The sequence below is a fragment of the Apus apus genome, chromosome 3 (assembly GCF_020740795.1).
Source record: "Apus apus isolate bApuApu2 chromosome 3, bApuApu2.pri.cur, whole genome shotgun sequence".
NCBI lineage: Eukaryota > Metazoa > Chordata > Aves > Apodiformes > Apodidae > Apus > Apus apus.
The window spans coordinates 109,141,595-109,269,421 of NC_067284.1; the positions used below are offsets into that span (position 1 = coordinate 109,141,595).

The 127,827-nt window shown below is 41.1% G+C and overlaps 1 protein-coding gene across 3 annotated transcripts; it reads right to left on the minus strand.

Moving 5' to 3' along the window:
• Window positions 1-716: 716 nt before the first annotated feature.
• Window positions 717-99,527, minus strand: CLIC5 (chloride intracellular channel 5). 3 transcript variants are annotated; one of them, XM_051614790.1, is made up of 6 exons: window positions 99,195-99,527; window positions 73,251-73,360; window positions 72,786-72,911; window positions 71,483-71,589; window positions 50,704-50,885; window positions 717-1,006 (listed from the first exon to the last, which is right to left on the minus strand). In XM_051614790.1, exons 1-6 carry the CDS (start codon window positions 99,255-99,257, stop codon window positions 1,004-1,006), a joined length of 591 nt encoding a protein of 196 aa, XP_051470750.1. In that variant the 5' UTR covers window positions 99,258-99,527; the 3' UTR covers window positions 717-1,003. The 3 variants fall into 3 exon arrangements, with proteins under 3 accessions (XP_051470750.1, XP_051470749.1, XP_051470748.1); XM_051614789.1 differs by lacking the exon at window positions 717-1,006 and adding an exon at window positions 8,159-8,240; XM_051614788.1 differs by lacking the exon at window positions 717-1,006 and adding an exon at window positions 38,294-47,883.
• Window positions 99,528-127,827: the final 28,300 nt, after the last annotated feature.

A 127,827-nucleotide genomic window follows, 5' to 3' on the forward strand; every position in this document is an offset into this window, starting at 1 on the left:
AGTTGCACCATGACGTGTCAGGTAAGCAGAACTCGCCTACCACTTGTGAGGCTGTCAGACCTGGGTGCTGCAGACCAGCTTCCTCTGAGCAGAGGAGGAGTACAACCCCTCAGTGGTTGGCACTTGTTTTTCCAGACAAATTTCAGATCAGAAGGTGGTTGTGGCATTTTGTTTATGGAGCAGCACCCTCTGCTTTGCAAGCCCCAGAGGGCAGCTGCTGAAAGAAGAGAGCACTGAGCAAACCTCTTAGAAGAAAAATAGGGAGCCCAGCACATTTCTTGCTTCCCTCCCAGTCACAGAATCATAGATTCATAGAATCATAGAATCATAGAATCATAGAATCATAGAATCATAGAATCATAGAGTAGTTTGGGTTGGAAGGGACCTTTAAGGTCATCTAGATCCAATGCCCCCGTGTGGGTAGGGACACCTCTCACTAGATCAGGCTGCTCAGAGCCCCATCTAACCTGCCTAAAACAGGCATTATTAACAGTATAGTCCATACTATGTTTAACATTTTTCTGGAATCTAGGGGCAGAATTCAAGTGTCTGTCTTCCTAAACCTGTTTGCAAGCAAAGTGCTGGACCAGCACTGGGTGTCAGCCTCAAAGCCACAAGATAACATCCCTGCCAGTGCCCATTTTTGCATCAAACTGTCCAAGCTACAGAGACAGGATACAACCTGAAGGCCATCTATATCCCTCTACTTTGCCATGCAAGATCAAACCCTGCTGGAGACCCTCCGGAGATTGACATTCTTTGGAACAGATTTTTTCCATGCTGAAAGTTTCTCTTCTCAGATAAAGTTGATATTCAGTCTTCTATGTGATGCATGTAGTTGTCAGTTCCTCTTTTATAATATAAGGAAAACAGTTCTTGCGTTTTAATGCCTGTAATCTCATCTCTGCAGACTTATCTTTTAGCACCAGAGCCTGCTTCTTCCTCTCTTTCTGTACATGTAACATAAGAAGACCTTGATTTTTGACTCAGACTTCTCATTTCCTCACTGTAGAAAAGAAAAAAAAAAAACAAAACACAAGTTATTTTGAGACTTTAATTAAGTTCCCACACTACAGAATTTCACATTTTTTTTCTCATATAAGTAGCAAAATTATACCAAAAGCAGGCAGTTGCTGTTCAGACATTATGTGTTTTACTTAAATGATATGTGTTACATGGTTCATTGTTTTATGTGCATTGCCTTTATTTTGCAACATTTTGACAAATGTCCTGATGGTTCTCAGCCCATTTTACTAACCCTGGTGATACCCATTCAAATCACCAAAAGTATTTTTTCTTAGCTTTCAATAGAAATAATTTTGAAAACTCTCACTTCTGCAGACAAATTAACAAAAGCATTTCTCAGTCAATCTCAAGAATGTGTGTGCAGAAATTTTGGTTACTATAGGGAACGTGATTGCCTAGTTTTTAACTGTGATAGTTCTGGCCTTAAAAGTGTGGCTTACATCCACATGAGAGAAAATTTTCTGTATAATTTTCAGTTACTTAGTCTATTTTAAGCTATTTGTTGATTTTTCCATCCTGGAAAAGGCTCTTTAAGGATGTTCTTTTGAGGCCAAGGGAATCCCATTCAGATCAGCCACATTGATAAAAATAAATTAAATGGGGTCAGGCCCGTTTTTCTGGTCCTGAGAGCAAATGTCACAGCGTGGCTTGTGTCCATGTCTTCTCCCTCGTTCCCAAAAACCACAGAGTGTCACTGTCTGCAGAGCTCACCAGGAACAGCATGTAGTGGTCAACTGGTACAGCCCAGTGAGTGCTTATTGGTACCCATCCAAAGTGTGCCAGAAAACACTTGGGTTCATACAGTCCTACGACTGATGGGGTGGAGCTTAAATCAGCCCCATGATATTAATGACCTTGTTTTCTCATCTTTATAATATTTTTATGGACAGAATTTTAAGGAAGGGTTGCTCCACCATACTTCCACTAAGCTGTGTTTATATTTTTTGATTTATTTTTTTTTAATTGCCCAATCTGTTCTTCTATTTGCAGCATATTTGCTGAGTTTGAGGGCAGAAGTTTACCAAATATTCTTGTTTGTTTGGTTTTTTTTTATTGAATAAAATATAAACCTAGAGATCTATACAGAGAGTCTCCTTTTTCATACTTTGGTTATGGACAATCCTCTGTCCACCTCTTTGCATGGACCCAGAAAATTTCGCTTCTAAATCCATTAATGGAGGCAAAGGTCAATACTGTTGTACTGGGCTCACTCACATAAATGCAGGAGTTGGGCAGCCCATGTGGACCTGGGTTTCAGCACAGTGGGCACATTTCCAGGCTTAGTGGCAAGTGCAGCAGGTAGATCTCATGAGACTCATGTCAGCAAACTCTATGGCTATCAAGTACTTTAAGATGTCTTTGAAGACTCAGCTGTGAATAATCATAACATTTCCACAAAATTAACATAATAATCTGTTCACCTTAACTGTGGAGCCAGAGGTGGCAGTGGCACTGAGTGGCAAGTGTGCTTGTGAAATCGGATAGCCCACACTGTAATTTGTAAAACTGGAGAGCTTGTTTGGCCATTGGATGAAATTGGAACAGCTTAACTTTGTGTCATCAGTCCTAATAACACTAAGAACACTTGCCAATAATCCTTGAAGTATTTTATAAAGCTGACAACTGCAATTAACACTAGTTTATAGGATAATAATTTGAGGCACAGAGAATTGAAATTTCTGCTATTAGGATTCATAGTCTGAGTTTTGCATGCCCTGCACACCAGACTGCTTTCTTGGTGATGTTAAGCCAAGTCCTCATTTTGGACCAGCAGATTCTGAGATCATGTCTTTTTCTACCCCAGTGCCCTTTCAATATTGTATGTATGGTGTCTGTCTGTAAAGGACTCACATTGATTGCTAAAAAACCCAATGTGTTGTTACTGGAATGTTATTTTACAGGTGAAAGGAAAGCAGGGAAACTTTTTGAATCATAGATTCACAGAATCATGGAATTGTTTTGGTTGGAAAAGATCTTTAAGATCATCAGTCCAGCTGTTAACCCAGCACTGCCAAGTCCACCACCATGCAGCAAGGTCACTTGTGAGGTCAATTTGTCTTTTCTAAACTGTCCAACTGCTCCAAGAGCTGTTGTTCTTTAGGGAGAGTGCCACAGGAAAACACAACACATTACGTAAACCCCTTAGACAGATAAGTTAACAAAAGTAATTAGCAGCTATGAAACAATCAACCAGCCCTACTCTTCCTCTAGGCCCAAGTGTTGCCTTCACCCTCTCAAGTAGCAGTAAGTAGGAACACAGCCAGACACACTGGGTTTAAAGGTTCAGTCACTTCCTCCTCCCCTGCCCAATGAAGAAGATGTCCAAAATATTTCCAAAGCAAATTATAATGGAGCCAACCACAAGAATGTCCTGCCATTTACAGTGGCTTGTACCATGCCAGTCTCACTGTTTTCCCTGTGGAGTGGAGCAGAAGAGTTACAGTGTGCTAAACTTCGACCTCAGCCCCGTCAGCCCTTTCTAGCCTCAGGAATCTCAGGGTAATTTATGACCAGCTGGTCTCTGTCTTTGTGGCCATCGAGGTAATTAGCAGTGTACTGGAGGGGACTTGCTAAAGGGGGAGAGCTGTGCACTTTGGATCACCCTCCATCACGGATGTGCTTAGAACACTTGGTGCCGAGTTTGCAGATAGACATGACATCCACACAGCACTGCTCCAAATTTAACACACAGCACTGGAAATCCAGGTGGACTATGATGGTGTCTCTTCTTACTTTCTGAAAGATTGGCTTTATCCAGAGTTGTTCAAGACCTTTATTTTGGCTTTGTTCAAAGCGTTTTGCAGTTCAAACATCCCATGTTTAACAATACAGAATCATAGAATAATTGAATGGTTTGGGTTGAAAGACACCTTACAGATCATCTAGATCCAAGCTCCTGCCAAGGGCAGAGACACCTTCCACTGGGTTAAGTTCCTCTGAGCCCCATCCAACCTGGTCTTGAACACTTCCAGGGAAGGGATAACCACAGCTTCTATGGGCAATCTGGGCCAGTGTCTCACCACCCTCACACTAATGAATTTCTTCCTAATATCTCATCTAAATCTCCCTTCTTTCAGTTTGAAACCATTGCCCCCTGGTCCTTTTGCTACATGCCCTTTTAAAAAGTCCCTCCCCAGCTTTGCTGTAGCCCATTCAGGTACTGGAAGGTGCTCCAGGGTCTCTCCAGAGTCTTCTCTACTCCAGGCTGAACAACCCCAACTTTCTCAGTTTGTCTTCATAAGGTGCTCCAGCCCTCTGATCACCTTCATGGCCCTCCTCTGGGGGGACTAACTGTGAATTTGTTACTTGGTAATCAAACAATCATTTAACAAATCAGACAAACATTTAACTATTTGGGTTTCAATTTTACAAATTGTGTTAATCTGTTTCCAAAACAGAGCCCCTCTCTCCTCCCAAAAAAACCAAACACAACACAAAAAAAACAACCAACGGAACAAAAACAAAACAACAAAAAAACTCCACACACAAAAAACCCAACATTGTTTTCCAGTATAAAACAAAACAAAACCCAAATAGGTGTTTCATTTAAAAAATCTACTATTTCTCTTCTCTGGAGCAGGGATTTGGAAGTCATCAAGGGGCTTACCCTACTGTCAGAGACATGCCTTTTCCTGCGAAAACCTTCTCCGGTGAAATTACCCGGTGAAATTATCCTACGAAATGAGCCTTTGGGAACTCTGAGGTCGCACACACTCCACAGAGACTTTTTTTCAAGTTTAACAGCTTTGGAGTTTCCTCCAGCCCTGAGCCAAATATGAGTTTCCAGATAATTTGCTGCTCTTGGCTGTGGAAGGGGTGCTGGGAAGGCTGGGGGAGCTGGGAGACGGGGATGCCTCTCATGTGCTCCCATTGCTCCTCCTGCTGGAGTCGAGTAGCATGAGGGAGGCTGCTGGGGAGAGAGATGGGACACACAGCAGCAAGGTGGGAGATGGGTAGAAGCAGAGCAAGGGAAAAGCCAGTGCCTTGAATATAGCTTTTGACCCAGTCTTTGCTGCTGGGGTTTACTGTTTAGGCTTTTCCCGCAGTTACTGAAGTTGGCAGTTTATACAGATTTTAAATGAAAAATGAACTTTCTGTGAAGCTTTATTGCTGTCAGCTGGAATTCAGATTACCAGGGAAATATAAGCACAAGTATTTGCAGCACCAAGAGCAGTAATGACAGCAAAAAAAGCAGATGGGGCCTCTCACACCACCCTTTTCTCCTCCTGTAGTCCCCTGGCCCATTTTCCCACGTCCTCACATGGTGCTGTCATGTGTCAGATCCTGAGGCTCTCTTCTTCGTGCTCACCCTTGAGACTAAAGATGCTAGATAAGAACGTGTAGAAGAGATTGGATGTGATGATTTAATTCAAGACACTGCTGTGGACCTTCTGCAATATGGAAGGTAAACTGAGGTTGCAAAGACTACGTAAACTGTAGTTTTTCCTAATTTCTTGCTTGACTTTGTGACCTAGAACTCTTGAAGCATGTGTTGTGTGCATGCATATGTATGCAATATACAATTTTTTCCCAGCTAATTTGTGTCTGGGTTAACACAGACGTCATACCCTCTAGTGTGAAAATGTACAACACACTGGGTAAAAACGCAGTCAGAAATGGCCATTTTGCTATGGGATGCAAAGCTGAGAGACACCACAAATAGCATAGCAAGAAGAGTTTTATGAATCCCATTGCTCAATAACCTAATGCAGCTTGTTCAAAGCCTCAGTGTGTGGATTCCTGTCTCCAGGCTCTCTTGCGGTCAAGGAAGTGTGAGGAGCCACAAATGACAGCATGTTCTTGGCAGCAACATGCAGGCTTTGCAAGCCTTGTAGGACTCTGGTACTTCAGGACATTCAGTTTTCATTCACTGCAGAAGTAAGAAGGCATGTGCCTTAATTTTTAATTATTTTTTTTCTCTGTCTCCTGCACTTCATGCACACCCTCTGGTTTGTTTGTGTGTGAGTCTGAGAATGAAAGAGGAAACTGATGGATTTAGCTGTTTCACATCACCTTTCAGGAGTATTATTAGATGGAAAATGAATTAAAAAAACCAAACAAAAACCATCAAGAAATAGAAAGGCATTTTTAGAAACTGAGGTGACAGACTGAACTGCCTGTGAGATGGCATCAAATTTGATATGGAGATATTTGAAATACAGAGGGGGACACAATTATTACATGTAGACAGAGGGCCGTAGGTGCTGGATATTCACTTGGAATTTCACTACAGCAGTTTTCTAGGCAAACAGCACTCACCAGAAGAAATCAATGCCTGAAGTCTTTTCTAATTGTAAAGACAAAAGCTTTTGTTTTGGACACTGTGTGAGAAGTCTTGCCTATTGGGATCATTGGTGAAAGGTGTACAGAAATTACTCCTGGTAAATGGGAGAGGACTAAAGCACAGATCTCTCATTTCAAGAGCAACGCTTCACTGTGCTGTGTGTGGCTGCTCTTTGAGACACTGGTGAGGATAAGCTCCTCCAGAGCTGGAGAATACCTGAGTTTCTTCTAGAGCTGGCTTAAACCAAGAAAACCAGGGTTAAAAAAAATACTCAAAGATCAAACTGAAAATTCTATTCCTTTAACCATGTCTTCCTAGCCAGTAACACATAACTAAAGTTAAAACTTCCTTTGGGAGACAGAGAGATTCAAAACTCTGCTTTGGATAGTGCAGAATTTGTATGGGGTTACGCACACAAGGTACATACAAAGAGCAAATGAGCTTAAAATTCAACAAGAGCAATTTAGGTTTGACAAGAGGACAAACCTTTTATATGCTAAGACAATGTATGGCTTGGGAATTTGAGTTTGTCGTCATGAGGTGTTTAGAACCACATGGATGTCATTCAGCCTTCTCTTCATCGTCTTTTCCAGACTTCCAGACTTGTACTACTCTAATTCTGAGATGTCACACGCACACACATAAAACTACATCAGAAGGGCATCAGTACAGGCTTCAAAATGTTCATAAAAACCAGACTTTACACTTCTCTGCACAATTTTCCTATCTCTATCCCCCTGCACACACGCATGATGAGATGTGCCAGCAGCATTATTGTTGCCTGTCTGTCAGCAGTACTGGTAACATCAGGGTTAGTTTGTACCCAGATGTCCTTGCCTAATATTCACCAGTATCACCCGTCCCAGCAATGTGTTCAACACAGAGGAGAGCTGATCAGGAGGGTTTCAGATCTGAGGAGGCTGCTGCAGGATACAGCATGAACTTTTCCATACAGCACTACAAATTCAGACCCAGAATCTTGCACAGGTAACAGTGGTGAGAATAACCAAGTGGCCTGTCTTTGATAATATGTGAGTATCTCAAATTCAGGCCCATACAAGGAGAGGAGGAGCTACAATGGCATAGTGTACTGACATGGGAACACCTACCAAAACAGACAAATCCATCAGTCTTAGGCTTGTTCTGTCAGATGTTATGATGGGATGGATTGAAGATGTACAAACGTAACAATGTTTCACCTCCTTGCTGCTATTGATGAGATTAAAGGTCCTTCAATAACAATAGAAAGAGACTGAAAGGATGCTGTAGACCTTTAGCTGAGGTGATCTTTGCTTTGAGTCTCCTTCTGCAAAGCTTAGACAAAGACCATCAGTTCTATCATGAACATTCTTGCCTTGTCACAGGTCAAGAAGCCAACAGATGCACATGACTTGTATGCGTAAGTATAGAGCTTTGCTTTTTAAATGCATTTTCTACCAGTAAGAGAAGAATTAGTGAGATTATAGAAACCAGAAGGACTGCTCATTTTGCAGGGCAAAATCTTTGAAATATTTAATCATTTATCTTTATTGTTTCAGTCAAAACAGTAAGGGTGCAATAGCACGTATAGTACACCTCTCTATGAATTTTCTAATGGATGTCAAGATTGCATCTATGGTTTCACAACCAGCTAGAATCTGCACTGCCTCAGAGAAACCACTTTGTCAAAGTGATGACTGCTTAGATGATTGGCCATAATTTGAGTCAACGCTTCCCCAGATACAGAGATGAAGAAGACACTACAATAATTCTCAAAAGTTTATTATATCAAGATTAGTGGATTAACTCCACTTTTGCAACAATTACCTCATTTTTTTGCAGCTCCATTGGTTCATTCAGCTCTGCTTCATTTGATACAAACTCAATGGGCAACTCTTCCATATCATTTTCCTGCTCCTATTGTTACTTGTTCATTAACAGAAACAGGAGCCTAAAGGAAAAAATGGTATGTGATGAGATAACTAAAGACTGCATCATAATTTACAATGCCAAAAGGCAATGTTCTGAAGTTGATTGACACCCTTAATTGTGGCATTTATCAGCTTTTAAGTGCTTGATGCTACATCTATAAAATGTTATTTTAGGTTGGTTGGATTCTTTATTTATTTTAAAATGTAATACTCTACGTCTCAAAAAAAAAATGCTCGTTCTTCCTTCCCCCTCTATGTTTCCTCAGGCACATCATGCTGACACTCACCTGGGTCGAGGGAAGAACTGAACTCTATTGATGCAGACTATGGACCAGCCACTATTAAAGCTAGAAGAGAAAGCAGTGGGAGTAAACCATCACCTTCTACCAGAGCTAGGTAGAGGTGAGAAAACTTCATCAGTCATTTTCACAGACATTTACAGACTTCAAAGGAATAATGAGCAACAGAAATGCTGGGAGTCATCCAGACTGCAACAGGGCTCATTCCTTCTTCCCCTTCCTTTCTGAAGTCTCCCACTCTCTTTCCTACTTCTGACTCTTTACCTAATTCCTTCTCCCCTAGATAGTCTCAAATAAAGCTGCTCAACCCACAGCATAAAAAATTTCTGGTGTCAAATTATGCTTGTGAGCATTTAATAATTCTCTGGATTGACTTACTGGAGAACATGAAGCCAGACAAATAGATATAAGTTCCCAAATAGGTGAACCACCACAAGGAGAACTATGCTTTTCTTTGACCTGCCAAATACCTGAAAACAATATTTCATATTCTCACTGTGTTCAAAAACTGCATTAAAAAAATATTTGGAACATTCTAAACTAAATTTACGAAAACTGGAATCAGCACTTGATCACACACATCAAAACCCCAAATAAACATGGGCACATATGACTCCACAGGACAGATGCTAATGGCATTTTTTCTGTAGTGGCTTTCTTTTTGGTCACTCATGTGGTGGAGAAGATAATTTTCAAGAAGTACAGTAAGTAAATTCAGTAAAGCCCAAGGAAGTGGGTATTGTCATCTGTTAACTACCATGTTAAGCTTTGAAGTTAGGAGAAGCCACAGTGCTCACCACACTGCCATGGTCAATTTCTGAGTGGTAATGTCTTCCTCCAGATGTCATTATGTCAGCCACTGTAATAATGGGCTCTCTCTCTAGCTTTGATGGTTTTTTTCCGATCAGTGTCTAGGATTTTATCGGAAGAGTCATGGACCTTAGGGGAAAAACTGCCAAAAACTTGTTGTGAAAGTTTGTGGGATCCGATTACTGTGGTGGAGAAGGGGTGAGAGTCCAGGACAACTTTAGACAAATCTGTCTAACTCAGTATATTTTTTACAGGTGGTCTGATTCCACAGAGTCTTGTTTCCCTGACAATAACAAAGTATTGCATCTTAATAGAAAGGCAATCACATAGCTGTATTCTGGCTCTACAGACTGGACCTTGTAGCAAAATCATTTTGTTCCTTTAAGATAGTAATTTTCTATGAATATTAAGGTACAGAGTTAAAAATAATATTTGTGAGAACAATGTTCTATGAATGACTAAATGTTCGTAAGCTATTTATTACTCAGATATAATGTACTGATAAAACATTATGGCTTGTGTTCAAATGTTTTTTATCCTTTATCTCTTTAACCTTGTTATCCTTTGAGTAACTCCCTTAGTGTAGAAACAAAGACTCTTTCAGGTCTGTTATGGCTGTGAAATAAAAATTTGCTGACTTAGATGCTCATTATCTCTATTAAAATATGATCCAGAGCTGGCCAAAAACCCCACGTCCTGTCCATTACTATATTACCCTTACAGAGCTACTCACCTACTGTCAAACTGGAGGACCATAAGATGACAAGAAACTATGTTTTTGTACCCTATGCTCAGCTCCAGGCCCTTGACCACAACACCATCCTTCTCTTAAATCATTCACATTTGGTTTTGGTTATCCAAAATCTCATTGATGAGGTTTCTGCATAAGCAGCAAAGTGCCAGCACTGGGCTCGAAGTAGCAGTTAACTGGACTGTTCCAACCCTAACGGCTTCTGTGGGTTTGAATCATTATTAATGAGGGCAGGATTTGCCCTCCTATTACTTGGCCTACAAAAGGATTTCAGTGTTCAGTGCTTGGGAGGGATGGGTAAGGGTTAGAAGGAGGGTGAAGGCATGGATTTGTACAAGTCAGCTACATGGTCCTTTTGTGCAGTATTTCAGATGGTAAAATCTCATGCTCAGTCATTCCTCAAATGGGGAATCCAAAAAATGAGGATCCAAAATTGATCTTGCATCAAGATCTTCAGGATAATAAAAGCTGCTTCTTAACAGCAATCCATGTGTAGCCATATGTTTCAGCCAAGGCTTGCAGGAAGCCTGCATGGTGATTATCCTTGAACTCAGGTGAAAATAGTCTGTAGGTCTGGACAGAGTCTGGCTTCCAGCCTAACTTCCTTCAGGACACATGCTCTGGCAATCCATGAGGAATAAACAATTTTTAATTCAACAAATCTTGGTAATTTGCACCTAGGAACTACCTGAAAGAGATTTTGGTGAGTTGATACCTACTTTCAATAACCATAGAAGCTGAGAATTCCAGAAGTAAAATCAAAACTGATGTGCAGGTTTTCAAGGCAGAAAAGTGAGAAGGTGCAGGCAGCAAACAGATAGCTAAGACTGATAGGATTTCAGTTCATGTCAAAACTAAAGGAAAGCAGAAAAGTGATTCAATAAGTAAAGAATTTAGAAATAAGATGAAATTGATGCTACTCAGCAAGTTCAAATTAACCTGATTCTCTCTTGAAACAACACATTTGATCTATAATATCCTCTGAGATATATGAGATATCTAGGCTTTTGTAAGGTCAGTTGACTGTGCCACCATTCTCTTTCAACCATGAACACTGCAGAGTCTCACTAGCACATACATTAAATGGATTAAGAAATTATTAGCTAACAGATCTCAGAAATAGGAATGTCAACAGGAAATTCGTTTTGAATAAGGTGCATCCACTGGCCTCCTACAGGGCTTGGTATAATGTGTCATGTCATTCAGTGCTTTGATCATTGTTCTGAAAACAAGTACAAAAATTGCTGCTCATAAAATTTTCAGATTACACAAAGTTTTCCAGGTGGTTAAATAATAAATGAAGACAGAGCCTCAATACCAAGTGATATAGATCATTCAGTAACCTCATTCCAGTCAAGCAAAAGATTGTTTAGCAGATACAGATGTAAGTATAGATCTAGAAATAAGTAATGTAGACTGTGCACAGGATCTTCAGACCAGCAACAGATGCTTTTCTGGAAAATATGGATAATTACATGAAAGTAATACTTTGGCCAGGCAAGATATCACCCAGGACAGAGGTAATGAAGTAAACTGCAACAGTCTGTTATTTACAGAGCACATTATTTAAATGTTTTCAGTTTTAGACCACAAGAAACACAGATATACACTTTAAATAAAGATCTCTGAGTAGAAATAGTCACTCTGGACTCTCTTTATAATCACAGAATCATGGAACAGTTTGGGTTGGAAGGGACCTTCAAAGATGATCAGACCAACTTCCGCCTGCCATGGGCAGGGACATCTTCCACTAGACCAGGTTGCTCAAAGCCCCATTCATGCTGGCCTTGAACACTTCTGATGATGGGACATCCGCAGCTTCTCTGGGCAACCTGTTCCGGTGTCTCACTACCCTCATAATAAAAAGATTTCTTCTTTATGTTCAGTCTAAGTTTACCCTCTTTCAGTTTAAAATTGTTGACCCTTGTTCTGCCACTACAGGAACTACTAAAAAGTCTCTCTCTACCTTTCTTATAAGCCCTCTTTATAAGTTGAAAAGCCACAATAAGGTTTTCCTGAAGAGATCTCTTCTCCAGGCTGAACAATCCCAGTTCTCTCCATAGTCAATAAGGAGAGATGCATTTTAAAGTCAAGATAATTTTTTTCCAAATATTGATAACAAAAATAAGCTAGATGTAGCAATCCCCAAGAGATCCTACTTCTTCCCTTTGTTTATAGAAGGTGCCTGGCCTGACTATCCTAGATATAGATATGCTAACTGTAGCTTTCTAAAGCTCTACAGGATAAATCCCACCTAAAGTGACAACAAAGGAAACAAATTCTCTTGAAGTCAGGAGACATTAACATATCTCTTACAAAATTATGCCTTCAGAACCATATATATTAGGAATAACTCAGTCCACTGTTAAAGAATCTCAAATTCAAATGACAATTTATTTTGGGAGATAGTCTGCAAAGTGATGAAAGGGTGCTGTTTTCAGAAGCAGTTTGTCCCAATTTCACCATGCACTTTTTGAATCACAGACTGTGTACCCCTCAGGTGGGGTTTACTTAATCAGCAGCCACCTTCAAAGTCTCATATTTAATTCATATGATGATATTGCAGATTGAGTGAAACGTTGTTTTCATGGGATTAATGCCATTAGTTTTCTCTTAAAATCCATTCTTCAAAGTGAAATTCAACAATAACATCAATGTATTTGGACTGGTGGAGACTTCAGGATGTCTTTATCACAAACTCAACAGCATCTGTCCTTCAACCAAGTCTACTGACATTTCCAATGATGAGGAAGGGAGAATGGCAGTTCTGTTCACCCCTACGTGTCTGGCTTGCTTCCCTATGTGACATCATTGCTCATTCCCTACTCCAGCATAATCGACCAGGTCAGTAGTTATTGCAAGCTTCACCCATTCCAGATTCCACCCTTAACCCTCCAAAATGAGTCTTTTATAGTTAAATGATTCTCTTATTAGGTAAAATAAACATGAAAATAATGTCAAATTAAAATAAAACAAAGTAGCATGAAGTTAAATTCAGGCTGACACTGAGCAAACAGTCTGGCAGGAATCATTATACCCTTTTGGAAACAGGCATTGATATCAGAGCATGGATCCAATTAGTTTCAACTGAGAGGACCCATCCTGCTCCTGGCTCCCTGAAGCTTAAATCTCACAGTTTAGATGTTAATTTAGAGTTAGGGACAATCCTCCTGCAGCTGCCATCTGCAGGAACTCAAGAAACCTGCAAACTGGGTTCTGAGGCCAAAACAACAAAATAAAGTTATTGAAAAGTATGTAATTTATTGTTTTCAAGGATCTTTAAGACCCCTGGTCATATAAATGCTCAAGAGCTCTTGGCCTCTATGAAGGCCTGGAGAGAGAGTCAAACCTAAGTCAGCTTCACCAAGTCCAAGGACTGGTCTTCATATCTGGAGCCAGCAGGCAGTCCAATGTACACAGAAGAAAAATGAGTGAAAAGGGAAGTAAGAGGGCTGCTCTGCCACTGCTGAAGAAAAGTGCTAGACTGTTCTTTCCTGCTGTTGGTAGTTGGGCTCCACAAGTCATTTAGTTAGATGCAATACCAGACCACTGCTACAACCACTCTGTGGCTTTCTTGCTACTGCTGGTTACCTCAATCCAACAGATATGAAACAATGCACAAAGTGATGGGAAAGAGCAAGGAAGCAGTATGGAGTAAGCTTTTGGCTTTAGGAAACTTTCTGCTTTTCAGACAAAAGCTCCCTTTTTGGAGTTGTGGTATTATATAGGGAAGACACAAAACCACAGAAGTAACCTAGTGATGCCAGTTCAGGATCCATCTGGACATGGGGTCCCTCACTGGGCACAGCTATTACTGCTGCCACCCAAATACAAACCTCAGAAGAGGAGGGAAAGTACATTTTCCAGTGAAGATGAGCTTGGTCAAGCTCAGTGAGGAGACAACGTCTTTCAGCCTCACTTGGAAGAGTAATTCTCAGCAAAGCTTGTAGATTTGAAACCACCTTTTCAACCACATCCAGGGTGTGTATAACATGAGGTAGGTCCTTACTACTTTGCAAACATACCACTATCCTGAGAACTGGCAGTGGTCCTCAGAGTTATGACAAGGGGTGACCTTTTAATATCCTGGCCCAACAGAACTCAGCACCATCGCAGCAGCTACCTGTCATGAAGCAACCAGAAGCACCACAAATCAGATTTGTGCAGTTCTTGATTTTTTGAGCAGTGAGAAACAAGAAGAGTGTCAGGATGCTATTTCAAATACTCGGCTCTTTGTTTACATTTTGGAGGGCAAATATAGACATTAAATTATTTTTTTATTTAAGTCTATTTGAAAAATCTCAAAGCAAATGAAGTCATAACATGGTATACCCATACTGTTCTTCTGAATTCTGTGCATTTGGTGGCAGTTTTCAGCTCAGTCTCTCTGCTACATCCTAAATCACTAACGTGCATAATAAAGGTCCCTTTCAGCCCAATGAAAAACAGACATAGATTTTTAATTATCAAACTGTTGACTCTGAAATTTAGGCAACAGTGATTTAAAAACAAAATCAAAGCTGATGTCACCATCTCTGCCAAATGAGAATGGCTCAATCAAAACTTGGCATAATCAAGTGGTATGAATCCTTCCAAGCATTCATTACAATCTTTAAAACAAACCTTCATCCAAAAGGCTGATACAGCATCAGTCATCACTTCAAGGAAGCATTAGCAAAACAGGTAAGACAAAAGAAAAGGCAAAAGAAAAACATCTTATTAAAAATATTGCAAATCAAGAAAGGAATGTCTTAACTTTGGTTTTGCTTCTCAAAGACGACAGCCTGTGTTGTCCACTTCTGTAAGTAATTTGTTTAGGGTGAGTATTGTCTGGATGGGGTCATCAATGTTCTGCAAAGCACTTTACATCCTAGCACTCTGTCACAGAGCTATGGCCACGCACAAAAAAAAAAAAAAGACCACATCTACGTTATTCTTGAGAGAATAAATCCAGTAAGATGGTATCTTTGTAGATTTTCTCCCTTACTGCTCTGGGAAGGCTGAAGATCTTTGCCAGAATGTGGTAACTCTAGGCGAAAATGACAAGTGCAAATGAAGAAAAGGTGGAAGTAATCCTTGGCTGGGGAAAGCCTTTGCAGCCTCCACCACTATGGCATCCTTGTTGCCAGCCCCACCATCCCAACATGCCACCTTCCATCACACTTTCTGTGGCAGCCCATCCCTGTGGTTAATGTGGCCACTGCTGCCAGCAGAAAAGTGAGCCTCAACCTACTCACACACCCCAAGCAGAGCCAGTTGCCTGTGTTTTCTTCTAGAACACAAATAGACACTTGTAGCCTCCTTGCTTTCTCCAATACATAGTTCTCCTGCCTTACCAGTCTGTCATGGCAGTCCAGCCCTGGCTACATACACTGTGATCCTCCTGTCCTCTTGTCACAGTCTTCAAGGACCAAAATTCCCTCTTATCAAGAAGAAATTATAATGTAGTCAGCCCATTGGAGTATTTCTGCTTTGGAATAGTTGCCAGTTAACCAATGGCAACTGCTCACTTACATACTAAAAGAAAAGTTTTTGTGGTTTAATGCACATAAATATCTTCTTCACTTTTCTAGGACAGAGAGGTGGCTGGAGTGAAGTACAGGCCCCAGAACCACTGCTGGTGACTAGAGCCAAGACTGCCACTTGCATCCAGCTGGATCTACTTGTATCTTCAGAACCAGAAGGTGAGACATAGAATTAGATGCAACTTCTGCTTTAGGACTTCTCTGCCCCGTTCACTATCTCAGTTATGAGAACTAAACATGCAGACCTTGACCTTTTGAAATTTTACTGGAGCAACTACTTGTCCTCATCCATGATCCATATCTTTCGACCAAGCCCACTGATGGCAAGCATAACTGGCAAAAAAGACCAGTGTCCCTCACCAGTATGGGCCAAGAGGAGACAGTACAATCATTCATCACTATTTGTTCTCTGTGATACTACAAACCTTTATTTGCCCTTAAGAAATACAGAAGAGAGGCTTCAAAGGGCAGTCATATTTTGCTAGTACATAAAGAGCATGTAGAATTCTTTATAAATCAACAGGCTCATGAAGTGATACTATAAAAAGTGAAGTACTGTAGAGTAACAGGAGCTCGCACAGTGCTGACTCCCAGCTTCATTTCTCAGCACCTTTCAGGCAGCCCTCTGGACTTGGCAGGTGTGAAGTATGAAGAAATAAATCTTTGGAGAAAAGTTGAAAAACTAAGAGACAGTATTTGCTGATTTCAAACCTAATGTCACCATTTTAATAGATTTCAGATGAGAAACCTGGGAATATTGTGTGGAGCAGAAGACTCGGCATCTCAGCACAAGATTAAAATCCTACCAAAAGGAGGTTGCTAAGCAGAAGACATTTAGCAAGAAAACAACTGATAGTTGAAGGGGTTGCCTTCACAGTCCCTTGATGATGGGTGGTTTAAGGACAGTCATCTGAGGAGCTGATGGTGAAGACTGCAGCTTGGCTCCTACCAACCCAGATGTACACATTTATGTAAGCAAATCAATGTGCCTCTGCATGAGTCCTCTCCTCCATTGTTATCTCACAGCAACACTGGAGAAACTTTGAATTCAGCTTCATTTTTTTTCATCTCAAGTATTGCCAGTCACTGTTTTACAAAATACAGCATTTCATTTTTTTAGTACTAAGAATGTGTTATAATAAAACACATTAAACCTATTTTCAGTGTCAAGATGCTGCAAACTGTTTGAGAAGTTGGAAGGAGATGGAAATGCTCTCATTGACCACACAGAAATCAGAGAAAGGTTAATACAAAGTGGTTCTGGAAACACCATCTTGAAGAGACCCATGAAGAAAAAATTGCTCATCTTGATCTCAGTAATGCATTTCCATAGCTTAGAATCACAGAATTACAGAAAGGTTTGTTTCAGAAGGGACTTTACAGATCATCTTGTTCCAGCCTCCATACCATGGGTACGGACAACTTCCACTAGACCAGGTTGCTCAAAGCCACATCCAACCTGGTTTTGAACACTTCCAGGGATGGGGAAGCCACAGAGCTTGCCCTGGTGAAGAGCAAATGGCACAAGTATCTGTGGCTCCTGATTCTGCTTTACAAAAAGAGATCGTGGCCACTCGGGCTCCTAGAATTTTATAAACAGTGCGGTCCCAGTACACTGGCTACTGTTTTGTATATTAAATTGTTGGGGGGGTGATACCAATAAACAGCTGCACAGTCAAATTAGTACTGTTTACTGTCAAGTTCAATAGGAAAGTGATACTTTGGTCTCTTTGTTTATAGCTCTGCACATTTGGCCCTGGCACCAGGAAGACTAAATGAAAAAGGACAGCTCTCAATGGTAGATGCTCTCCCAGATCAAACAGAAGGAAAATTTTGTTTGTCTTATAAAATAAACAGCATCTTTTCAGGTTCGTGAGCTCAGAATAGCAGCTATTCAGTTGCACCAGCTGTTTTTTATTTTGCTGCTAATTGTGTGTCTCATTCCTCAACTGACTTGCAGGTCATTGTTTCCTTGATGATATTCACTCAGAGAAAGGGCACACATGTCCAGAGCACATGTGTCTGCATGAGGTAGAAGAGTGGGGAGATGCTTAAATGCCTGGATGAAAGTTGTGTACTGTTTTAGGCCTATGTTGCTCTCAGCTGTAGAAAATACACCCTGGTCTTTCAACACACTCCTTCAGCATTGTTCTTGGAGAGATCATAAGAAAGGGACGCCAAACACTTGCTTGCAACAGTTATACAAAACTGAGCCCGTATTACAGGTGTTTTTTTCCCCCAAAATGCCCAAAGTCTACAAACAATCTTTAAAGAAACATTCAGAGCTCTTCAGTCAAATATAAATTCGGAACAGAACTGAATCACTACTTTAATAAAATGTTTACTTCAATAGGGAAAACTTAATTTATTCCGAGAGAACCTCATTTTTAGGTGTTGTCTAGGCTACTTGCATTGGGAAAAGATTATCTCTGCCCATTGTGCTTCTTGCTATTCACTCACTCTTCTGATATTCTTCTTCACCTCTCCGTTAGTTAAAATTTCTCTCACACTTCTTTATTTTCTAAAATCCCACACAGAAATATATAAAGGCTGTCACCACACAACAAAACAAAATCTGTTCACGCAAACTGAGCACAAGCTTTGCCTATGATAGATTTCCCCCTAATTGTATGTTATTTTCATTATAGTCACTTCAAGACAGCTTTTTGCAAGACAGTTCTTGTTGGTGCATCTTCTCCTTAAATCCAATCCTAATTTTGCCTTTTGTTTACAAGAGTATAGTTGAAGAGCTGTGGAAGAGCTTTCTAGAGCTATATTTCTTACCAGAGAAAGCAAAAAATGGAGAAAGCAAATACAGATTTCATTACTATTATTATAGTTCACTGCATCCTTTGTTAAGTGATCAGACACAATGTGGAAGAGGGTGGCATAAATGTTCAGATGTATTAAAACCAAAAGCCAACACTTCTCTGTCTCCATTTAAAACGTTTCTGTGGTGATATCATGTTGATGATAACTTTGAAATGTTATAAATGGCTAGATATCATCACTAAAAAAAATGTGTTTGAGGTTATTCTAACTCATCCATCTCAGGAAAAAATTCAGCGCAGGCAACTTTCATGGATTACATGAGGTTGGGTAGACAGTACCAACAGTGAGAGATGGTCATTTCTCCAGAGTGACTTGGCAGCTTACAGCTCTGTATTACAGCTGGGATTCCTCACCTAAATGGTTTATTTAGAAGTTAGACAAGAAAGGCAGGATGAATCAAGCCCAAAGTGCTTTCAGGACATGTCTACATGTGTGCTGGGCATCCAGACCCCTGTTACAATCCCAAGAACCACTGACATTTGGACTGGGGATCATCTTGGTGTAGACACCTACATCTGGTCAGATTATCTGTACTCCAGGTTCCACTAGCTATACCAAAAGATTTTAACTATAATGGGAGTCAAGACGACTACTTCACAGGTAGATACCTACATCTACAAACACGTGAAGCTATGAATTAAGGTGACATCTAAGTTACTTGCCTACCTTCCCTGTATAAGTGATGAAGAGGAGTGGAAGCCTCACAATGTTCCTTCTTCCGTTCTCAGAGATGACTGTAAGATAATGGCTCATACTCCATTAGCTCCTAAGAAACCCTAGATGAGTGATTTAAGCTACCCACATAGCTTTAGAGTACTCAAATTCCATGAGATGAATGAAAGAAGAAGAGAAAGGAAGAAAGAAAGAGAGAGAGAGAGAGGAGAGAAGTGCAGAAGGGAGAGAGAGAAAGAAAGAGAAAGAAGGAAAGAAGAAAGAATAAAAGAGAAAAAGAGTGATTTTTTTCTCTCTCTTTTTTGGTTATAAAATGGCATAATTTATTGAGAAATTATATGGTCATCTTTACCAGCATTTCTAAAGCACAAATCCTGACTTGCTGTAAAATAAGTTATCAAACCTGGATCTTACCGACTGAACTTTTGAGATGTTTAATGTAACACTTCTGATCCAAAAGCCTCTGTAATATTACTCCTTACATTTCACAAATGACTAAACTTCAAAAGCAAGTGAAGTTAACTCTGGACCTCCTGGACATTTGCAGTCTGAAGAAAAGTACCTCAGAATAACACAGCAGCAGAAAGGGCCCAAGTAACATACAACAGAGTCCTGCTAAACCTTAAACATGGTGACTACTTTATGTCACTCTAACAGCAGCATTTCTGTTGCATGATGCCAACTAGTGCAGGGCAACTCTAAAGCCAAAGAGGGTGAAAGAAATAACTTTTGCAAATCTGTGCCAGACCCTTTCAAAAGGCAACTAGGAATGCAGCAAAAGTGATCAAAGGCAAAAGAGCCTGCCAGGCTTTATTTACTCTCTACTCCCTGTCTGGTGGGGATTGACATTTTTTATATTTTTATTTCTTTTTTAAAAACAATAGTTTAGACAAATGTGTCTAGACTGATGGTAGAGCAAATGTGACATTAATTATGGATTCCTACACAGTGGCTGAGTGTATGTGGGCAGTTGCCAGTTCCCAGGGAAACAAAAACTACCAGGCTGCCAAACTGGAAATAGCTGCTCATCTTACCACGGTCACGTCTCTGAGCGTGACTGGTATCAGATGCTTCAGAAGAGGTTGCTGGCACAGTGAAGTGGACAACTGTAGGGCAGCAGCACTGGAAAGATGCTGCTGTACTTCCAGAAAGAGTCGTTAATGGAGAGGAGCCTACAAGGAGATTTTTTGTTGCAGCTCTGCAGGAGGTATTTCAGATCCAGTCACCTGCCAAGCAAAAGCTATCTTGGCTTGAAGAATGTTTTCTGCAAGCATTTTGAGGCTGTTTCTGTGCCCCAGCCAGGCCCATTTACTGGTACCCCTTGGTCTGCTCTCGCACAGCGATCTTGCTGAGTATTGTCCACATGAAAATGGGCACCCAGAAAGTAGGCAATATTGTAGAATTTTTACAACATTGTTAAAACATCTTCCTTGCTGAAAACATATTTCACCCTGGAAAGACTTTTGTGTTATTCTGATTCCATTACACTGATGACTCTGAATATTGATACTAGTGTTAGTGTCTTAGTGTATATTGGTATCAATAATTAATTAAATAATTCTTTTCCATCTCAGTTGCTCCAGGTTGACAGCTCTGATATTACAGTAAAATTTCCTTTTTAGTTCTAAAGTGAAATCTTTATATTTTGCTTTATTGAATATCGTCTTGTTTCTGGTTTTCTCACCCTCAGGACGTAAGTTCTCCCTGCAGGCAACCCCAAACCTCTGTGTCATCAACAAATCTCAACAGCCTTTTGTGCTGAAGTGACTAATGACCATATTAAATACACATTCTTAAGAAATGGTTAATGACAAGCACAATCCTTAAAAAAAAAAAACACAACACAAACCCTGCTTCCAGCCAAATTCACAATTTCTTTCATCACATGCATTTTTTGCTTTCCATGGAGCTGATTCTTTAGACATCTTCCGGTTAATTCATATTTAATCAATGATGGGTTACAATTTATATTCTGATATCTTTAGGGGTTTTTGGAGGACAGAGCAAGATATAAATACACTATAATAACAGGACAATGTCACTCAGTGCAGAACATACTGCAGTGTCCTAAACTGGGTGGTTGGCTTCTACACAAGTTTGTAGGTAGATGCCTGCAGCAGAAAAGTACTTCTTAATATTTGAGGCCATGGCTGAAGCTGAAAAAATAATAAAATAAAGAAAGGAAAAAAAAAAAAAAAAAGAAAAGAAAGTAGGCAACATGGTTTTGCCTTTTAATAAACAGTCAGCAGTGTAGTTTTTAGAACTTGCCAGTGACACAACCCATTATTGGTTTGTCCATATTAAAAACTTCCTGGTTTTATTTTTAATTAAAAATAGCTCTGACTGGCACAAGTGCTGGAGGCTGTAACCTTCTGGTTATCCACAAAACTAGAATAACAAGGCCAATGGGGCAAACTCTGCTCCCCTGCCTCTTCACACTGTCTCAGCTGCCCCGGAGGGTCTAACTCTTCCCACTCAGTTTTGGGCTGTTTTGCTGAGTCTGACATAGAAACTGTGGAGCTGAATTTCCTGAAGGGATGCCAGGGACAAAACCAGAGTCAATGTGTAGCCACAAAAAAATCCCTTAAAACTTAAGACTCAGAAAACTGACTCAGAGTGGCTAAGGAGGCCAATTCGTCCAGATAACTACTCTCTGTAGCATTCAGACTAGGGTGAAAGAGGTGGGTGAAAACTTCTGCCCTGCTATTAAAAAAGCAATTTCCCTGAATTCTCCCTGAATTGAGTTCTCCATTGCCTTGAGTGATCCACTGGTGAAAGCACAGCACTCAGCTCTGCTGCTGCCAGAACCACAGGCGCTGGGCATGGCTGGAGCGTCGCGCCTTCCCTCCGGAGACAACACACCTCCCTGAATTTGTAGTTCCTCAGTTTTTTGAGGGTGTAAATATGGATTTGGTGAGAGGCAAGTGGGTAAGGGTGGACCATACTCATCTCTCCCTGATCTATCAAGGAACAAGCCAGATTGTGAAGACATATTTGTGGATAGCTTTAACATCCCGTTTAATGGCCAAGAGGCAATCAGCCTGCTTGTATAGGATCACAGAATGGTTTGGGTTGGAAAGGACTTGACAGATCGTCTAGTTCCAAACCCCCGGCATGGGCAGGGACACCTTCCAATGGATCAGGTTCCTCTGAGCCTCATCCAACCTGGGCTTCAACACTTCCAGGGATGGGGCAGGCACAGCTTCTCTGGACAACCTGGGCCAGTGTCTCACCACCCTCACAGTCAAGTATTTCTTCTTAATACCTAATCTTAGTATCCTCTATTTCAGCTTGAAACTGTTCCCCCTTGTCCTATCAACTTTTAAAAGTCCCTCCCCAGCTTTCCTGTAGCCCCTTCAGGCACTAGAAGGTGCTCTAAGTCCTCCCCAGGGTCTTGTCCAGGATGAGCAACCCCAACTTTCTCAGTCTGTCTTCATAGCAGACATAGTCCTCTGATCATCTTTGTGGTCCTCCTCTGGTCTCACTCCAACAGTTCCTTGTCCTTCTTTTGTTGGGGGCTCCAGAACTAACTGGACACAGTATTCCTGGTGGGGTCTCATGGGAGTGGACTAGGGGGGGAGAATCCCCTCCCTGACCTGCTGGCCACGCTTCTTTTGATGCAGCCCAGGACCCGTTTGACTTTCTGAGCTGCAAGTGTACATTGCTGGCTCATGTGGAGCTTCTCATGAACCAACACCCCAAAGTCCTTCTCCTCAGGGTTTTTCTCAACATAGTGTAGCTCTGTCCTCCTGACCTGAATGAATGATGACTCTTTTCATTTGTGTAAGTGGGCAAGGCAAGTAGAAAGAAAAACTAGGACTCCAAGAGACATGCCAGTAGAAATGTCACTTCCCTGTGGTCTGTATCACTTCTCCCTTAGCCTCCACCTAATAGATAGTGTGCAATGATCTTTCTGCCTCCTTAGATCTATTACATCCCCATGTTTGAACTGATGCTACCGGTGGAAGTGGTTTTTATTAAGACACCAGACTGCAAGTAGAAAAGCTGGGTGGTGACCCCCAACAGAGAGGCAGGGTGGGCACTCAGGAATGATTACGCCTGGACCCACCACTGCCAATTCCACCTGTGCTGCTCTCTTTTCTATGTGAATTGGCTTTCAAGGCAGAACACGTTTATTCTATATTCTTTTAACTCAGATTTGTCAATGAAACATTTCCTTTCTGCTCAAAGAAGCAGTCCTTGAAATAATGGTTCCTAGAAAAGATGTACCTCGAATACAAAATTCTACAGATACAACACACAGAATAAATTGGAAAGCCATTCAAATTGTACATTAAGAAAGGATTTCTAAAGGACAATGCAAAATGAGGGCTTATTTTACCCAAAGCAGTCCAAGGAGCATTACCAGACCTGTCAAAGTGACCACACTCAGGAACAGGTGCAGAAAGAGGGAGATGAGACAACATATGGGGCCGGGGTGCTTATTCCTAACATGAAATCAATTCATGGTTCTTGTTTCCCTCAAATCAAGAAGTACAGCCTTCTTTGGGAGTGTTCATAGTGTAAAGGCACTATGTTCATCAAAAGCATTTATTTCACATAAATTAGGCAAATATGCTTCATGTGGTAGAAACTCTCACCCTGGGGGAGAGGAAAATCTACCAAGTGACAGGAAAGACTGAATGACATCTTGGGCTTCCTAAGCCAACAAGTCCCCTAAGCTCTTTCTCCACACTTGGAATGGCTGACACCTTTGATATTTCAAACTTCTTTAAAAATTCAAGAATAATATTCAATTTCCTCTAGATCTTGGACAAAGAAAAATATCTCTTTTGCAACTGAAGTTGTAAGTGACAACAATGCATGAAGTAGGAAAACAAATGCGCTGTGCTTTGCTGCTCCCACCGTGCACAGTTGTCCTAGTTTACTTCAACTGATTCAGCTCCTGCCAGTAGCCAGATCCTTAACAACAGTGCACAACAGGACACCAGTGACTTTGGATCTACTTCTATTTGCATGACGTATCTTTAAACACAGTCTAAATTTAAGTAGGTGACATTTTCCCATGAATAACTAATTGTGGAAGAAGCTGGAGATGTGCCCTAGATATTCTGTACTCTAATACTTGTTTTATTAGTATCTCTCTGTGGCTCAATTACCTTTAAAAGAGCATTACTATATTCTGAAATACTATGGATGCAAGGTAATACAGCAAAACTAACCAGTCCTGTTCACACAGGAAATTCTAAACCAGAAACTACATACTGTAATATGCATATGAGTTTAATCTCATTTTTCAAGAATGCCCCAAAAGAATAAAGTTCTGCAAAATGGTTGACTGGATGCTGCTTGAAAATTAATTTTAAAAAACTATTTTCTTATTTTCCTTTTGTTTTTTTTTAACGATATTTTACCAGGCTTTTATAACTTTCTGGTAATTTTCCTGGATTTGTCGATGTCTTTTTTTGGGCATGTTGTATAATGCCCGTGATGTTGCATTGGGGTTTGGTATTTTTTTTCCCTTTCTAGCATTTTTTGGTTGAATTGGTCCCTTCTCATGGGAAGTGCTGACCTTTCCCTACCCTCATTGTCATAAGAGATGGCCATCAGACTACTGAAAATTGCATTTTTTCTTATCTCTTTTCATAGTTGGGCTTCTGGAACAGAAAATCTCTTAAATTAAGTAGGGTGCAACTTAATAATAAGGTTTTATTGTATTTTACTATTACAAATGCCCACAATATGTGGGCTAGTCTGAAGCTGTTGCAATTAATTATATGTTTCCAGCATCCAAAGATTTTTAACTCACTGATGGAATGCCAGGACTTACTATCAATAGTAATTTTTTTACTATTCCCTAGCCCATAAATGGCTGTTTCTGACAGTGAACGGGCTCGTACTTGTCATGAGCAATGCATGTGCAAGACTGTACAGTCATGAAATACACTTGCTCCTTATGAAAACGGGGGCTGAGATACAACAGAGAAGAGTAAGGGGAGATGGGAATACTTTGTAGGCTGTGAGAGGAAAGATAAAAGGCAGTACACGACAAAATAGACCTGTTAAATGGGGAGCCCCAGGTGAGGAAAATGTGTAACGCTGTTTGTGGGATTTCACCAGCATCAATGGAATATTCACAGACCAGGCTCAAGTCCCACTGAGACCCTTGGAGATCCCACCCATTACCTGTTGTGGTTCTGGATCCCCAGTCCTTCTCTTTCTATCCCAACCTTGCAGCTCTTGCCCTGTATTCTTTGTTGACTCTTTGCTCAGTTAATTCAGCTCATTAAAGTGACAAAAGATTTATCTAACAAAAAAACAAGTGTGGTAGTGTCCTGTTTGTTGTCATTTTGAAGAGGTGACTCAGCTCCCATAGTGTTCAGACATTCTGTAGGGCCAGCTCAGAGGTGGGGCTAGGCTGCAGGACCCTGGTGTTTATGTGTTCAGTGAATTCTCACCTCAACACCTTCCAGAAATCTGTCCCTAACTGTTTATGATGGATATATATTTAAACATTTTACTTATTTTGACCATAAACACACAGACTGTATCTTTACCAGTACATTAAACTTGGGAACAACCCTTTGCTCTCTTTCCATATCCACGCTGCTAAGCATTCTGCTAAAAGTGGGCAGTTGCATCTGAATTGCTAGTAAGAACAGTCCCCATTATCTGCTAGCTCCCAGCTGGGCCCTGCTGGGACCAGGCCAAAAGCATGCAGGAAATTTAGGCAATTCAACAGCTCAGACAACCAAGGGACTGCACCTGAAAATGCTCCTTGGCACTGTTTGATCTGTCAGCAAAGGTGAAGATATAGTGCCTCTGGTCAAAAAAATAAACAAACAAACCTCAAAAAAACCCCAGAACAACAGCAGCAGCAGCAACAACATAAAGACATTGATCAACCAAAATAGTCAAAACCAGTCTTGCTCTCCCAAGACACTGCATTCTCCCTTCACATTTCACTTTCAGAGGCTCTCCAAGCAAGGTGGCTCAAGTCAACATGATAATTACTTATTTTTTTTTATTCTAAATTTATCCCAGGGTTGAGCAACTAGTCTTTTATTGATTTCCCTCTTTTCCTGAGAGTTTTGTTTCTTCCCCTCACCTCCTCTCTCAGATGATGACCCTGTCATATACAGATTTCCCAAACACTCCCTTCGTATGGACCTCAACTTGTTTCTTCTTCAGAACAGAGCTCAGGAGCAATTTTTAGTGCATATTCAGGGACTGGAAGAAGGAGAGAGGAGGGGGAAAGTATAGAGTCAATTTATCTCTTTTTTTTGCACTTGAGCAAATCCAGATTAATTCCAGTTGCACTGATGAAAGAGAAATCTGTCTTTGTGCTGCCCAGCAGGGATCTTGTAGGCTACAGACTATTCCCCTACTTGGTTGCAGACCAACATAACCTCACAGAACTCTCTCTTCACAGTCCTCATCTGGCTCAGTCCCGAGTTGCTGAGATGTCAATAGGAGCTTTTATCTTGGCTCCAGTGGGGGACGTCTGCAACTCTTGCCTGATTTGCTTCCTACTCATCACATTTTGCTAGCAGTTACCTCTGGTGTTGGAGGCACACATGTGTTCTCAATTATATATCTCCTAATTGCCAGCCTATGGCACTGCAGTCAGAGGAGCCTTTCTTGGGCTAGAGCAAAATTCTTCCCTTTCAGAGGTTTGGTTCAATGAATGCAACCACAGATAATCTTGGGGGTTGGTTATAGCAGCTGCTGATTGCCTGGTCCAGCAAAAGCATGCAAGCCCAGTGCTTCAATTCAGGCCACCTGTAGTCCCATCCATTGCCACAAGAAATTATTCTCATCTGCCTTCAGCCAATTAATCTCCACAGGGGATTATGCTTGCCTGTCTTCAGTCATCCTAAAGCTGCATGTGTAGTCTGAGATGGTCCTCTGGAAGAGAATTTGGTTCCTCCCATCCTAAGAGAGGTGCCTGCAGCCAGCAAGGTAAACAGCTCTGTGGAGGTGTTCATCTAGTGTCTCTGGCGGCAGAGACACCTTGGTCACCTGAAGGGTTTGGTGGGACCCCTCGACTTTGCCTTGGGCTCTGCAGAGACAACATGCAGCCCTTACCAGTACAGCAGTTCCTGTGGATAAATAAAAGTCTCAGCCCTCTCCTCATCACCATCAACTAATTGAGCCTCATGGTTCACAGTAAGATAAATAAGTAAGCAGACATGTGATTTGCAGCAGCCAGGTTTCTAAGAGGGTTTCATGTCTTTGTGAGGGGAGTTTTTTGCAGTGTGAGGTACCAGTGTCTTGGGAGTCACCCCGTGCTGCTGTCTGAATTCCCTGGAAAATCTGTAGACACTGAATGTGAAGAAACCCACTTCAGAAAATTTAGAAAATTTTATTTAGAAGACCTGGCCCCTTGCACTTCAAACAGTTCCTTGGGTACTTCCTCCAGAGCTGTCACATATTGTAGTCCTACGAGGACACACAAGCTGTTCAGTCCTAGAAAAAAGTAACCAGAGGAACACAGATAATTCCAAAGAGAGCACCGGGTCAGCTTGCCAGAGCTCGTTTTCTCATATACTGCAGATGTGGCATGAATTTGCAGTTCTCTGGGACCCAACACTTGCTATTTACAAATGTGAGGCAACCACCTGATCCACCCAACCCTTGCATGTGTGAAACCTTCATGTCCAGGAGGCTTTTGGTACAAAGTGCAGTCACTCCTGGATTTTATAACTCCAGGCTGTCCTCCTGTGAGAAGCCAGAAATGCTCACAATGCTCCTGAAGCAGTGATGGCAACACCAGGAATAGGCTGGTCCCCTGGGTACCACCATCAAGCCACAGTTTGGCTGGGGAGGTGACTGCAGAAGATCAGATTCAACTCAGGTGGTGTGGGACACACTAAGTCAAACATCCAGCCTGAACCAGGATCTTGGTCTCTTCCTGCCTAGAGATCATGTGGGCATCTACCACATAAGAGTGACTGAGCAGATGCTTGAAAAAAGGAGAAAATACTTTGAAAATGTCATCTCCTCCACTGCCTTCAGTGCCCACAACTATGTTTGCACAAATATATCAAAGGTATCAAGAATTTTATAATGATACTCCCTCAGCCACGGTTCCATTTAAAACCACTGTAAATAAACAAAACATACAGAGCACATCACTGGCACTAGAGGCTGTAATTTTCTCTGAGCAGAAATATTACCAAAAGAAAAAGAAAAGAAAAAAAAAGGGAAGAAAGAAAGAAAGAAAGAAGGCAGGATTTCATCCAATTTAGGAATAAATCTATGCAGATCTTTTCTTTCATTAAACTTCTCAACTATTATTAAAGGAAATTCAGTAGCCAAAAATTCTTTGATGATGACATTGAATCATTTGATGATAGAGTGTTTTGGGAAAGCCTACAGATGCAGATCACTGGTAAAAACCTTGAGCTCCAGGAAGAAAAATCTTTCAAATGTCACAATACTTTCCCTTTTGCAGGGGAACACTTTGAACTCTCTTTTTCAAATCAGCTCTACATTTTCTCTTACATACTTTGGTTTTGCAGCTATGAGGAAAATAATATAGGATATGTTTTCTTCTGAGCTGCAGATCTTCACTGATGGCAAAGAGAAATCAAGTACCAAGGCAAAAAATTTTGGTTCTGCAGAATATGAAATAAGTAATGCTCAGGCATACTGGGAGAAAAAAGGGTTTATTTTCTTATTTTCCTGCTTAAGACATTTCATAATGCCATAAGGAGAACCCATGTTACATAGTGAATAACTTGTCACTGCATAACTCTTCCAAATTCTATTGTCCACATTATGTTTCAGATATCCACAATGATTTGTGTTTCACTAGTTTTCAGTGCCTGGCTGTGGATGCTTTAAAGAAGACTTGATTTTTAAAGGTGCTGATCAATGTTGTTCAGAGGTTGGAGCTATTTGAAGGTCCTTCTCTTGTTGTGTCACCCCCAACCAGTAACATTGACCTTCTCCTTTATCTTGGTTCTTTTTTTTTTTTTTAAGTCAATCACCCCCCTTCAAACTTGATGGAAATGCTCCCATTCATTAAACCAAATGAGCATGTCTTCAGGCAGATCAACAGACCATATAATCCCCTTGACTTCAACCCTGGATTTAAGGATAAGTATGTGACCGTGCATTTTTTCAAGTCGGAGTCAAAGAAACAAAAGATCCCAACCAAGCTGCATCTGGCCAGCTTTGAGCACCCATGGAAAGAAGCTGGGGGTTGCCTGTGCCCACTCCACTGAGACTGAGGCAGAAATCATTTCTTCATCCCTTTATTCATATTACATCAGCTGTCAATTGTGAGTTCCCTGTGTTATGTGCCACACTACACACAAATGAAGATGTTCACCCAGCCCATGTGTCAGAGGACAGCAAATGACTAAAGCAAGCAGGGGGAATCCAAGGTGACAAGGGCTGACAGCCAGAAATTACCCATTTCAGTGCACTGGAAGGGACAATTCCCTTTGAGCTGCCATCTTACTTAAAAATGAAATTTCATTTTGAAATGCTGACTTTAGATGAGATATTTAACTTTGGTATCCTGCTTAGTAAATGAAGATTAATTGTTTTGGTAGGACTTCAGTGTGTGTCCAAGCCAGTAATTTTATAAGGAAAATTTTTATAAGATTAAGATTTTTAATGAGAATTTTGTTTTGGCTGAAAAATGTTTTTCATCTGGGATAGATGTTGCTCAGAAGAATCCCTAGCTGAGGAGTCACAAGCAGAAGATCTATGGGCTGTAAATTCAAAGTTTTCAAAACTGAAAACAAAAATAAGCTGTGCCTCTGGGACACCAGTGTAGCAAGGGATTCCTGGCTGGGTCCCTGAACGTGATCAGGAGGCTCCTGGGAGACATCAGGATGTCACTGGCCTCGCTGAGAAGTGGATAAAGGCAGAAGGGACTTGTGATGTCCATTCCATTGGCTGTTACAGTGGTGGTGACGCTGAGGAGACACAGGTTTGTTGGTCAGTGTTATTTATCAATTGAAGTTTTTAGCTCCAATGCTGAGCATGATATAGCTCAACTCTCTACATGGGTTGAAAGGTCAAGAGCTACCACGGGGTGTGGCACAGATAGATGTGCAAAGTGCAAAGAGGAAGAAATAGCAATGAGATTGTAATGGTTATTCCATGTTTGGTGTCTTACATGGTTCCAGAAAACAGTGAAGACAGGGACACTTGGTGACTCAGAGAGGAGCTTTTCAGGTCATGGTCTGGCTATACTTTCCTGTTGACCCAGCAGATGGCAAAAAGGCTCTGAGGAAACACGATTCCTTCTTGGCTCTGGCTTTCTCTTACCAACCCATTTTCTTAAGGTTTCTCTTGCAGCTCATCAACACCCTTTTACTGTCCACTATCTTTCTATAGAGGAGAAAAACCTCCTGCAAGCCCCTCTATTTGTGCTAGGAATGGGAAGGCAATGACGATCCCATGCTTCATACATTGTTGCCCAGGAGATGAGGGTTGAACTCTTAAGCTGGACATTTGCGTGATGAGTGAACATTTCTGGACAATCCTTTCTCTGCAAATGGAGGCTCCAGTAACACATCTTCATCCCACTTGAATTGAAAATTCATAGGACTGACACAGTCACTTCAAGCTCTTGCTATATTAGTGACTTAAGTGTTCTATATTTTATTATTCTATCGGTACATCACTATAACAAGATGCCAGGCTGTGTGGAAAACTTCTCTCAAAACTTGCTGTGCCAAGCAGTGCTGGTGTCATCCATTGCCTATTTGTCACCATTCCATAGAATCATATAATGGTTTGGGTTGGAAGGGACCTAGAAGATCACTAGGTTCCAACCACCCTGCAAGGGCAGGGACACCTTCCACTAGACCAGGTTGCACAAAGCCCTTTCCAACATGGCCTTAAACACCTCCAGGGAGGGGGCATCCACAACCTCCCATATGCTTCCCTTTAGTTTTTCCCAATGAAGGGAATAACCAAGCATTCTGCCATCACCTCCTGACAGAGCCAGGCAGACTTATGCTCAACCACCCTCACTTCTCATTCAGACTACCACAACCACCCACCTTCACCAGCTCAGGGAGTGCAAACCCTCACACAAACCCTCATCTGTGGATGGAGTTGTGGAGGTTGTAGCAAACATGTGGGACAAGGACATCTTCCAGCTGTACTCATCAGGTGTTAGTTTAGCAAAACATCTACGGTGTCAGTTACATCACCCAGGTTCTATGTAGATAAAATAAGTCTGGTGTACTAGGCAGAGAAAGAAGGATTTGAGAAAGAGGATCTCAGCTCTTTGTACTGCCTGGGGTGGTTGGTGCTACCATAGTCCCAGCTGGCCACTCTGGCTTGTGGCTACTGGGCAATGCAGTCCTTCCCATGACAATTTAAATCAGGTTGTGCCTCTCCAAAAAAAGCAAATGGTAAAAGCAAGTTAAATGTGATTTGTTGAATGGCAACCAACAGAACAATGCTCCCCAGGCAGCTGCTTTTCCCCAGTGCCTCGTTTCCAACTGGCAGCTGGAACTGATAACACTGTAATTGCCCCTGCAACCCAGGAGGGGTGGGCAGAAAGCAGCCTTCCTCCTACCTGCTGGGCACAAGAGTCCCATGCAATGCAGACCTTTGAGTGGAACTGGTTTTGGTTTCCTTTTCTTTCTTTCTTTCTTTCTTTTTTTTTTTTTTACAACAGCAAATATCACATTATCTAAATGCTTTGGTCCTCCTTCATCTTCCCAGCACCAGTCCTCCTGGTCATGCCTGCAGGACTTGGGTACAGGGGAGGATCAGAGCCCCTTGTTTCTGCTCTGTGCATGGCACAGACACTTGGCAGCTGGTGGTTTGGCTGCCAGAGGAGCCCCAGAATCAGGCTGGTCTCCATAGGAAACAATGGTATTGTTGCCACTGGGATAAACATCCTGGTGGCCCGTTTGTGTTCATCTGGTATTTCCATTCTCTGCTGATTAACCCAGCCAAGTGAGGTCTTCATGTGGTAATTACAGCACAGCTCATTTGTGTGTGTTTTACAATGGTGTTGATATAATCCCACTAGAGCACCCCAAGCATGTGCAAGGAGTTCCCACCAGAAATCTAAATAACGCCCCAGCGCTGCTGACAGCTTAATAACATGACAAAGTTCAGTCTCACTGGATGTCAGGGACAGGAATGTGGCTCGGGCTGCTCTGACCTGGAGCTTTCAAAATACCATACAGTTGAGGCTGAGCTTTTGACAAATAACCTTTTCTTTGCCTGCTCAAATCCATCAGACGTTACCAGGTGCCATGGAGAGGCCACATGCCACTGTTAAAATGTTAAATTGAGTGGCACGGCCATCGAAAGCTCTGGGGAGGGACATTTATCTTTATTATTATTGTTATTAATAATGCAGATATTGCTGTGCGTTGCATTCCAAGGTATTTTTGCAGCACTAAATCATCCAAACGCCCATCGACGGCCCTGATAAATCACACAATAAACCAAAATTCAATACAGCTGTCAGCCCAGACCCCAAGCAAAATTTCAGTGAGCTTAATTATAAAGTTCAGGCTGGGACTGAGCCCTTTGGCGGGAGGATGAGCAGCAGCATGGCACTGCCATTTCAGGCACTCAGGAAGGGCTGGATCAGCCCTCTCCTCCCACTCCTCAGTATCCCAGCACTGCCACAAGCAGCAGGATGGGGACAGCTGCTCATGGCAACATTTCTTATTGTTTTCCTCTTTCTGCTTTTTTTGCACCGTTTCTTTACTTCTTCCTGTGTATTTGAAGCTGTTTCTCTTCTTTTTTTCGTTATTTCTACATTTCCTTTTGCTTTTCTGTTTTCCTCCCATTCTTTCCCTCTCCCCCATCACTTGCCTTCTATCTCATCATCCCTTTCTTGCTCTTTTCCTTTTCTTCCCCTTCCCAATCCTCCCCCCCCCCATCAAAGCAAGGAAACTGTAACCCAAAGGAAGAACAGGAATTGAACCTGTGCCAGTGCAATGGGCCAAGAGGCTACATATGGAACCAGCAAATCACAGAGCTATGAAGGATGTTAGTGATTTAAAGTTATGTATACTGAAGTCTGGATCTTAAAATGAATCCATAATGGTAGAGGTAACTAATGGAGAGACTTAACTGACAGCAAGCAGAGTTTTTTTCTCTAACATTGTTATGTTCCCACAAACTCCTCTTTTCCGCTCCCCACCCTTCCCCTGCTCCCCTTTCTGATTAGTTCAACATCCACCCTGACAATGAAAAGCTAAAGCTGCTGCTGCTTTATGAATAAAGATTTAAGCCCATACACCATAAATATGAGTGCTACTCTGTCTGGATGCAGAGCAAAGCATCCAGCTGGCTCTGACAGCCACGGGGCTCTCCCTAGGGAATCGTGCCCTGTGGCAACGGGCAGCGAATGTTCTTGGATGAACGGGCACGGCGGCACCACTCTCATTGCTGTGAGGTAAATAACCTGCCTTGGACCTGGGCTACAGAGGAGACATGGTGCAGAAGCCAGCCAGTCCCTCTAACACCACCTGCACCAATTTTCTGGGATCATTAGAGATAGCCAGAATTAAAGTGCTGCTAGGAGGGAAGCACGTACACATGTATGCACACGTAGGAATGTATGTATGTGTGCATGCATGTGTATGCACACACACATGAAACATTATGCAAATAAAAACTACACTGAAACACTACTGTACTTGCAAAGTCAAACACTCCAGACTTAGGAAAGACCAAATACTGCTCATCTGAGCCAAATTTCCTGCTTTTTGTTGTGGAGAGTGTAGGAGCTGGAGCTCTGAGCACTCCCAGCAGCTCTTGAAATCAGTGGGAATGTAACCCAAACACCTGGTTTAACTACTTACTGTAATATCTATAGATACACCATATATAGATACATATGTATATATATATATATATTATGTATGTATATATGTGTGTCTAGACTGTGAGAGCCCTCTTGGCTCAGGCCACATAGCATCCTCCCAGTCTGATCTTGTCCCCAGCATCAGTTGGAAGTTCCCTTGTCCAGGGGCTGTTTCTAATAGGTAGTTTGCACGCAGCCATCCAGTTTAGGAGGGTAAAACCAGTATGGACAAGAGTCATTTTGTGCCAGTTTATCCCAGACTGAGAGTTTTCCCAGCACATTTAATTTATTGGTACAGCAGAACCCTGAAATTGCTGTGCACTGCAACCTACTGTGAAAAATCATTTCTTAAATAGGTGAAACAGAGCATCCAAAGTGAGGAGAGAACTTTGGTCTGAAGTTCTCAGCCTTGTTTCCCATGCTGTGAAATATCGTCTTACCCACCTTAGGCATATGTTGAATGATTTAATGAATGTTTGTGAAGAAGTAGCAGACAGTGCTGCTGCAGAAAATTTAGGATGCCACAATTATTTTGAAAAGCTTCCTAACGAATGGAGTGATAAGGAATAAAGAAGGCCCAGCACCACACATTGCTGAGAAAACAAATTGTATCATCCATTCTGGGCACCAAAGTGGGTAGCACCTGTGTAGGACATGGTAGAGGAGATGATGAAAGCTGGTACCACAAGCCATCCACATGAGGAGGTGAATGAGGATTGCACAGCTGACCTGAACTCCAGCAGGTTCTTAAAAGTCCTCTTGACACTGGTGATGGTCTTTAATATTGTTTTAACAAAGAGTTGAGGGAAGGGGGATTTCTTGCAGTAAATTATTTCTCACATTTCTCAATGAATATACTTCTATCCAGCCTGTCCCAAAGACCTGTGGCTTTCAATGCAAGGAAACTAGAAGAAATCCTCCCTATTTGTGTGTGCCCTAGAAATCAAGAGCATAATGGTTACTCAAACACTAAAGATAACACTCTTTCTTTTTGTTTTTTTTTTCAATTTAAGCTTTCCAGACTGCTGCACCTTCTTCCCTATGGCATGAAATTCCCCTTTGCATTCCATGATGCTGAGAGAAACTTGAACAGATTAAAGCCCTTGGAGTGTACACACAACACATGGGAGAGAAGGGCTGTGTATTCAACAGGGCAGATTGGAGACAGGCCACCAGCTCCTGGCATTGCCAAGTTCAGCCCTGCCATGGTGGTGCCAGAGGAGCCAGTTGCAGTCCTGCTGCAGAGTGACTAGTCTGCGGGTTTGTTCCTCCAGGCTCCACCAGGGAAAGGCTAGATACTGTTAGTGGTGGCTGAATATTGGCCAGATTATGGGGCATGTGGGTATAGCCTATATTTATTTTTTTTAAGTATATATTTGTTTGATGTTTTGCAAGCATCTGCTTAAGATTTCTGTGCTTATCTAAGGGGAGGAAAGATCCCAGTCTTCCCAAAGCCAACTCTGTGCTAGAATATGTCATAACACTGCTGGGCCCCTTCGTTTCATCCTTCGCCAGAAGGACTCCATAGTTCCTCTGCTACTTCTTGGAAAGCCAAGAGCAGTAGCTGGCAATTAAAGGCATCTGCTGGGGTTATGAAAGGAAAGGCATGCACGAGATATGAAGGATGGATGACACCTGAAATTGTCTAAACTCTTGCCCGGCGCAGACTGGAAGGATCACAGTGTGTCTGGCAGGATGTGTAGAGTGTTACAGCAGGTATTGAGATAAAAAAGAAAAGCCAAACTAAACCTTCCTTGACAAAGCTCCCCCCCACCACCCCGTCCCTGAAGGAAGAGGTGCCAGCATCTCCTTGGAGCCTGCTAAGGACTCTATTTTTCAAGTGGCAAGCAGGGAGAGACAGCAGAACAAATCCCTGTCAGATAGAGCGATTAGCTGGGTAGAAGTGATCCTTCAGAGACCTAATGACCAAAAAAATGACCAGCAGCATAGAGACACGGCTGTGGAAAGGGGGAAGCTTTGGCTTGTTCAGAGCAGATGCGTAAGGAATGATAAAATAAAGATGGGACAAATAATGAATGATCCAGGTTGTTACTCACCCCATTTTTCATCATTCAGGTCTGTGATCACAATCACTCATGCACAGAAATCGCTTATTTTACACAGTGCCTAATGATCTCACTACTGTAAAACATCACTTAGGCCAGTGTCCAGAGAGCCTGAGACCTGTGTCAGGCTTCTTTGAACTATGAGAGGTGCCAGAGTTATAGGTAACTATTTTTAACACTAAAAAAACAACCCCGGTGTGGCACGTGTTTTGTGTCTGGTCAGTGTCTGCTTGTTGAATCATTCAGTACCAGCCTCGCTCAGAGATGGCCTCAGGATGGTGCAGTCTCATGCATGTGGTTCTGGAAATGCAGTGACATGATGGAGCTGTGCAAGGTGGGGGTTCCCTCCAGAAAATCCATGTTGGTGTTAAAAGCACCCACAGCAATACTGGCCATGTTCAGTCCTCGTGAAGTTGAGTGACCAAAAAGAGAAGCTGGACTTCCATTCAGGACTGGTTACAAACTAAGCAAAAAAGGGATTGCATCACTTTATTAATTCACTCTTTGATATGTCTGGTGGTGAGATTTACAGATGCCCTGGTTTTCCTTCATGCTGTCACAATCTGAGAGAAAGGGAAAGACCACATCTCCTATGAAGGTGTACCTGGGTGCTTGCACATTGATGTCTCAGTTCAAAAGCAATCAGCCAAGACCCTGGACTTCTACATTTCTGGACAACTGAAAAGCTTTTTCAGCACTAGTTAAGACTGAAACATTAGGTTGACATTAGTCAGCTTGAGTTTGAATACTTTGAAACAGGTATCACACATCACATCAAGACAGATGTGGTACTAGGGAGCTGTGGCCAAAGGTACTGTCTCTGGTGACCAGAAGAAAAGTTGAAATGTAAACCAGGAGGAATCCTATCTGTCCCTCTCCAGTTGCAACTGTTGAATGATAACTCTTGTTATTTCAGATGGATGATTATTCCCTGTAATTTGCTGTGAGAAGGACTCCAAGCCTCTGTCTCTAATGCCTCTCTAGAGTTGTTTTGCTTTGAGGAAGATAAATTCAAAGAGTTGTGCTGCAATAAAGCTTACAATTTCATGTATGTGTATCATAATATCAGATAGGCCATCCTGGAGCCAAGCCACCCAGCCCTTCTTCAGCTGTGTCTTACCTCTAGCAGCAGAAGCAATATAAGAAATAAGGCAAGCAGAAACCTACTTGTCCCTGGATCCTCTCATAGCCTTGGTATTTAGGGACTTCTTGACTTGGAAATTGCACCCAGAGTTTCATATTTAACAACTGGAAGAGGGTAGATTAGATTAGACATTACGAAGAATTCTTTGCTGTGAGGGTGGTGAGACACTGGCACAGGTTACCAGGAGAAGTTGTGGCTGCCCCATCCCTGGAAATATTTGAGGCCAGATTGGCTGGGGCTTGGAGAAACCTGATGTAGTGCAAGTTACAACTCCATGGCAGCGGGGTTGGAACTAGATGATCTTTAAAGTCCCTTCCAACACAAACCATTCTGTGATTCTCTGATGATTCTATGATTAATGGATCAGTTCTTCATATCCATATTTTAACCCCATATTAATTTTGATCTGCACAGCATCTGCCAGTAAAGGGCTCCAACATTTAATTATACACTATGTAAAAAAGCACTTCTTTCTGTTTGCTTTGAACTTACTCTTTGATTATTTTATTAGGAACACCTTACCTGTGATATGAGAAATATTGAATCATCACTCCCCGTTTCACCTCATCCATTTTTTCATAGACCTGCAGTACAACCCCACTGGTTCTGATGTCCTGGTGCTGCACTTGGACACGGATTTGAAGAGTGTTTTCTGGCCCAGGCCAACACGTTACCACCAGCTGCACTAACTATACGGCACCAACATCTGGGGGAGGGTGCGTGAGTTATACCCTGGCCATGTTTCTTCTTCTAGCAGAGATCATACAATTATTTAGGTTGGAAAAGACCTTTAAGATCATCAGGTCCAACCATTAACCCAGCACTGCCAAGTCCACCACTAAACCATGTCCTCAAGCAGCTCATCTACACATCTTTTAAATACCTCCAGGGATGTTGACTCAACCTCTTCTTTGGGCAGCCTGTTTCAGTGCTTGACAACCCTTTTGGTGAAGAAATTTTTCCTAATGTCCAATTTAAACTTGCCTTGGTGCAACTTGAGGCCATTTCCTCTCATCCTAAGATCTAGCTTAGTTGTCCTTGCTGTCTTTCCCTTTATTCTTATTAAATTGATCTTTAGAACCAGCAATGAGTATAGCTGTATGCAAGCTGCGAGTGCACATTTTTCCTTGTAGCCAAGGGAATGTTGCCTGTTTTTAAAAAGACAATTAACAAATTACTGAAAAGTTCAGGAATAACCCAATGAGAAAATAAACCACTTTTATTCAAATTATCAGGTGTTAATCACTTTTGGAATATAAGATTATAAACAGCTCCAACTCCGGAAGGGGGATTTCTTCATTTAACACATACTCACTTAAAGGATACAAAAGAAAAGTTTGCTTATTTATGCAAAAGCTTAAAATGAAACAACGAGCAGATACTTTTTTGCTTTAAAAATTAAAGTTAACTCTTCAATAATAAAATATACTACCTATAATACAAAAAGGACATGAAAATTTTCACAGTTGACAGAATATAGCAACACAATCATAACACTAAAGGTGAACTGCAATGACATTTCCATTATATTATTCTTGTTATTACATACTACAAGGGTTAGAGCAGCACAAAAAGGTTCTCATCAGGCTCCTGTTGTGTTAGGAGCTGCACATACAGAGAAGAAATACATAGTTCCTACCTCAACAGGTTACAGTCTAATCTAAAATTACCCATTAACAGAGGATGTGCCTCAACTGAAATCACAAGTATGAAAAGGGATTTATCCTGTCTGTCTTTTTTCTCTGATGGAGATGCCACGATGCACAGCTAATTTTAACTGTCAACCAGTACAAAACACTTGTTTACAAATAAATTACTTTTCCTTGAAGCTTACTGGGTCTGAGCTTAAAGATCATTCCTGCTTTCTCCATAAGAGTTACTGATTTTGCTTTTACCCCGGCAGATCAGGTGGGAATAATTCCAACAGCCATTATGTGTTTCTGAGATTAATGACATTTTGATAGAGAAAATTCAGTCCTGGACTCAGGTCTCGACCAGCACCTAAAAATTGGACTGTCCTTTCAAATGGGATATTTTTTTGCCCATATAATGACCCAAAGAGGCACTGTGCCTGATTGTCATGTCATTGTTCATATCCCAAATACTGCTTTGTCATGTCACTGTAATTTTTTATCAACTGTGGGTCAGTTTAGGGCCATTCAGGTCTCTGCAAAGGTTGCTTTCACATTGAAAATGGAAAACATGTCCATATACCTCTTAGGACTTCCAGACTCACTCCTGCTATCCTCTCTCAGTGGAAAGACAGTAGCACATACAGTGGGCTCCCCTTCCCCTCTTTCAACCTCAGACTCCTCTCTAAGTAACCAGGGCTGTGCCCCAAATGAGTCAGGATTTAAAAACATGTGGGTTTTGAGGGAAACAAGCATTTCTGTTGACCTCCAAATGTCACTATGCAACTTGGCTTTGATCTTCAGGCTTTAGAATTCGAAACAGTCAGACTAAGACAATAAATCTCTTGATCACTAGATCATAAATTTCTAGGCAATACAGAGCAGGACCCTTAACTTAAAAAACCCCAAACAAACACAAAAAAGGGACGGGGGGATACCATCATAGCTCTGAGAATTTGCAGGGATGAGGACCTGTTCTCCAGAAATCAAACCAAGCAGCTATTGGGAGCTGATTTGCAGCCCCAAAAAATAGCCAGATGCACAAGCAGTCAGTTTTCACCCAGAAAGTGGGAAAGAGGGTTGAATTGGGGTTTGGGGTATTTCACCCCAATTTCTCATGGTTAATAATGCCCAGTCATTTCCAGCACTAAAGGATGTGACACACTCCTGGTTTATTTGAACACAAAACAGCATTGGAAGTGAGGCAGTGCATCAGCTCAGCACACTTCAGGGAACATTTTTAAGCCATTTAGCAGGAGTTTATTGCTTCAGCACAGGAGTCTTTGAGCATTCAAGCACGACAGGGTGTGCACTGTTGTGCCAGAACTGCCCTGCCTTGGGTGGGTGTGTGTGGGGCAAGGGGCCAAGGGCTGTGCTGAACTGCACCTGCACAGGAAACACGATTTAGGCAGGACAAAGCCCACTCCTGTTGTGCCTCCTCATGATTATAAAACAGATCTGCACCGTTACAGAGAATAACTGGTGACAAAGATGCTGCTTTGACTCACTTCTGAGGCCAGGCTCTCGTGCTGTGGTTCCTGGTGTCAGACCAACTTGGTGGCTGTGCTACAGGCAAATGTGTCTGGTTCAGGGCTGGCCTGTCCACATCTCGTGATGGCTTCACCTCATTTGAGAGCAGCAGGGGATTTGCCATGGTCCCTTCACAAGGAACACTATCCATTCAACCCAAGGATGGGCCCTGGATGCCTTCTGAAACACACTGTGCCCACTGCAAGGCTCAGATTGCCACACAGCAAATTACCCTGAGCTCCACAGAGACTGCCAGACTATCTGCATCTGAGATCCTGGTGCTGCTCTTGTTTATTCCAGAGGTAATAAAGTCCAAGACACAGTAATAATAGTGCTGTTTCAAGAGCATAAGTTCGCCTCTTCATGCCACCTTCCATCCCAACACACTTTACAGCATTGTCAAATTAAATAATGCAGCTAAATAAAGTGTAAACATATATTTATAATGTCTACGTTATACAATAAGTAATTAAGGAAACCAAATGCAGATTAGAACTGAATCAAGTCCCTGTTGCAATATCTGGAGTATTCTGTTCATTTAGTCATAAACATGCTCCTTAAAACAAACTGTAATCTTCTTGCTTGAATTATTTAATCAGAATCACACTTCTATATATATTTTATAGTTTATTCCAAAGCTGGAGATAACCTCTCACTTCCTAAAAGCTCTTTAAAACTTCTTTAATGAAAAAGTAGAGGAATTTGCTGTTTGCAAATCTTATTCACCCATCACTTTCCTCTAAACTAAAGTACTTAATTTAATGAGGGGAGAAAAAAAAAAAAAAAAAAAGTGAAAAATCAGTTTCCCAAATTCTTCAGAGTTTATAGACCTAGGGAGACAGGGAAAGAGCAACTTCACAGCAGTGCAGCAGAATAGGCTGAAATGACCCTGTGAAACACAAGTGATTCTGAGAATTAAGGGATGTTCACTCCTGTTATGGTTCTACACTGCAAACTGCTTTTAGGGCTCCCAGTAGTACCCATTAGCAACAGCCAAGCTTTTCTGTTTTAATTTAATTTAATTTAATTTCCACCAACAAATTCCACCCTGTTGTGAGAATTGACAGTATCATGTTGAGAACCATTAAAGCATATTTGGATTGGTTTTACTCCATGTATATATATATATAAAAAAAATTCCCCCACCCTTCTTAGTTTTCTTTTGACAAGCCACTTCATAATAAGAGCGAGGCAGACACAATGGAGGCATCGTTATGCTGTGGGATATCACCATAGGGAGCGTGGCTGGAGATACAGTAGAACATGCCTTGGCATCACACTGCCAGCATGGCCTGGTCCCAGCTCTGCTCTGAACCTCCCCATGATAAACTAGGGTGGAGCCTGACAGCACTGGTGGTGTCCCTCCAGTTACCTCCGGGTCCCCTGTCCTGCTTCTGCAGGAAGATTCTATGTATCATTGCTGCTTCCTTCTCTCCTTGAGTGTTTTCTGTTCTCTAAGGACATCTTCACGCTTGAAACATCTTCGTGCTTATGTAGCCTGGGGCTCTACTGGGAATTCCTATTGGGAATTCCCCCACCGGGAATTCTGCCACTAGATTTCAAAGGAAAGAGAATAATAACACTCTTCATTAATATAAGCTTTTCTGTCATGACTTTTAGGCCCCTCTCCAGGTGAGCAGGCGAGCACATGTTTAATGTTAAACACAGGAGTAGTCTCTATTCACATGCTGCAAGCTAGAAACGCTCGTTAGCGCCGGAGCAGGGCCCCAGCCCAGCTGCTAATGAATGAGCCACAGCCAGGGAGCCAGGCTGAGGGAAAGGTGGCACCCAAACTTTTCATCACGGTTGCACCACCACTGGCTGAGCAGCTTCAGCATTTAGACTCGGAGCCAGCTTAGAGCCATTCAGGTGATCAGGGGGCTGGAGCATCTGCCATAAAGGCTGAGAGAGCTGGGCCTGTTCAGCCTGGAGAAGAGACTGAGGGGGGATCTCATCGATGGTCATAACTGTCTAAAGGGTGGCTGTCAGGAGGATGGGACCAGTCTCCAGTGACAGGACAAGGGGCAGTGGTCACAAACTGGAACACAGGAGGTTCAACCTAAACATAAGGAAAAACTCCTTCACTGTATGGGTAACAGAGCACTAGAACAGGCTGCCCAGAGGGTCAGTGGAGTCTCCTTCTCTATAGACATTCAAAACCCATCTGGATGTGCTCCTATGTGATCTGCTGCAGGTGATCCTGCTCCAGCAGGGAGGTTGGACAAGATGCTCTTCAGAGGTCCCTTCCAACCCCTACCATTCTGTGATTTTTCCACCCAAGTGCTCTGGCGAGTGATGGGTTGTTCATTTGGCAGCAGAAGAATAACCTGCTGAGCTGCAACAATGTCATCATTTAGAGCTGGTTAGCTGAAGAGCACAGCTTAAAATACACCATATTTGAATGCAGCCTCTAGAGCATTTTCAGCTTTAGTGTGTCTCCAATCATCACTGCTGCTCTGATCACGACTGAATAACTGAGTCCTGTAACACTACATGGTGAGAGCCTGAGGAGTTACATGGGCTCTTCAGACCTTTAGGTCAGGTGTTAAAACATGGACTGATCAAGCTTTGAAAACCTGCCTTGGACAGGGTTTCAGTGCTTTCCTAGGGCTGGAGTCTTGTTTGGGATATGGGGCAAGGAAATAAAACAGATTAATGTTCTCTGCTTTCCCTGCATGTGGGCTAGAAGGGAAAAGAAGGGAACAGACGCCTTTTATCACCGGCTAGTTAGTGGGCTGCCATAGTTTGGTGCCAATACAAACCAGCAGATCCCTCCTGATCAAGAAAACTGGAACTTTTGTGACTCAGAGGGAACATCTCTATGTATCCAGGGAAAATCCCTAAGCAAAGCCACCTTAAACATGGTGGCTTGCTTGGGTATGTGCTGAAAATCCCAGTCCAGACTAAACAGTCCATCACTCTTGCTTACAGTATCCCCGAAGAAAATGCACATTAAAAAAAAATAATGGTTTTAATACTGTTTTCTCCAAAAAAAAATCATTATTTCGTTCAGCTTCTCAACATGTATGAGCTTCACAGCTTTTCTGCCTCCTCTGCAATTACTAGGTCATCACAGACATCAAAATTAATGAAGAGATGAAAGATTGAGCAGAAGAACAAAATCTTACTGGAAAAAAATATTTCTTAATATCAAAAGCAATTAAAGAATAATTACTATATCTAGCAGAATAGTAAGTGCAAACTTCCTGATGCTTAAGAGAATACACACAAAGGATGACATGAGACTTTGAGTTTGTTGTTTTTTTTCTTTAAAATACCAATTAATTTAAAAAAGTGAATGTTTCCATGTGCTCCTGGGGTTTTACAAAAGTGGGATTTCCACTGCCTACATTTTTGCAATACCCTAAACTCAGATAATTAGACAAATTTGGTCCATGAAGAAAGGGAGCTCTCCTGCTTCGCGCCTTTGCTGCTGGCACAGTGGTGGGAGCAGTGCTGCAAGCTGTGGCCTTTGCACTTCATCCCACAAGATGGACAAAACACACTTCCCTGTGTGCCCATTCATGAGCACCCTGCTACTTAGCACTGAAAAAAATGGCAGAGTGGTTATGGCTAAACTGGATTTGACTTTGAGCAGAGATGAAGGAGGGGGAAAGAGGGCTGGGGGTTAAAATAAAATAAATGCATATTCAAAATAAGTTGCTATGTACGATTCAGCTGAACTTTCTTGTAGGAAAAAAAGATGTCTAGTTTCTCTGTGACACAGACTGGCATTCCTTGATGGCAGTGGCTTTTCAGCTGATGCAAACATAGGAGTAACCTGTAGCTCTATACTCCACACTAGACCCCACGAAACAATATCATTATATAATTGGAAAAAAACATTTGTCAGAGTCTTGAATCAGATACTCCTTTGGTCCTACCTGTGCAGCAAGATGACCTCTGGGCAATTCAAATAGTCTTAACAGAAAATAAGAGTAACTAATGTATAGGATCCTCCAGCACTCCCATACCACTGCCAATAGAAGAAAAATCAATATTAGTCCCAATATGAATGGAGTGTTGGATTGACTGAACAGGGAGCTTTGAAATAAATATCTAAGAAATGTTTGGATGAAATGGACATCTTTACAGACATTTGGTCTGCATTTCTGAAATGTAGATGATTAAATCCACATTGTTGGCTTCTTCTCCCTCTGCACTATGTCTTTCTTTACATCTTGCAAAAAATTTATGAACAAAGTTATTGTGAATCTGTGATGTCTGTCTTGTCACTTAGATTCTTTTCAGAAATGCTGCCTTGCCAATGTAGATATACACTCCTGTATGATTAATATTTATTACTTAAAATTCTAAATACAATGGAAGGTCACCAAAAATACCCTGCCTAAAGGAGTCTGGAGCCCTTTAAAATCTCACTGGTGATGGATCCTGAGTCTGGAGAACTGAGACCAAAATCTTAGCAAAACTCTTTTATATGTAGGATTTCCAGAATTTCCTGCTTTTGACTATGGCTAAAGCTAAAAAGCACAAAGGCAAGTGAAAGTTACAGATCTGAAAACACAAGCTTCGATTTCGAACTCAAAGGTTGGGGAATGCCTGAACCTGTCCACAATCTTGGATCAAACTATAATTGAGGTCTGAGTAAAATGCAAAGTTAGGATGCAGAATAAGACTTGAATTCACACAAATCTGGCACAGTAGCTGAAAAATGTTTATTTTTCCTTTTATTCTTTCTCATACCCATCAATAAATTTTATCTAGAATTCTGGGAGGTATTGTTAGAAAAATAAGGATATTTAAGGATTTTTAATTATTAAGTAAAAGGAAGGTAGCTTGGGGATTTTCAGATTTTATAATTAAATCCTAAAGAGATTTTAAGAACATGCAAATCATCTCAGAAAAAGCTTATTGCACTAACAGCTCCTTTTGTTTTTTTGTCTCAGCCCTAGCATTTATAAAAATGTTTTTTTAAAAAAACAGATGCATTTTAGGTTACTGAGATCAACTGACTGTGATTTGGCCCTCTCCTAGCAAAACTGAGAAAAGACATATTAGAACATTTCAGAACCATAGGATTCAGGAAACTGATGAGGATTGACGGAGACAGAAATCAGGTCAGACCCTGAGCTGGTTCACTTACCCTGCCTGAGAGATCTGCTGCATGTTTGGACAATTTTCTTTAAGGAGCTAAATAAGCACAGAGTGAGAACCCACATCTGCTTCTGCATCTTCATTCAAAGATTCACTGCAACTGTGACTAAGCAAAGCTACTAACCGAAGTACAAACCTGGAAAAAGGCAACTGAGCAAAATGTAGATTCTGTTGGTCAGCATGCTCCTAACCTAATCATGCTGGAAGTAAAAAAAGCCCAGTGACCATTACTCATATAGAAGACTTTTCACTAGAAATGAATTCGCTGAGCATTGCTAAGAACACTTCTCTAACAGACAGAGCCATCTTGACCAATGTGCTGACTGAAAACAACACCAGAAAGAGAGATGCAAAGGACCAAGTCAATTGAAATAAATAAATAAATACATCTATTAATTTAAAAAAAAAAAATAAATCACAAATAATTCCAGTCTCATGAAGAAATATTTTAACAAGCCACATGTGCTTGCACAGACACTTCTAATCTCATTAGATTTTTCTGGCTGCTATTAGTGTTCTCTGAGCCAGCTGATTTCTCAGCAATATTTTAAAGAGAATGAGGCTATGCCCTCTAGTCTAGCTGTTGCTAAAATAGCCTGTTCTAGGGGAAGAATTGAGAGTCCATGGATTTTCTTCCAAGGTTTTGGAAAGTTCCGGACAAATTGACCATTGCATGCGAAACAATAGGCAAACCACAAACTATCTTCACAGTCGATGAGCAACATTCTGCTCCCAGCTGGCTTACTGTGAAAAGTGGAATAATCCCACCACAGCAACAGGATAGCTTCAGATTGTCATCAGCATCACACGGCAGAGGCTGCCTTTCAATGCTGTCTCCTGCCTCCAGCTCTCTGGCTGCAAACAAGCCTGCTGTGAGGTTCCCCATGGTCACAACTCACCAGCTCAGGGTTCCCTTCAAATCAGTGCAACTCTAACAGCTCTGATCAGAAGGGGAGCCACATCAGGCTACAGCTCAGCTTTATTTTACCTTTGAAAACAATGATAAATGCCTCCCAACTGAAAATCGAGAGCCCTGTGCATCTCTTGTACATATCAGGGTATATAAGTTTCACGCAAAAGAGCTGTCATTCTGAATTTCTCTGAGGAATGTGCAAATAATCACTGGTATAAAGCAGATTGTGTCAGGCAGACACTTCAGATAGAAGAAAATAATCTGTTTTACAAATAAATCTTAATGATGAATTGCATAACCTAGATAGGTAAACCCTGGATGAGCAGGACTAAGGCATCATGCATGGATTTCTGCTGAATTCCTGGCTGAAAATGTGCCCCTCTCTGTTTTAGCTTCTTTGAGGCTCTCAGAGCAAACTTCTCTTGGGGTGAGAGGATGAGTGTTTTGCAGTGACCCATCTGGAGCCCAATGTGAAGGAAGCTCTTCCCCTGCCTGGAATTTGTGTGCAGTGACAGTTTTCTCCTGTCTATCCAAGCTTCCCAAGATAGCAATTATAAAGGAACTGGCAGCCATACAGTCAAGATGACAATAACCTATGTGGTTTGGTGAGCTGTGCCAATTCCCTCTTTTTGCTGGAGTCAATAAACTGCTGCCATTATTACTGTGTCTGTGTGTCTCTACCAACTAGCAGATTCACTGGGCATTTTGGCACTAGCCCCACTCTTCCAAGGGCTGCCTGCTCAATTGCTCATTCACCCTCTTTCGCTTCAAACATCCAGATCCAACAGCATCATGCAAATTATATGCAAAATAGCATCTGCAAGTCTGACATATTCACTCAGGCTTCCCCCTCTTGCATCAAGTTAAAAATAAGTACCCTATAAACTCTTGGGCCTGCTAAGACAGAATACTCAGAGAGTTTTAAAAAATATAACTGTTAGTGGTTTTTCTCCTTTAGGATCAAGCTCCTTTTTCCTGCTCCCTCTCATATTTTGCTCCTGCCTCAAGGATCTCAGCAGCATGGAGAGAAAAAGCATCCTTGAAATAACATATAACATAACATGTTTATATGTTTCTAACTCTCTTACTTGAAATTTCAGCTAATTTCCTATTTTTGAAAGCCAAAGAATACAGGTGGTGATATACTCCTAACATGAAACAAGAAACTAATAGAGTGAACTTATTTCCAATACTGATTGCCATTAATACTAGTTGAGCCAGATCTTAGGTTCAGATTTCAAAGAGTCTCAACCCCCACACACAAGAGCTTCCTTCTGTTTTCTCCAGGGAGAAGCAAACTTGTCCCTGACCAATACACTTGAACAGCTGAAGTCATAGAGATGCCAACCAGGCAGCATAATGATAAAGTATATCTTAAGGCAACAAGGAGAACAGAGTCTTTAAAGGGGGATACTGAGCCACCACCAAGGTCAGTTAGGACTTGCTGAGTCGCTTGGCCACATCTGCATAGGCTTGTTCAATTTCTTTGTCTGCTGCACAGGTGTTGGTGAACTCATCCCTGGCATAGGCGTTCTTCAGGTACCTCCACAGCCCCATCATCTCTGTTGGGAACTCAAAGTTCCGGTATTTCTTTGTAACAATCTAAAGCAAAGACATAAGAGGAGGGGAAAAAAGCATCTTGGTGGTGATATATTTCCAGATTCCTTTTTAGAAAGGTTATTACACTTTCCAGGCACATAATGAAATGAGGTTGTTCTCCCTCTCTACTCTGCTCTTGTGAGACTTCATCTGCAGTGCTGTGTCTAGTTTTGGAGCCCAAAGATGATCCAAGGGCTGGAGCATCTCTGCTATGAGGATGGGCAGAGAGAACATTTGGATTGTTCAGCCTGGAGAAGAGAAGGCTCTGAAGAGACCTTAGAGCACCTTCCAGTACCTGACAAGTCTACAGGAAAGCTGGGGAGGGACTTTTTACACGGGCATGTAGTGAGAGGACAACAGGTAATGGTTTCAAACTGAAAGAGGGCAGATTTAGGTTAGCTATTAGGAAGGAATTATTTACTGTGAGGGTGGTGAGACACTGGCCCAGGTTGCCCAGAGAAGCTGTGGCTGCTTCATCCCTGGAAGTGTTCAAGACCAGGCTGAATGGGGCTTGGAGCAACCTGGTCTAGAGGGAGGTGTCCCTGCCCATGGCAGATGGGTGGGAAGTAAATGATCTTAAAGGTCCCTTTGAACCCAAACCATTCTGTGATTCTATGACTCTATGAATTAACAGCAAAGGAGATAAACACTTGGAGACTCAAGGGCTTATAATAGAAAAGCCTGAAAAGTGACTGTTGGTTGTCCCCTATATTGCAAGGATGTTACCTGGCCTAAGGACACTAAATCAATGGCCTGGCTACTGTCACTAAATTATTACTTTTATGGCAACTGAATTTAATTAATTGTAACATATTTTTGAGGCAATTTTTACAATCTTACGAATATCACTTGAAGTTGAGATGCCACATAAGAAAGATGATAATTGAATCATAAAGAGCAAGACAAATTTAAGGGAAACGCATTAGTACCAACTATATATAACATATTTTTGTATTAACTGTTCTATTTGTGTTTAACATCATATAATATTTCATTTATACTGTATTTCTATTTTTAATAGGCATAGTATATATGGCCTAGCCAATGGTGGCAGAGGATGTAACCACCTACAGCTGTTGGAAGGCTATAATTATGTTCATGCAAAGGAAACATTCAGGGTGGTGTGGGTACCATGATTGAGAAACCAAGTAGACATTAGAAACAGGAGTATTAGGATAAACTGGGGGAGAAAATGGCTATTTCAAGACTTATTAGATTAGGAAATTGTCTATCAAGGGAAATTTTTGATCTCTAAAAACACTTAGGCTCTTATTCAGGAAAACAGCTAAGTGCATACTTAATTTTAAGCACCTGTATAGTCCCATTGAAGTCCAAGGGGCTAATCTGTGCTTGAAGCTAGTTGCTCAGTTAAGTAGTTTGCTGGATTGGGATATTTCAGTTTTCCTGTAAGGATATACCACATAGAATAATCCTGTGGTGACAGAATGAACTAGCTGATAGGAAGGGATGGATTAGTTGATTTAATGAGTGCTTCCAATCTCTAATTTTTCTGACAGTATAAAATTGTTCCTGGGCATAAATTACATACATATGTGCCACAGAGTTCCCCTTTATTTTTAAAGCACATGGTAGAGCTGTTTTCCATCTCAGATTTCTTAGGACAGTCATGTTCTCAGAAATGACTGTGATTTGTTTTTATTACCAGGATCCACTTAGTATTTGCAAGTCCAAATCCTGTCCTAAACTGCATTTAATTAAATGTTCTTGCCTTCAGTGATGCTTCACATACACAGGGGGAAGACAAAACCTGCTGGGTAACTTAAGATTTTCACAATTGTCAGCTCACATCTTCCCTCAAATGAAAAAGACTTAATAATTTACTCTTTTTCTTCCATCTGTAAAATGCTTTTTGAAGCAATACACTATGCTTGTCTGAGAAAGATTTTAATTCTCTTTTGACATCTTCCATTTCATTCCAATGAGATGGGAACCAGTAAGAGGCCACATATTCATTTTGCATTGTCTGACTTCACCAATGAAGATGAGCCAAAGAAAGAGATAAACTTGTGAGGATATTATCACATTTCTTACCTGGTGACTTATGCACACTTCTATTTTTTTTTTTTATTGCATGTGTGCAGTCAGCTCCCAGGCACAGTTTATGTTTTGGCTCATGGCATCAAATTAGATGCATGACTTGGCTTTAATTCCTAACTTCCTTGCTGGCCAAGGTCTGCCAGGTACTTGCTTTATTCTAAAGAAACATATAAACCAATAAATTAAATAAATGCAACATTTAGAAGTCAAGATGATGTACACCATTTGCACTAGACCAGCATCCACTGAACGTCTTAAATCCTGGACCTCAGCAGTGACTTTGATTTGTTAACTTCTCTGCATGAAATACCAGATGGAACAAATATTCCCCAAAAAGATGGACTGCTGCTTTTAAGTTACAACTGGGTGGGAACTGACTAAAGTTTTGACATCTCTCTTAAGAATAATGGGAACTAATTAATATGAAATATGCTATTACTTGCAGCAGGGTAAAAATATAGAGATGGGATACCTAGATCTTAATATTTTCTTTGCCAATAATAAGCTATGGGACAATTTCCCCACATGGTAAATACCAAGTTGCTTAAGTTAACCTACAAGAAATCCTGAGGAGCAAAAGTGTGGTTCAGACTCTGCTCTTCTAGAACTTAAGATGCCTCTCGCTGAAATCACAGAATCATTAAGGTTGGAAAAGATCTCTAAGATCATCAAGTCCAACTATCAAAATACATGTTGGTTTTAGGTCAGAGCAGGGCACTTCATTGCCAGATAAGGCTTCTTTGACCATCACATGACATCTCCTACCTTGACAACATGGAGTTTGGGCAGAAGGTTGCAGTCAGCAAGCGTCAGGTCATCCCCATCCAGAAACTTGCGTTTAGACACTTTCTCCTCTTCGGTGCTGTCTGCATCAATCTCCTCTGGCAGAGGGGTTCTCAGATAGTCATCCAGCTTCTTCAAAGCCTTCACCAGGCCTCTTTCAAGAGCTTTGCCAAAACACAATGAATATGTGATTAGGGCAGGATAACAGCGATTTAGAAACACTCATTGTCAATGGCCATGGTAGCATCTAGAAAAAAAAGGCAAGAACCATATAATTGTTGTTCCTTTGTGCTTCAATGCCTACGCAATCTGATGACAAAGCAGCCCAGCAAGGTCTGCCTGAGGGTGAAGCTCTTCCTGCAGTAGAAAAAGGGGACACTGGAAACTATTGTGCCATGCCTTCTCCTGATTAGCACCAAAGAAAAAAACAATCAAAAACAACACAGTAAAAGAGATCATGGAAGGAAAGCTTCTGAGTATGATACCAATAAAACACATACAACCTTTCATATTCTTCTGGTTTGTTGAGGCCACCACACAGAAACCTTGAGATCAGGCCACCACATTATCCAGAAGGAAGTAGTTAACAATCTGCTTCTGCACATAGACACCCACAGGTCTATGGGGCCTGATGGGATCCACCCAAGAGTACCTAGGGAGCTGGTGGGGGAGCTCATCAAGCCTCTTCCCACCATTTATCAACAATCCTGGTCAACAGGGGAGGTCCCAGATGACTGGAGGCTGGCTAATATGACAGCCATTTGCAAGAAGGGCCAGAAGGATGATCTGGGGAAATACAGGCCTGTCAGCCTGACCTTGGTATTGGGAAAGATCATGGAGAGGCTCATTTTGATAGAGCTCACATGGAAAGTGCAGGGCAGCCAGGGGATCAGGGCCAGCCATCATGGGTTTATGAAACTGAGGTCTTGCTTGACCAACCTAATCTCTTTCTGTGACCTGCCTATTGGATGAGGGGAAGGCTGTGGGCATTGTCTACCTGGACTTTGGTAAGACCTTTGACACTGTTTCCCACAGCATTCTCCTGGAATAGCTGGTGAATCATGACATAGACAAGTGTCCTCTTCCCTGGGTAAAATACTGGCTGGATGGCTGAGCCCAGGGAGCTGTGCTAAACAGGGTCAAATCTAGTTGGTGGCCAGTCACCAGTGGTGTCCCTCAGGGCTCAGTTTTGAGGCCAGTTTTGTTCAAGATCTTCACCAGTGATCTGGATGAGGGGATTGAATGCACCTACAGTAAGTTTGAAGATGACACCAAATTGGATGGGAGTGATCTGCTTGAGGGTAGGAAGGCTCTACAGAGGGACCTGGACAGGCTGGACAGGCTGGACAGGTTCAATAAGGCCAAGTGCCAGGTCCTGCACTTGGGTCAAAACAACCTCATGCAATGGTACAGGCTTGGGGAAGAGTGGCTGGACAGCTGCCCAGCAGAAAAGGACCAGGGAGTGCTTGCCTACAGCCAGCTAAACATGAGCCAGCAGTGTGTCCAGGTCCTGCATCAGGCCATCTCCCAGGTAAATAATGACAGGACCAGAGGAAATGGCCAGAAGTTGTGGCAGGAGAGGTGTAGGTGGGATATTAGGAAGAATTTCTATACTGAAAGAGTGGTGGGAGGTGGTTGAGTCACCATCTTTGGAGGTATTCAAGAAAGGTGTAGACGTGGCACTTCAGGTCATGCTTCAGTGGTTGTAGGGGAGTTTTTGTGGGTGTTTTTTTGGTTTCTTTTGTTTGGGGTTTTTTTAGGGTTTTTTTGTTTGTGTTTGTTTGGGGGTTTTTTACTACTTTTAAACCCCTTCCAGAATAATTAAAAGCAATAACAACACCCTAGATGCAAACCATAGCTCTGAAGACCTGGATGACACACTTCAACTGAAACAAAAGTAATATAACAATAATTAAATACAAATTAAATGCACAAAAGAAATGAGATATTCAGCCACTGTTTAAATTCCCCTCACTTCAGATTCAGCTTAGGTGGAAATTCTCTTTTTGATGTCTCAAATCAAGTATCACAAAGGAGAAAGAGACTTTGGACCTCTCATTTGAATTACTAAAGACCATGTCCCACACTGCTTCTGGCTCCATCAAATTCCAGGCTTAAATTTCCACTTAGTAATATACATTATATACAGATATAATAACATCAACCTGTGCACAGAATTAGTGTTCTTATGTGTTACCAGCAAGACAGAAGAAAAAGTTGATTGCAGCAGTGTACTTAGAGAAAGCTGAATGACTGCAAGCAGGTTTCCATGTTATTTTAAAACATTCTGGGGCAAGAAGGGTCTTTGGTATCTCTTTTCAAGGGGGTGACAAGAACAATAGGGTCCTGGCCCCTGACAAGTGCCCCAAAGTGGTAAAGCAATATAAATAAGAAACAGCAAGAATTTACAATGTGAAAAAATAACAACATGACTCATGGGCTTAGGGCCAGAATTTCAGCTGGTGAAAATTACCTGCAGTGATTTATACCTGCTGCAGATCTGGCCTGGAGTCAGCATTTAAGGCCTAGACCTGTAAAAACTTATATCTCTGAGTAACTTACTGCGATTTAACTTAGGGGAGACCAGTCAATGCCTGAAGCTACTCAAGTGGAGCAGCACTACAAGGCCTGTGGAGATGAATATATTTCTGGAGCAGGATGCCAGCTTCAAAAGGCTGCAGCCATCGCCCCGTGCAGAGCAGCTTGCTGGCACAGGTACCTCCCCTGGCTCTGCTGTCAGATCCCCTGAGTTTTTGGCACAGAGAGAAAGGCAGCATGCATGGGGCCACTGAGAGAGCAGGAGCTGAACACCACAGAACACGATTTCTTTGCTGCCCTAACATCCATTAAAACCTCGTGCCAGTGGTGGGAGTGAGATTAAGCTGCCTGATGTCTTGTTCCCACTGAAGCCTCTTGGCCAAGCTTCAGGGAACCATACCAGCTCTTTTGTGGCTGGCTCTTAGACACAGTGGCAAATCCTGGCTTAATTGATTGACTGGAGAAATTACTGCCATCCAACTGAAAACACCCCAACAGACATAGCAGGGAGGGAAAGAATTTCATTTCTGAAAGTGGAGCATCTAAAGCGACTGAAGTGCTGCCATCCATAAAACAAAAGTGTTGCCATTCCTTATTTAATCAATTCAAATTGAATTTTGACACTGACATTCTGCTGTCAGATGCTGGCAGTGGTGTCTTTAATTGTCTGCAGCTGTGCTCTGCTGCAGAACTTCTGCTGAAGGGTAACAAGGGTGTAGCGTGTAATATACCCCCATGTGGCAACACTCACAAGATTTAACAATCTCTTTTTTGTTAACCCCATAACACCTGTTGAACTGATAGTTCTCCTTCTCTTGGTCAGCCTCAGACTATGTCCTCTTACAATGAATTAATTTAGAGACAATGGAATCAAATTACTGTGACTTCATTCAATTTGCACATTCAGATTTAGGGAACTGGCTTAACTCTGAGGATTTTCCAGCCTCCCCTTCACCCGGTAGAATCATTGGTTCTCTGAGTTGTCTGTGCAATATTTCCAGTATCAACGTGACATTAGATGCTTTGGGTGAGTGAAGTGTGTGCGCAGAGACAGGAGCAACAGGTGAGATGTGTTTATGTAACTTTTCTGGAACTTATTAGGGTTGGTGTTGTTTCTTTTTGCTCTTATTGATATATCAAAGTGCATTACGGCTGCCTGAAAAACAATGCCTGGAATGAAGCCTATTTGTGACAGTGGGAAAAACATCTATCTGAATTCATACTTGGCACTTGTGTGTGACAGCTTTAGGCCAGAAACATGCGTGTGTTCAGGGTTCAACTCATCTGTGACCTACTTCACATGCTCTGCTGCATCACGCAGGATCCTGAGATTGCCCAGTGAGATCACCACAATGTCAGGACCATCTCCTATCCTGATAATCAAGAACTGGACCACTAGTTGTGAATCCAATGGCCCTGCTTAATTCATCAAAACTCTTCTGATCCTGGCAAACCTCTCAAAAGAGCCATGAAAACAGAAGAGTTCTGAACAAGGGAAAACTGCCTTTCTTCCAACTTAACAGTGCCAGAATTTTTAAAAGCTGAGAAAATTAAGATCCTAAAATCAACATTTCAAGTGGAGTTTAGGTGGACAGGGTCAGATTTTTAAAGCCTGTCAATAATTTTCAAGGTATGTTTTTTAAAATCCATATGCACATAGCCATGTTGCCAAGCCAGTGGAGTCTTCTACACCTGGTTGAGGTGAACCATAAATCAGCTCTGTGGAGAACTTTTCTGAAGTGTCCAGGCTTCTATTGTCTTGATAATGTCAGGGTGGAGGATTAAATATTTCAAAACCAAGTAGAACCCTCTTTGCTCAGTAAAAAACTGGCTGGATGGCCAGGCCCAAGGGGTTTTCATGTATGGAGTGAAATCCAGCTGGTGGCTGATCATGAGTGATGTTCCCTGGAGCTCAGTGCTGGGGCCAGTTCTCTTTAATATCTTTATCAATGATCTGAATGAAGGAGTCAAGTGCACTCTCAGTCAGTTTCCAGATGACACCAAGCTGGGCAGGAGTGTTGATTTGCCCGAGGGTAGGAAGGCTCTACAGAGGGACCTGCACAGGCTGGATCAATGGGCGAAGGCCAATTATATAAGGTCCAACAAGGCCACGTACTGGGTCCTGCACTTGGGTCAAAACGACCCCATGCAACACTATAAGCTTGAGGAAGAGAAAACGACCTGGGGGTGTTGGTGGACAGCCAGCTGAACATGAGCCAGCAGTGTGCCCAGGTGGCCAAGAAGGCCAATAGCATCCTGGCTTGTGTCAGCAATGGTGTGATCAGCAGGACCAGGGTCATCCCCCTGTACTCAGCACAGGTGAGGCCACATCTTGAATCCTGTGCTCATTTTTGGGCTCCTCACTACAAGGACATTGAGGTGATGGAGCGTGTCCGGAGAAGGGCAACAAAGCTGGTGAAGTGTCTGGAGAACAAGTCTTATGAGGAGCAGCTGAGGGAACTGGCGTTGTTTAGTCTGGAGAAAAGGAGCCTGGGGGGAGACCTCATCGCTTTCTACAACTACCTGGAAGGAGGTTGTAGTGAGGTAGGGTTTGGTCTCTTCTCCCAACTTAATAGGTAATAGAAATAGAATAAATGACCTCAAGTTGCACCAGGGGAGGTTTAGATTCGATGGTAGGAAAAATTTCTTCAAGGGTTATTAAACATTGGAACAGGTTGCCCAGGGACATGGTTGAGTCACCACCCCTGGAGATATTTAAAGGACATGTAGATGTGGTGCTGAGGAACATGGCTTAGTGGTGGACCTGGCAGTGTTAAATTTATGGTTGGACTCAATGATCTTAAAATTATTTTCCACCCTAAATTATTTTATTATTCTATTCTATGCCTGAGAATGTGGCTGCTTTTGAAATTTCTACCTCCAGTTGCTTCTTTGTAGCAGGACGCTACGGAGATCTTGATCTGTGTGTATATGTCTCATCTGCCATCCCATCCCATTCATGACATTCTCCACCCTGCAGATTTTTAGTATCAACTTAGAGATGACAAAAGTGACCAGCTCTGTGTGAGGAGCAACAGTTGCAACGTCTGAACTCACACAGGCCGTCTTTCTGGACAGTGAAATCACAGAACGCAAAAACACAGGCATCATTTGCCTCCACAGTGATGTATCTAATGTAGCTACAAGTTCCAAGAAGTTCTAACAGTGTATTTACAAAATCCATGGTGGAACCATCTCTCTCACTGCTCGCTACTCTGTTCTGGGCTACTTATGTAGCCAAAGCAAACAAAGCAATCACAGTCCTGCCGTGTCATCCCACCAATAGTAAACAACAATATTAATAAAAAAACCTCACGAGCTCTGTGATTTTCCGTCTCCCTTCAAAACTATGCATTTATACAACTTTACTTAAGAATCCTGAGTTAGAAGCCAGAAAAATAGCACTTTCCAACCTCAAAGCAACCACAGAGCACTTAATGAATGTATTACCATCTGTCAAATGCACAGGGTGAGGTTCAATTTAGCTGATGATACCTAATTCACAATGACGCTCTGTTTTCAGCAAAAGGTTACTTGATGTTGAACAATGAGATTAACAAATCCTGACATGCACAGAAATAAAAATAATGTAACAAAAGTTAATAATTGACAAAATTATTCTCTTGGTTACACTGACATAAAAAGGAGTAACTCCGCTTTGTCAACAAGCTACCCCATATTTACTCCAGTTCAACCAAGAACAGATTTTGGATCTGTGACTCAAATTTTCAAACAAAAACTTCCTTCAGCAATTAGCCTGTGAAACTATTCCCAGGGGACAAAGAGAAATCCTTATGTCTTGAAGTACATATAACACAACCAAGCTTTGGAAAATGTAATGCATGGAGCAATCCTGCAAGTCAAGGGGAGGGTCAGCTGACAAAGACACATAGCTAGGTACTCAGGGTGAAATTTTGGTCATATTGAAGCCTGTGGAAGTTTTGCTGTTGACTTCAGAGGGGTTAGGCTTTCTGCAACAGCCTTTAAAGCCAAGAGGGGCTACTATAATCAGTTAATATAACCTCCTAAATAATGTCAGCCATAAAACTTCCAGCGTCATCAGTCATTTCCATCTCTACTTTCTGTGGGTCAATTAAGGCTGAGCAAAATGGAAAGTAACTAGAAAGTAGTAAAAGAAAAACGGTTTGGAAAAAGTAAAATTGATTCAGACTGCCCACACCCACAGCATTGCAGAGGTCAGACAAGGACTCTCCTTCCCCTTCCTTGAACTCCAAATATTTCCTTCCTCATTTAATGCTGGGATGAAGAGAAACAGCAAAGCACACAAAGCACATAAACGCCAATCTCTGTGGCCTGAAGAAGCCACTGGAAAGCAAATCATTCCATCCTAAAATAGTAGCCTCGGAAAAGCTGAATTATCATCAGAGAAGCCTCTCTCTCTCTTTTGAGAATAGGCAGACCAGCTACCTAAATTTAAAATAGCTAAAATTACTTAAGATGTCTCCTATTTTATGTGTCTGAGTGGAACAACTTGCAGGATGAGGAGTTTACTTGAGAGTTACTATTGGAAGAAATGCAAAGCATAGAGGGCATGAGAGCAGCAAGAACAATTGATTCTTTGGCCAAACTGAACATAAAAACTATTTTATTTATGTTAGAAAAGAGAAAAACTAGTTCAGTTTCTTAAACAAACTTACAGCAAAATATCATAAGATTTCCAAACATGGAAAAAAAAAAAAAAAAAGAAAGCCATGTTTTGGGATGGTTTGTTAAGTAAGTTGTGCTTAAACATTCAGTCATTTTCACATCACTTTTAAAATGTTGGTAATCTTCAAAATCAACATGTAATTTCCAAATTAAAAAGATAATCATGGAATCATAGAATGGTTTGAGTTGGAAGGGACCTTAAAGATCATCTAGTTCGAATCCCCCTTCATGGTCAGGGACAGCTCCCACTACACCAGGTTGCTCACAGTCCCATCCAACCTGGCCTTGAACACTTCCAGGGATGGAACTTCCCCAACTTCCCTGGGCAACCTGGGCCAGTGTCTCACCACCCTCACACTAAATAATTTCTTCCTAACATCTGACCTAAATCTCCTCTCTTCCAGTTTTAATCCATTACCCCTCATGTCAAAAAGTTTAAGATAAAATACTTTTACATTTCAAAACAAGTCATTATTCACCCACGTGAAACCCACTGTTGCCAACAATTCAGGTTACTCACACCACCCATGGCATTTTTTGTCAAATAAACATTTTGTCACAAAACATTTTCCCCAAGCCGAAGCAAAAGATATGTGGCCCTCTTCATAAGTGAAGACCACTGAAAACACAGTGACAAAACAACTTCAAAGGTATCAAAGCTCAGCAACATAATGGCTTTTGTAGCCATCAGCTGAAACCACCTCAGCAAAACTGCAATGTTCTTAATTGTCAAGCCCAGGCAAGTTCAACAAACAATGATCCATGTACAAAAATGAACAACGAATCCTGCTGCTATCCTGGATCACTGATTGATGCTTTTCTGTTTTACTGCTTTCTTCCACTGCCCTCCAGTAAGATTTATCCTGTAACACAGGCAAATGAACTTGGTGAAATACACAACGAGGGAAAAGGGGGAACAGTACATAAATATTCACAGTCTCACACAAACAATCTGAGATTTATTTTCCCTTTAAAAAAACAAACCACCTTTCCTGATCACTTCCAGATTCATGGAGTTTGATATGAGACCCAATACTGTTGTCTGGTAGAAGAGAGAAACCCACCAAGAAACAGCAATTTAAGGTAAGAAAATAATATAATTTTACTAGTCTGACAGCCTGAATAAAGACCAAGGCTTCATATTTTTCACTCTCTTTTTTCTCCATCCTGCTCTTTATTTTTTTTCAGGCAGACTCAACAGAGTATTGTAACTTTGATAGATTAATCCTTCTCACATGGAGAAGCTGTGACTGCAAAATGCACACCACTGTATCACATATTGAACAGTTTATCTTTCCCCCTGTGATTTCACTATAACCCTTGAGATTCGAGTGCTGCCTTGATTTCTTCTCTTTAGCCATTCAAGAGTCAGGTGTCCTGTCTAAGATGGTTACGTAGGTTCACTCTCTGGTAGGAGGTACTAAGCATCTACAGAGGTCAATTCCTTCCAACTGCCCAAGACACCTGATTTAAACTCGGTGTGACTCACTGCACACATGCCCTTCTTGCTGCATGAATTAGAGACCAAGCCTAAAGGACTAGCTCAGACTAGACACCTAACTTTCAGGGAGGTGAAGTTAGGCGAGATGAATCCTACCCTTTGAATATAATTTCACAGTTCACCTAAGTGATGTAGGATAATACAAAGAGACTTAAATATCAGGGCTTAGTCCCCAAAGGGCAAGTACATTGCCAGTTTGAGCATTGCAACTTCCTTTCCAGGCATGTTTCTGCTTTGTAAAATCCCCTGCTCTGAGCAGCACCTACACTGAGAGGCAAATGAGTGGGCAGTCACTAAGAGAGCCACTCTGGGCCAAAGGGAGTTTCTGGGGTGAGTCACCTCTCCTATTAAAGATGTTCCACTCTAGATAAATAATTCAATATTCACTGGAACAGAGGCTTGAGCATGTTCCCACAATAAAGGTAAAAGCCCATACAACCACGCTGAAAAGTTGTGATCTGTCTGTTTCAACTCACTTAATGAACTAATACCTAGTTGTGTACACAGAAGAGAAATAATTAGTGTCTCTCATTTATCAACTCTGCTTTCCATGTTAGGGGTTTCTCTTAGGAGACAGGGGTTCATACTCATCTTCCAGATCAGTCAGAGGTGGGATTTGAAAAGGGAGTTTATCTCCTGATGAGGGGTCAGCTGAGCATACACCAGGGCTGGGAGAAGTCACACAGACACAGGTGCACACATACAAACAGCCACATGGCTTTGGTCACAGGCTGCCTTTCAGACATGGCCTGGCCTAAACAGGTAACTGTTTTCCATATATGTTGGCATATTTGTTCTGTGTATGTCCAGTGAGAGAAAACAGTGATGCTAAACGCCCCAGGAACACTTCTGCCAGGACTCAAGAGGAAGATGGAGCTAAAATACAGCCATTAGATACCCAAAGCCACCTTAGAAATTCAGATTCATCAAAAATGTATCCTTCTCCGGAGAGAAGTATCCTTCTCTGGAGACTTTCAAGACCTGTCTGGATGCCTTTCTGAGTGATCTGCCCTAGTTGTTGTGTGTTTTTTTGTCCTGGGGTTGGACTCGATGATCTTTGGAGGTCCTTTCCAACCCCTAATATTCTGTGATTCTGTGATGCTGTGATTTACTTATGGGTAAGATTCACCTTGTCTGACTTTAGCCACCTAAGTTAAAATTAGTCCAAGTCTCTTTTATAGATAGCAATGGAAGACAGGCATCTCTGAAGGAAGTTCTCCCAGCTTTAGATCCATATTTTAAAATAAATCAAGCTGTCCTTTAGAAATGGATTTATGTCCCTCTCTGTTGATCACAAAAGAAGCCAGGAGTATTGAATAACTAATGTATAACTTTTAGACACACTTAAGTTAAATAATCCTCTCTTATCGCTCCTCTTCCCTCCCCACCACATCTACAAACACTTGATTTTGTGGATTAATCGATTAGAGTTTCATCCCAAAAGTCTGGGACATTTTGACAGACCTATCTAAAAATTGCACAGAAGTTATGCCTCAGTCTCAGAGAGGCTGAGGCCTTGATTCCCCAGGTATCCTTTCCTAAGTGAGAGCACGATGATCCAAGGATTAGGAGTACACCTGGATTTAGGAGACCTGAGTCTCTTTTACCCATATATTTAAATTATATATTATATAGATTATTTAAATACTCTGCCTTCCAACTTCTGTATACAATATAGGGATAATAGCACTCTTCAGCTACAAACTTTATATTGGTGAAAGTACTAGTGCATCAGCCATGGACATATGTTGAGGGGGATGAGCTGCAAATATGGACAAAAATAAAGGCATAATTCTTTATATGTGATACCATCTGTCCTACTTCCAAATTGAACACAGTGAAACAGGTGAATTGATAAGGTTTTCAAAAAGAAAATGAAACGTAAACTTTTCAAGCATGTAGTAAATTTGCTTTTACTTGTTTCTAGTTTTAGACTGAAAACTCAGGTTTCTTCCTTCCCTTTTCTTATTCAGTTTTACAGTGAGGCAAGAAATACATGTAAGACTTGTAATGTTGTCATGCAGAACGCAACCAGAGCAACTTCACATGGTGTTGGTTTGGTTTTTTTTTAAGAAGAAAACCCAGGTGTTCAAATGACACCAAAAGAAGAGTTAATTTCCAAATCTCTTAGGAGTCCAAGTGACCCTGAGGGCAGGAAGCAAGTGAATGTAAAACTACTGGCCTACAAGTGCCCCAGGAAGAACAGCACCTAACTTGCATTTCACAAATCATCCTAACTCTGTAGCAGCACGTAAGTGACAAGCATCATTTCTAGAGCGTGTCCCCGAGGGCCTAATCCTGACCTCTGTGATGCTAGTCTTGTGCAGGTGTCCCTAAACCAACTGCAGACAAGCAGCAGCTGATTTGCATCAGAAAACTGAAAAAAAACCCAAAACCCAAACATCAAGCCCTGCACATTATGAACCCACGTATTTATAGTAGGAGATTAACACTTTGGGATCTTGATTTTTGAGATGCTGTGTGTTTACTCAGAGTGTAAAGTTTTGTTTTATTAGCAAAGAACAAACAAGATGATTCTGGGACTAACAAAGAAAAACTAATGACATGTCTCTGCATTAAAATAAAAGTTAGTTTCTGACAGAGTGCAACTGGGCTTTAGTGACAGTGCTGTGGGGACCCCTTGTGTTCTAATATTTAAGCAAAGAAGATTGTTCCTCTACAGGCCGTTGGTGCTTGCACCTTCAATGTAAATTTCTTTCAATCCCATGCATATACAGGAATAAAGTTTGCTTTTGGTTACACCAGGATAATTCCAGTTGCACTCCACTGATTTCAGGTATGCCATTTAACTTCAGCAGCAATGGACTGAAGACACCTGAGAGGGAAAAACATAGCTAGCAGCACCTAAGGATGAAGTTTTAAAGATTATTGAGTTCTGAAATCCCTCAGCTCACTTAGCAAATCTCCATCTCAAATTGTTTCATTTTAATGTTTCCAGTATTTTTCGCCCTTTGTGTTAAACAATTGTTACTAAGATACCAAAAAAAAACCAAACCATGAGATGATGAGATTTACAGATGATTCACATCTTAATTCTTTTCCATTGTCTCTCCACTTTTCAGATTTTTTTGTTTCAAGCCCCATGAAATGACTTAGGGATCATTGTGATTATGTCTCAACTTAGCCCCTCGGAAAGGAGCAGAAGCAAAGAGAACTATAATTATGTCTGGAGGTATAAAAAATTGTCAAGTACTACTAGGGAGGTCATATTCCCTCTGTTGCAACTTTAGTGTCGCAACAAGTAGTAAGAACAGTTTTCCTAGTTCTGGTGTCCCCACTTAAAAAAAGGCTCTGAAATTTCAGGCAAGAGGTTGAAGGGGAACAATAACACAGTGCTCCAAGTCTGGGAACAAGCCTCAAAATGTCAGGTTTGAAGAGTCTATTGGTTCAGGTGTTGTAGAGAAGGCTGAGAGGCCAAGGTGCACAGATGATCACTCATGAACAAAACATCTGTGAAGTGTGAGGGAGCTCTTCAGCCTCTCAGACAAAGGTGTGAAAAGGTCTAATGGGTGGAAGCTGGACAAATCCCCTTCCACGTTGCCAAAGCAATGATCTGCTTAAAGAAAACAGAAGGAGAGAGGGAAGGTGGACATATTGCTTGGGGTGTTTATAATGAGACTAAGAAAAGGCAGACTTTAACTCAGTTCTGACAGAAATGGGAGAAACTAGGCTGGAGGAGAACAGAGTTGCATGAGCAGATCATGCCACTTTAAAATTCCTAATATCACCTTTCATGTCTTGGAACATGGATTGAGGTAGGTTGACTATACCACCATCAATATCACAGAGAAATTGCTAGTCAACATTAAGACAATAATTGTAATTACATCTCCTGCTTCAAGACTTAAAGTGCTTGCAAAGATCACAGTATCTTTTCTCCCAATATGCAAATAATCAGATGTGTTATGGGGCTTATCCATGGCCATCTGGTCATTCTCTGCTAGAGATGGGAATGGAGCTATTGCCATCAGCTGGGCATTTCTCATCCAGTAATTTTCCCCCTTAGAAGTGTAGTGTGCATCAAAAACACCTCAGTTTCTCCTGTTCTCTGTTCAGATGCAAAACAACTCATACTTTAAAGGATTAAATATTCACACCCTTGCTCAATAGGCAAAATTAACTGGGATGCCATTTGCAGCAGATCATAGTAAATAACCCGAAGTCCCATCTAGCCTCAAACTCCATGAAATTCTGTTATTTTTTTAATGAAATCAGGATAATCAGGACATTTAGAAAATAATTGTGTCTCCAGTTCCCATTTAGTCATCTTATTTCAGGCACTGTTTGCAAGCTAATGGACAACTATTAAGGATCTGATTCAATAAAGAAAATTAGCAACACTGATTTTCATTTATGTCTCATTCTTCTCTTCCCTGTTATTTTACAAAGAACATTTGCATGCATAAAACAAACAAACAAAAAATCTGCTTTGGGAAAAACATATTCCAGGCCAAGCCTTTGAAGTCCTCAACAGTTTTGCAAACTGACTTCCAAGAGCCAGTCACTGAGCTCTCTATCATGTGATAGCTTGCTCTACAGTTGCTAAATATAAGCTTGTGAACAATCCTCTCAGGACAATTAAACCAGTTGGGTGCTTAAATCTGGACATTTGCTTGTATAATTTCGGACCTTTTGCAGAGAAAGGCCATAACTTCATCTAAGTGCTTGCTGTGGAGAACATACTTCAGATGCATCATGCATATTGCAGAGGGGAGTCACCCACCAGTGTGAAACCATAGAGCAATGAAGTTAAAACTCGATTCTAAATAATAATATAATGTAGGCCTCTCATTCCAGCAGTGAGGAGTTTAATTCCTCCCAGGACTGCTGCAGCCAGATTGCTCTAATCCACTTCCAGCTGTGCTACTGCTCCTGTGTGCGAGCATGGGAGCTCGGCTGGGAAACAGAACAAAGCATCCCAGTAAAGCCAGCAGCACTTGGAGGAATATTCAAACACACAGGGGAAATAATTCCCTCTTAAAGAAGAGCATCTGCCAACTACTGTTCCTGTTGCAAGTACTTTAGTCTGGGCCTGGCCTGTGCATATAGGCTCTGATTCAGCAGAGGCTTGAGAACGTGCCTTAATTTGAGCAGAACATTAACCTCGTTGACTGCAGTATATATTGTCAACTGACTTTTAGGGTTTTGCATATCCTCTTTCTTGAATTTATATAAATATATGTATCCTTTAATATTTTTTTTTCTCTCCCTATGCTATGCTATTGTTTCAAATCAAAATGTTTATTAGTACATTAATTGTAAATATTTACTGTTCCCAGAATGGCTGCATCTAAGCATGCTAACCAGGCATATCAAGTCCCTGCCTTGGAGAGCTTGCAGTCTGATCACGTTTGGACTACACAGAGTTTTAGTTTTGGTTTTGTATAGCTTTCAAATAGTATTTTTTCCCATTTCCACCAGGAAATATTCATACCTTAATTAGCAGGGTCTTAGAAGAAGGAAAATAACTAAATGATAGGAAAGTTCAGAAACATTCTCCACTAAGATAAATATTTCTGAGGCTCAGAGGATGGTTTGTTACAGTTTTAAAACCCTGAAAACTTCTTCCTTCCAGTGGCATAAAATTTCAGTTCTTAGTTTTGGCAGGTAAAAGATATTGGTCCTTAAAGCTGTCACTGGCACCAGACAGAATATTGATGGCTGTGGGCCTCCAGCCAGCATGATTTTGAGAACTTTCAAAAAGTTATTTCTCAAGCAAACTTACTTTGCAAACTCCTGTTTCTGAGCATTTTAGAATAAGTCTTTGATTACCAGACAGAAAGCAGATAAAGCAATTTAGGCTGGATGATAAATGCAACTTGTGGCACTACTTAACAAGTTAGCACACAGCTATCACCACTACTTAAGTGGTCTTTATATGGGTTTTTTTATAAAAAGACAGAATGGAGAACAGTTTTATTAACATATCACGAGTGAGTTATATGGGTCATCCCAAATGAATGGCAATAAAAGCTTTATATCACATCCACCAACATGTACTTGGTACTTTATGTGCCACAAATGTTGCAGAAAAGCTATTTTACATATGTTTTAAAGACTGGGTATTTTTTATATTAGGGCTGGTTTTGTAAAGCTGCCAGGCACTTTAGCTACCGTGAGCCCAACAGAACTCTGCTCAGAGGGAGCCATAAAAACTTGTTTAAAATGTTCTGAAATAGCTTGGGTGATTTTTTTTTCTTTGCTTTTATTTTTGTGCTTTGAAATACTGCAGTTAAAGATCTGTCATCCTGAGACATTTCAAAGTCAGAAAGCCCATCAAGTCCTTTTCTCTACAATTATTTAAAAAGCTATTTCCAGTGCCTCTTGGTTGCATGACAGAGAAAACTTTGAATCCTCACAGGGTAGGAGAAACTGTGGCTCGTGCTGGCCCTTGTACAGGTGTGGGGCTTTGTCCTGCAAAAGGGAAATTCTGCAACTCAAGAGAAAGAGAGAAAAAATGTAATGACAAGCTGACATCCAGACATCACATACATATATAGATGTTTATACCTATATATTTATACGGCAACTTGAAAATCTATGCAAAAAAAAAAGTAAAGCATGAATGTTGGTCCCAAATTAGAGCCTAATCCAAGATCCCCATCACAGGAAGCTCCCCGTTGATTCAAGGGCATTCAAACACCTTTCCTGACTGGCTCCATCAAGGTCATGGGGAGCTTCAAGCATCAAGAAGTTCCTGCTCCAGCTATGTACGTCAGCTCAGGTGCCATGAAGGGTCTGCACCACAGAGCTGTTACTGCTGTAAATATTCTACGTAGGTTTTCAGAGTGGACTGATTTTCTGCTTATTTAAGGAGGTACGTGATGACTTCCAGGAAGGATCAGGCCACACTGTGCACATATCTATACCATGGTTCTGACTCCTTTCTCAGCAAGAGTAACTCCACAGTGTAAAACTGATGTAGGCCACTTTTAATTCCAGCCCTATACGTGTGTGTGCATATCTACTGTACACACACACAGCCCACAAAGAGAGATATTTCCCACCTCACGCGTTTAACCACAAAGTCTGATGGAGCTACTGACAGAGGTGAACGGCATTTAATCACATGCAAGTTAATGATTTAAATGTGCTTTTATTTTTGGCCTCTTGATGTAAATCCAAGCCAGACAAGCAGAGTCCTCTGGTCAGACGGCTGGAAATTCCTCTGCATGAAATCATGCTGGTGGTCTCCCTGCTCAGAGCCTTCTGAAGAGCCATACAGTGAAATATCCTTCCGAACCACTAATGAATGCGCCCACCCACACTGGAGCTGGTGCCCCCTAAGAACTCAATTCAAGAACAACTTTTTCAACTCATACATGAAATCAAAGGGCTCATTCTATGCGCCAAAGAACTTACCGTTTTAGGCAGGATGGTTAACGGATGGTTACTATAGGTTGTCCCCTTGGTTTGCAGTTTACAGTCTCAGAGGAAAAAATACTAAGCAGGATACTGAATGTGTACACAGCATTCCAATAATTAAATTTTATCCTCCCCCAATGAATACATAAATTGTTGATACCTCGGTTACTGTACAGAGCTTGAGTGATTTGCTCAGCATCAACCTAAGGAACCAAAGTAAACTCTCAAGATCTTGTTTTACTTTCCTGTTCCCAGACAAGATCTCCTTCTAGATGTTAAATAATCACTAAGCATCCAAAATCTCTCAAATTGGCCAGGAAAACTTGACCAAGAGCACCCAGGAAAAAAAAAAAAACAGCCACTGAACTCTCCCAAGGACTCCTGTTCTTGGGTGAATGAGTACTGGTCACTCCAAGCACAAGTGGTGAAGCCTGGTGGCAATGGCCAGAGGAGTGAATGAGCCAGTTGTGCTACAGAAGCAAGACATGGATCTAATCCCACAATGAGGAGATGACTCCTTCAGAGATGCCTGTTATAAAATTATCGGGTGACACAGGGGGTGGAAGGAACCAAGCCCATTGTAATTGAACTGACTTGAAATAATAAATGCACACACTTTCTTTAAACACAGCTTGCCACATCCTGAGAATCTGGAATCAATTCCTTCCCTTTCAAGAAGCTTAAAAGTGGTGGGACTTTGATATGGCATGAGCATGTTTGCTTCTGGGCTTACAGCCCTCGCCAGCCTGTTCCAAACCTTTCAACATTTTTATATTATAAGACAGAAAAGCTAGGAAAACAAAGATGGAAAAAAAGAATCAGAAATTCAGGGAACTATTAAATCAAGGCAGCCTGGCTGCCAAATACGTTTGGTAAGTAAATGAATCATGATCAATAACACATTGCCATACAGACTTACAGAAGAAGGTTATCACCTGCTTCTGTGCCAGGCATAAAACATAACTGTGTGTGGCTAATGAAGTACTGCATGAATGCAGGAAAAAAAAGCACTATTTTCCTCTATAATATAATAATATAGCATTTCACTTCAAAGTAATTTTACCTCATCCAGAAAAAACATTATTTTTTCCATGAAAACTTTGTCAAAATTGATAGGTTAGTATGAAACACTTCTCTTTTGACAGTGTTGCATTTGTAAGAGGAAACTGTCTTGACAGAAGGAAACCTATTTTGTTAAGGGGATGTTTTAGCCTTGATTGTATAGCTGCTAACTTTATATATTCGCATATTTGCCAGCAGAGGGTATCACAATCTTAGAAACAGACGTATGTATCATTGTGTCTATTCACTTGCATGCAAGACCTCAGACACACATTAAACCAAGAAATTGCAAATCTTGTTTTCTTCAGTAACTTTTCCACTATCAGGGGTAAAAAAAAAAAAAAAAAAAAGAAAAAAAAAAAAGGGAAAGGGAAAAGGAGCTACTTAACGACTGTTACCAGTGCCATCTCACCATTTCTCTCAGGATAGGGAACATTGCAACAACATAGCCACGTGATGGCATCACTTGAAGTCTGAAATTGTTGCAACACCCCTGGCTAGAAACCTTCCTGGGAGGAACACAAGTTTGGGCTTATCTTTGGCGTGCATTAGGTTCTCATTAATCCTCACATCCACTATCCTCATACTGCATAAATCTCATTAATTATCCCAACCACTTCACTCCACTTCAGCACCAAGATATAATAGCTACAGGCTGTAGTGAGAGCTCATGTTACATAGACTGCACGATATCTGCTAAGCCAGTATGCTAGGATCATATATAATTACACCTAACCCACACTTTTCACAAGCAGAGATAGGCTGATGCTATAATTTCCCAGCCTGATATCCCACACATTAATAAATTCCCCTCCCTGACTCCAAGACCATAATTTAAACCACCTGAGGTTTGGTGCTTTAGCTTGGTATTCAGCACTCTTCTATTGCCAATCAAAAGAAATTGAAAGTATGTTTTATAAGCTGATCTGGGTTCTCTGTCCTAATTTTGATTTATTAAAAAGTCCTTCTATTCATGTATGTTGATTTAGTGGTCACTGGTGTCACTGGTGTGGCCTTGCAGCTTAACCCCAAGCACTTGAGTCAGCTGGAACTAAGAGCCAAGATAGAGGATGACTATAAAATAATGTTAATACCTTCATCAGAGGGCTGGTGTATACTGAAATGGCATGAGATAACCACAGGCAGTGACCTCTGTTCTTTCTGGATCTTTCTCACTGCTCACACGAAGACAGGGAAAGGTATATCCTCCTAAGTAATTATATTTTAATTTATAAAATGCTTTCTGTTACATGAGAACTATACACAACTACTTCTGCCATTTTATAGGGAGGATAAGGCATCAGAAGCTGCTGTAAAATGGTATGGATTAGATCAGGGCTAGAGCCCCAGATCCCTTTTTACTGGTGCTGCAATTTTAAAACATACCCATCAAGTAGAAATAGGAAATATGTACACAGTCCTTTTTTGCACATAGTCTTTTCACAGCTCAAGAAACCAAACACAACTACCTTTTAATTAACTTGTTTTCTACCATCCAAATCCACTTTCAGAATAACTGCTGTAGGTTCAGATGATCTGGATAGGAAAGTGGGTAAAATGTCCCTGGGACAAGAGAAAAGCTGTCCTTGCTTAGCCCTTGAAAACTGAAAGTCCATTATTCAGCTGGAATGGAGGTCTGCTGCCCTCATGGCATGTCTGCTCTGATAGTCCCAAGGACTCTGAGGTCTTCAGGTACTTTACTCTGTTGATAGAAAGAACATGCAGGTACTACTTCTACACTGCTCATCCCTGCGTTATTCTCCTTGCACTGCAGCACTCCAGCTGTAAATAATTAAGCTAAGAACCTTTCTCTGCTTCAAAGAGGAAAGTTGAGTATTGGTATGTTCAGAGATTGCAATGTGCCTGGATATCACAAGAGCACAAACCAGCTAACAAAATGGAGTGAGGACGTCTGCAAGCAACAAAAACTGTTGCTCCCTTGCAGCCTAACATCCATCTTTCTTATAATCTTGGTGTGCTTAGTTGCCATTGGAAAGCATTTCCCTTTTACTTTCCCTAAACTAAAAGTCTGTTAAGGCAGAACTAGGGAAAGCTCCCACTAATCACACTGCAGCCAGTAAATATATGGAGACCCTGTCACAAGCACTTTGTGGGGTTAGATTCCTTATCTCACAGTGGCGGATATCCGACCTTGAATTCCAGCTCTGGTTGTAGCCAGATGCAGACACCTCTGGAACAGTCATATATTACTGCTGGAGCTGCCAGCCTTTATGAGTCCAGGGATCTGCATATTGCAGAGTCACTGAGAACCAACGGGCTGGGATTACGCATGTGGACAGATACCTGTGGCTGGTTTAGAATGCAAGGGGCAGCACAGCTGAATTGAAGATTTACAGCTGTGGAGCAGACCATAAAAATTCCTTGTAAACAGCCAAGACATTTTATTTTTACTCTAACATCTATTTCGTCTAGCTCTTAATGTATCTTCCTTTTACAGCTTCCTACAAAGGTTAGTTGAGCATCCCATTAGCATTAGACACACAAAAAATCACTTCTTAGCATCCCTGAGAAGTGAAGCACTATAATTATTACCTTCTGTTAACAATGTAAAAATATTAAGGAGTAGATTTTTATCTGACATAAATAATCATTTACCCATTTTCATCTCATGGGTCAGCCCCAGGCAATGAAATACAATTGCACTGACGAAATCTGTGGCAGAGCTGGAACCTGAAAAAATCTAGTCTTCTCTTAGGTCTCTGTCTGTGAAACTAGTAATATAAGGTCAGATGTACAAGTGTGTGTGACTGCAAATCTGCTAGATCTACTTGATCATCTCAAGGGATATTGCAGTGTAAATCCTTTAGCTTTCATGGAGCAAAGGAAACTTAGGCTAGCTGAAGTCTTGCCTCTCTGAGGGGAAAGGAATGTGAAGAAGAAAAGCAATTCATTAACAAGACAGTGTAGGATTCATGAGAATATGCATGGCATTCAGCTTCTGGGGGGATATTATTTTGACACACAAACATGTGAGAGAAAGCCTGGAGTGCACAGTGCAATTAAAGACACTAATGTAATGACTTCATGTTTAATGACTTGAAACAATTCAGTTGATATGAGCAAATTAGCTATAACAGCGTGACATGCTCAGGAGATAACTGTGTGAAGAGTCTGATGGCCACATATCACAAATTATGAAAGGTAAGTGCATGGGTTGCTCTCACTCAGCCATTCACTGCTAAATTTCAAGTACTTGAACAGTTTTGGGTCCAGTCAACATACACTCCTCTAAGCAATGCCTGGGTAGAGTAGAGAAGGTAGCATGAGCCACCAGCCACCTCCAGTAAGCAGTATGGGATCCTGTTCCAGTGAGGAAGCTGGGCTGTACAGACAGGAGCCATGCCATGGCAGTTGGTAAAGGGGCTACCAAACACTCTGTGGCCTGTTTTATTTACTAGCAAAGATGTGGTTGATTCAAGTGTGAACACGTGCATTGAGACCGCAGAACCAACCATCTCAAGTTGATCAACAGCAGTACCTGATATCATATGAAGAGAGTTTACACAAAATGACGGAAAAATGGCAAAATTATTCCACTTCTAAGCACACAAATTCCCTGACATGTCTGGCAATGATCCTACTCACCAGCGTTATCCTGCTGCTTGGTATTTTTGATGTATGCAGAAAATTTGGAGAAGATATCGATTCCAGCAGTGTTTGATTCCCGGTGCTTAGCAGCCAGCTTGGGGTACCTGAAAAGGGAGGAGCAACGTGGAGAGTAACATCTTGTTACCAGCAACATAATGATGATTACAAACACAATTTAAAAGAGGAGAGAAAAAAAGCCTTGCATGAGGAACTGCAATTAGCGCTGTCACTTAACTCAAAACGACACCTTGGCGAGACCCTCTTAATCATGTGTGTGTCTGTCAAGGCAGGTATTTGGATAGTTATGCAGGGGTGGCTTCACAACAAAGGTTTGTGGTTTATGTGTTTTATGTGACCACGATCCAAGAAACCAGAAAGGTGCAGGGGAGTTTGGCAGCCAGCTTGCTCTGTTATGAATGGCAGTCGTGTCTAATTCCCCATGCTGAAAACTCACTCCAGGATGTAATAGGAAGGCATGTTAGTATTACCCAGGTGAAGAAGCATAGAGTTTTCAGTCTCTGAATTGTTTTTAGAGACACCTGGTGCAAAGGAATATATCCATTTGAAAGATCAACACAAACTAATCACTCGTACTGACTTCAGTGGTCTTGGACCAGAGAACAGCAAATTTAAATATCTGATCTCTTGCCTCAGGACTGGTCTATAGCTGCCGATTCGGTTAGAGGAAAAACACTCCATAAGGAACAGAGCCAATTTTCATTGATTCATAGATTTTAAAGTCCAAAATCCATACTGAAAAGAATCTGTGCCTTGTTTCTAATCTGAATTAGTTTGGTTATAAATTCCAGGAAAGGGCTGTTGTCATTTCTTCACCAGAATAATGAGCACTTTGCCTCCAGAGCCTCTTGTACTCTCTAATCTGTTCCCCTTCCAACCATTCTAATACACCATACAGCTCGGAAACCTCCAGATTTTTGCTGTAAAATGCTTTTCCTGGCAGAGATATTTTGTGTGGCAATTCTCGGCATCTATTCCAAGTTATTTTTAGCACTGTAAAATGTGGACACCAGATCCCTACAAAATTTTTCTAGTATTGGTCTCCTTAATTCTCCATAGAAGAGCATCCTGAAATGTGTACAGAGAAAACATTCTGCAGTTATTAGTCATACAAGTAACCTTCACACATGGAAGTCATCTCACTGAAGCCAGGAAGTTTCACAAATAAATATTACTCCTGTAAGTAAAGATTGTAGGAGGGAGTGCTTTTTAGGAACTCCTCTTAGGACATCTTTCATTCCTAGGAAATGGAATATTGGCTGAAAAAATCCCAAGTTCTTACTTTGGAGGTGCAAGAGTCTCTTCCAAGAATTCCTCAATCTTGTTAACATCTGTCTTGACTTCTCCATTAAAAGTCAAGAAAGGTGGGTGGGTCCCAGGAGCCAGATTGTGTAGGTCAGCTGGCTTTCTGCAGAGAGAAAAAAAGTCAGCAAATCACTAACCTTTATGGCCAGGTAATTGCACAGATATGTATAGTTCCTACAAAATCAGTTGGCCCTTTTTTTCTTTTTTTTTTTTTCCTGTAGTTTGTGGTTAGAAGACTTTGAAACTACCCCAAGCACCCTGTTTAATATAAAAACATTCCATAAATGAAAATAAAAAACCCCAAAGCTGAATCCAAACTATTTTGTTTTGCACCACAAGACTCTCTAGGCTAAATACAAATCTGATTTAACTTGCTGGGGCCTTTCTATAGGGCAACCACTGGATCATGCCATTCTTTTCAATTAAACTGAACAGTCTTTACCTTTTCAGGTCAACAGTGGTGACATTGAACACAACTCCTTTGAGCCAGAGGATCATGAAGAGACGCTGGGAGAATGGGCAGTTCCCAATGCTTTCTCCATCTATACCAGCCTGAGGGATGGAAAGAGAGGAAAAACAGATTTCAGACTTGTTAGTCACTTACCTCCCTCAAGATGGAAAATTGGATGCTGAAAGAAAAATAACCAGTTTAAAAATAACTGACAGTGCCTGTTATTTAATACAGTTTATGATCAACACAAGAATGGAGTTACTCCAGGATTCAGCCTTTGTCAGGAGTTGAGAAAGCAACCTGGTGCCTCTCCTGGAGGCAGTTCTGGGTAAAGGAGATGTGTCCCTTGTTAATGGCAAGCAACATCCAGGGCTCTCCATTCTTTCAATTACTCTCCTCCCTACAGGACTGTGTGCTCAGGGACCTGCTAGAAAACTCAGGACAGGTTTTCTGCTCTATTTAAGTCTGTAGGCTGCAGCTGAAAACAGCTTCACTGTTTCACCATCCAAAATGTGGAATTCACATCTAGATTTTAACCCAAGCTCTCTGGACATTCACTCGTTTCTTGTTCAAATCTGATAAAGCAACAGCCTCAGACATGAGCAGCCAGATCCAGACAGAAATCTCCATCCATGGCCTTCCAAGGTTCAAGGCAAACTTCAGCCACCACAGTCAGGCTGTTCCTATATCTAGTACCTAATATGTTGCCTACAAACCACTACAAAACAATAAAAATCTGCTAGTGTTAGCATTGAGGAAACAGTCTGTTTTTTTCCTCTAAAAATTTATGGTCCTTAGCCATGCAAATTCTGACTTTGAGCCATGGAGGGATACAAATAACACTAGCTGAGCTGAGCCAAAGCTGCATCCAAGGACAATATCCTTCTACAATAATTATGTTTGTGGCCAAAGCTTTCAGGACGATAATGGTTTTGATAGATTTCCATTTTAATTTGTGGTACCATTGTGTTCAAAAGATTCTTATAATCCTGGTGAAGCAACCAACCTTCCGTTGTTGATCCACATGGGTTGCATAACTGTATTTTATGCACACAGTGTGTGCCCAAAAACAGCTGATGAAAGAGCGAAGCAAATACATGCCCTTTTCCTTTGGAGAAAATATTATATTACTGTGTTTGCTCTCATAAATTTTATCTCATTAATACTCAAGCTGCGAGGTAGCATTTCTTTGTCTTAAAGAAGGAATCGCTTCCAACTGCTGCAGTTCTGTGAAACGTACACTGCACAACTAGAAACATTTTGAGATGAGTCTAGTTGCTACAAATTCAGGCCTTGAATGTTTAGCTAAAAGATTTTCTGGTAGGCATCATTCATCTTTCTCATGTCTTGAACACAGCTTTTGATGATTCTGGGTTTAAAAACAAACTCCACACTTTCTGCTCACCAAAATATGGAGTGAGTGTTGATTCAAAGCTTGGACACAACCTGTCATAAAGTTTAGGGTTATGTAAAGAGATTTTCTCTGGGTTCAGATTCGGCTTCAAACATTCAGACTGTAAAGGTATTTGGACATGAAGATACAATTTGACTACACTTTCACCTGAAATTATGGATCTGCAGTATGCCTTGCTTGTGGCATATGCAAGAACCAGCAAACAATGTGGATGAAAGAGTGGTATGGCATTAGGATGAGCAAGAAAAAAGCATTTTCCCATCTATGTGGGGTGTGAGTAGCCTAGTTCTGCAAAATTCTATTAGTTAAATAGTTAGCTCTGTTCTGCAAATTTCATGGCAAAACAATGTTACCATGGGAATACCAGGCACCACTGCATTGCATGCAATAATTACTGCAAAGCCACACTTACTGATTTGGCTTTGGTTTGTTAAATCATTGCCAAGAACTTTTAACTTCTTAGTCTTCCTGAAAAGAACAAATGCTATAGGAGATAACAGCAATATGACACCAGATTTCCCCTTGTTTTTTCACCCTTTCCTTCATAATTGTGTCCTTCATAATGGAGCTGGCAAACTGAGTCTACAAACAATATATTAAAATCCTAAAATCTGAAGAAAAATAGATGGACAACTCAATTAGAGGGCAAAACAGTGCAGACAGAAGGGCTGGTTCTCATCTTACCTTCTCTGGATTTACTTTGGCTTGTAACTACATTAAATCTGATTCACTCTTCACCTGGCTCCCTTCAAAGTGACTGTAAAACCATGGTTTGCCAAGTCCTGCAAATACCTTGTGGGCAAAGGGGTCTTGTCTTACAGTACCATGCAAAGCCACAGCCCTCCTGGCATACAAAGGTTAAGGGTTACCCACATCTGCATCTTTTCACACATGCTCCATCCTGCAAGGCAAGGGTGAAAAACCCTCTCAAGACCAGAGAGGATTACTGGGGGACAAAGCAGATGAATGGCATTGAAGACACAGATGTGATGGGTCATGTGAGGTTAAGGGATTCAGAATTCATTGAGGACAGGAGAAAGATGCAGAGTCTGGAAGAAATAAGTAGACAACAAAAATAAAATTAATTGTTGAGGTCAAATGAGGCCTCCAACAGTCCCAAATGGTCAAAATATCTTCCCAGCACTCCCAAAAGAGTGGGAAATATTAATTGCTAGAGACACATTGGGAATAGACAGAGGAAATTCCAGAAATGAAAGATAAACTAAAGAAAAAAAGTATGGTATGATCTCTGTTCAAAGCTCCTGGATCTGGAAGCCAGGCTCATGATTAGGGTGGAGTCTGACTCATGGGTTTTGATCTCATGTGACTGGCATAACTGAAAACGCTACCACAAATCACAAGGCAAACTGGTGACAGAGGAGGGAACAGAATCAAAATCTCCTCAGCAACACAATTTATCCACTACATTCAGCTCTCTTTCTGCAGAAATTACAGGCAAGTCTCTGTCGGGTTTGTGAACCCTCTCTATTTGCTTCTAACAGCAGTCAGTAATTCAATGTTCAGCACCCAGAAAGAGCAACACCATAGTAGGTGATAACTTCAAAGGCTTATAAGAGTGTCTTGAGATCCCTTGTGAAGACCATTAACTACCAGGAGGAGATGAGGGAGAACAGAGAACCTCCCAGGCTTAGTCACTCTCAGCTTCAAAGAAAAGCACCTTGGTTAAAGCACCCCAGTAAGGCTTAAATTCATGTCTATTATGTATCTCTCCAAGGTTAAGGGCCCAGAAATGCAGAAATTAAGTAATACCTTAATCAAGATCAAGGACTCAAACAGTGGATGGAAAGAAAAGAACAAATAATTGACAAGCTGGAGGCACACCATTTCTCCCTGCTGTTATTCACAAATGAGCACAAAAGCTGTCTCACATAGCTTCCCTAAGCACAGCAAAAGTGATCAACCACTTATAAAAGAAGCAAGTTGATGATATATGCACTCTCCCTGCAAGTAACATCAGATATTTCTGATTTAATGATTGCAACCAGTGAGACACTTGAGGCTTTGTGGGCACTAGGATCTCAGAAAGGGAGTTTCTGAAGTGCACTCCTGCCTGTTCTCTATAGAGAAAGATCTCGACTGAAAAGATAAATTCACAGACTGACTGTGGAAGAGTAAAATGGACTCAAGGATTTGCTGAGTGAGACTCTTTGGCTGATGCTCATCCCTCTGAAATGAGCTGCCTAAGGGAAGGTTTCCTGTGCAGGCTGGGATACACATCCAACAGATAAATCTGGTCTCCTTTCACTTTGAATCCAGTAGGTGTCTAAATTTAGGTAGGATGAATGTGAACCCCAACAACAGAAAAGCCTGGAATCTGTGGAGGACTAATTGCTTGACAATTATATTGCTCCATCTTGGAAACATCAGTTTCTGCTCCCATTGCTTCACACAAATTTAGTCTTATTAGTTCAGCTACTGAAAAGAAGATGCTTTTCTGCTTAACCTCCAGCTGTTTAGGTGCTTCACACCAACTGATGCAAGGTCCTGCCCTGGAACTCAGTATAGTCACATCAGGAAAACCTCACCATCATACCAGCTGCTGGCCTCTGAGTAATGGCAAAAATGAACAAGATGTTCTCCTTCATTATTTCTAAGGCACTCCTCCTTAAATACTTCAGCTATTTTTAATGAATTAATTAAGCCCTAAAGATATTTGTGTGCACAAGTGGGAGGTGGACTGCCATATTAAGGAACAAAATTAAGAGGGTTTCGTGAGGGGAGGAAAAAAACACCTCAGTGATTTTATGAGCTTGTGCAAAATATTTTTGTAAAGTAGCAGTAGTAGAGAGCCTCCAACCACTGCACAGCACAGCTGAACAACCTGAACAGGGAACTCTTCTCAAGTTCAAGCTACTCCGTTGCTATAAATGAAATAAATGTAATAAACTTCCTAACTTGTTCCAAAAACACTCCAACTAGAACATGCACAGTCACTGCAATGCACACAGACAAGTGTATATTAACTAAACTTAAGAGGGGAAGAAAAAGCAAGTTCATTTCCAGTTGTTCCAAAAAATATAGCAGCTCTAAAGACATATATCACCATTAATAATGATTATGCATCCAGTTTAAAAATGCATCACTGGAAGGAGTTGCATATCAGAAAGCACTGTGCTTTTCCCAGGAAAATCATATATTTGGTTTTATCTATTCTCCTTCTAATTTTTCTTTGTATTGAGGACATTCTGCACAATAGCCCAGTGCTCTCTTGGACTCTGGGGTAAAGTAGGGAGATATTTTTGATGACACTAAACGATGTTTCTTTTTTCAACGGCATTTTAACAAGTTAGCAAAAGCAGGGAGGCTAATTCACCTCAATGTTTCCCAGTAAGGATTAAGGAGGGATTTGATTTCATCATCCCTACAATCAAAACCTAGACTCACATTACACATGGTTACACTCTCAGTTTTAAAATTGGGAAAGTGCCTGCCTTTTCACACTTACTCTCCTTACGCTCAGAACCCAAAGGGGAAGTGAAAATCCTATTCAAAATGCAGAGCAGGCCAGAAAATATCCTATTTATTGTGCCATTAAAAAAAAAAAAACACATTTTTTTTAAATCTTTCTTAGTAATTATACCACACACACAATAGCACAAATCTCCATTGTAAGGAAAAACCATTGGCTGCAACAAGAGATCAGACGTGCCAAGGTATTGCTTTAGTAAGGATCCTTTTTTTCCAGTTTCTCGTCTCTTCTTTCACAACTTCTCATCCAAATGGAAAAGCCAGTAAGCTGTTTGGAGTGCCACCAACAGAGAGGCAAGCTAAGGAGTGTATATTCATAGAGTAGCACTGGTAGGTCTCAAGAAGTAAATCTTGTAGCACAGGTCCTGTGTATCACAAGACACTCTTGTTGACTGTGGCTCCGGTTCAGGAAAGCATTTAAGCATGAGCTGAAATACATCCCAATTCAGAGGAAGTATATGCTTGACTTTAAGCATGTTCTTAAGTCGTGACGATTTCAATGGGACTTAAGCACATACTTAAGTACTTTCCTGAATGGGGGCCTATAACAACAATAATAAATTTGCTGAGCAGCATTTTAACTTCATTGGACTTTTGCCGAGATTTCATTTTGCTAGGAGAAACTCCTAGCAGCAGCCTTCCAAGGAAGGGCAAGACAGAGCAGGAATCGATTCCTAAGCACACACACACCCCCATGGAAATGGACTGTGTGCATATATGTCAAATAAAAATAGAGCATTTAGAAGAAAGACTGTCAGGATAGTAACGAAACAAAAAGTGGTGAAATTCTTTAGCCAACTCCCCAAAAGCCAGCCAAAATGCTGTCTGAATTTGGCATACATACAGAAATACATTATAGATGCATATAAGCTTAACTTGGTCTACACTGCTGGCCAATTTAAGGAGCTGCCTTGTTACCCTCAGGTCAAACTGGTTGAGCAGCACGTCACTTGAGTTGAGGAGCTCCAAGGAGCTGCTGCTGCACTTCTCAGATCTCTGCAGTTTTGATTGTACTCTTGAGACATTCAGAATTTTCAGGAGATGGAATTGCAGATTGAAGACCCTGAGGGCATCAGCAGTTATGACAAATATTTTCCTTGGGTTTGTAAATCATTACTTTCCAACTTTTTATATTCACATGCGTGGCAGCATGGGCAGGAAGGGAACAGTCATACAGGTCAGCTTCTTCCTAAGAATCCTTTCATGCTGGCTTGGGAATTCATAGTAGAGGATCAGTTGACTCAAGCTGGTCGATGTTCTTGGTGCTGAGCAGAATCATCTGCCACATCACCTGAGGTCTTGGTGGCAGAACAGCTAGATGCACAGTGATCAGCCTGTACAAGTAAGTCCTGGTTTTTCTCAAGGGCCTTGTTAGAGCCACTGGCCACTGTGTATGTTCTTAATGAAATATGTTGCCTTTGAAATAAACTTTGCAATGCCTGAGTACTCCAGTCAGTCATGTGCAGCTTGGATGTAGGAAACTACAGACTAGTCTCAGGTAGATAGACTCAGTATGTGAAAATTATTCATGCTATTCCATCATCTCTTCTGCTTCCCTTAAAGATCTACAGGTCCGTGACTTGATGAATAGTGACAGAGCAGAAAAGCACAGACTGCTCTGACACCCTGGACCAAGAACTTATTTTGTTCTCATTTATATTTGTAGATCCCTAACCTATTGCATGCCTTCTATTTAATGAAAAAAATGCTAGTAAATAATCAAAGGAAGTAGGAACTACAATTAAACTTTCTACACTAAAATATATGCAGCAGTTCCTGAATTAAGGATGGGACCAAAATACATTTTTTTTCGAGGAGACCACGTTCCAGCATGTTTGGCTGTGAAGAATCTCTGCATACCAAGCCTGACTTTCACATGGTGATGTACAAGGGAAAAGCTCCCAGAAGAGTGGGAGTCATTAAGTAACATCAGCAGTATTGCAGAGAAAAACCACATATAGCAGGTCTTTCATTTATAAGGATTCTTTTAATGTCAGCAAAATACCAGCTAAAGGATGGGGGGTAAATGCAGGCTGACATTTTTCAAGTGGCCAGCAGTTCTGTATCTATGAGACAGTCTGAAGGCAGCTGACTTCTCACAAGTATCAGCTCTCCACATTTGGAAAATCAGGCCAGGAGCCACCCAGAAAAAAAAGCCAGTTTTAAGAGTCTTAGTAAGAAGTTTCTAGATCTGCTTTGGGAGTATCTCTGACTGCCAGCTTCTTGAGCAACTCAGCAAAAAATTACTCTGAAAGTGCTGAAGAAAAACCAAACAAAACTCCATTGGAACAATATTCTTTTGAGGAGCATGCTTGGAATATCACAGAATAACAGAATCATTATGGTGAAAGGACCTCTGAGAGCACCACATTGAACCATCAACACAAAAAACTCACCCAAATAAGTGAAAATGACCACACACACTCCACCAAAAATCACCCACAAAAAAATTCCCCTACAACCTCAGCCATGAGAGCATGTCCTGAAGCGCCACATCTACAGGTTTCTTGAATACCTCCAAGGATGGTGATTCCATCACCTCCCTGGGCAGGCTTCTCCAGTGCCTGGCCACTCTCTCAGTATAGAAATTCTACCTAATACCCAATCTACACCTTCCCTGACACAACTTGAGGTAATTTTTTTCTGGTCCTGTCATTATTTACCTGGGAAGCCAACACTCACCTCCTTACAACCTCTTTTCAGGTAGTTGTAGAGGGCAATGAGGTCTCCCCTCAGCCTCCTCTTCTCCAAACTAAACATCCCCAGTTCCCTCAGCCACTCCTCATAGGACTTGTTCTCTAGACCCTTCACCAGCTTTGTTGCTCTCCTCTGGACATGCTCCAGCACCTCAATGTCCTTCCTGTAGTGAGGGGCCTAGAGCTGAACACAGTTCTCAAGATGTGGCCTCACCAGTGCCAAGTACAGAGGCAAGATCACTTCCCTGCTGGGGAAGGCCTACATAGAGGCCAGGATGCTGTTGGTCTTCTTGGCCTCCTGTGCACTCTGCTGGCTCATGTTCATCCAGCTGTCAACCAACACCCTCAGGTCATTTCCCAGGCAGCTTTCCAGCCACTCTTCCCCAAGGCTGTAGTGTTGCATGGGGTTGTTGTGACCAAATAACTGATGGAGATGGGCAATGGCTTTGGCCATATAACCTAGGAAATACACCTGGAGACCTGGTCTTTGGTTACCCCACCACAATCCAGTTGGAGGATGGGCAGGGTGCTGGGACCTTGTATAACCATAAGAGTACATGATCCCATGGTGCAGCTTCGCCGTGACTATCAGTGCTCCTGGCTGCCCAGCAGCCCACCCAAGAGCCAAAACTTCCTGCCAAAATTACTGAGACTTCTTCAGTTTCCCTCCTCACAGAAAACCCACAGCTTCTCTTGGATCATGCCGCAAATGTTTTATAATGTCTTTTTTAGACTTCGCAATTTAGAGCAAAATCTTGAAATATTTCAAAACTCAAATTTGCCATTCCCATCACAGCTCTCAGATTATGCACAAAGTTCCTGTGCTTCTGGACGTAGTCGACTGGAAATATATGTTTCTTTCTTGGCTTGATGGATAAATAACAACCATCCTTTATGCTTCTTCCTGAGCCTTTTCCAATGTAATAAAGCCATTAGAATCATTGAATTATTTTGGTTGGAAAAGACCTTTAAGATCATCAAGTCCAACTCTTAACCCAGCATGCTGCAAAATCCACCACTAAACCACGTCCCTAAGCAGCACTTCTACACATCTTCTAAATACCTCCAGGGATGGTGAGTCCACCACTGCCCTGGGCAGCCTGTTCCAGGGCCTGACAACCCTTTCAGCGAAGAAATTTTTCCTTCTATCCAATCTAAACCTCCCTGGCACAACTTGAGGCTATTTCCTCTTTTTCTGTCTCTTGTTACTCTGGAGTACAGACTGACACCCCTGCCCCTCTCCCTCCAAAATCCTTCCAGGCAGTCGCAGAGAGCAAGAAGGTCTCCCCTCAGTCTCCTTTTATCCAGGCTAAACACCCCCAGTTCCCTCACAAGCTCCTAATAAGACTTGTCCTCCAGACCCTTCACCAGCTTTTGTGCTCCCATCAGCCACCAGTATCATGGCACAGGATCCTGTGAACCACCCAGCAAACAGCTTTTAAAAGCTTTGCTTTTGGGAGACCCATTTTCAACAATTGATTGCAAATAAGACCTCACAGAAACAAGAAAGGAACTCAAGAAATTACAGATGCACAAGCCTAACATATAGAAAGATACTGGAACAAATGATTGAACAGTAAGCTCACAAGCACACATGGAGATGTAAAGTTGATAAGAAAAGACAATAAGGACTTATCAGGAGGAAATTACATTAAATCAATCAAATGTTGTTCTCTGACAGAGTATCCTGCACAGCAGGTAGGAAGGAGGCAGCAGGTATCTAGAGGCTGACTTCTGTAAGTTTTTCAATATAATCTCCTTATTTATTTTCATAAACAAAATAGGGAACTAGAACCTGCTTGAAATCTGGGGAAAGTGTATGAAGGGTTGAAAAAGTACTTATGGAGTAGTAATAATCAAGTTTTCTGTTAGTCTAGAAACACACAATAAATAGAGGTATCATAAAGGTCTACGACAATATGAGTCATACTTAATATTTGTATTAGCAAAATGGAGGAAGGAATAGATAGAAATCACAAAATTTTGTGACAGCAACAAGCTCAGAGAGGTTATTGGTATTTCCCAGGAGAGGAGCAGACTCGAAAGTGACGTTAAGAAGTTGGAACAAAGTGCCTGAAATCACTTAAATGGAATTTAGGAAAGTAAACCTCAAGATATAAGATGTAATCTAATGTACAAATGTGGGATGGGGAATAGCTGGGGAGGCTGTGAGGATGAAGCAGACAAGGTTTTACATCACTCACAATATGAATCATCAGCGTGTGCGTCTACAAGCAACAGCAAGAAGATAATGTGATGTACATGCAATGTTCTACCACTACATAACAGTCCTCAAGCATGTAGAAGACTGTCTTGCAAAGAGGATGATGATCCATTGTTGTTCATGCCCACAGAGGATAGGATTAAGTGTTTTGCTTAATTTGCAACAATAAAGCTTAGGGGGAAAAGAATCCAGTGTAATTATAGGAATAACGAAACACAAAGCAGGCTTTCTAAGGAGGTTGTGTAATCTGCATTAGTGGAGGCTTTGAAGAAATCAAAAGGGGAGAAAAAAAAGTTTGTAAAACTGGTCTTGATTTATTTCATCCTGCTGCAGAGCCAAGAGGGTGCACAGGGTGTTATAAAATCCTTTCTAACAGTATATATTAGTGACTCTGACAACAAAGCTGCTCTTGCTCTCAGTGCTAGACGCTTGGTGGCACAGACTTCTCCTTCCTCTGACCTGCACAGAATGAAGTCTGGCCCCAGTGAAGTCAATGGGAAATTTGCCCATGACTTTGACGGGACCAAAATTTCACTCATAGGTTTAATGGCCAGAAGGGACAATTATAATAATCTTTCCTGACCTTTTGCATAATACAAACCATAATTTCACTCAGTCTGGAGCCAACGTCTTGTGGTTGAACTAGAACATATGTTTTGAAAGGTTTTTCAGGATAGACATAGGCTAGACATAGAGTGGTAGTAAAATCCCCTCTAGTGGTGTATGTTTGCATTGCAGAGTGAAGCTCTCCCATGGAAGTCGACCTCAAACATCTCATTTGCAGGATTTCAATTTACCGAATTTACCCCACTGGTTATATACGTTGTGGTTTTGGTTCGTTTGCTTGTATTTTTTTCCTATAAGTTGCACTGCTGTGTGTGAGTGGAAGGAACCCCAGTCACAGGAGCTGGGGATTCGGGCCCCAGCAGAACTCAGAAAATTGTCACAATTTTACTTAAAGTCAATAGAGATGCTGAAGCACCAGCTACTGCTTGGTTATTTTGGCTACCTCAATCTACCTCAGAGGAAGAGGTGAAGATTTTGAACAAGGAAGCCACAAATCCTTTTTTAAGACAAATAAACTTGTCCCACAAGATATTAATGCTGGGTCTTTATGCTCTGCACGTAAAGAGCACAGCTCCTATGCTTTGGAAGCCTGTGCCTATAGGGTCATGTTCTGGTTTTGGATTTTTGATGCCACAGCTATTAATGGATTATATTCTAATACACTTGATCTAATTCCACTTCCATAACAGTCAATGCTCATATAAAATATTCCCACTGACAACAAATATTCCACCAACTTCAGTGAGAGCACAGCCACATTTCTGATTCAATAGTTTCTTTCCAACAAGTAATTAAAACCACAAGTGGCTTTATGGGCTATGGAGAAAGAATCTGGGAATTAACCTGGCTTGGCTATTCACAAAGCCTCAGTTATAATGGTTTCAAATATTGATGATTCCATGACCTATGAGCTGATTAGATATGCAAAAAGTTCATTACCCCAGGAAAGCTGCAGAAAATAACATAAGGGATAGATCACTGTCCAAAGGTGCCATGGGCAATGCAAATTATAGTCAAATCATTACTGATTCTAGTAGAGATCAAGTGCAAATAAAGGAACTTTCTCCAAAGCAAGCCCTATGCACAGCTCCTGTGCCCATTACAGAACCAGAATCCTGCATGCAGCTTTTCTTTTAATAATTAAATCTGTGCACATCTGGAATTTGAATGTCTGTTACAAATCTCTGAGCCTGGGACAGTAATCTGGTCATACAGTATATTCTGCAAATGTTGATGAACAGCAGCCAAATTTCCATGCCTCTAAGCAGCGTATCAGACTAACAAATAATAACAGCAGCCAGGTGCTGAAAGTTAATGCTGAACCTGAAATCAGATCCAGGGCTGAATTATTTATTGAAATTCCATTACTTTATTTGCAGTATTAACAAATAAAGGTCTGAATGGGAGAGGGGAGGGAGGTGGCTGCCCAAGGGCATTCACCACTGCAGCATCTGACCCCAGCACAGGCCATCATCTGCCCCTGATGGCCTCATTTTGTATCTTGTTTATCATCACACAAATACTGTCCATCAGTGACTTCTGTTGATTTAAGATGAAAAAGCAACCAGTAGCTCTCATGAGCTATTCTGCAGTGGGCAGGACCTAGTGCTTCTGTCTCCTGCATCTCCACAGTTAGTTAAGGGCACTGCAGAGGGTAGGAGAGAAGCTTCATCCCGAGAAGTGATGAATGTTTATGACTTGCACTGAGAGCAGATCAAGTTCTTGCCAAGGAGCAGCACATTGCAGGCTCAAACTGGTCTTTGGTTTGACTTTTGCATCTCAGCATGATTTCCCAAAGCAACTCACAAAACCTTCAGTAAAATAATTACTTTTCAATACAATATTACCAGCGTTTGGACCAAACCTACTGCTATGAGAACACAAATGCAATATAAAAAAATGTTCTGGTTCCCAGCTACTCACAGAGAAATCGCTACAGAGTTTCATGTTTCAGGGATATCTTTTCACCTTTAGTATTTTCTTACCTGCCAAAACTGCTGTATTTGTTCAACTGATCTTTTAGACAGACATGCAATCAAATTTAGCCATTAAAGGGGTGTTATACTACAAGGCAGTCTTCTCTGAGAGCCATCTGCAAAGGATCTCATTATCCAGCATTAAAAAAAAAAACACCCAACCCTAAGTATACTTCAATCCTATTTATGAACTAATTTTTACTTTAATTGCCTTTATATAAAATCTTGATTAATTATGCCATTGCAATTTCCTTAGCACCTCTTCACCTCCTACTGTCCTTGTGCTTCTGAGACCCCTGACCATGCTGCCTATTCCAAACGTCCCCTTTTTTTATGTATTTAATTCTCATCCCTTCTGAGTCCCTCTCACCGAGGCCCCTGATGGTCCAAGTAATCCCTCTCCAAGAAGACCAGTAGTGACCCCAGCTTGGGCTGTACAAGCAAAACCCTTCTCCAGCCCATCCTTTTCTGGCATGTCTGTCTCTGAAGCAACCAGGGACCTCCTCCTCCCCAAATCTCTCCCACTCACTACCTTTCCCCACTAGAAAAATAACTTCCTTAATTTTCTTTGGTTTTACTGCTTTCAGGCAGATAAACTGGCTTTCCCAACCAAGTCTGTGACATCAACACTCAAATCTGCCCTCACTTCCCTTCCCCTGCCTGTCCACTCCATTTCTACAATATTTTCACCCAGGTGCTTTATTCAAATTAAACAAATACCACTTGATATGGTGAAAATGGATCATGACCTCTAAGTTCCCTTACCTCTTTATCATTAAGTTCATAACCCAGTGAGACCCTCTCCTCCTTTTAAGCCAGTCTCCAGCCAAACTCTGTGAGTCAAATCTTTATTCTTCTTTCCTCTGGCTTCACAATCCTTTCCTGATCTGCAACAATGTAGACCTGGTCACTCTTTGGCACTCGTACAAGCAAGTTCTCAACAGTTTTTTCCTCTCTCAAGCTCAATAAAATAGACACAAGTTCTCACCTGCACCTTCTTCCTACTGTCACCTCTACAGGAAAACCTTCACTAAAATGTGTCACTGCAGTTTAACCCGAACACTCAGGTTTGAGCTGATCAAGCTGGATATTTAAAGCAGAGCAGGTGGGACATTGTACTTCCTATGCTTTGTTTGTGCTTCCTAGACTTCATTCCAGATGGATTAGACTGAGATTTTACACTATCAACCTACAATCTTTCTAGTCTCCGATACCACTGATATTGATGTTATATTTACAGTTTTATAATTTTTTTATTTTAGAAGTGCTATATATTATATATTATATATGTGTATTATTATGTTATTTATTTTATATTTTATATTTGCAGTTTGTGGTGCAATCTGTTAACAGGCACTGACACTCTGTTTTCCTGTAGGGGTAATAAATTATAATTCGTATTTCACCACTTTCTGGTGCTCTACTCTTAGACAGGTAATTTGGCTTAGCCATTCTAGCTAGAGAAGGGCTGAATCTCACCCTGCTTTGTTGAAGAAGTTTCTCTGGCAGCACTTTATCCCGTGTTCCTGCTTGGAGAAGGCAGCAGTTTCCATTTGCAGGCTGTCAGAGAGCCATTAGCCTGAACAACTGCAGTTTGCAGGAAGCCAGTTGAACCCAAGGAAAAAACTGCTTATTGGAACATCCATGTTAATGAGGTAATTGAGCAACTACCATCTGGCCAGAATATTTCTGAACATTTTATATACACTTTTGTACAGCTGGGCCAAATTCACTCAAGTACCTAAATAAGCTCTAAAGAATTAGCTGGGTTTTTTTCCATGTTTACTTTATAATTCTCTCTGAAACTGAGACTTTTTTAATTATGGTGAAGTGCAAAGCACACAGGTGGTTATTGAAAAATAACATCTAGAGAAATCCTATAAATTCACACTTCTAATGAACAGCCAAACATCAGTGAGTACAAAAACCCTCTGACTGACAGCAGGGCACAATGTGAGTACCACTAACTGCACTCACTCTCAGAGGTTCTGGATATAGCTTTAAATAAATGTTAAATAAATATATAAATAAATAAGTTTTTAAATCAATTACTTAAAAGACACAAGCCAACCAGAAAATCCTTTGTGCCCAGTGTGGAAGAGTTGCCCAGGAGCTAATTACAAAAAACCTCTCTGGCCTTTAGGAGCTGCAGCAAGTGCTGCCACATGAGCAGACCAGGCTGGAAGCAGTGGCCAAGGTCAGGGAGGAGAGGCTTTTCCTTCCCCTAGGGAAGAAAATTGCCATTTCAAGGTTTGTCTCTTTGTCAGAGGAGTGGGACAGCATGTCCTGTAAGTTCCCCTTCCAGTCATATCCTTCCCAGGAGCTTCAAGGTTGGACCTAAGTAGCTGTTTACAATCAACACTATTTAAAATTATTACTATTATTGCAGAATCATTAAATGGTTTGGGTTGGAAGGGACCTTAAAGATCACCTAGTTCCAAACCCCCTTGCCATGGGCAGGGACATCTCCCACTACACCAGGTTCCTCCAAGACCCATCCAACCTGGCTTCAAACACTCCCAGGGATGGGGCATCCACAGCTTCTCTGGCCAACTTGTGCCAGTGTCCCACCACCCATCCAGTGAAGAATTTCTTCCTAATGTCTAACCTAAATCTCCCCTCTTTCAGCTTGAAATCATTACCCCATGTCCTATCACTCCATGCCTTTGTAAAGAGCCCCCCCCAGCTTTCCTGTAGACCCTTCACATACTGGAAGGCTACTATCAGGTCTCCCTGGAGACTTTTCCAGGCTGAACAACCCCGACTCTTTCAGCCTGTCTCCAAAGCAGAGGTTCTCCAGCCCTCAGATCTTTTTTGTGGCCTCCTCTGGACTCGCTCCAACAGATGCATGTCCTTCTTATGTTGGGGACCCCAGAACAGCACTGCATGGGGGGTCTTCACAAGAGCAGAGTAAAGGGTGAGAATCACCTCCCTTGACCTGCTGGCCATGATTCGTTTGATGCAGGCAAGGACACAGTTATCTCTTTTGAGATAAACATCAAACCAACAGGCCTTCAGACAGAGGTCCTACTCAGTCTGGGAAGAAGATGACATCCCTTCATAGATGCATATCAAAGGGGTTTGGTGTATTGGGATGAGCAGGTAGATATTTCCCAGTCTGAAAAAAGTCTTCCCACTTGCATGTTGGACTATCCTGTCTTTTTTTATAGATCAAATAGTGAGAAATATGACTTACAGGGTGTTTTGAGAAATATGTACTTGGAAATGAACTAAACCCCAAAAGATTACATTCATGGACTTGGAGAAGATCCTCATGGCTCCACTTTGGAGCAATGTGAGTGCTTGATGCAGAGAGAGAGCAATAGATATTTTTTAAGCCTCATGCAAGACCCAGATCTAGATCTGGAGCTTAACTGGGGGACTCAGACTTCCTGACTTGAAAAAGAAAACAAAATCAAAACCTGAAGTTTGAGCACCTCAGTTTAAGAAAGGGCAACTCACTAAATCAAGGCAAAAATACCATTCCTTTTCAAACTGCATGTGTGAGTCAACAGCCAGAGAAGAAAATTAAATTTGTACAAATGCTGAAAAAAAGACAGTATCAAAGGGGTCTTCTTGGATCCTCTTGGCATGCCCTGAAAATTTGAAATAATCAGGCACAGAAAAACAACACAAACTGCCAGATCCTATAACCTGCAAAAATATTCCATTATTCAACCCCTCTTCATCCGGGAACAGCTTTTTAAAAAAATACTATAAATAAAATAATCAAACCAAACAGGTCTCCAGTTACACCCTGAATCAGCAGCAATGGCTCATCACAAAACACAGGGCAGTGAAAGAAAATAATTTCCTCCCATGATATGCATTTGTATCTGTTTGAAGCTGCCCATTCAGCAGCTAAAAGCAAAAGGAAAGCAGGAACACAACATATCTGTTGACCCACACAAATTGAATCACAATCTAGAAAAACGCTGGCAACAATAGCCATGATCCAGCAGGGCTGGTTTCTCTGATTTCCACTTGTTTTGGACAATGCACAGGTACAGACAAGCACCAGCACCCTAAACAATAATAGATGTATGTGGTGGGTGGCAAGGTTCAGGATGTTTATCTGGATGTTGAAATGTTCTGGGAAGGACAAGCTTGACAACTGATACAGAGAAGCACCTGCCCAACCTGAGAATTAAATCAGCATTTTGTGAGGAGTTGCACCATGATGTTTGAGTAGCTTTTACAGTCATATATCTATGTAAAGAGGGAGGAAGGGACACAGTTTTAGCTGGACAAGCTACTGGGCTGCACAGAGATGAAAATGAATGTTGGTGCAAATATTTCATAGGAAATGAAACCAAGGCATGACTCAGGCAATGGCTCCATGACAAACAGAAAGGGAATTCAGTTAGCTCTTCCTTCATCTCAGGCACAAGGTCTGACTGGTGCTGACACAGCATTCACAGCCCTGACCAAGCCAGCATCTGCTTCAGCCTTTGGAGGCCCTCCCAAAGTCTGGCCCTTGCACTTCCAGGCACAGAGAAGCAATCACATATTTAACCACCACCTGAACTGATCCCATCCCATTATCACACCCAGGACATCAAGGGATATTTGAAGACAGGCAATCAGTCTCTGAACATAATTTCTGTCAGACTGGCTTCAGCCAAATTTCTGCTGTCTTTCAGAGACATGAAACTCCCAAGATATCTTCTGTGCTTAATCCAAGCCCTGTTTTGGTTTGCTGAGATATTCTTCATTGCAATGCCTTCCTGGTTTGTAGGTTTTATGGCTTGTTTATTCTTTTATAGACTCTAGCTATACATGCTCCATTAAAGCATATCTAGCTTTGATCTGAACCAGCAGAAGAAAGGGCATGACTTCTTTGGTGGTTCATTCCAATGGTTAATCACCTTTACAGTTACTATTAAGCTCATTTCTATCTTGAGTATCCTGACCTTAACTGTCAATATTTCTTGTTATACTTGTTACCAATATATTAAAAAGCCCATTACAGACACATTTAATATTGCAGTCAAGTGACATTTGGTCTTTTACTTAAATGAGAGAGACTGCCTTGAGGATCTTAATTATTTTTAAGTCTTAAAATTATTCTTCTCTAAATCTTATCCAATGTCATAAAATGTTGGCTCTCTGTGCATTTAAAATAGCCAGCCAGAAGGTAATTTAAACCTTGGCCCCTCCTTACTAATAGCAAAGATGTGACTAGTATAATTTGTGTGTTTATTATTGGAATATTTACTGTGAATTGCTAAGCAGGTGTGGCACATGAACTCTGAATCAGTGGTGCCAAGTGCTGTACAAAACCCAAAGGACACAAGAGCTACGCCTAAAGGACAGAGCACAGGACCAGGGTGATATTCTTGCTGGGCCTCCTGGCACAAAGCCACCTCTTCTCAGCTTCTACACCTGGAAAGTCCTGCCCATGACTGTAAAGTGCTTCAGAACTGCTCTAAAAAAGGCCCCTGCAGTTTTTACCTCAGGGTCTGGGTTCTACAAAGAGAATCATGTTCAGAGACAGTTGCCAAAGCACAGAGCAGCCTGCACAGCCTCCTCTGCAGAACTGGGCTCTAAGGCTGCTCAACGGCTGTCAGCAGCCAGGAAGGTTATATACATCTTCTATCATCACTCTCTGTTTTATCACTGCAGTGTGGTGTTGTGTTTGTACAAAAAAATCGTGCTCGGAATAAATTGTGCTGATTAAACACATCAGACCTACAAAAATTAAAGATTTTTTTAAGCTCATAGCTCCAGGTGTACATGTATATATCACTGTTAATGCACCTAGATGAGTTTTACTGCTTGTCAGCAATGCAGAGGAAGTGGAAACAAATGGGGAAAGCAAGGGGCAAAGAGAGAAAAGGAATAAGGTTCTGTTTTGAATTTTGTCAGTGTTAAACTTTACTGTCAAACAAACCACTTTAAGCTATTTCTGAAGTACCTACTGTGGCACTTTGGGTACCTGCTCTGATTTCCTAGTTCACCTATGATTTATAGAGTTGAATACATCTGGGATCCAGCACAAAACCAAGCCTTCTTTATGTCAACTGATTCTCCCCATGACTTTAATTCAGTCTCTGCTGGGAAAAATAATAGTATCAATGAAACCTTCTTTAATTCATGTATGAAACTAACACACAAACTCATAGCCCTTTAACATCACGTTACTCTATTTAAAAAGAGTAATGTGAAACATCTCCTACCAGAGCTCCTAGCTGTAACAGAAATACTAGTGTTTAAGTTATCTCTCTGGGGTGGTGCTGGGATTATTTAGCTGATCTGCCAGATTTTGAAGAATTGTTGTCATATAAGCATAATGCTGTAATGATCAATATTCTATCCTAAATGATCCTTACACAGCCTTCCAGCAAAATATATTTGACACAGCCAGGGGAACTGCTAGAAGCATTTAACTTTGGAGCACAGGCAGACGTATTTCCCACTGGTTCCTTTGGAAAGGATCCCTGTGTATTTTTGGGATGCGATGTCAAACGATCTCCGTGACATTTGCTGCTCTGGACTAGCTGCAGCAGAGCCATATATTGCCAATAAGAGTTTCCTGGGGACACTTACTGCAGCTCTGCTGTCATCACTGAACCTCAACCTGTGAGCATGACGAGACCTGTGCTGCCAGAGGTGGCCAAGGAGCAATCTGCAGCTAAACATGGAGCACCCAACACACACTGATGCCTGTTTCTAAGTACAAGCAATACTAATTATGAATATCACCAGTTCTTCATGGTAGAATTAAAGCACTTTATCTACCTCATATGACTAGGTGGCTCAGAAAAGCTGGAATAAAGTAGGTGGAGCTTAAACATAATCTCAGATACACTTAAACTGGCCTAAATTTGCTGCCTCAACCCAGAAGTACAAACCTCCCTGGCTTTAATTGCCATGGGATTTGACCCATACTGAATGTTTCTGAAGTCTTATCTATTTAAATCACGGATCAAATTTAGAAAGGCATTTAAAGAAATAAAAGCTATGCATATTCAACAAAACATTTGAATATGTTTCATTTTGGTCACAATTAACACTCATATTGATGCCATCAGGTTCAACAAAAAGCAAGTGGTCACAGCCATTCATAAGAGGAGAAAAAGTCAAACCATGGCAGGTAAGGGTGTCATTCACCTTCAGCCATAAACTAATTACTAGATCACAAACTTAGGCAGAAGGAGACACAGTTGAAAGTATCTCCTTAACTTGAGATCCAGTTTTCCAAGCAATCCCAAAAGCAGTCCAGACTAGGTTCGAGGTGGCAGGGATAGTGATTATACCCCTGCCAAGTCCTTTTATAAACTTGGCCTGCTTAAACTGTTCACTGCCTGTCTCTGCCATTCCCACCCATGAGACACTTGTCTCGATGCAAAACAAAATCTGCAAATGCTCAGGGAGGAAACAGACACAGACATACAGACTCTGGGTTGTATAACTCAGGCTAAAGCTTCTTTAAAATGTTGTTTTTCTTCATCACAAGCAAAAACAGGCAACTTGCAATTTTAAAACATTTACTAGGTGGCTTTTTGTTAATGTATTGAATTATGTTCTTTTAAAAATATAAGATTAAAGCAAATTAGATCTTGCCAAGGTAGATGTTCTTCCCTTGACTATTGTTTTTATTATTTTATTGAAAACACTTAATAAAAAGACCAGAAAAGTTACTTATCAGTCCAGGCAGCATTTCCCTGGTTTAACTGGGTCTGTAGTGGAGTTATTATCAATTTATGATTCAAATTTAGAAGGCCTCACTCTCTTCTTTTGCCCATTTTATATAGATATAAACTCTGTAGCCTTCAACAAAGTCACTCCTGATTTTAAAAGATCTGAGCAAGACAGGAACCAAGCCAGAATGACACTGAAACACCTGTTGAAACAAACCTGGTTAAACTATTTTCCTCCCAGTATGTATATTGGTGCCCAGACTACCAGTAAACCCTGTAAGTTTGGCAGCCTTAATGCCCACACACAAAGCCAGCAGACTAAAAGGGGAGACTTTGGCTGCTGATCATGCACCACTTCACCAAAAGAAGTTGGGAAGAGACATGAGCACCCAGCACAGGAAAGACATGGACCTGTTGGAGAGGGTCCAGAGAAGGGCCACAAAGATTATCAGAGGGCTGGAGCAGCTCTGCTATGAAGACAGGCTGAGAGAGTTGGGGCTGTTCAGCCTGGAGAAGAGAAGGCTCCAGGGTGACCTTCCAGCACCTTCCAGCACCTGAAGGAGCTACAGGAAAGATGGGGAGGGACTTTTCATCAGAGAGGGCAGTGATAGGACCAAGGGTAAAGGTTTTAAACTGCAAGAGGGTAGATTTAGGTTAGATACCAGGAGAAATTATTCACCGTGAGGGTAGTAAGGCTCTGGAATACGTTGCCCAGGGAGGTTGTGGCTGTCCCCTCCCTGGAGGTGTGCAAGGTCAGGTTGGATGAGGCTTGTGCAGCCTGGTCTGGTGGGAGGTGTCCCTGCTTGTAGCAGGGGGATTGGAACCTGATCATCTTTAAGGTCCCTTCCAACCTTAACCATTCTATGATTCTATGAACCACGGTGCCCACCATCTGTCCAACAGCTCCAAATAGATGAAAAATGCAAGATCCATAATAACCCCTGTGCTCACGTCACATTCTTAAAAATGTTATTGTTGCTCTTGGAGCATCAGACAGGTTGGACCAGATGTTTCAGTATCATTATTCTTCCTTGTGCTTTTCTCTCTTTATTATTTCCTCTTTACCTAGGAAGTTTTGCTGAACATAGGAACAATTTTGTATGGAAGCCAAAAGCTGAGTTTGTATTACCCAGTAAAATACCAACACTTCTTCAGAAACAGAAATTAACTTTGTACCTTCTAGATTTTATTGTGATTTCTACTCATCATCAAAATACTTCTTAGGGATAGTCTACAAATCAAATAAATTACAGAGCCTGTCTTGTTATAATGGGTTAAGAGGTTGCTGTCAAGTTCTGTCTTCCAGTTTGTAAAGCCAGTATTGGTTTTAATAACTGTGAAATTCTGAAACTGATAACAGTTTTCCTATTGGAGTGAATCTCTTACCTTAAAATCACAAAATCCTCAACAGCAGGGAATGACTGTTTGTACCAGGAATAGCATTTTTATTTATATCTTCCTTCAAGGCTACATTGCATCAATGCACCAAAATCTAAACCAAGGTTAGTGTGAAATTACCTTTTGGCAGAGAAAAGTTTAATAAAAAAAAAAACATAATCCAGAAAATGAACAAAAATAAATCCGAGAATGATAAAAATCTTCCACCTCCCTGGGATACTTTTCGGGATAATTCTGTTTAAAGGAGAGGAGAAGGGCAGCTGTGCCCTCCAAAGAGCAGCAGCTCCTGGGCATTGGATGGAGCACTCCAAATCAGCAGGATGATTTCTTTGTCCTGGACAGCCAGGCTCTCCAGCTGACTGATTCATTCATGGGTTGGTGCCAAATCTTGCCAGCACTTTTAAACATATTCCTAACAGACACCTAGAAGTCCCCAGAATGAAACCACTGGAGATGACAAAGGGCTCACAGACTCCTTGTATGTCTGTTTGCTGCTGCAGGACATAACTTCTTTGTGATAATCCTCTAACAAGAAAAGACTGCAAGAGGCCCTACAAATACTTGGAAGCTCTTGGTCCTTGCACCCACACCTTGGCTGGTACCGTATCCCTCAGACACATCAAATGCAGCCCCACTGTGCCTGGTCATGCACAGCACCCAGCTCCTCACGGGAGGAACAGGCTGAGAGTGTTCCTGGCATTGAGGCCTTTATGTCTTCAGCTGGCAGATGGGAATAAGCTCAGCAGAGGAGTCACTGAGTGGGAAAGATTGAGGGCTTGGAGAGGTCTTTCTTGCTTCTTACATCTGCAAGCACCTTCATGTTTTCTCTAGGTCAGTGTTTGGTGTGACTGTGGTTGAACACTTTGGGAAGTAAAGCCTTACACCTTTTAAGCAAAGGCTCTTGCACACCTGAGCTGATTAACATATCCAGGATAGTAACTACTCAATACCACAACAATGACTCCTTGCAGAAATTACTGCCTGCCAGCTCACTACTCATCCTACCAGGATGATACTACTGTCCTTTGACTGTCAGAATATAGATTTATAAGTATCTTGTTTTAGAATGTTTCTAAAACAGGAAGATTTTTTAAATTAATTGTACTTTGGACCATTCCTACATTTTGATTGTTTTCTAGACAGGACTCATCCTGAGGAATGAAATTAAAATAGTTGTACTCTCTTATCTTGTTTGTGTCATGCTTTGTTTTCCATGTTTACAACATAAGTCCCTTCAAATTAACTTTCTAGATATTAGGCACCACTCTAATTCTGAAATGTCAGGCAGATACATCCAATCACCTGTTTCCACTGCAAATAAAAAGAAACAATAACAGTTCTGTGATCCTCTCATGGATTTTAAGCATCTGCATTATTGCATGCCAAAAGAGCACCATTTCAGTTTAGTCATTTTGTTCAAGTATACAGGTGGAACACAGCCAGAAAATGCTAAATATACCCTCCATCAGTGTCATTTATACAAAAGCACTTTGCTTGGCCACAGCACACAAAGAATTAAAACTGACCTGAGTTAGAACAAGGTGGGCTAAGCACAGAGCAAGCGTGACCTCCCAGTGCTCTCTTCCCTGAAGCTGCTGCAGCCAGAGTCTGGCACTGCTGCATATCAAGCCTTTTTTTTCCCTGGCAGCCTGTTCCAATTCTTTGTCAAACAAGTTTAGAGAAGGAAATGCTGCCCAAGAGTTTCAGTGTTCACAGAAGGCCTGCTGACACCAACTGCAGATCTGATTAAGGTGGCACCATCTCCCTGTCAGACCTCACCACTCCTTTGCTCTGCCCATTCTCATCATCAGCCCTCTTGGGCCCTGCTCCACCTCTGGGGAGGGAGTTTCACTCTCAATCAAGCAACTTTCAAGAACAAATTCTCATTCCAAAAAAAAAAAACAAACCACAACACCTCACAGGTCCAGGTTAGGGCACTACTAGAAAAAGACTGATAGGGATGATAACAAACAGGTGTGATAACCACATCACCTGTCTGTGCCATGCAGTTCAGTTGGGTCCTGGTGGTGCCCAGGTGATCTGCATAGCTCAGGAGATATCTCACCTGCATTAGGTTACAGCACAGGTCTTTTGTTTACCATCATCACTCTACTTGCCTTTCTAAGGCCCTGGCTCTCCTGGTTGTTAAATAGAAAAAGGAAATAGAGCAATTGTGTAACACCTTTCTTTTTTTAACCTGAGACAGAAGCTGCTTTTATTAGAGACTCTATGGCTGGTGAAAAATACCCTTTCTGGTTTATTTGTGCTTGTAGGCACAGTTTTCTCTAGTCCACATCTACTGCCCTATATTTTTCTCACTGATCACTGTATTTTCTGGCTGTGTGTTCACCCAAAGGTGTGGGGCAGAACTTTTTTCCTGGAGTGAAATATTAGCATCATAAAAATCAAATTATGAAATGCTCATTGGCCCAAACATCTCCTCTTATTAGAACTTTCCTCAAGTGTCGTCTGGTATATTTAGATGTGCCACTTGTCCCAGCACCTCATACTCATCCAGGAGTTGCCACCTTTCTGTTCTTCTTTCCATCCTTAAAACAGAGCAAGTGCCTTCTCCTTTGCAAACTCTTTCCTGGACGAGCCTCCCTGTTTGTCTCTCCTCACTAACGTGCTGTTCTGGTTTTCAACTTTTAGCTCATCTCTTTCTTGGATGTTCTTATTTATTTTTCTGAGCTGTATAATTTAATACTCTGGCTACATGCATTACTATACAACGTTTTAGACTTTTAAATAAATTAATGGCACCTTTCCAAAACATCAAGAGTTGCAATTTTTCAACCTAAATGGAAAGTCTCCAGGAAGATACCAATTAATGCTTTTGCTCTGGCTCTGCAAATTAAGAGTTTTATGTGACAGTCTCTGCTTAGTTCTGTAACATTCATTATGCAGGAAGTCACATCACCAAAAATGTTCTTTCTGGAGTTATAAATCTTCAGGTGATGGCACGACTCAGTTGAAAGCAGTGCAATTTTTTTCCAGTAACTTAGGGATATAGAACTTCACACAATGAATCTGGGCAATGACCTTCACTTTAACAGCTGAGGCAGGCAAAGAACCACATATCACAAATCTCTGTATCAGCCTAAATAAAATAGTGTAGGCATTAAAACATAGCAGCAGTTAAGGGTTTGCATTCCAGAATACATTGGTGATGACAAAGTGCCAAAAAATCCCACTAACATATTTTTTAGCCCTCAAACACTAAACTCCATTAAATTCACTTTGGTAAAAACAATGTGAAGAGGAAAGGTACCTGGATGTACAGACCTATGCAGGTCTCTTTTCATCCATTAAGCTCTACTGGGCAGTTAGGAACCAGGCATTCTTGTAAAATCAGTTTACTAGGGTAAAAAACCTCAGTGCTGGCTCTGTCAGACAGGCTACCCATGAACCAACTGGTTTTGGAAGATGTACGAAGAAGCTATGTGTACACATCATACATGTGGCTGACACTTCAACTTACAGCCCAAAATATCCATCAGGGAGTACAAAGCAATTATATACCCTCAATTTGACAGAAGGGAGAGGCTGGAATTTGGTTTCCCAATCATTCAGTACTTTGTTTGCAAAGAGCCTGATATAACTCCCACATATTAATAATAATGATCTTATTGATTTACAGGGATTCTTTAGACTCTAAGAGACCAAACTCCTGCATTTTACGTGGCCATAGTGGATTTTAGCCTCAATGTAGACGAGAGCTTTGAAACATGCTCTGAACATCAAAAAATCTGAGCTCTTCACTGGGAGAGAGTTTGCACAAAGTTTGCTGTTAAGAAAGTTCTATGTGTAAAGGGTTTGAACTGTGCCACTGATTTTAATGGTAAGATTTATATAGCACAAAACTAACAAACCTGCCCAATTTGAAACATTCTGAAATACTACCATAAAACAGGTGTATTTATTTTTATATCATTTTGTTAAATCTGTTTCTGTTCTCAGTTACCCTTGTATAAAATCAGAAGGAGCTTTGGGCTGAGGAAACTGAGAGTGAAAACTGATTTAGTTTTCAATTTTTTAGAACAAAAAAAAACAAACAACAAACAAAGCAGGAAATAACCAGAAGACTGTCAGCTTATCTCAGTCCTTTTTGGTTTGCAATACATTTCTTTTTCAGACCTGACAGCCTCTGCTGAGGTACTGAATCCTGGTTATCCCTCAACTCTTCATGCTCCCTTCCCAAAAATGGAGAAGGAAGTCAGGATTCTCAGTGAAAAACCTGGCAGTCTAAAGTTAGGACACAGGACATTGCACACAGCAGGCTAAGAATAACAGGGTGAAATCACGAGGAGATAAATAACAATAAAATATAGGAACTCTGACTCTCCCTCTGCAATATTACCCAATTCTAATGTCAGGGAGAAGAAAGCAGTGTGACTGTGTGTGCAAGAGATAACAGGCTGTCAAAGTACCACTGCTGCACAGTGCCAGAAAATTAAAGTTTGATTATTCAGTAGAAGCTGAGCTGATTTGAGAGTCACACCAGTGTCCAGTTCACAGTGCAACTTACCTTCACAAAGAGCTCGATTTCAGGGTCCTTTCCTTCCCCATTGGCAGGAACAGAGTCTGTCATTTTTCACCCCCAAGGCTGTACCAGCTGATCTCCCGCTATGAAGTGGCAAAAAGGAGGTTCCAACTGCACAGCAGGCAGCTTTCCCCTCCAAACAGCTCTCACCAAGCTCTTAAAACATCATTTGTAATGATAAAAGCTTGAAACCAGCAGAGAAAACAAGTTTGCAGGTTAATAAATAAATAAGAAGAAGAAAAGAAGGGCAGGCAGCAGAGCAGCAGTCCCTGTTAGGGTTGTGTAGTTCTTCAGAGCAACAAGTGCTGCTGTGCTCTGGTACAGTATCCTCATCTGTCAGAGCTGCAGTTCTGCCTGCCCAAAATAGCCCAGAGCATAAAAAAAGAGGGTGGGGTTAGCTCACAGGGGAGGAGACAAGCTCCTGGTACCTACGGCAGGATCAGTCTCTGAGCAAATAGTTATCCTCTTCCCTGTTCCCAGCCTTTCTGTGGCCCCTTCCCATATTCTACAGCTGGGAGCACCAGCGACAGGGGAAGTGGGAAAGTCTGCAGCAGGCTGGGTTCATTGCTTTAAGCAACAGTGATGTTTTTTCCTTCTTTTCTGAAAGGTGCTCATCCTGCTTCTAGCTGTTCAAAACCCTAATATTGTTATTGCTAAGAACGGCAAGGAAAAAAGACCCTAATTTCTTCACCCTGTGCATTGGCTGTTGCAAGGAGGGTGGAGAAGAGCAGAGCTCTGCCTCAGCCAAAACCCCTGTGTGTGGTACAAAGTGGTACAGAAGCCAAAACTGAGCACTCTTAGGTGAGAAAACCACCCATGGTGCCACCACCCCTGATGGAGTTCATGAGCAGAGGAATGGGGATGCAATTACACCGGAAAATTAAGATCTTCAGGGCCCTGGGAAAATCAAAATATTTGGGTCCCATAACTATTTCTCAGTGTGTCCCTCGGGGTGCTGGTTGTAGCAGGAGGCCAGGAGAGTGAAGATACACTGGAGTATAGAATAAAACTTCTGAGGGCCTCAGCGTGCTGCTGACACAACTGTCACCATCTCTACTCCCTCCCTTCACCCTGCATTCCCTGCGTGACTCAGAGGCCACCCCAAGCAAGGGGTGGCACAGGACAGAAAGCCCTGACACAGCTAAATGCTTGGACTCGATGATCTTCAAGGTCTTTTTCATCCAGAAACGTTCTGTGATTCTGCAAAAGGTGTGGAGGGAGGGAGTGCTGGCACAGGAGAGGAGAGCAAAGGCAAAGGAGTCGGGTGGGACCTCCTCTTGATTTCCATCAGTGCCTGGAGGGACTGGCTACCTCGGCGCCCTCCTGCCCTTGGAACACCCCTTCCTTCACCTCTGCCTGTTTCAGGACCACCTCAGCTCCAGCTCCTACTCCGTCTGCAGCTCACACTGCCAGACACGAGCAGTTTTACCTTCCTCTTCTGACACGGAGAGGCCTTTGGGGTCTGGTTTTGGCACAACCAAACAACCCCCTTTCCTGAAAGTGCTCCGAGCTGTGTGCTTTCCTGATCGTCTTTCACTGCCTCCCGTGACCTCTAGGCATTTGACACAGGTCCAGAGCAGTAGCAACCAACAGCTCTGTGGGTAAGATCTATGGGAATTCCCCACAACAGCTGTTTCTTGTGTGCTCTGTGAAGCACTGAAATGGTTAACGAGTAAATCTCGTTATGCTGTTGCAACTGTAATTACAACATAATCAACATTATAATTAGTGTAAAAATGTGCTTATGGTTTTTAGATCTAATTAGCACTCATTCAAACAACTGGAAGGTTAACTATAAGAGAATTAAGTGTTATTACTCCTTTGATTTCAAACTTTTATGTGTAATTTTTGGACTAGATACATTAATTACCAAACATTTATAGTATAATTATTCTTAGGCCTACAGGCAAACTTCCAAGGACATGAGCTAAGTGTACTTAACATGTAGCAAAAAGAATCATTGCATTGTAGTTATATATTACAGCTACAGAAGTCTGCCAAAAAACAGTCACCATATCTCTAAAATTTATTCCTAAATATCAGATTATCAGCTACATGATTGCAGGCTTTTGTTTTTGCTGAAAAAAAATGTTTTGCTTTAGCACCACATGCAACAACATCATTCCCCTTAATGAGGGCTCCTGTAAACAATGGCAAGTGGATCATCTTGACTGAAGTTACCTGTAGCTCCAGCCTCACTGAAAATGCTGTTTTGTTATAAGCAAGTGCTTTAAACAATTTATATTACAGGAGCATTTACATATATATATATAAATATAAAAGCTCTAGAAGAGAAAATACTGCCAGCTGTAAGCACAGTGAGGAGGTAATGCTACCAAAATGTTTGAATAAAATGAGCATTCAAGATATCAGCACTTAAAAGATGTGATTCATGTGACCTATTTAGACATCTACTTTAGAATGAAAAAACGTGCCCTAGGAGTGCCTGCTTTTTTCCACTTCCTAATAAAGGGAGCCCAGAGTAACAAGCTCTGGTAAAGACATTATAATGGTCAGACAAATCCTGCTGTAATTATTAAGTAATAGAAATCTGTGACTTTAGTGCCTGATTCCTGTGCACGTGTCATCTCCCACTGCACAAGTTGTGCATGTCTTGTACTTCTGAAAGCTGAACTCTAGATGTAGCAATTTCAGTAGAGAGTCAACATGTCAAAACATTTAAATCCTTCCTTCCCAGTCACTGTCTGGGTTTAGTGATGTATTATAATTAGTTTGCAAGATGAAGATGATTGTGCTGAGGTTCAGCAAAGCAGAAGGGAAACTGTGCAATACAGAGGAAGGGAGGTAGGTTGCATTGAAGCTGTTTCCTTCTTGACCCAGATATAAACTATTGCAGGACTGGGCCAGACCCTATCTGGTTCAAGATGCTTCTGGCCAGCAGTGCCCCTGGAAGGTCCCTTTCTCCTTTGTTTTCACCTATGAGGCATTTCCTTGTGTTCATCTCTTGCCCCAAGACTTCATACGGGGTGCTTCCAGGCTACAGAAGCTGCAGTGTGAACACCCCAGATCTGATATTCCAGCTGTGCTTTTAGGTATCCACAGAGAGAATAACCCAGCCCACCTCAAAAAAAAGCTGATTTTTAAAAATTTTCCTATGGAACCCCTAGAAGAAACCAAGCAAAACAGTGTCTGGTTCACATAAATACTGTTTTTTAAAAAATAGATTCTGAAGGCTTGATTTAAGATAAACATTGTAGGAGGCAATGAGTAGGATGAAATACATACACACACACACACACACAACTTCAGGAATCTACTCATGCATTTATGGCTTTGCTGTCATATAAAACTGACTTATCACTTACATCTGGGAGGAACCTTTTTGACTATAATAGTTATTATTGTCTGCACAGCTTTGTTTTGTGTTATGAAATCAACCCTTTCTTCAGCCAAATTAAGGGTAAGATACTGATAAATAATTAGTACACTCTCATTTTACTGCAAAGAATGAGTTGCTTAGTTTGGCCTATCATCTTCTCTCAAGTCAGAAGCAGCAGAGGCTTTGAGTTACATACAAGAACATTAGACATTGAATTATGAACTCCTCATAAACCAAGTCATTGTAGTTTGAAGTTTATGAGGTATATAAATGGATATGAGCACATTAATAAAAGAAGAGGACAGCTTCAGAAAAGGAATCGTCACATCTCCAGATAAGACCTCTATTGTAGGTGAACTCTGACAAACTATCAGTTTTCAGGAGCCTGATCCAAGCTTCACTTCCAGCAAAGATTTGTCCCAAGGGGGTGACTCAGAGGCCAAGCATCCAGAATGTAATTCTATCGTGGAGTTCTCCAGCAGACTGCTAAGTTACCAAGAAGGATCAGGGCACGGATCCGTGCACACTTGGTGCTGCCACCCAGCCCGTTCTGTGGGAGCAGCGTTACGCAGGTGCCATTTTTCATGTGGTGAATAACCTTCCATTATGGATGAAAAGAATCATAGAATCATAGAATCCTAGGGGTTGGAAGGGACCTCGAAAGATCATCTAGTCCAACCCCCCTGCCAGAGCAGGATCACCCAGAGTACATCACACAGGAAGGCGTCCAGGCGGGTTTTGAATGTCTTCAGCGAAGGAGACTCCACAACCTCTCTGGGCAGCCTGTTCCAGGGCTCTGTCACTCTTACAGTAAAAAAATTTTTCCTGATATTCATTAAACCTCCTATGCTCCAAACAGAAGCAGCAAAATCTTGGTGCAGCTGCCGTAAAAGGTATTTGGGGCTAGGACTTTACCTGAGAATTATTTAACTGCTTAGTTGCCCAAAAAAACCACACTAAGCAGCAGCCAGGTACTAAGCCTGCATGTTTGAATAGATCATGAAAACACATGTTCTGGGGACAGTTCTGAATTACAGTCAATTGGCAACTGCATTCATTGCAGGCTAGTAGCTTTGACATGCTATTTATTCAATGAGTTAACAAACACAAGGAATCAATCCAATAACTTTACTTTCCTTTTGAGTTACAGTGTGTCACTATCTAGCCCTTGATTAATCTTCTGAAAAATCAAAAGGGATTTGTCTCAGATATTTGGAGTCAGACTGCACGTTCCCCTCCCCAGATGTACATGACAAGCAAGGATGTACAAAGCTCTTTCCATTAGTTTCATGCCAGGGTTGGGTGAGTAGATATTTTCAACTCCAGAGACATACATTGCCTCAAAACCTGCTGCTTTGATAAAGGAACTCGGATTTTGTTCCTTTTTATAAATTGTCCCACACTCAAGGGTATGGAACAGAAGAAACCAAGTGATACAAAAGGCACACAGCTTGAATGTCCCAAGAGACAGGATGGAATGGCAAAACTTAGGCCAGAAAACTTTGCACTCCCCTTAACTGGCAAATTTTAGATAGACTGCTCTACACCCATCCCCCAGACATTATGAATTCATCACAGCCATGAGCTACAGCAGCTCTCCTTTACCTTCCTATGAAAATGCATCATTTTAGCTCTAAAGGTCTCTGGATGAAACTCAGCTGTTTAACAGAAGAGTAGATCACTAGAATCAGCACAGACAGGAATTCTGCAAAGTAGGTTCTAGTCCAAAAGCATGAAATCATGTTTATATATAGTTATGTTCTCACATGGATGAGGGATCCAGCGTTGCTGTAACATTAACGCACATTAACAACGTCAGGAGAAAAACCCACTGCTGTTCAGTGTCAAGAGGGATTTCATTATGGGTAATTATCTCAGCACTCACATTGAGACAGTCACAGCTACCCATTCACATGGAAATGGCACTTAGAAATGTACAAAATCATCTCCTAATGCTGCATTCAGGAAAGAGGTTTCTGGAGAGCAGTGGTTTATTCCTTTATTTCTTTATTTTACTATCATTCCAAAACTGGCATTTCTATTAAAAACAAAAGACACTTCCAAACAGGACTGAGACTGCTCTGGAAAGTGGTATTGTAAGGGATACAATGGAGAGCATTACAGACTGTCCTGAACCATGGGCTGTATGGATAATGTGGCTGATTAGGAGGACCGTAGATATCCTCAGCCCTTTGTTTTTCCAGTGAAGTCCTCCATACTGTTGGGTGTTGTGAGGAAAAAAAAGAAAACCACCAGGTAGTGTGATGTACCTACTGTTGTTCAACCACTGCTGTCACAGAAGTAACATTACATTATTTTACTTACAAGTCTGCAACAGAGTAATGTTGGCCTAATTTCCAAGTGTTCTTAGTGCAAGTCCCTATTTAGATTATTTCTGTTCATTACTCTGTATGCTTCTTGTCTCAAATTAAGTGTGAATTAATTAGGATTTGAAGAATGTCCATGGAAACTAGGATTAAATGCCCCCAAGCAAAAGACCAGCACACAACACACTACTCCAATCCTGGATTAGAAATTATTATTTACAGAATGTGTTCAAAATGGCATGTACAACTCAGGCAGATCTCAAGCTAAGTTTCAATTCCCCCCAGTAAACAAGGGCCAAAGAATGCACAATTGCTGCTGATTTTGTTGCATACATTTGTGTTTCATTCTGTTGTTCAGCAAACAATTTGGCTGAAAGCAGAAATTACTTTCTATATTCTGATGCACTTTATTTCTAAAAGATGAAGCCTTCAACAACTCAGTTTGAAATTACTCATGACTCAGACTAGTTCCCATGGGTTCAAATGCTGGCAACAGTGTCATTTAGCTGTGCCAGATGAAGCCATAAAGCACCTGCACAGCAGGTTTGGTACATGGATCTGCACAGCAGATTACAGGATCCTCTGTGGTGTATGAACTCTTCGGCTTAAGAACAGGGCTTCTGGCTTTTGGCTCCCTGACAAACCCACACTTGTTCAGTATGAAGCAGCATGGATCAACATCTTTGCATCTCTCTTTATGGCAGCAGAGCTTAAACCTCTGCATCCATTATGACCCACCTCACCAAGGGCCAAGCTTTACGCCTGGTTTAACGCAGCTGGCTGACCTCAAACCTTACAGTGAACTGTAGAACCCTTCTGTTCTCCTCAGAACATTGCCCTCATTCATTTTTCATTTCACCTTTCGGTACTTCTGTGATAAAGTTTCCACAAAGTTTACCAGTGAAAAAACTCGCTTCCCTCAGTGCATCACCTCAAGCTGTTGCTAAATGAATGGTGGGTTGTTTGTTGCTGTTTTTTTCTTCTTTCTTCAACATAAGAGTTCAACATCTGGAGGCACCTGACACTGGCTTGGTGGTCTTGCATTTTAGCTTTTCTTTGCTTGAGGACACTTTTTACTGCACAATCAATGCAGACAACCAGGATGAATTGGAGCAATGGTTAGTTAAGCACAGATGCAAACCCCTCTTCTGCAACTACACTTTCACATTAGTAGACTTTCACTGGTTATCACCATGCACGGGTTATAGGGACTTCAGAGACCATGTCCCACATCCTTAAGTGAAAGACAGTGGTAGCAATTCTTAAAGGAGAGCTTAGCTTAAGAATGAAATTCAGCTCTGAGAACAGTCTGAATAGTGATGGGGTCTTAAGTCTGTCACTATTGGGAATACTGGGTAGTCTAACTAGAAAGGTGTCAATGTGTTTTTCCCTTAAATGGAAGATTTTCCAAAAAATGTCCATCTTTTCCCAAATCACAGAGCATGTAGCAGGTATCACTTTTATAGGGAAGGTATGGGCCCTCGGTCACCAGCTGAAACACCTGGAGAAAACCTCATAAATCACTGAAATGTCAAAGCCCGGAGTTGTGTTTGCAGTCTCACTACCCTGAACTTGGTGACAGCTGTGATAAAATTCTGTACTAGGCTTTTCTGAGAGACCCTAATAAGTTAGAAAAGTGCTAATGAGATATGGAGCCCTTTACTCATTATCAGCAGTTTCTACCCATTCCTCGACAAGCAGCATATAAGAATTTATGCCAGTCTAATTAATAAATACATATAATGGTATCTCATGATGCTGAGAAAAAAAATAAATCCCCCTTCATAGGATGGCACCAATAAGAGACTCCCAGGTAATCTCTTGGCTACATGGTGACACAGAAAATTGACTTTCAGAGAGGAAAGGCCAAGAGTTCCCAGGGGTGAAGTCAGGTGTGCTGTAAGAATTGACTTCTCTCAGTTCTGCTACTTGATTAAGTGGAAGCCACTGTGAGGGAGTTTCTACTGTCTCTGCTCGTGCAGGGTCTCCTCATCACAAAAAGATTACATTAGTCTGCAGAACTGCCAAACTTACCATCCTCTGCAATTAATCTTGTTTGCTATGAGAGATCTCTCAATTAAAAGGTAATTGAAATGTTCTTATGAAAGGGAAAATGGCTAGGCAGTTATAAGTGACCTTTTCAGAAAATTAATTGTGTCAAATCAAAACTGAGGGCAAGTTAGCCAGGTCATCTGTCAATCTTGCAGGTTATTCCGAACTCTGCAGTGTGCAATAATAAACCAGAAAAATAAAATACTGTAACTAAACTGAAATCTACCATACCAATTTAATAGTGCTAATTTACACAAAATCAAAGAGAAAGACAGAAAACTGGATTCAATACATGAGGGAACAGTTTACTATTGATAAGAGCGATAGTGCCACCTATTTTTAGGACTTCCTGATGCTTTCCCTGATTCCACCCTGTTTTCAGTTCCATGTAACTTTTGCCAGACTTTGAAAGGGAAGCTCCTCAACACAGGTCTCTGCCTTCATTTCAAAGCACTTCAGACACCCACAAAGGTTTATCTTGCAATGCAATCAGCCACCGCAGTTACTATTCCCCCAAAGAGTCTACAGTTTAAAACAGAAGGTGGGCAAAGCTTGACAGGGAACAGAAAGGCAAGATAACCACCCAATTTCCCCAGAACCAACAGCAAGGCTAAGAACAAACTCCTGAACTCCTCAACGCCAGCTTAGTGATTGTCAAATCAAAACACGTTTCTTTTTCCGAGTGTCCAGAATTCCATTGCTGCACAGTGTGCTCCCCATACAGGTGACTACGTGAGTATATTTAAAACATTCTTGCACACAAACCCACAGATATTCTGCAGGCACACTGGGAAAGACATTCCACCAGCCCACCTGTCACGCTCTGCTCCGAAAACCTGATCTTCAGTTTGTGACTTTTGGTTTGTTTTAATTAAGCTTGGTTACTTCCTCCGTGAGTCACACCGGCCTGTGTGTGTCTCCACTTGACAAGTTAATTGTTAAGTGGAATTAAGCAGCAGGATGTTCTTTGCTCGCATATTTGGAGGCACTTGGAGAACACGGTCTCCTCCCTGGCTGGCAGGGGAGGAGGGAATGCCAGGCAGCTGGGCTGCTCGCCGGGCTTTTATACCGGGGCTATTTTTAGCTGTTATCAGCCATGGTGCACAGGGCCAATCAGCACCCGATGCCTGCAAGAAACTCTCCTCCCGTCCGAACTTCATTCCCTGCAATCTCACAGGGAGGAGCCAAACGACTGTGAATTTGCTGCTCTCAACTTCTGCTGTCAGTTATTAACACCTGGCAAGGCGCTAGCGCAGCAAAGGACACGCACGGTCAGGTCAACGCTGGAGCTGTTGGTGCCACAGCGAAGCACCCTGTCTCCACTGGGTGAAAAGAAGTGCATTTCAGGTGTCTCATAAGGTCTAATGAGGAATGCAGTCCTGCGGGGTGACATCCACCTAAAACAGCTTGTGTGGTTTTTACAGAGGTGTTCCTTTTTTATGTCATCTTGTAAATATGCATCATGTAACAAGAAACTACTTATTGCTGATTGTTTACAAATCCATGTGGTCACCAAAGAAAGGGAAGAAAGACCAGAGCCTCTTCAAAATGGGCCACGTGGTATATTGCAATTTTTTGATACTGGATACCTTTATCCAGTGTATTTGTTTAGTAACTTTTCACAGAGATATGACCTTGTAGTAACTTTAGGCTTTGAGAAATTGTTGGTGGGGTTAAACTGCTCAGACACAGACCTCCAGGGCCACGGTAGGTGCCTTGGGGTATCCAGCCTCCAGCAGCTGCTTTTCACAGGAACATGTTAAAGTAGCTGAAACATTTCCCAGCTGAGAGAGCTGCTTTCTCAGATGGTACCTGGTCAGATTTAACAGGCGATCAGAGTTCCCTTTTAATTGATCCACAACTTAATAACTGACTTCCTAGAAATTTAAAGTGGATTAATTCCTGCAGATAGTCTGTGTTACATCCTGGGGTGTTTAATTCAAAGAGGTGGTCTCTGAGGTTTGTGAACTGCCATTTCTAGCCAATGTAAGAATTTCTCCTCATATTCAGCTTCTATCCAACATGGGAACAGGAAAAAAAATAAGCATTTCAAAGCAATGTTCAAGAATTTTTCTGCCAGACAGAGAATGATTAAAAAAAGACTTCCTTAGTTTTGCACAGTCAAATCCCTAAATCCAAACAATCTTCAAGCTGCATGCACAGAGTATGCATCCAAGTATCTTGAGTAATATCCTGTCTGCAGGACAGGATTTTCATTTTCAGCCCAGGCTTGCCACAGAGGCCTACTGAGCAGCCAGCATATTAAACATGATGTGCATGGCATCACTTCATTAGAAATACTCACTCTATTGCTCTTTATCATATTCATCTGAACTGACACGTTTGATTTTCTTTTGTCCCCAAAACGACAAAGAATGAGACCAAACATGAGATAACTAAATGAAATGGAGCAATTGGGTTCTTACCATTTCATACCTTACATCTAAATTTCCTAGAATCACAGAATGGTTTGAGTTGGAAAGGACCTTACAGATCATCTAGTTTCAAACCCCCCTGCCATGAGCAGAGACACCTCCCACTAGACCAAGCTGCTCCGAGACCCATCAAATGCAGCCTCAAACACTTCCAGGGATGGGGTATCCAAAACTTCCCTGGGCAACCTGTGCCAGTGTCTCACCACCCTCATAGTGAAGAATTTCTTCCTCATGCCTAACCTAAATCTCCCCTTTTCCAGTTTAAAGCCATTACTCCTTGTCCTATCATTCCATGCCCTTGTAAAGAGTTCACCTCAGCTTTCCTGTAGCCCCTTCAGGTACTGGAAGGTGCTCTCAGGTCTCCCTGGAGCCTTCTCTTCTCCAGGCTGAACAACCCCAACTCTCCCAGATTCTCTGCACAGCAGAGGTGCTCCAGGCTTCTGATCATCTTTGTGGCTCTACTCTGGACTCATTCCAACAGCTCCATATCCTTCTTGTGCTGGGGACTCCAGAACTGGACACAGTACTCCAGGCAGGGTCTCACCAGAATGGTGTAGAGGGGGAGAATCCTCTCCCTTGAGCTGCTGGCCACGCTTCTTTTGATGCAGGCCAGGACACATCTGGCTTTCTGGGCTGCAAGCACACATTGCCAGCTCATATTGAGATTCTCTCAACCAACACCCTTCTCCTCAGGACTGCTCTCAATCCATTTTCCACCCAACCTGTCATTTATGCATATATATACGATAACAATTTAAATTAGTTAAGCTCTCTGTCTTCCTAAAGCAAAGAATGGCATTTCAGTGTTGTCCAGTTGAACTTCATCTTTCTTAAACACTATGATTCTTCTCTAAAGGTTCATCAGCTTCCTATAAAAAGTTCTGCTTTCTATTCTTCTTTTTCCCAAACTGCCAAAGTATTTAAGTAGAAAAATAATTTTATAAATTTAATTGTATAGAAAAAATGTGAAAGAAAGTTTTTATATCCTAAAACGTTAGGCATGTGTGTTACACTTGTTATGGATAAACATCAGAGCACGGAGCTCCAAAAACTCCAAAAGCTAAAAAAAAAAACAAACAACAACCCTCTTAGGTCAACAAATCTACTCTATAAAATTCAGGATTCTTGAACTATTTTCCCCAGTGGTTATTTGGAAAGGTTCTAGACATTACAAATAGGAACACATTCTAGGGACATTAAGAAATAAAAATTTCTATGTTTAAATTACTTCTCTTGCTGTTCCTATTCAATGAGGACTTGCCAGAATTATTCAGACAGCTCACTGACAAGTCACAAGCCATTTCTGGCTAACAGAGACCCTCTTACAATGAGGGGCCACCAAAGAATCAGTGTTACAGATAAGGATGCACATTTTTACAGAGCAAGTATAAAAGTGGGGTAAGTATAAAACACATCTGCAGGCCAGATTTTTAAATCAAATACATTTTAAAATAAATTTAAAAATGGTACAAATACATGTCGGCAAAAGTCAGAAGAGAAATTAAATACCTATATATTTGGATGCAAAGCTTCTACTCCTTCCATTTGCTTCTCAACAAGTCCTCAAGGTATAGGGATACCGTGTTGAGCTTCAGATGCTAAGTGTTCCAAAGAGCAGTAAAACAGACAAGTGAACAACCCCATCTAAATGTCAATTAAGGATCCAGAGAGAAGCCCTCCAAAGCTGTTGAATTTCAGACTCAGGACCAGTACCTGTGAGTACTCTTAATGCCAACAGGACATTGGAAATGATGCCCTGCTGGTGCTCTGCAGGCAGACTAGAGAACCTTGGAATGATGTTAGTAAAGCATGATTAGTGATGAAAGGTGTGAGGGTAAACGAAAAACTGTGAAAGGGAACTGAGAAATTCATTAAGCTTTTTCTGTAACATGTTTACATCAGGACATTTCACCTCAAATAGAATGATGTGTTTACTTAAATAATCCTAGGTAGCTTAAACAAGGAGGTTATTAAAGGAATCTTTTTTGCTGCTTGTTTAGTCTAGGTATAAAAGTAGAAGCAACCTGAGACAGGATGCAGCTGGTGGAAAAAAAATAAAAAGACACCTTTGTGGAAAGAAGAAATGTGCAGAAGGGGATTACAATGACAACTAGAAGAAACGGAGACAAAAAGGATTGACTGGTTTAGCCCCCAAAAATCTGAGGATGTCTAAAACTAACCTGATTTTAAAAAGCACCAAATGAAAGAATTAAATGCTAATGGACCATGCTGGCACAGGAACAAGGATGTATGAGCTGCACAGGAATAAATGTCATTTGGAAATTAGAGTAAGGCATCAAACCATCAGAGCAGTAACATTCTGAAACAGGTTTCCAAAGAAATAATAATGGACACTTAGGTTTTAGATGGACCTTGATCAGGTTATGAATTATGTATTATAAGATAAGCCTGTCAGTGACAGCAAAAAAAAAAAAAATACTGTTTCAATGTCCCAAAAGGTCACTCCAGTCCCATTATTTACTTATTTATTTTCAGATCACCAAGGAACTAAATTTAGAAAATCATCTTGGTGAGTGTGCAAATATTTCTACTTTTCTGTGCCTTATTTTTTATAAATATGTGAGTGGGAAAATGTTGTTTTTCTCTGGGAATGCGTGTTCTTGAGTTTTACTTCATTAACACTTGTAGACTGCTGTGAGGTGACTGCATGGAGGCTGCAACAGAAAATCAATTAACTCACTAATCAAAATCCTGGTTTCAAACACTGATTGCTTGTAGTAAAACCAGACCTGTGCACTAACCAATTCACTTCTCCTCTGTTCTTGAATTTATCATTATAACCTCATGAAGGTCCCTAACATTTTACATTATCAGAGGTGTACCAACAGTAAAAGGTCAACCACAACTACATCATTAATTGATATGAAAAGGATCATCTAGAGTTCTAATATAAAAATCACACTTGCACATAACAAATCAATGACTCATTTTAGATTAACATGCCACCTGCTATTTCCCCCCCCCCCAGAAGTAGTTTCATACAGGTACTTACAACTGCTTAATGGCAAACATTATGTATTTTTTAAACTGCCACTGATTCAGGAAAACATTCAGATATTCCTTTTCAGCCACAATCACAGTGAATGAGAGAACACCAAAAATATTTCTAATGTACCAGTAAATACAGTTGCAGAACAGTGGAAGATTTCCCTCCTACACAGGGTCTTATGACTCAAAGAAAAAAAGCAGATTTTCTTTTCACAATTAAAATCCTAAGATGTTTTCGAACTGGTACCTAGGAACTTATACCTAGTAAATTCAGTTGGCTTTTTTCTTTTATTGTGGTGTCTAAAATAGAAATTAACTACAAAGCAAATATAGCAGAAAGAAACAATTATGGGGGGTGCTGTTAAGAAAGGAATGAGGGTTAAGTGCTGGTGCTCAGTCCTGGAAATCTGTGAAAATGCATGACATTATTTTGTAATATTAAGTTAAACTGTACAGTGAACAGCCATTGCAATGGGTGCTGCTGCTGAGTGTGGACACTGACAGAAAAAGGAAAAAAAAATAAAATAAAATCAGTCTGGAGTTTGTTTCCAGATACCCATTATCAGAATGAGCTTCTAGTCTAATCTAATAATCCTGGTTTTGTATTTAAACTGTCATCAGTGGCATGCAGTTTAACTTCAAGTCACTATGCTGTTGTCTGCAGTGAAAGTTTATGGCTTGATTCAATTGCCTAAACCTAGATATACAGCAGCAGTTGAGAGGCCCTAGGATTACTGAGGAAATCTGTAAACATAAATGAGAAAGGATCTATAGGAGACCCGTGGCCTTCTGCAGAAGGAGCTGGAGGCCAGGAGGAAAACCTTAAGGCATCTAAAACAGCACTGGATGCCTATGGCTGGAAAACTGAATTAGGCCCTTAGTTGATTCAACAAACAGAGTTTATAGAACAGCTAACTTCACCCTACAGCTGATGCATACATTTTGCCACATGAATTAACATCCCATTGTGCTATTTTAGGCAGCTTTTTTGCTGCAAAAGGAGCCCAAATATCCTGCAGAGATGTAGTTTATAGCCTACAGGCACATCTTAAATCAGGTAAGCCAAATCCAACCCTTGGTATCTAAAGCAAACAAAAAGCGGAGTAGAAAAGCAGCTTTCCTCTTGCAGATTCCAAAATACTTTACATACATCATTCCCAGTTGCTTTGCAGGGACTACCTATTATTTTGTGCTTGTAAAACATCAGTCTCAGCAGAGCTGCTCTTTAGGTACTTCTGCAATAAACAGAAATAATACAAATCTTTCTATATTGGACAGAAACCATTTAACAGCTGACAGTACTGCTACATAGATAAGTTGTCAGGGAGAGAAAAAAAGTAATCCATCCACAAACCCAAACATTTTCCTCTCCTGAAATACAGAAAAGGAACTGAGATATTTCAAAAGAAAAACAAACCAAAACATAACCCAAACCAGGCTGGGATAAGCAGTTTGATTTCCAGAATATCAGAGAGAGAGTCACGAAAAGAAAACAAAATGAGTAAATAAATCCCATCTTAATTTTTTTCACAGCATGACCTAGGTATTTACATTGTATTTGCTGTTGCTGCAATCACTGTACAGTAACAATTTCCTAGACAATACAGGCCTGTGTTGTGAAGCTGTTGCTACGCTACTGAGCTGTACCCTCCACAGTCACTGCTGGGGACAAGAGCTGAAGGTGGCACAGGAGTGTCAGCTGAAAATTGATCCACGGACCTTTCGGCAGGCAGAAATGCACACAAGCAAGGCACAGACTCAGCAGAGGTCAGAAGCAAGACCTTTTACCCTTTGTATCCACAAGATTAAGCAAAGTGCCATGCCTGTCTGGTAAAGCACAGTGTTCTGTTCATGCCTGATAGCCGGGGCACGTTATCCAGAACAGAACTGCCATTTGCTAATCTTTTCACACAAGCACACAGAGTAATTCAGATAAACATAAAGCAAGATATGAAGAGACCCACAACAGTTTTCCTCCTCATAAATAAGAGCTATCTAGCTACTTGGTTTGCATGTTAAAATGTGAGAGATTACCAGTCCCCTACCCGTGACAGGGTGTGGGGAGTAGCCACAAAGCCATGTTGTGTCTGCCTCTAGGGTGCAGAGATACTACAGGTATATCTACATTTTCTGAGTTAGTAGAGCAAAAGCACTGGTTATAGCATGATCCACATGGGATTTACATCAGAGCAATTCTATGACTTCAAAGCCATACTGTTTTCAGTGATGGGTGATTGGAGTCTGATCCTATCCCTCAGAGAAACCTAATGCTCTCCAAGTCAAATGGCAGGTGGGAGCTGTGCAATGGGTGGTGCTGAGCTGCAGTGCCTGCAAGTGGGGGAGCAATGAATGGTTGAGAGTGCTACAGAAGCATTTTCTGGGAAAATGCCAAGGCTGCAAGACAAACTTTGTAATCCTAAACAAAATCTTAAAGGATGCAAAAACATGCTAAAACACAGTAGATAAGGTGTCCCGACTAGAGAGTTGGAAAGATGATGAATTAAAGAGGCACCTGCTGTAGTAATTTTTGTTGGCACTGCTAAATACACTACCTCTATCTGAAAAGTGGAGCTTAAGATACACATAAATTAACTGGAGAGACTGGAAAAGGTAAAAAAAACCCTGAAACATACAAAACAACCCCCCACAAAACATCAAGCCACTCAAAGCTTAGAAATTATGACTCAAGATTGAAGGCAGGCTGAAGGAATTGAATTTGTTTCATCTAGGAAAGCAAAGACTGAGGGAAATTGGATATCTCTCTTCTAATACCTCAAAAATCTACCTGTTAAAAAGAAAAATAGCAAAATTCAGAGCAGCAGAATTTTAAGAACGGAAAATCTTTGTCTCAGAAAAATAATTAAGCTTTGACAGAGACTAAGTGGTGCAAGTGCTGAATCTGCATCACTGAATGTTCTCAAAGAAGCATCTGTTAGGGATGGTCTAGATAAGACTGAGAGCAGGAGGACACATCTTATCACTTGACATTCCAGACTTATTTCTATACTTGCAAATTATCTTACGTAAGACTAGTTGCAAGAGAAAAATATATAATTAATTTCACTAAAATTATCAAAAAAAAGGTGTCACATTAGGATATTGGCTCCCCAATTGTAATTCCTTGCCATGCACATGTTAACTTCACCATGATGCATCTATGTCTGTAAATCTGCCATGACTGGAGAACTCTGAAAATAGTTCTTGGATCTTTTCCTCGCTCAAGTTGCTCAGTTAAAACTATTTTAAAGGTCTATTATGAACCATTTAACTTTTTTCTATGTCTATTCATAACACTAAAAAAAAATTTGCTTACTTCCATTAGATTAATTACAAAAAAAAAAAAGATCTTTAAATCTAAAATGTGATAAAAAGCCAAATTACTATAATTTTATGTACATACGGAGTTAGACCTGCCACCTGGCTTCAGGTAGAACTCATTTTACTACCTGCAAACCTTGGTGGAGAAGAAATGGTTTAATATCAGCCTTGAGTGCTGCATTGCAGTCAATTAAAGTCTACCCAGCTTTGCATTGCTAAAAGGTGTCTAGACTCCCAATTATGCTTGCAAATTTCTACCATCCCAAAATTCCAAGTACAGCTGTTTTACTCTGTTAGGCTATGAGTGTAGCAAGAAATAAGTGGCTGGAAATTTAAAACACTGAAATTCTCATTAATGCCAATATCCATCCCTTTATTTTAAACCCCCTGCAGAAATCTTGCTACTGAAACCTACAAATGTTCATCTGTGCTGTTCATCTACTTTCTTACTCTATATTCTACAAAATGCTCAGTTCTGCACAGCAAATCACCAGCATAACCACTGACTTAAGATTGGGTAGTCATGTGGTTACATTGCAATTTGGTTCTGTTCTCTTCAAATCATAAATGCTAAAAATTAGCTATGCCCTGTAACTTCATGTTCTAAAACATTAATGCACATTTTTTAAATAAAACTTTCTCAACAGTTACCAATATGCTCCATAAGACAACAGAAAAGACAACTCAATAGGAAGGAGCATCATTTTTGCAGTGATACAAGTGATTAATCTCCCTGTTCCTGTTAAGAACGTGGTCTGTCAATCACAAAAGTTCAGCTCAACTTTGTGAATCAGTAGGGATCTAGCACAGGGCTATTCCATCAAGTCAATGCCCTCTGGCTTTCCTAACTTGGAAACATGGCAGTGGGAAGCATCCTGCAGGAAAAAACAGAGATGTCTTTTCCTAGCTACTGACTTTAAGAATTTTTCTAAAGGATGCAATAATCCCAGTGGAAACAGCTAAAAGTTTGAGTTCTGCTGTACAAAGAATTTAGAAGCAGTGTCTTTCTTAAAACAGCATTCTTAAATATAAGCACTGGTATCCAGAGAATGGACAGGAGTCAACAGGCACAAATGGAGGTACCTGAAATTCCATTTAAACATAGGAAAACACATTTTTACCATAAGGATAGGATAGTGGAATGGTTGCACACAGAAACTGTAGATTCTTCATCTTTGGAAATACTCAAAATCTGACCAGACATGGCCCTGAGCAACCTGATCTAGGTGACCCTGCTCTGAGTAAGGGGTTGGACTATCTGATCTCCAGAGGTAGGCTTTCCAGCATCCATAACTCTGTCACCCCAGTGCAGTGATCCAACATCCATGTTCACGATTCTAAATCACTGTATTGAATTTGGATTGCTTAAATAACTCAAGGTGTAAAGAATTAGGGTAAAGAACTACCTTCCTTCTTTTGGGAACTGTGCTCATATGGCACAGATGCATGCAGAAAGGGTATAATCTGCAGCCAGTGTCAGGTTGTCAGTAAATCAGAAAGGTAATAATTTTATTCTGAAAAGAAAACAGAGGGAGTATTCTTTAAATAACAACTTAAGCTTCTGGAAAACAAAAAGTTAAAATTTTCAAAGAAACTCAACCTTCAGAACAAACACACTGCTGAACAGGGAAACACAGCATACAAAGGAAAAGGCTGGACCTCTTAAAGAACAGCTACAATTAGGACAAGCTGTCCTGTGCACTCAGTACCATGGCCTGGATATCAGTCATATTTCTGTTTAAATTTCAAAGGCTTTTGTCTGAAGAAAATATAATGTCATTGAAAGCGCACGAAGGTGGCTGTGACAAGCCCAGACATGCTGTATTCACACAAACATATCCACATTGGAATATGCTATTTTCTGCTATTAAAGGTACAGGGAATTCCTTGATGAAAACCTTTTTTTTTTTACCTTACAGCACATCCTGAAATAGTTCCCTGACAAAGATGTAGTTACTAAGCACTGATAATCAGTGGAAGATGAGCTATTGTGATTTAAACATTTTCTTGGTGTCTAATAGCACAGATCAGACTACAGAAAAGATTATCCAGTCTGACTGAAACTATGGTCATAATGTAAAAATATTCTGATAAAACTGAATTTCTAGTCAAGGCAATGCACTGCAACTAAGCCAGCTCAACTGTAAATTGGATACCATTTAATCTTCCCACTTTCTCTGGTTTTCAGTCAGCAGCAACCTCTGCTAGACACACTTCCAGCCACTCTCAGAGATGGTATTAGTGCTACAAGCAATAAGTAGTGGCAGAATCGTTATCATTACTATTATCCCACAGCAAAAGGTCCTGCTGTCACTGTTAATATCTCCAGAAAAAGCAAATCCAGAAGATTAACCCCATTTCAGAGCAACACTGGCCTCAGTTGGGCTAGAAACCAGATGAGAAGGAAACCATCTATGGACAAAAGCCACAGACACACCTGTGAGATCTGGTTCCTACGTGCAAGAAGTGACAACCCTGTTATTTCACAATTCTTGTTATACATTACTCTATGACCTTCCTTTTTATAGGCTGACTTTTGCTATCTAGATAATTAAAGATAGCAAAGGTGGCTCTGCATTCCCTGGAGTTAGTGTTTTATTACCTCAACACCAGAAACAAAGCAAAAATCCAAAAATGAAATGTCATCAGTTTCTCAAGGAATAAAATGCTGTGGTAGGAGTTCAGTTCAGCCACCTACACAGAATCATCCAGTGCCCTGCCCATCAGGCCTCCAGCTCCTGCTGGAGTAGGATCAGAACACGGATCCCCTGAAAGCCACGTGGCTCATCTTTCAGCCAAAGAGGGATATCTTGGAGATCAAGAACACCTCAAAGGCACTAGGCAGTTATGCTTAGGCACGTGAATGGAGCCCAAAGTTTGTGCTTCTCCCTAGACTAGCTGATGAGCCCCTTCTGGGATACTCAGCTATGCTGCACAACAAAAGCAAGGAAAAGGGCTTCCTCAATCCTTCTCCATAACAATTATTTTCAAAGTGCCCTTCTTCTCACTTTTCAGAAACTCAGATTAACCCTGTTATCCCTGCTTGAATGGCAGCATCTGCACACTTATTTTCTCATGCACAGAGAGGATAACATTATTTTGAAACAAAGACTAAGGAACAGAAAGAGAGAATTTTAAAGCTGAAATACAAGGTTAATGTTGTTAACACCATGAAGTTGTTAGGAAACAAAATATAATCAATTGCTGCAACTTTTAAAACATGTATGCAGGACTATAAGCAGAGACATGAGCTAGAAACACCACAGACCCTAATTTGCCCATAAAATTAACATATTTTTAGCAACGACCATGATCCAATCACAAGCATAAAGTAGTTGTCAGTTCAGTCAAACTGCCCAAGTACTATGAAGGTAAAGAGAAGGCTGAGTGCCCTCACACAGCTCTCATTGCTCACTTCTATAAAAATCAGTAGCAAAACCCTTTTCTGGCAGTATGTGTGGGACCCAGAATGATTCACAACCCAGTAATTAGTAGATGCTCCCTCCCCTGAAGGATACACACCTTTGTACAAAAGTAGCTGCAGTTATGTGGAAATTTAAGAGAAATGGCAGAAATAGTGGGTTTTTTTTGTTTGGTTTGGGTTTTGTTGTGTTATTTGTTGTGGGGTTTTTTAAATCTGCATAAGACTAAGTAACCTGACAGCTATTTCTGGTTTGTTTGGATTTGTTATTTTTCATTTATCAATAATTTAAATGACCTATCTTTATGCAAAAATTACAGAAGCAGTCACAAAGGATTGTCACATAGAGAAGGGAGACATGAAGGGGGAATAACATCAACTTTTCATCTACAGGAAGACACGAGGCAAAGGAAAAGTATTTATATCATAGCTTTCTTAATGCCTTCAAAGAATCTCAAGATTCTGTTGACACTTTATGGCAGTGCTCTCCTTTATCACACAAGTAAATGTAGGATAACTTTTTAGCTATTTTCCCAAGAAATTCAAGATTTACAATAGAAACTAAGTATTAGGAGAGTCCACCAAGCCATTTGGTGTCCCCTAGGTCACACAAGATAGCACCAATGCAAATGTTAAAATGTGGTTTTGCTTAAATAAATTAAATTAACCAAACAGAGACATTGCAGAACCCACTTCTCACCATGTGTGGTAACAAAGTCTTTTATCTTGCTTCCAAAGCACCTGTGGAACTGAGGAACAGATTCTGATTATCTGATTTATGTTCAAAAGTGACAAACTTCACAAGACTTCTGTTGAAATCAGAGTATTACACTCATGGTGTATGGTCCTATTCAAGGGAAACAAGAACTTGAAAATTTTTCTCTTAACTAGTTAGAGAGGAGCAACTGTCAGGTCTGTGTTAAGACCTAATAAATATTGGGAATGGTTGAATACAAGAGCTTTTATGAAGTCCAGTGCAGTGCTTATTTAAGAACACATGTTTATGGTTTAGAAATTTAAGTAATACTTTACAAGGTTAGAGAAAGTCTGGAAGTCCCCTCTGTAATTTATACCTAACTTGAAATTAATGAAAAATACATGTTAAAATGGAACACATTAAACAGAAACACACGAATCTAAATATTGAAAGGAAGAAAAAAGACCTCTTTCAAGGATGAGCAGTTGTAGAAATTTTATTACCATTATATAAACTGTATCTTAATTTTCTTCCTAGCATTACTACCTATGACTTCTGAGCTGTTAACTACTAGACAGACTCTAAAATGCAGGGATAGCTGAAACCAGCTTAACTGCAACAATTCAAGTAGCAGCAGTCTAGCTGTAACGGCAGGGAGACTTCACAGAATAAATTAATTGCAGCAACAAAATACTTCCACCATACTCCTGCTTCCACGTGAAGGGCAGAAATCTCCCCACAACATAAATCTTCTCTTTCTGTGCCTTAAGGTGTAAGAAGTGAAGGACTTGGCTCCCTGCAGCACACAGGCACCAGAGCTGGGAACAAACACTGGGTAGCTGCATTTACACTGATTTCGAGGACATATATAGTGAATTGGAGTTTAAAATTACTGTATTCTTAGGAACCCCCAAGCTCTTACCTTGACAAACATGGAAATCTCAGTGTCTTCCTGAAAGTTGTCAGTTTCTCCAAAGTTATTGTTATGGGGAAATTTGAAGGAAGTGGAATAGTTGGAAGAAGTGTACTGGGTCTGACGCAACTGGAAATCCAGAGGAAAATGCATGTTGCTCTCAAACATAATGCTGTCTACTTGTTTATCTTCCAGAGTTGGATTCATCAGATCCACATCCTGGTATAGGTGGTCTTCTTCAACACCATGGTGAGATGAAGAACCATCCTCCCCATCAGGCCCATGCAGAGAGGCCACAGAATTACTACAGCTATCTTCTGAGCCCTCCTGGCTACTATCCATGCTCTCTGGGATAGTAGTGATGGAATAAGGAGATACTAGATCTTCATGGACATGATCATAAAGATTATCCCCTTTGTCTTCCTCAGAGTCTGGGATCTCATAGATATTGGTATTAACATTTTGATAAACATTGGTAAAGACTTGATCTTCCATGACTGCTGGCTGGTGAGTTTTGTCTGCCTTCTGGTACGTTAAAAGACTACAATTAAAGCGAGATGTCTACAGACAAACGCTCTTTAGGAGGAAGCAGAGTCTGTAGGGTGCTTTCTGAGTGCTCTGCTACACATGGCAGATCTCCAACAATCATTTACCAAGAGCTTTAAATCAACAACTACACTTCCACTAAAATAAAAGATAGGGCTGTCTCACTTTTAACCCCTTTGTCGATCTGACTGCTGGTAAGTAAATCTCAGGAGTTGCAACCACTTTTTGTTCTCCCAGATACAGCCTTCCCAAGCATAGTGAAAAACAGCTGGAGCACCTCTCAATACTAGACAGTTATTATAAACAAATATGTATTCTTTCCCAAGACATCAAAAATAGTTTTACTGGAAATCTCATGTACATTTTTTGTAAAGAGGTAGAAATGCAGACTTCATCCATTTGCTCATATTTTCAATACACAAAAGCTTTGCTTCAAGGAAAAGCACAGCAAAACTGCCTTAACAATAAAAGCTATATGCAAGGTTTCTGTGGTTACTTACACCATCATCAACAAAAAATGATCATTTCTAGAAAACTACAAATAAAATAAAAACATTATAAAGTGGTATATCCACAAGAAAAAGGTATTGGATTTGAACTCTTTCCAGTTCTGCTACTGATTCATTTTCAGACCTTGAATCAGTCACTTCATGTTTAGTGACTTCATCCTCTCATCTATAAATCAGGGCCAAAACTGTAACAAGTCTTGTAAGCTGCCTTGGAATCTAGGAAAAGAAAACACTGAATAAGCATTAAATATTAGTACACTTACTATATCAATTACTTATACTCACAGTTACATATCTCCATATCATAAGGCATGGATTGGGTTTGGAAACCCAAGTTTCCAAAGCTGGGTTAATGCCACTTGACTTTAGTAATCTACTTAGCCACCTTGTCTATAGAGTTCCTTTGCTCTAAAGAATGGAGGCAGAAAACACCACAGAATCTAAAGTGGATTAAGACTTCCAATTTTAGCATAAAATGGAATTCTCTCTTAAAGACAGATAACACATTCTGGAGCATTTGAATCAATAGAGCTAAAAGTCATTAAAAATCCAGATCTCAATTTATCCAAGTTATGAGAACTTCAGACCTTGTTGACTAAAAACTTTTTATCTATATGCATCTGGATTATGTAGATTATTACCAGAATTCCTAAAAACTAATTATAGTTAACATTTTGTGTTTGACCCAAAAGGAAGAATAAAGGTGTTTTCTTCCCGACCTATCTTTGTAACCTCTTCAGAAGTAACTGCCACAGCCAGGTAGGATTTCTAAAAGAAACACAGAGGAGAGGTTAGAAGGACTGCAAGTCCAGACACCTCCAAACAGAACAGCCAGAGAACACAAGGTGTTCACATGGTAGAGTCACAGGTGCTGCCTGTCTGAGATTTATGATTGTAGTTCATTGTAATTATTCTTACATTGAACATTTTAGACTACTAATAAAGTTAAATATCAAAAGCAAACCAATAATTCAGCTTATTATACTTGGGTTCACCTTCTAAGACTCCTAGAAAACCCCAGAAGTGTCAAAATCATAGTCACAACCAGATTTAATCACTCTAACAGTGAGGGAAAACACTACAGCAGAATTTCAATTCCCTATGTGGAACCAGCAATACACCACAAACATGCAGGTAAGTAACAGATCAATGAGAGCTCTTAGCTCATGAGTACATATCTAGCCTGATAAAACTCAAGGACTTCAAGGATATATAACCCATAAAGGCCTAATTTCAGCTATTATTACCCACAAATTCCTGCTTGGCATAAGTGCTTAATCAGCAAGCAGAACAAAGCACATGTCCTCTCTATATTTTCTGCAGCACATAATTCTTCACGTGGAAATTCTAAATACAATATTGTGAACTGTGTGCTGTGTAATCTGTACTGCTAACTTCTAGCCCTCGTGACTAGCTCTTAGGCTAACAATAAGACTGATTTAAAATCACAACCTTACATTACTAAATCTCAAGAAACTTGCCCAGAGAAGCTGTGGCTGCCCCTCCCTGGGAAGTGTTGAAGGGCAGGTTGGATGGGGCTTGGAGCAACCTGGTCTAGTGGGAGGTGTCCCTGCCCATGGCAGGGGGTTTGGAACTAGATGATCTCTGAGGTCCCTTCCAACACAACCATATTATGATTTTATGAACTTAGGAAAACCCATGAGGCAACTAGAAATTTTTATGACTTTAATTTTTTTATGAATCTTAGATATGCTAGGATCATAAAAAATTCCCTCCTTAGTCACTCTGCTGGCAAATAACTTGAGGATGCACAAAGCAAAATGAAGAGCAAAGTTCAGTTTCATAGTATTAAAATCAAGTGACTATTTTTTTTTCTTCCACGAAGAAAGCATTAGCAGGGAGCAGCAGCACCTGCTGGAGGGTATAAAATATCACAGGTAAAATAAGGAACAAGAAAGAGTGGAACGTATGAGTCTTATTTAAAAAAAATACAACTGATGTGCATTTAATTAGTCAGAAACATAAGCCACCTAAGTTCTCCTTTCCTCTGCCACCCTCCCAGGACAAAGAAAAGTATCATTCAGCTCCAAGATTCAGACTTCATTCTTCTGGCAGAGCGATAAAGCCCCAGAGCAAACGTGACCACACTTAAGAATTTATCTAGGTGAAAATCAGGTGCATTTCAAATCACATTATATGAACCCACCACTGGTTTACAATCCTTAACATTTCATCTTCAGGGAAGACAATTTTCAAGCCACAATTGAAAAGTCGTGTGATAACAAAAGAGATCAAAACTGAGATGTTACCTGGGACACTTGTGTCCTGGACTGCTCTCCTGTGTCCTGTGCTGCTGCCTCCCTATTCCCCAGCCAAAAACGCTCCACTCCGACAAAGGAGCAGGGCAGAGAAGCTATGTACACATGTCCAGTGAAATGGCACTTCTCTCCTGCAAGTGAGAGGAAAGAGGCTGTATGAGGCAGGAAAGCAGAAAAAGGTCTCAGCACCACTAAGCACTCCATTTTTCCATTGCAAAATGAGGCCCTCTGAGCAACAGCGCCAGCCCCACAGCCTGGAATGGAAAACTACAAAAAAGAGAGATCACTAATTTCATCCATTCCTTCAATTCCTCTGCTCCCAAATAGAGTGCAAGAGACAGTCATCTCTCACCTTCAGAGCAGAAGGGTGGAAAAATGGAAGAGTAACAAGAGTAACAAGAATGTCAGACCCCCAAAGAGCATACCTCACATCTCAGAGATTAATAATTAAAGGCAAAAAATCCATATTACAGTGTTCAACTCAGATTCTCAATACAACAGGGCTTTCACCTGGGTATCCCCCTCTACTAAAGACATTAAATAAGACACTGCACAGTACTGGAAACTTCAGCTCACCCATCAGCACCACAAGTAGCTTCAGTAGTTAATAGCCCTATTTAGAAATGGCAACCTATTTCTACTGGAATTTCTCAGGAGGTCATTTCCAGTTGGTTATTGCTATGATTTGAGTGCTTTAATGAAAGAGTTTTTCAGTTTTATTTGCCCTCCATAAAGATACTTGCACACTTCAAGCACAGAGCCTGTAAATCTTTCTTCATAACCTAGGCAAATAGAGGTTCTTCAGTTGCTTGCTCTAAGGTAGGTATTTTTTTCCAGCCATAAAAGGAGCGAGAAAATTGAGTATTTAAAACAGAACTCTTAAAGTTCTTGGGAACAGCTGAACCTGAAACTGACTGATGGTAAAGAACTTCTTTTATGTCAGTAGAAACCAAGGGATCTTAGCAACCCCTAGGGTCAGGCCCCATTGGTCTCCTTGGTCTCATAGGAGAAGGGGGGTGGTGATCCGGTCCTAGGAAGCATCTTGAGAATGGTGCTCTTCTTCTTTACACAGTTAATTCCTGGGATACACCACAGCAGTTACCCAATCACTGCTCTACATTTGCAATGAAAATTCTTCATCACCTCCCGCATTTCTTTGGTCTGGTTATTTGTATAGACTTTAAGTCTTTTCTGCCAAGTTGGTGATTTACATGAAAACATTCTCTGAGCCTCTTGATTAATTCAAGGCCTGGTTATGGCCAGATGTCCTTGCTCAGTGCTAGCTGGGGCATCAATTGTGTGCCCCTTTTGTCTGCAGTCTCAGCACATCCCACACCAAACTCTCTGGTTCGGCATTTGCCACATCACAGGGTGTCTTGCCCTTATCAGTCAAGGAAAACTGGTGGGGTGGGTTGCTGAGATGTCTTTGTTAAACACTGCTTATCTCTTGGATGCATCCAGACAAACACCAGACACCATAAGTGTCTGAATACACTTTTCAGGGATTGTTAGAGACAAGCACCATGTATCCCAAATGTCACAAGATGTGCTGACCATTTTACCTGTATCATGTGTGTGCAGATGGAGTTGGTTCATCTTCTGGAACAGACACTTTAGCTCAGTTTCATAGAATCATAGAACCATTCAGGTTGGAAAAGACCCTTGGGATCACCGAGTCCAACCATCATCCCTACTCTACAAAGTTCTCCCCTAAACCACATCCACCAACACCACATCCAAAAAACCCTTACACATCCAGGGATGGTGACTCAACCACCTCCCTGGGCAGCCTGTTCCAGTGTCTGACCACTCTTTTGGTGAAAAAAAATTTCCTAATGTCCAGTCTAAACCTCCCCTGTTGCAGCTTGAAGCCATTTCCTCTTGTGCTGTCGCTAATTACCTGTGAGAAGAGACCAGCACCAATCTCTCTACAATGACCTTTCAGGTAGTTGTAGAGACTGATCAGGTCTTCCCTCAGCCTCCTCTTTCTCAAACTAAACATTCACAGCTCTTTCAAACGTTCTTCATCAGATTGATTCTCTAGGCTCTTCGCTGCCCTCCTCTGTACTCGCTCCAGCACCTTGATATGTCTCTTGAATTGAGGTGCCCAAAACTGGACACAACACTCCAGGTGTGGCCTCACCAGTGCTGAGTACAGGGGGACAATCACCTCTCTACTTCTGCTGGTCACACTATTTCTAATACAAGCCAGGATGCCATTGGCTTTCTTGGCCACCTGGGCACACTGCTGGCTCATACTCAGCTGCTTGTCAATTAGAACCCCCAGGTCCTTTTCTGCCAGACACTTTCCAGCCACACTTCCCCAAGCCTGTGGTGTTGCCTGGGGTTGTTGTGGCCCAACTGCAGGACCCGGCACTTGGCCTTGTTGAAGCCCAGACCATTAACATGAGCCCAACAATCCAATCTATCCAAGTTTCTCTGTAGAGCTTCCCTATCCTCCTGCAGATCAACACTCCCACCTAGCTTGGTGCCATCTGCAAACTTACTGATGATACACTCTATGTCCTTATCATCAATACATTGATAAACAGTTTCACATTAACTGTTGACAGGTGCAGGTATAGCAGTTTCTGTATTCTATTTAAGACATAGTAAGGAAAACAAAACACAGGGAAACCATTTCAGAAGACAGTGGTTTGGTAAAAGACTTTGATCATCACACTGGAGTCGGCACATCCCTGAAGAGGAATGTAGAAACCCATTTGTTGCTCAGCTAACCCTGACCTGGATTCTGCAGTGTTGAGGGGCTGGCTCGTGCATTCAGGATGCCACTGTAGCAATGATGATTCACCTTCACCCAGGCTTTGCACTGCTACTGGCACTGCATAAAAGGTATATTTAAAGCCAACAAATCAGTACATTTGACTCTGCACAAGACACTTCTCCACTGGGAACTACACAAACAGTAGAGAATTATTTTGCACAGGACATTCAACTCTCATGCTATCAACAGCTTTTAATTGTTAAAAACACTAAAAATATTCAACAGATATTTGAAAACCTCCTTCACCTGCTGCAGGGCCTAAACAGTTATTCCTGATTTTAACGTTTCCAAGCCCTTTATTTGTGGTCTTCCAGTTCCTTTAATAAAACTTTGCTTGGTTTGGTCTCCAACTCCATGTTTGGAAACTCCATTAGAATACCCGAGAGCCTAGGAAATACTGACTTTTTATTTGCCCAACCGCTCCAAGGAAAACATTTTTATTTGCCTTTAAAAGCTGTCATCATTTCAACATCCTTGCTTACCTCTGAAACTAAGCACCCTTAGAAACCCCAGCAACCCAGCTTCAAGCTTGGTCACAGTGGAGGCTCTAGTAGCTGAAATAAAGCAGGAAGAGACACCTCATTGCTCTGTATCACCCTGTCATGCAGTCTTAGGGATCTTGCTCCATAGACAGAAACAGTGAGGTTAAGAGTCCCACTTTGTTTACAGCCTCCACATACAACCTGTTCTTCCAGATTAAATGGGCACTAAAAGCTTGAATTCTAATACAGTTTAACAACTGTCATTCACCTGGCCCTTTGAAGGTTTCATGAAACATCTGTTTTTCTTCATCTAAACTATATAAAAATGCATCAAAAACACAGTAAATGATGGATTAAAAAATACTCAGCAAAAATGATCAGAAATGTCTCTGTCACGTGGATAAAGTTGAGAAAAAATAATTGGAAATACACAGGAAAATGTTTCAATATTCAGTTATTTCAACCCTATGTAAGGAAAATGCCCTGCTTCTTCTTAAGAAAGTGT

What these genes read in the sequence shown, in the direction of transcription:
- CLIC5 (XM_051614788.1), bottom strand. Translation starts at nt 99,257, where the DNA reads ATGACAGACTCTGTTCCTGCCAATGGGGAAGGAAAGGACCCTGAAATC. An exon ending in GAGACTCTTGCACCTCCAAA is followed by an intron (nt 71,590 to 72,785) that starts GTAAGAACTTGG and finishes CTCCCTTTTCAG; the next exon opens with GTACCCCAAGCTGGCTGCTA. An exon ending in CAAGCAGCAGGATAACGCTG is followed by an intron (nt 50,886 to 71,482) that starts GTGAGTAGGATC and finishes GTTTTGGCAAAG; the next exon opens with CTCTTGAAAGAGGCCTGGTG.